Genomic DNA, 106476 nt, shown 5'->3' on the forward strand with positions numbered 1-106476 from the left:
CTCTAACCGTTGACCCACATCTCTCCTGAGTACTCCACCCCATCCTGCAGCCCCAACACCCACCATTCTACTCCCAGACTCCAACCTCTGACTTTCTTATGCATTTATTTTTAATTCCCCGCCCTCCTTTACTTCAAAGATGGACAGAGACTGAGACACCTTCCACCTGCTGCTTCGCTCTTTAATGCCAGCAAGTCAGGCCACAGCCAGGAGGCCCGACCTGATGCAGCAGCACTATGGGGTGGCAGGGCCCCAGGACTCGTGCCAACACATGCTTAGGCTCAGGTGTGTTACCTGAGAGACTCGCAGGCTGAGAGAGAGAGGGTCCTCCAAAGCAGGATGGGAAATGAGACGCAGAGCTTGGTTAATTTCAGTGTCCAGAATGTTAGCAATCCATGCCAACCCAGAGTCTTCAGAGAGCTTGTGGAAGAGGTGTTTCAGGAAAAGACTGGCTAATTCCAGGATTGTGGGCAGTGCCAAGTGGCCCAGGGCCAGCCCATCGGCAGGTGCAAAGCAGAGTGTTTGTGGAATGGATGAGAGAGAGAGAACCCTGATACCATGAGACTTGCCACACTGCCAGCACCTGCTCTCAGCCATGCTGACACACACTCGATTCCAGGACACGTTACCCGCACATGAAGGGCACCTGCTCCACCACCTGCTGCCCTCCTGGATGTGCAGGAACCCAGGAGCTGGACCCAGGAGCCGAGCTGGGCCTTGAGCCCAGGCTCTCTAGTCTGGAACGAGGGCGCGTGGGGCATGCCTTACCCAGCCAGCTCACAACCACTGTCACCGCACCTCCCAAGCAGCAGAGCCAGGGCCGCTGGTGCTGTGGGAGGGACCAGTGGCCACTGAGTGGAGGGTGATGCAGGGGTGAGCGCTGTGTCCTCCTGTCCCTTGTCCCCAGGCTACCCCGATGAGCAAGGGCTTGGGGCTGGCACTGAGTGCAGCTAGGCCACCTGCCACCTGTGACACCACATCCCATGTGGAAACGCCCCTGGCAGACCCACCTCCCCCTTCCCCATCCCCATCCCTGCTCATGGCCCTGGGGAGGCAGGGAGCATGGCCTGGGGCACCTGCGGGGAGAGCAGCAGGGACTCCTGGCTCTGGCCCTGCCTGGCCCAGCCCAGGGCTCCTGGCCATGGAGGAGGGAAGCACAGGATACAAGATACAAGCTGGCTCTCCCTCTTGCCTCTCTCTTCCTCTCTCTCTGCCTCTCATTGCTTTCCCTGCCTGAGAAAGCCTTGCCTGGGATGGCAGGGTGGGTCCCCTCTGAGCTCACAGTGTCCAGGAGCCCTGCTGTGCCTGGGCTGCGGCTCAGGGCCATGGGCTGGCTCTCCTGCAGCTGTGCCTCTGGCTGCTGCCTGGCCCTGCACTCCCCTCTGCTGCGGGAGCCTGGATTGTGGTGGCCAGCAGGCAGGAGGAGTAAGTGGGTGACCCTGCTCCCTGCACCCCTGCACAGCTGGCCAGGAGAGGTCTCAACGTGGTGCTCATCAGTCGGAGCCTGAGCAAGTTGGAGCAGGAGGCCAAGGAGATTGGTGAGAGCCAGGGTCTCCCCGGGGCCGGGCAGGGCTGGAGGCCAGTGGGGCCAGTGTGCAGGCTGTGGCCAGCTGAGGGCCTGGCCTGCTCGCTTACCCCTTGCCAGAGCGGCTGCATGGCCGGCAGACTCGAGTCATCCAGGCTGACTTCACCCGGGGCATGGAGATCTATGCGGACATCGAGGCGGGACTGCAGGACCTGGACATAGGAGTGCTGGGTGCGCAGCCAGGCCGGCTCGCCCTCCCCTGCCTGCTCCCCTGTCTGCGGCCACCAGCGCTGTCCGCTGACCCCTCTGTCCTCTCCCCGCCTAGTGAACAACGTGGGCATGGCTTATGCGGGCAGAAAGCTGAAGAGGGTTCTGGAGTGGGAGGACCCTGGACAAGTAAGTGAAGCCTTGCTGGGAGGCCTGCACTGCTCGCCAACTCTGTGCTGCCCTCTGTCGGAACGCAGGCACCTCGCGGCTGCTGGCAGGTGCCTGCTGTCCTGCTGCCCACTGCCCATGGCGCCCTTCACCACCTTCCCTGCCCTGTGGTGCCGGCTTTACAGAATGACCCCGGGGGGGGGGGCGGGGGTCTACGGGCCTGGCGCTTCAGACACCCACGTGCCCTCCCCACGATGGGAGAGCGTGGGTTCTGGCCCAGCTCTGCCTGCTGACCCCCACTTCCCGCTAATGGCAGCCTCAGGGGCAGCAGTATGGCTCAAGGGGTCCTGCCACCTGCGTGGGATTCCTGCACTCAGCGCCCCATCCTGACCACTGCTGGGACTGCAGGCACACAGCAGTCATAGCATCTCTCTCTTTCTCTCTCCCTTTCTCTCTCTAGCTCATCTCTATTTTTCTCGATTGCTTTTCTGCCTTTTACATGATTACTTTTTAAACCAATTCTGCCCTGGGAAATCCCTCCTTCCATCTAGAGCATGTGGCTGTTCCGCGCTCTTTGGGCTGTGCTTGGTCAGGGCTCACCTGCCGGGCTCTCTGTGTGGACACTCGGTAATCGGCCCGCACTGTCTTTTCGCGGCTCCTGTGCCAAAAGAATTCACTCGTGCATAGGAGAGTCAGTGCTGGACCTTGAGCTAATGCCTGTGCTCCTCTCTTTGTAAGAAGAAGTCTTTCATTGGGAAGGCAGAGTGACAGAGAAGGAGGCACAGTGGGACAGAGGAGTCTGAGTGCCAGGCTCTGCCCACATGGCGGCTGGCCACACCACGGCCAAGCTAGGCTGCAGTCCTGAGCCAGGAGCACCCTCAGGTCCCTACACTGCAGCATGGCCTCAAGCACCTGAGCTGGCATTTGCCACTTCCCAGGGTGTTCCCAGGCAGCTGCATGGGAGTGCATTTTCTGTGTTAACACTGCAAACGGTTGTAGTGCATTGCTGTGCAGCGGGGACCCCAGAGTCCTGCAAGTGTCCAGTGGGACCCCAGAGTCCTGCCAGCATTGATCCCAACAGCTGGTTGCACCTCACGGATGGCTGCCCAGGAGGACGGCCCTCCCGGAGCTCCTGCCCAACACCTTGGCTCGTAAAGATTGAGTTATTGACGTTTAAAAGGCAGGTTCCAGGAAAGGAGAGACACGGAAGGCGCTGCTAGAGAATCTGGTGCTTGTAAAGGGGAGGATTTGCCATGTGGCCGCTGTGCCTGGCACAAGTAAGTTTTTGTTGAAGCATGTTTGAGTAGCCAGGCCAGCAGCCTAGTGGTTCAATCCTTGCCTGGCATCAGCCGGGCTTCCACAGGGGCACCAGTTTGTGTCCCAGCAGCTCCACTTGGCATCCAGCTCCTTGCTTGTGGCCTGGGCAACAGGGAAGGATGGCCCAAAGCCTTGGGACCCTGCACCAGCGTGGGAGACCCAGAAAAGCTCTGGCTGAGCAATGTACTAATCCTCCGCTTGCCTTCACGGCTTCCCATTAGGGCACCTGCTTGCTTCCTGGCTGTTGCACTTCCATTCTGTTGTGGCCATTTGTGGAAGTGAGCCAGTGGATGCAGGGTCTCTTTTGCTGTTGCTCCTTCCATCTGTAGCTATTCCGTACAGGGAGAAAGAAACACACAACATAAAATTGAAAGTGCACGAGCAAGGTGCCTTATGGGGAAATTGTGCATGCATTTTCACAATTATGTTACCCGAGGAAGCTCCTCTTTTAGTTCCATTGTTCCCTGAGTGTTTGTGAGGCTAGCTCATGGGCAAGGAGCCAGGAAGGGGAAGGTTCCAGAAGCAGAGCTGAGGGTGAGCAGGCGCCTGCGCCTTCTGTCCCAGTGGGTGCTCTTTTACGGGACATGGGTGCTGGCTGTTGCAGTAGCTGCTTGAGGCCAGACTGAGCACAGGTGGGAGCCCAGGGGCCTGCGCAGGGAGGGGTGAACTGCTCTCCTCTCCTCTCTTCTGCTTCAGAGCATGACGGACCTGGTGAACTGCAACATTATGTCAGTGATCCAGGTAAGGGGGCCGGGCCCGGGCACCACGAGGGGCAGAGGGCTGGGGAGGAGGGTTTGGTAGGAGGGCTGGGGAGGAGAGTTGGGGAGGAGGGTTGGGGAGGAGGGCTGGGGAGGAGGGTTGGGGAGGAGGGCTGGGGAGGAGGGTTGGGGAGGAGGGCTGGGGAGGAGGGCTGGGGAGGAGGGCTGGGGAGGAGGGCTGGGACAAGCCTCTGCCGCCCTTGTCCACAGATGACCCGCATCGTCCTGCCCCGCATGGTCACCAGGTAGGAATGAGGACCTTTCCCGGGCTACGTCCCTGCCCCCACGCACAGGTCCCACCTGTGTTTTTGCAGAGTTGGGGTGCCCTCCCCTCTCCCCACTGGCTGCTGCTCCCCACGCAGGCGCAGAGGTGTCATCATCAACCTCTCCTCGGTGACCAGCTTGCGTAGCATCCCACTTTGTAACATGTATGCTGCATCCAAGGTGTGCATGTGTGCCCAGCCTGGGTTTCTTATTGTTATGAGAGAGAAGAGGTGACTGGAGTGCTGGGAAGACATGGATGGGAGCGGGTCCTGCTGGGGGCTGAGAGCAGGTGCACGGAGGAGTGGAGGTGTGGGACACAGGGGCCTCAGGCAGGCAGGGGAGGTGCTGGCCTCGGTAGTCACACAGTGTCCTAGGAGCAGGCAGGGCTAGGGCCAGGGTGGGCTGGCAGGCCATCCCTGCCCCTGCCCTGGGGGAGGCTCTGGCTCCTGGCACCGTCTCTGTCCTCCTGCTCAGGCCTTCGTGCGAAGCTTCTCCAACGCCTTGGCCACAGAGTACCGCCCCTATGGCATCACCGTGCAGGTGCGGACTTGGAGGGGTGAGGGGGCTCTCAAAGAAAGGGGTGCGAGGGGGTGAATGAGAAAGGGGTTCCCAGGGGATTCCCACAGGCTCTGTGTCCTGAGGGAAGCAGGGTGTTGGGAAGGGTCTTGCACTGGAGTGTCTCTGGTGTCTGGGCAGGAAGGTGTATGGCAACGGGAATGAACACAGCCCCTGGCTTCCCCTCTTCCATTCCCATAGACCGTGAGTCCTGCTCTTGTTGCCACAAATTTGACCACTGGCTTCAAACCCGGACTCCTGGTCATGCGGTCTGAAGACTTTGCCCGGGAGGCGCTGGACACTGTGGGCCTGTCGTCTGACGTCTCTGGCTGCCTGAGCCATGCCCTGCAGGTGCCGCAGTGTGGCGGGTGGCAGGTGGTGGGTGGTGATGTTTTTTGGCCAGGTGGAAGGGGAGTGGTCCAGAGGAGGGGAGAGGCCGAGGAGGCGCAGCACAAAGAGCTGACCCGGCTCCTGTCCTCTCCAGATTAGCCTGATGACTTTCCTCGTGCCCCAGTGGCTTCTACACACTCAGTGGGGAAGCCAGCTTTTCTTTCGGAATGTAGACAGATTAAAGGAAGACAACATGTGAGCAAGTGTCATGAGACTTCGCTGCTCTGGAAAGCTGGGCTGGTGTGGGTTGTGCTCCCCGAGGCCTCTCCCACCTGGGCACAGACAAGGCAGCCCACGCCACTCAGTCCTCTAGCACCAAGTTGTGTGCTCACCCCAGGGAGCCAGCAGGGGAACTCAGTAAATACATGTACCTCACCGGACACGCCTACTTCCTTTGTGTTGCCTACTGTCAATTATGAATTTTCTGCTCTGTGAGTTACATCACAATCTCTATGTTTTAAGAGTAGGAACCACTCCATCCCTCCAAAGTGCACAAGGCATTCAAAGAGCTTGAGCTCAGGGCTGGCATTGGGGCACAGCTGGCTATGCCGTCCTGGACTGCAGTACCAGTGTGAACACCACCCGCTGTGCTCTGGTCCAGCTCCCTACCTGTGCCCCTGGGATGGCCACCGAGGATGGCTCAAGTACCTGGGTCCCCTGTCCCTCACGGGGCAAGCCAGATGGAGGTCCTGCCCGTGCCTGGGCCTGTGGCTGCCATCAGGGAGTGAGCCAGCACCTGGAACATCTTTCTCTGTTTTCCCCACCTTCTATCCCTCTGCCTTACAAATGAATTAATCATTTTGAAGCTCCTGGGGAATTGGGATGAGGAGGTGTTTATTTGGCGCCCAGACCTGTGGGATCCTTGCACAGGCTTTCATAGGACGTGTTTTCCATGAAGTGTTGGAAGAGCCTGGTGTGGAGACTGCATCCACTCCTCACAGCAGCAGCAGGATCAGCCCAGAATGAACCACACATCCTCATGTCAGAACCTGAAGCAACCTCAGAGTCTGAATGGGTGTAGGACAGGCTGGGCCAGGTGGCGTCCTCCAGTGGTCACATGAGAGCTGGGTCTGGGTGTTTTTCCAGGTGGGACTGCGCTGTAGCACCCAGAGGTGAGAGCCAGCATTGTTGTGGGCAAGTTGGGCTAGGTCACAGTACCATGCAGTGAGTGCCAGGACTGGGGCGCTAGCCTGAGAGTTGGTAGCAGCACCTGCTGGCACATGTGAGATGCAATGGTGGGAGCAGGGCTGGTAAGGCAACTGGGAATCTCTTGTGCTGGGCAGCTGTTTCCACTGGTGATAAATGGCTGGACTCTGGCAGGATGGTCTGTCAGCAGCCTTGCCTAGGCTAGGAATTTGGAGTTGCTTGCAGAGGCTTAATGTGTTATTCCACCACCTGTCATCTTGTAAGGACGACCGTGTTGGTGCACTCTTCTTGTAGTTCTTCACACAGGTGTCCAACGGAAGGTTGTTGATGCTGAGAAGGTTTTAAATTCTAATATATAACTTTTTTCAGAACATAGGGCCGTCGTTTGGGTAGCAACCATTGGACCCATATGTGTGATGCCATTCCGATAAGAACTCCTTCTAGCCACAACTCGAGAAGTAGATCGGGGGTCAGGGGCAGGAAACGGATTTCCAAGCCACTGGATCAAGTTTGGCCATGGCCGTCTCCGAAGTGGGATACCCGATGCGATTGGGCTGGTGTGCCCAGGCCAGGCTGCACTAGGAGGGGCCATGGATACACCAACTGCAAGCCAAGGGCGTGTCCCTCACACACTTTAACGGGTGTCCTTCAACTTGAGGTGCCATGAGAGCGGAACACCAAATCCAGGATTCACTCCTTATGCTCATTCTTGGCATAGGAATTCCTGGAATTCCTGGAACGTCGGTTAGGACACATGAACATCAGCCACTGGAGGAACCCGCAGTGTGAGCAGCACAGCCTGGCCACACTACATTGTTCCAACAGGCTCAGGGTCCGGGCCAGTGGGGCTGCTGCACTCTGCCCTCTCTGCAACACCCACAGAGAGACTACCCAGAGCGTGTGTCCCAACCTGCAGGATTGACACTCAAACCCTGAGCGTGGACTGGGAATGCTAGGCTGCTAGGCCCCCGGGCTGCTGGCCCAAGAAACACACGGACACGTACTTGGTGAAAGAGTGCCCATGCCCTTTATTTCACTCCTCACATATATACCTTCTTCTCTAGAGGAGGAGAAGCGGAGGGTTTTCCTGGAACTAATCATCTTCATTGAAACAGGGGAGGACCTAGTCATCTGAACAGGAACAAGGTGGAGGTTCTGTTCCGCTTGCTTTGCACAGGATGGACTGGCCGCATGTCCTGCTTGCTGTGGCCCTGCTTGCACAAAGTAGGTTTTGTAATGCAGCAGGTTGTCAGGTATGCCATGTCTGAGGTCCGTAAGTCTGTGGCTCCTCTCAAGGGGGCAGGCCGGCCTGGCACCAAGACCACTCCAGCCTCACACTGTTACACCTCACAAGCCTGTGTGGGGGTTGAGGGGTTCCGTGGTCTCTTGTCAGCATCCCATATTGGAACACCACCTCAGTCCTGGCTTCTCTGCCCGGGTCCAGCTTGCTCTAGGGGGCCTGGCAGCGCCCAGGAGGACAGCCCGGACGTGGTCCTGCCACCCACATGGGAGGCCCTGATGGAGCTGCCGACTCCTGGCTCAGGTCTAGCCCAGCCCTGGCTGCTGTGAGCATCTGGGGAGAGAACTGGCCAACAGAGGATCTCTCTCTCTCTCTGCCTTTTCAATAAAGTATTTGGGAAATAAATGAGGCCTGATGTAGACTGGGACCATTTATTTAAGGATTTGTTTATTCTTGTTGAAAGTCAGGATAACAGAGAATGAGATCTTGCAGTGGCTGAGGCACTCTGCACATGGCCACTACTGTCAGAGTTGCTTTGTTCTGAAGGCAGGAGTTCCTTCCGGGCAGGGCAAGGCAGGAGCCCAGCGCTTCAGGAGGGAGTGGGTCATAGTCCACAGGGCTCCGGGTTTGGGGCCAGCCACAGGGTGAGATAAATGCTGCAGTTCTCCTTCTGTGTGTGGAGGGGTGTTGGGTGGCCCCCACTCCTGCTCTGTCTGTGTCAGCTCACGCGGGTGTCGCCTTAGAGACCTCAGCAGGGGAAGCGTGACTTGAGGGCTTACTAGGAAGGGGTCGGCTTCCTTGCCCCTCAGGTTAGAGATTCTCTCTGTGGCCCAGGGGCCCCCACTCCAGGACCCCCACTCGGGCAGCAGCATGTCCGCACAGCAAAGGTGTGGCTGTAACCTGGCCCGAGCGCCATCCCTCCTCCTCTCCTCTCCGGAGGGGTGCTCCAGGGCTGTGTGGGCTCAGGGCAGCGGCTTCCTGGGCCTCTGGGCCTGTGCTGTGTGGCTTGGGCGGCAGCAGCCCAGGAGGCCTAGGCCTGCACAGGACTCCAGGGCAGACCGCATGCAGCCAGCACCTTCAGGGCCGTGTGGGGGAGCAGCGGCGTGCTGTGTCCTGCAGCTCAGGACGCAAACCCTGCCCACCGCGGCAGAGGAGGCCTCTTCCTGTCTCGTCTGATGGCGTTTCTGACCCTGCCAGTGGCTGCATCACCTGGGTGGTCATCTTTCCCTGAGGAGCTGAACTCTCAACCTGACTAGTGGATGAATCATTGGAGCAAAACGGGAAGGGGAATTGCAAAGTGGAATGCTCTTAAAAACATAAAGAAGAGAGAGTGAGGGCCTACCGCGGGTCCAGTCCCACCGTCACAGCAGTGACAGGAGGGGTGCTCGGTCCAGGAATCCCGCTCAGTCTCAGGATCCCTTGAGCTACCAGCACGCCTCCAGGAGGAAGCTCAGCTCAGGAGCCAGAGCTGGGCCGGAACCCACACACTCCCGTGGGGCAGGGCACATGGGCGTTGGAAGCGCCAGGCCCGTCGCCCTGCCCCGGGGGTCATTCTGAGAGAGGAGTTAGAGCAGTTAGGGTATTCCGGGTCCCCAAGTCATCATTTTTTCCCAAACATAAAGGGGGTATTTTCATGACCATGTCTTGGATTCACCAGAGCACGTCTCTCCCGAGACAAGTGCGTATTTTAACATATCAGGAACACGCTTCCCCAAGAGACAAGGACAACATGAATTCCCCACCTGAAGTCTCAGCCCGATTCTGTCTCAGGGCATTGCCATGGCGGGGGGAGGGGGACCTCAGACTAGTCTTTTAGCTCCTGAGGCAGCAGCCATTTGGGAGTGAACCAGCAGGTGGAATGATTTTTCTCTCTGTCTTGACTTTCCTCTGTAAATCTAATTCTGAAACAAACAAAATTTTTAAAGTTCTTCAAAACCAAACAAAAAGGCAGGCCTGTATGATAACATAGTGGCTAAAGTCCTTGCCTTGCAAATGCCAGGTTCCTATAGAATCACTGGTAATAGTTGTGGTGACCCTGCTCCCACCCAGCTCCCTACCTGTGACCAGGGAAAGCAGTCGAGGACCTTCCAAAGCCTTGGGACCCTGCAACTGCAGGAGGGAGACCCAGAAGAAGCTCCAGGCTCCTGCCTTCAGATTGCCAGAGCACCAGCCATTGCAGCTGCTTGGACAAAAAATAAACAAATGCAAGATCTTCCTCTCTGTCTCTCCTCTTTATCTATGACAATGTCCAATAAAATAAATCAATACTTTTTTAAAAAATGAAAAAATGCAACAGTTTCAATGCCTTGTGAATTTTGCACAGAAGGTATGGTTCCTATATTTAATACATAGAGATTGAGATTGTGATGTAACTCACAGAGCAGAAAATTCATACTTCACAGAAGGCAACACAAAGGAACTAGGTCCGGTCTGGTTAGCTACATTTATTTACTGATTTTGCCTGAGAAGCGTAGCAGAAGTGAGCACACACCTTGCTGCTAGAGGGCTGTGTGCCGTGGGCTGCCTCGTCTGTGCCCATGTGGGAGAGGCCTCTGGGAGCACGGCCCACACCAGCCCAGCTTTCCAGAGCGGCGAAGTCTCATGGCACCTGCTCACATGTTTTCTTCATTCAACTTGTTAAAGCTTTGCATGAGAAGCTGGCTTCCCCACTGAGTGTGCAGAAGCCACTGGGGCATGAGGAAAGGCATCGTGCACACCTGGAGAGGACAGGAGCCGGGTCAGCTCTTTGTGCTGCGCCTCCTCGGCCTCTCCCCTCCTCTGGACCACTCCCCTTCCACCTGGCCAGAACACCCTGCCACCCGCCACACTGCGGCACCTGCAGGGCATGGCTCAGGCAGCCAGAGACGTCAGACGACAGGCCCACGGTGTCCAGCGCGTCCCGGGCAAAGTCTTCAGACCGCATGACCAGGGGCCCGGGTGGGAGGTTATTGGCCATGTTTGTGGAGACAAAAGCAGGACTCACGTTCTGTGAGAATGGAAGAGGGGAAGCCAGGGCCCGTTTTCATTCCCCGTGCTGTACACCTTCCTGCCCAGACACCAGAGACACTCCAGTGCAAGACCCTTCCCAACACCCTGCTTCCCTCAGGACACAGAGCCTGTGGGAATCCCCTGGGAACCCCTTTCTCATTCACCCCCTCGCACCCCTTCCTTTGAGAGCCCCCTCACCCCTCCAAGTCCGCACCTGCACGGTGATGCCATAGGGCCGGTACTCTGTGGCCAAGGCGTTGGAGAAGCTTCGCACGAAGGCCTGGGGAGGAGGACAGAGACGGTGCCAGGAGCCAGAGCCTCCCCCAGGGCAGGGGCAGGGGCAGGGATGGCCTGCCAGCCCACCCTGGCCCTAGCCCTGCCTGCTCCTAGGACACTGTGTGACTACCGAGGCCAGCACCTCCCCTGCCTGCCTGAGGCCCCTGTGTCCCACACCTCCACTCCTCCGTGCACCTGCTCTCAGCCCCCAGCAGGACCCGCTCCCATCCATGTCTTCCCAGCACTCCAGTCACCTCTTCTCTCTCATAAAAATAAGAAACCCAGGCTGGGGCACACATGCACACCTTGGACGCAGCATACATGTTAAGGAATGGGATGCTCCGCAAGCTGGCCACCGAGGAGAGGTTGATGATGACGCCTCTGCGCCTGCGTGGGGAGCAGCAGCCAGTGGGGAGAGGGGAGGGCACCCCAACTCTGCAAAAACACAGGTGGGACCTGTGCGTGGGGGCAGGGACGTAGCCCGGGAAAGGTCCTCATTCCTACCTGGTGACCATGCGGGGCAGGATGATGCGGGTCATCTGTGGACAAGGGCGGCAGAGGCTTGTCCCAGCCCTCCTCCCCAGCCCTCCTCCCAACCCTCCTCCCCAGTCCTCCTCCCCAACCCTCCTCCCCAGCCCTCCTCCCCAGCCCTCCTCCCCAGCCCTGCTCCCCAACCCTCCTCCCCAGCCCTCCTCCCCAGCCCTCCTCCCCAACCCTCCTCCCCAGCCCTCCTCCCCAACCCTCCTCCCCAGCCCTCCTCCCCAGCCCTCCTCCCCAACCCTCCTCCCCAACCCTCCTCCCCAACCCTCCTCCCCAGCCCTCCTCCCAAACCCTCCTCCCCAGCCCTCCTCCCCAGCCCTCCTCCCCAGGCCTCCTCCCCAACCCTCCTCCCCAGCCCTCCTCCCAGCCCCCCTCCCCAGCCCTCCCCCCAACCCTCCACCCCAACCCTCCTCCCCAGCCCTCCTCCCCAGCCCTCCTCCCCAACCCTCCTCCCCAGCCCTCCTCCCAGCCCCCGCAGCCCTCCGCCCCAACCCTCCACCAAAACCCTCCTCCCCAACCCTCCTCCCCAGCCCTCCTCCCAGCCCTCCTCCCCAGCCCTCCTCCCCAGCCCTCCGCCCCAACCCTCCTCCCCAGCACTCCTCCCCAGCCCCCGCTGCCCCTCCTGCTGCCCGGGCCCGGCCCCCTTACCTGGAGCACTGACATGATGTTGCAGTTCACCAGGTCCGTCATGCTCTGAAGCAGAAGAGAGGAGAGGAGAGCAGCTCACCCCTCCCTGCGCAGGCCCCCGGGCTCCCACCTGTGCTCAGTCTGGCCTCAAGCAGCTACTGCAACAGCCAGCACCCATGTCCCGTAAAAGAGCACCCACTGGGACAGAAGGCGCAGGCGCCTGCTCACCCTCAGCTCTGCTTCTGGAACCTTCCCCTTCCTGGCTCCTTGCCCATGAGCTAGCCTCACAAGCACTCAGGGAACAATGGAACTAAAAGAGGAGCTTCCTCGGGTAACATAATTGTGAAAATGCATGCACAATTTCCCCATAAGGCACCTTTCTCGTGCACTTTCATTTTTATGTTGTGTGTTTCTTTCTCCCTGTATGGCATAGCTACAGATGGAAGGAGCAACAGCGAAAGAGACCCTGCATCCACTGGCTCACTTCCACAAACAGCCACAACAGAATGGAAGTGCAACAGCCGGGATGCAAGCAGGTGCCCTAATGGGAAGCCGTGAAGGCAAGCGGAGGATTAGTACATTGCTCAGCCAGAGCTTTTCTGGGTCTCCCACGCAGGTGCAGGGTCCCAAGGCTTTGGGCCATCCTTCCCTGTTGCCCAGGCCACAAGCAAGGAGCTGGATGCCAAGTGGAGCTGCTGGGACACAAACCGGTGCCCCTGTGGAAGCCCGGCTGATGCCAGGCAAGGATTGAACCACTAGGCTGGTGGCCTGGCTACTCAAACATGTTTCAACAAGAACTTACTTGTGCCAGGCTCAGTGGCCACATGGCAAATCCTCCCCTTTACAAGCACCAGATTCTCTAGCAGCGCCTTCCGTGTCTCTCCTTTTCTGGAACCTGCCTTTCAAACGTCAATAACTCAATCTTTACGAGCCAAGGTGTTTCTCGCAGTGCTGGGCAGGAGTTCCGGGAGGGCCGTCCTCCTGGGCAGCCATCCGTGAGGTGCAACCAGCTGTTGGGATCAATGCTGGCAGGACCCTGAGGTCCCACTGGACACTTGCAGGACTCGGGGCTCCCCGCTGCACAGCAATGCACTACAATCGTTTGCAGTGTTAACACAGGAAATGCACCCCCATGCAGCTGCCTGGGAACACCCTGGGAAGTGGCAAATGCCAGCTCAGGTGCTTCAGGCCGTGCTGCCATGTGGGGGAACTGAGGGTGCTCCTGGCTCAAGACTGCAGCCTAGCTTGGCCGTGGTGTGGCCAGCCGCCATGTGGGCAGAGCCTGGCACCTCAGACTCCTCTGTCCCACTGTGCCTCCTTCTCTGTCACTCTGCCTTCCCAATGAAAGACTTCTTCTTACAAAGAGAGGAGCACAGGCATTAGCCCAGAAGCTCCAGCACTGACTCTCCTGTGCACAAGTGAATTCTTTTGGCACAGGAGCCACGAAAAGACAGTGCGGGGCCGATTACTGAGTGTCCACACAGAGAGGCCGGCAGGTGAGCCCTGACCAAGCACAGCCCAAAGAGCACGGAACAGCCACATGCTCTAGATGGAAGGAGGGATTTCCCAGGGCAGAATTGGTTTAAAAAGTAATCATGTAAAAGGCAGAAAAGCAATCGAGAGAAATAGAGATGAGCTAGAGAGAGAAAGAGAGAGAGAAAGAGAGAGATGCTATGACTGCTGCGTGCCTGCAGTCCCAGCAGTGGTCAGGATGGGGCGCTGAGTGCAGGAATCCCACGCAGGTGGCAGGACCCCTTGAGCCATACTGCTGCCCCTGAGGCTGCCATTAGCGGGAAAGGGGGTCAGCAGCCAGAGCTGGGCTAGAACCCACGCTCTCCCATCGTGGGGAAGGCACGTGGGTGTCTGAAGCGCCAGGCCCATGGACCTCCCCCCCCGGGGACATTCTGTAAAGCCGGCACCACAGGGCAGGGAAGGTGGTGAAGGGCTGCCATGGGCAGTGGGCAGCAGCACAGCAGGCACCTGCCAGCAGCCGCGAGGCGCGCGCGTTCCGACAGAGGGCAGCACAGAGTCGGCGAGCAGTGCAGGCCTCCCAGCAAGGCTTCACTTACTTGTCCAGGGTCCTTGCACTCCAGAAGCCTCTTCAGCTTTCTGCCCGCATAAACCATGCCCACGTTGTTCACTAGGCGGGGAGAGGACAGAGGGGTCAGCGGACAGCGCCGGTGGCCGCCGGCAGGGGAGCAGGCAGGGGAGGGCGAGCCGGCCTGGCTGCGCACCCAGCACTCCTATGTCCAGGTCCTGCAGTCCTGCCTCGATGTCCGCATAGATCTCCATGCCCCGGGTGAAGTCAGCCTGGATGACTCGAGTCTGCCGGCCATGCAGCCGCTCTGGCAAGGGGTAAGCGAGCAGGCCAGGCCCTCAGCTGGCCACAGCCTGCACACTGGCCCCGCTGGCCTCCAGCCCTGCCCGGCCCCGGGAGACCCTGGCTCTCACCAATCTCCTTGGCCTCCTGCTCCAACTTGCTCAGGCTCCGACTGATGAGCACCACGTTGAGACCTCTCCTGGCCAGCTGTGCAGGGGTGCAGGGGTGCAGGGGTGCAGGGTCACCCACTTACTCCTCCTGCCTGCTGCTGGCCACCACAATCCAGGCTCCCGCAGCAGAGGGGAGTGCAGGGCCAGGCAGCAGCCAGAGGCACAGCTGCAGGAGAGCCAGCCCATGGCCCTGAGCCGCAGCCCAGGGACAGCAGGGCTCCTGGACACTGTGAGCTCAGAGGGGACCCATCCTGCCATCCCAGGCAAGGCTTTCTCAGGCAGGGAAAGCAATGAGAGGCAGAGAGAGAGGAAGAGAGAGGCAAGAGGGAGAGCCAGCTTGTATCTTGTGCTTCCCTCCTCCATGGCCAGGAGCCCTGGGCTGGGCCAGGCAGGGCCAGAGCCAAGAGTCCCTGCTGCTCTCCCTGCAGGTGCCCCAGACCATGCTCCCTGCCTCCCCAGGGCCATTAGCAGGGATGGGGATGGGGAAGGGGGAGGTGGGTCTGCCAGGGGCGTTTCCACATGGGATGTGGTGTCACAGGTGGCAGGTGGCCTAGCTGCACTCAGTGCCAGCCCCAAGTCCCTGCTCATCGGGGTAGCCTGGGGACGAGGGACGGGGGGACACCCTGCTCACCCGTGCATCACCCTCCACTCAGTGGCCACTGGTCCCTCCCACAGCACCAGCGGCCCTGGCTCTGCTGCTTGGGAGGTGCGGTGACAGCGGTTGTGAGCTGGCTGGGTAAGGCATGCCCCACGCGCCCTCGTTCCAGACTAGAGAGCCTGGGCTCAAGGCCCAGCTCGGCTCCTGGGTCCAGCTCCTGGGTTCCTGCACATCCAGGAGGGCAGCAGGTGGTGGAGCAGGTGCCCTTCATGTGAGGGTGACGTGTCCTGGAATCGAGTGTGTGTCAGCATGGCTGAGAGCAGGTGCTGGCAGCGTGGCAAGTCATGGTATCAGGGTTCTCTCTCTCATCCATTCCACAAACACTCTGCTTGGCACTTGCCGATGGGCTGGCCCTGGGCCACTTGGCACTGCCCACGATCCTGGAATTAGCCAGTCTTTTCCTGAAACACCTCTTCCACAAGCTCTCTGAAGACTCTGGGTTGGCATGGATTGCTAACATTCTGGACACTGAAATTAACCAAGCTTTGCATCTCATTTCCCATCCTGCTTTGGAGGACCCTCTCTCTCTCAGCCTGCGAGTCTCTCAGGTAACACACCTGAGCCTAAGCACATGGTGGCACGAGTCCTGGGGCCCTGCCACCCCATAGTGCTGCTGCATCAGGTCGGGCCTCCTGGCTGTGGCCTGACTTGCTGGCATTAAAGAGCGAAGCAGCAGGTGGAAGGTGTCTCAGTCTCTGTCCATCTTTGAAGTAAAGGAGGGCGGGGAATTAAAAATAAATGCATAATAAAGTCAGAGGTTGGAGTCTGGGAGTAGAATGGTGGGTGTTGGGGCTGCAGGATGGGGTGGAGTACTCAGGAGAGATGTGGGTCAACGGTTAGAGAGTTGGGGGACAATCAACTCAAGCGCTCTGTTGTATGTACCACATGCTGACTGCAGCTGGTCGCAGTACTCCAGAATGGTTACTTGGAGCTTGTTGTGCAGGGCACCTTCAGCTGCCACCTGTCATGCTGGTGTCCCTGGGGGCGCTGGTTCGATTCCCAGCTGCTCCACATCTGACCCAGCTCCTGCCTGTTGTCCCTGGAAAGCAGCGGAAGATGGCCCAAGTGCTGGGGCCTCTGCTCCCCTTGTGGGAGCCTGAGATGAAGCTCCTGGCTCCTGGCTTTGTCCTGGCTCAGCCTCAGCTACTTAGGCATTGTGGAAAGATGAGTTAAGAGGCAGATACTTGGCCTGTGCACTCCCACTTGGGTCATGGGCACCTCACCTGGCATGTCAGCTGCCCGGGCAGACAGTGGGCACAGCATAGGTGAGAGGGAATAGTGGGAGACCAGGGGAGCACCTGGGAAGACAGCAGAGGCCTGGCCCTTCTGAAGAGCAGATCAAGCCAGGCTCGCATCCAGCGGGGCAACCTCGGACACAGCCTGCAGGAGCCTGCCATGCCACACACACCGAGGACACCCGGCTGGCTCACCTCGTGGGCATAAGCCTTGCCAATGCCTCCGGTGGCTCCAGTCACCACTAGAGGGGAGAGAAGATAAGCAGGTGGGCAAAGTCCAGCACTCCTCCCACCCCAAGCCTGGCCTTTAAACCCTCCTTACTCTGCACCCTCCCTCCTACCCTTTCACCCTCCCTCCTGCCCCCCACCCTCCCTCCTGCCCTCCACCCTCCCTCCTGCCCCTCCACCCTCCCTCCTGCCCCTCCACCCTCCCTCCTGCCCCTCCAGCTTTCCTGACACCCTCCTTCCCTCTTCCTGCCCTCAGCAGCCTCCATCTGACTGCTCCCTCACCCCTGCTCCCTCTCCTGCACAGGGGCCATCTCCCAGCCTTCACCTCTTCTTCCAGGAGTCTCCCCGTCCATGCCCCATTCAGGGTCCCTCACCTGCCTCCCGTCCTCACTCCTGTGTCCTCACACCCCCGGGCTTGGGGCAGTGCCCTCACTCTCACCTGCCCAGGCTCCCTGTGCGCGAAGCCACGGGGCACCACGGCGAACCTGGGGCAGCAGGTAGACGTACACTCCACGGGCCACCGCCCACACGGCCTGCAGCAGCAGCCACACGCAGGTGACGGCCCCCAGCGCGCTCAGCACATCCCACCTGGACTCCATGGCGGCCAGCACCAGACCTGCAACTGGAGCAGGGGCCACCACAGGAAGCAGGGTTTTATCTCGAACTGGTCTTGCCTGCAGCTTCCAGCCCAACCCTGGGCTCTGTTGGCACCAGCTGACCACACCCACCTGCCCAGCTACACCCCCTACAGTAATGCAAATTATGTGTTCAAGTGCAACAGAGTTTGTTTTTTATTGGGTTTAGGGATGACCTTTGTATCAAATCATTGCCATATCAAATCATGCCATCCACCTACATTTGTGCAGGTCGCCCTTATGCAACCATTCTCACTGTCCGTCCCCAAAATCCTCTCGTCACCCATCACGTGCTTTTTGCTAAACACTGAACCTTCCCATCCTGTCGCAGGCACGACCCGGGCTGTGTGAGAAGTGGGCTAGGCCGTAGCTCTCGCTGGTGAGCATGTGATGCAGGCTTGGGTGTTGGGCAGGCTAGGTGTGGCAGCTGCACCAGCTAGCTGGTGTGTGGCTTGTTTCTGGAGAGGGGCAGACAGGGCAGGGCCAGGCCAACTTGAGCTCCCTGGCAAGTACAGGAGCCAGGCTGGAGTGCGGGTCATGCCGGGCAAGGTTATCACATGTCTTAGTTGGTAAGAGTTGGAGGAGGAAGCAGACTATACTGAGTGAGGCCGCAGCACCTGCCAGCCAGAGTGGGGACTGGGGCAGGCATGGCCAGGTCAGGTTTCAGCACCAGATGGCAAGAGGTTAGACCGGGGAAGGGCTATGCCGAGCCAGGTCAGGGCAATCACTGTTATGCACAGGATGTGTGGTTGGGAACAGGCCTGGTTGGGGAGCTAAGGGGACACCCAGGCTGGGTTGTGGTTCCCATTGGTGAGCACAAGGGCGGGAATGGGCACGGTGATGTGGGCTGGTCATGGCTGCAGTCTCTCTGCATCGGTGTGCACTGGGTCTGCAGTGAGCCAGACTGGACTTGATTCTGGCCTCCACTGGTGCTGGTGAGAGCCAGCGTGGCTGTAGAGCAGCCTGGGCTAGGTCTCGGCTCCTGCTGAAGCATGCCAGGGATGTGCCAGTGATGTGCCAGGGCTTGGATCAGCTCTGGTTGGGCTGTAACACTGCACAGTTGTTTCAGGATTCAAACCACATCATGCCAGACAAGACTAGCGTTTATTAAGGTGGCTTTATTAACCAGGTTTGGTGATACCAGGGCCCACTAGAAATAGCAGTTCACAAGTCCATACGGCAATCCAGTGTGAATCAAAACCCCTGGAAGAAAAAGTGGTCTACCCCCTGAGGCCGATCCGTTCAGCTGAGGATCTGTGTCCCAGCCTCCCCAGCCTTAGAAGTGACCTAAGTGACACACAGTGAAGAACTGGCCACACGTACAAACCTGCAGACATCCACCTTTCCCTGGCTTCTCTGCCACATGCCATTACTGCTCAGCCTCAGCTCTCCTGGAACGTGGGCATGTTCTCAAATGAGAAATTCAAAGCCTCTTAGCATTGCTATCTTTTATTTCTCTTTTTACTGGAAAGTCAGATATACAGAGAAGAGGAGAGACAGGAAGGTATTTTCTCAGTTGATTCACTCCCCAGGTAGCTGCTATGGCCAGAGCTGAGCCTTCCATACCCAGAGCCAGGAGCCTCTTCCGGGTCTCCCATACAGGTGCCGGGCCCCAAGGTTTGGGGCCGTCCTTGACTGCTTTCCTATGCCTGAAAACTGGATGGGAAGTGGAGCTGCTGGGATTAGAAATGGCACCCATATGCGATCCAGGATCATTCAAGATGAGGGCTTTAGCCGCTAGGCTACTGTACCTGGCCCTAGCATTGCTACCTTCACTGTCCCGTCAAGCAGTGAACAGAGAGGGTAAGGAATACAGACACACAGGGTCCATGCTCAGGGGATACCTGTCCTCAGAGTCTGTCCGTGAGAAGCCAGAGAGCAAGCAGGTATTGCAGGGCAAGAGTCGGAGTGCCAGAGCGATGAGAGCACATGGCCAGTGGACAGTGAGCCCCTTCCTATCACGGCCTGTATGGAGCGGTGAGGGCAGTGTACACAGCAGTACAATACCGACCCCCCAGGTTCCAGGTGACGATAGGTGAGCATGACAGGTGGGCAGGAGGGAACACCTAGGTGTTGGGCAGGTGGCTTCCAGGCTCGTGACCCTGAGCTAGCTACCACACAGTAAGAACCAGAAGGGGTGTGGGCCGGTTGTGTAAGGCCACTGTCTAGCCAGGACAGGGGTGGACTAAGTCAGCCTGCGTCAAAGACACACCGGCACTGGGAGGAGGCCTGAGAGAGGAGCTTGCAGAACTCCTATGCCAGCGTGCAGTCCCTGCAGGGGAGCTCAAGAAGCAAGACAAGGAGCAGCCCAGACCAGGACAGGTTACAACACCTGCCAACACACGTGTGGGTCAGGTCTGGGGCAGGCCAGGCTGGGCCCGTTTACCACACTCACTGGCAGATCTGAGAAGCAGGACAGGGTGCGGAATGGACCAGGTCGGGCTTCAGCACCTGCCAGTTCACGTTAGGGCCAGGACTGGGGGCTGGCTGGGCTGGGTTAATGAGTAGCACAGCCCAGCATGAGCTGGAACTGGGGAAAACCAGGCTAGGTCAGGCTACACCACACAACAGCATATGCGGAGGTGAAACAGGACATGATAGACTGGGCCACAGCACCCACCAGCACACGTGTGACCCGATTGGGGTGTGTCTGAGCCTGGTAGGGCAGATGTGGGGACTCCCCTGCTGGGCCACTGCTCCTGCTGGTGAGTGTGAGAGCTGGGACTGGGGGCAGACCAGGTTGGGCAGGGCTACAACACCTGTTGGCCTGCATGTGAGCTGGGTTAGGGGAGAGCCAGGCTGGGCTGACTGACTGTATCCACTGGTGTAGGCATGAGCCAGAGTAGGGGCAGACTAGTTAGGTTTTGGGGCAACATCAGCTGGCAAGTGCCTGGACTGGGGGCAGATCCTCTGGAGCTAGACTGCAGAACCACCTGGAGAGTGCTAGACCCAGGGTAGGGAATTGTCTCATATAGAAAGAGGGCACTTCTTTGACGGGCTGTAGCTCCCAATGGTGAAACATGCGAACCAGGACTGGGGGCGGCTCTGGCTAGACAGGCAGTGGCACGTGCTGGCGTGAGTGGTGACTGGAGGGTGGAGTTGGTTGGGTTGAGTTAGGCTTCAATGCCCAATGATGTGTATGAGAGCTGAATGGGATGTGGGACCAACAGGACCAGTTCACTGCACATGCTGGTAGGCATAGGAACCAGGGCTGGGCTCCGACCAGGTGGGGGTTATTGAGGGCTGCTCTGACTGGGCCACAGCTTCCCTTGGAGTATGTGAAGACTGAGTGTGTGGTGGGCTGTGTTCGGTGGGGCTGCACGACAGGGCTGGAGCTAGATTTGACCAGCAATTGCAACTATCAGTGTGGGCATATGCTGATGTGGGTGACAGACAGAGCCAGACCCCACACAGACACGCGAACATGGGAGTAAGTTCAGGGATCACTTCAGATGAGATTTCTTTGAAAACCCACTCGATTCAACTGCTGCATTCAGAACTCCAACCATGGACAGAGCGGCAGGACCTGTGCCCACACAGTGGAGAGCCTGTGTGTGAACGGGGCCCCCTCAGTTACTGAAGATGCTGCAGAGCAGAGCATGCCCAGATGCCCGTGGAGGATGAGGCAGTCGCTCGGAGCCTGCGGAGGACATCTGGTACCAGAGCAGAGGAAGAAGGGCAGAATCAACTGGTCAGCTTCCACAGAGAAGCCTGAGAGCAATTTTCTGGGCGAACGGAGACTCGGGGTGGGCTGCGTCAGCCCATGGACCTTGGGGGGATTTCCTCATCCTTGGGTCTGAGAAGTCGACAGCATGTCAGAACATGCTCCACGTGGGGACCCTGGGGCGAGACTGAGTGGTCTCTCCCCACCCCACAGCTCCTGATGCAATTGGCTCTTTCCTTCTTCCTTCTCATCCCAGGAAGATAAAAGGCAAATTGGAAACGGTTGTCTCATCCATGTTCCCCTATTCCTCAACCCTCCCCACCCTAATTCATGGTCCACATGTGCACCCAGCCTTATCTATGCGAACATTGTCAATAACACCATTAACTCACTATTAAGAACCAGTTGGCATAACAGCACAGTATGTTTCCCAGGGGCAGGCTGTGCCACCCCAGGGAGGGATCCCCCAAAGCTGCAATAGAAGCTCCCAATGTCTGGGACGCCACAAGACCTTAGAGATGTGTATCTCAGGGCTGGGCTTTGCTGCTCATTTGCTTCTTTTGTTGCTTTGCACTGGTTTCCTGGGAGTCACTAGGACTGCAGCGACGGAAGGGCCTCCTGAGGACACTGCCCTGAACACAGAGGGATAAGCTCCCTGAGAATGAGCTGGTGCAAGAACCAACAAGATTCACTTAGATTTCAGCTGGCTGCTTTGATCACCCAGAGTCCATGTGCTGGCCTGAGGTGTGGCCTCCTGGATGTCTATGCAGTCAAGACAGCAGCAGCCAGTGAGTTTATGTACAGCAAAGTGGAGAAGTCCCAATCATGCTTGCATGTGCCTCCACAGTGAACTGACACTTTTGTGATGGCAGTGAGCACCATGGAGGCCAGCTAGCCCAGGCAGGATGCATTCATGGCATATAAAAGGGACCTGGAGAGTAACTAACCAGCAAGAGAAGCTCTCCACATTGTTGAAAACAGGGAGACCTCGGTGGCAGCACCTGGCAGTTCATGTGAGAGCCAGGGCTGAAGGCAGGACTGACTAGGAAGCTGCACCCACTGGTATCTGTTGCCTGCCTGGGGTGGGGTGTGGGAGTGCAGACTGAACCCAGCATTTCAGCAGCTGGCACACACAAGCACAAGGTCTGAGGACCTGCTAGTTGAGGTTTCTCAGGTGGCTCCCCAACTAGACCACTGCACTTGACCCCTGCCTAACATCAGAGAAAATGACGTGGACATGTGGTCCAGTCCTGGAGTTGCTGACCCTGTGTGAGAAGGGAGAGAATACCCAGATGAACAGGAAAGAGGAAGAACATGAACAGCCAGCTCCTCCATGCCAACAGAAGACTCGGAGTGCCCCTTCCAAGGAGGGAAGGCAGGACAGGCACAGCAACAAGAACCAGGCCTGGGGCACAAGCAAGTAAACAGGACAGGCAACAGGCCTGAGAAAGAATGTCTCACCCTTTGTTAATGAAAGCCATAACACAGCAGGAAAGCCAAGGCCACTCGGGAAAGACCCAAGGGACTTTCTTTCCCACACTGGGGTCTCCAAGGCAACATCAAATGACCACTTCCATTTCCGGGGATGATGCAATCTGACAGCAAGTACTGCCTATCCCCTCACAGACACAGGTGGGAAAAACGGAAACATTCATCTCACTCCCATTCCTCCCAACCCAGGCAGGCTGCACTCAAGCCAGAGCCCCACATGGGTCTGCAAACAACTCACCTGTAAAATCAATATCCAAACACATTTTTTAAAAGACAATAGAATAAAAAGACATGCGCTGTGGCTAACAGGACGGCATCTGACACAACCTCAGGCCCTGAAGTTAGAATCTTCTGAGATAACACCCAAGTCCCAGCCCTTCACTCTCCAGTGGAAACAGCAGCAGCCCAGCAAGGGAGTCCCCAAAGTTCCCCTGCCACGCATGCTCCTTTGCCCCAATTGTGCACATATGACAACGGGTGCTACAGCCCAGTCCTATCTTGCCTGCTGACAGCCCTGGCGTTCATGTTCACCAGCAGGAGCTGTGGCCTAGCAGGGGAGTTCCCAGTTGTCTTACCAGCCCTGCTCCCACCATTGCATCTCACATGTGCCAGCAGGTGCTGCTACCAACTCTCAGGCACCTAGCGCCCCAGTCCTGGCACTCACTGCATGGTACTGTGACCTAGCCCAACTTGCCCACAACAATGCTGGCTCTCACCTCTGGGTGCTACAGCGCAGTCCTGCCAGAAAAAACACCCAGACCCAGCTCTCATGTGACCACTGGAGGACGCCACCTGGCCCAGCCTGTCCTACACCCATTCAGGTTCTGACATGAGGATGTGTGGTTCATTCTGGGCTGATCCTGCTGCTGCTGTGAGGAGTGGATGCAGTCTCCACACCAGGCTCTTCCAACACTTCATGGAAAACACGTCCTATGAAAGCCTGTGCAAGGATCCCACAGGTCTGGGCGCCAAATAAACACCTCCTCATCCCAATTCCCCAGGAGCTTCACAATGATTAATTCATTTGTAAGGCAGAGGGATAGAAGGTGGGGAAAACAGAGAGAAAGATGTTCCAGGTGCTGGCTCACTCCCTGATGGCAGCCACAGGCCCAGGCACGGGCAGGGCCTCCATCTGGCTTGCCCCCTGGAGGGACAGGGGACCCAGGTACTTGAGCCATCCTCGGTGGCCATCCCAGGGGCACAGGTAGGGAGCTGGACCAGAGCACAGCAGGCGGTGCTCACACTGGTACTGCAGTCCAGGATGGCAGAGCCAGCCGTGCCCCAATGCCAGCCCTGAGCTCAAGCTCTCTGAATGCCTTGTGCACTTTGGAGGGGATGGAGTGGTTCCTATTTTTAATAAATATAGATTGTGATATATTAGGTGCATGCATTCACTGGCTTTTCCCGAGTGGCTGTCCAGTGGTCAGAGCGCAGCTTGGGATGGAGGGCTGAGTGCCCTGCGGTTCACTGTCTCTGCCCGCATGGGAGAGTCCTCTGGGAAGCAGCCAGCACCAGCCCAGCTTCTGCAGCAGGGACGTGCTTCATGGCACCTGCTCCCTTGGTTCCTTCAACAAGCCAGTTGAAGCTGTGCTTTAGAAGCTGGCTTCCCCACTGAGTGTGTAGAAGCCACTGGGGCATGAGGAAAGGCATCAGGCTAACCTGGGGAGGACAGGAGCCGGGTCAGCTCTTTGTGCTGCGCCTCCCCGGCCTCTCCCCTCCTCTGGACCACTCCCCTTCCACCTGGCTAGAAAACATCACCACCTGCCACCCGCCACCCGCCACACTGCGGCACCTGCAGGGCATGGCTCAGGCAGCCAGAGACGTCAGACGACAGGCCCACGGTGTCCAGCGCCTCCCGGGCAAAGTCTTCAGACCGCATGACCAGGGGCCCGGGTGGGAGGTTATTGGCCATGTTTGTGGAGACGTAGCAGGGACTCCCGGTCTGTGAGAATGGAAGAGGGGAAGCCAGGGACACCCACATTGCTGCCTCCTGCCATATACCTTCCCCTAGTCCGGGCCCTGAGACACTCCCCTGAAAGAACCTTCCCGACACCCTGCTTCCCTCAGGACACAGAGCCCGTGGGAATCCCCTGGGAGCCCCTTTCTCAATCTCCCCCTCGCACCCCTTCCTTTGAGAGCCCCCTCACCCCTCCAAGTCCGCACCTGCACGGTGATGCCATAGGGCCGGTACTCTGTGGCCAAGGCGTTGGAGAAGCTTCGCACGAAGGCCTGAGCAGGAGGACAGAGACGGTGCCAGGAGCCAGAGCCTCCCCCAGGGCAGGGGCAGGGATGGCCTGCCAGCCCACCCTGGCCCTAGCCCTGCCTGCTCCTAGGACACTGTGTGACTACCGAGGCCAGCACCTCCCCTGCCTGCCTGAGGCCCCTGTGTCCCACACCTCCACTCCTCCGTGCACCTGCTCTCAGCCCCCAGCAGGACCCGCTCCCACCCATGTCTTCCCAGCACTCCAGTCACCTCCTCTCTCTCATAAAAATAAGAAACCCAGGCTGGGCCACACCATCACCTTGGACGCAGCATACATGTTACAAAGTGGGATGCTCCGCAAGCTGGTCACCGAGGAGAGGTTGATGATGACGCCTCTGCGCCTGTGTGGGGAGCAGCAGCCAGTGGGGAGAGGGGAGGGCACCCCAACTCTGCAAAAACACAGGTAATTGGCCTGGCTCGGTGGCGCAAGTGGTTAAGGTCCTCGCCTTGTACGCTCGGGATCCCATATGGGCGCCGGGCGACCCCTCTTCCCATCCAGCTCCCTGCTTGTGGCCCGGGAAAGCAGTCGAGGACAGGCCAAAGCTTTGGGACCCTGCACCCACGCGGGAGACTTGGAAAAGGCTCCTGGCTTCAGATCGGCATAGCATCGGCCGTTGCGCTCACTTGGGGAGTGAATCATTGGACGGAAGATCTTCCTCTCTGTCTCTCCTCTCTGTATATCCGCCTTTCCAATAAAAATAAAATAAAATAAACTATGCTGCTTAGCAGTGTTGTCTGAGCTGCACTCCGTGAGGAGGCTTGGGTTGGATGCAGCAAGGCGTGGAGTCGCGCCTGTCCAGCACGCTGTTGCTTTAACACGTCTGGCTGCTTGAAATTGTCATAACAAAAACTGGGAGCTGTGAAAGAGGAAAAAAGAAAACGGCAGCCCAGCGGGGACTGAGCCCCGGGCTGATGCCCACACAGCCCGGCAGGGACTGAGCCCGGGGCTGATGCCCACACAGCCCAGCAGAGCGTTTGATTCGCTCCCCAGCCTCGGCTCCTTGCTCTAGCTCCCTGCCCACACAGACCTCAGAAGGCAGCGTTGGCAGCCCAGGTAACCCGATGAGCGACCTGGGTTCAGTGCTCGGCGCCTGGCTTTGACCTTGGCCAGCACTGCCTGTTGCAAGCCTACAGGCAGTGAATCAGCAGATGGGAGCACTCTGTCTCTGTGGCTTTGCCTCTTAAATTAGTAACTTAAAAAAACATAGACAGGGCCCAGCATGGTACCTAGTGGCTAAAGTCCTCACCTTGCATACACCAGGAATCCATATGAGTACTGATTCTAATCCCAGCTGCTCCACTTCCCATCCAGCTCCCTGCCTGTGGCCTGGGAAAGCAGTTGAGGACGGCCCAAAGCCTTGGAACCCTGCACCCACACGAGAGACCTGGAAGAGGCTCCTGGCTCCTGGTTTTGGATTGGCTCAGCTCCAGCTGTTGCAACTACTTGGGGAGTGAATCATCGGATGGAAGGTCTTCCTCTCTGTATATCTGACTTTCCAGTTAAAAAATAATCTTAAAAAAAAAAAAAAGTACACAGGTTTAGAGGTTGCTTCAGCACGATGATGCCAGAAAATACAAGTGAGGCCAAACACAAGATGTGTCCAAGAAAAACCACCAAAACCAAACCCAAGGTGCAAAAGACCTGGGCAGACCACAGAGAGAAGGAGAGTTAGGAAGCAAGCCAGCAGAAGCCACCATCACCTGTGGATCGGGAGGCACGGTCACCTGGAGCACTGACCCCGGGGTGCGGCTGTGGGCCCAGAGACGGCCCCACGCAGGGCAATGCAAGAGGCCGTTGTGGTCACTTGGGGAGTGAGCAACAGATGGAAGATCTTAGTCTCTCCTCTCTGTAAATCTGGCTTTCCACGAAAAGTAAATCAATCTTTTGGGGGGGGGGCGGGAAAGAAGAACAAAAACCAAGGCAAGGCTATTCACAATATGTATTTATTTTTATTGGAAAGGTAGCCGTTACTGGAGAGGTCATTCTGGCCACAACTGCCAGAACTGAGCCAAGCTGAAGCCAGGAGCCAGTAGCTTCTTCCAGGTCTCCCACGCGGGTGCAGGGTCCCAAGGCTTTGAGCTGTCCTTCACTGCTTTCCCAGACCACAAGCAGGGAGCTGGATGGGAAGTGGGGTGGTTAGGACACAAACCGGTGCCCGTATGGGCACTACAGGCTGAGGGTTAGCGTGCTGCGCTCCCCTTCCTTGGGGATAATTTGCTTTTCACTGATTGCTGCCCTCTGGTGGTGGCAGTGGTGATGACAGATGGGACTGTCAGCATGAGCCACGTCTCGACCCTTCAAGCTCACATGGGCCAGCAGGTGCTTGGAGACCAGACATCTCCCTCGGGTTACTGAGCTCGGACGTGTACACCGTGCGTGATCCACAGCGCACATCTCCGTTACGCAGTCACGGGGCAGCCGCTGCATGGCGGACGGTGCTGTTGGCTGCTTCTGATTCACAGCCAGCAGCGAGCGCTCTGTGCACAGAGTGGGAAGGATGGGGGCAGCACGGGGGCGCCGGGTTGACTGGCATGCCGCATCCCCCGGTGGCAGATGGGACTCCCCTGGGAAACTGGCTGGCCATGTGTGTTCTTCAAGGAAAGCTGGACGGGAAGCAGAGCACACGGGTGCAGGGTCCCACGGCTTTGGGTCGTCCTTGACTGCTTTCCCAGGCCACAAGCAGCCAGGGTGTGAAGCAGCGCCCATATGGGATGTCTGCGCTGTAGGCAGTTTAAGTCACTATGCCACGGGTGTTGGCCCCTTCTTGTGGACTTGCGAAGGCCCTTTCCACCTCAAATGCCCTCCCTTCCTGGCTCCGTGTTTTGGTGGCCACACAAGGCCCTTTACACGTGCTGTAAACTCAGACGGCACAGAAATGTTTTTTGCTTGGCTCTCAGTTGTCCCTGAAGCAGAGTTCAAGCAGCAGTGAGGCCACCGCAGGCTTCCCGGCAGCTGCGAGGCTGCCCTTGGCTCTGGACTGCAGACCCAGCTGTCCATCTGGCGTCTCGGTCCTCTGGCCCTGGGCCCTGTCTGACCATCCTTGCGGTGCAGATCTGCTGGCGCCAAATTCCTTAAGCTTTGCTGTGTCTGCAAATTTTAGTTTTGCTTCCAGCTTACCCTTTAAAAACGGTGGTACAATGAATCCAACATAAAAGTTGTTACCGTAACCATTTAAAAATCGTACTTGGCCAAGGGCGAGAGTGCAAATCTACTGTTTGAGTCCCTAAACGTTTGCGCAGTATGGCTTAGGTTGGGGACCAGGAACTCAACACTGGTTTCTCTTCTTGCACTCCCACATGGGTGCAAGCAGCCCAAAGACTCGGGCCGTCACCGCTGCCCCTGAGTCCACATCAGCAGCAAGCTGCAGTCAAGGCCTCCATGCAGCCACCTGCTGCGGGATCCAGGTGTTGTAACCATAGCATCAGGGGTACATCTTTACCATGTTTCTGAAATATTTATTTATGCGCAAAGCCAGAGTAACAGAGAGAAAAAGGTCCTCGTCCAATGTTTCACGTCAGAAACGGTTACAATGGCCAGGACTGAGGCCAAAGCCAGGAACCTACAACTCCAGGCAGGAACAGGGACCCACATCCGTGAATCATCCTCTCCGGCTTCCCAGACGCGTTAGCAGGAAGCTGGATCAGAAGTGGAGCAGCCAGGACTTGAACCAGCGCTCCGGACAGATGTAAGTGTCCCAAGCAGGGGCTCAACCTGATGTGTCACAACACACCAAATAATATAATAAAAAATTAAAATAAAGATGTTAGCACCGGGAGAAAGGGTGAGGAGGGTACACAGGATTTCTGCTTACTATAACTTTCTGTGGATCTGCAACTGTCTGCAAATAAAAAGTTCTTTTAAAGCTGTATCTAAGAAGACCCTCCACCAGCTGTTTTTGGTGGGGGTGGAGCAGACTAGCCTAACTGCTTAAAAGCAGCCAGTGCCATCTTGGCTTGGGCAGTTAGTGTGCCGATAGCACTGGGCTTCACCTGCTGGCCAGTCAGCAATGAGTACTGAGGACTTGGGAGAGTGGAATTACTGCCTAGGGACATCCATGGATAAGGTCACCATACATGTAGGTGAGGAATGAATCCCGAGCGACTCCAGCAACGGGACCACTGTCCTTGCAGGTCAGCAACAGAACTTGAGACCTGGTGGTTTGGAGGGGAGAGACTGGAAGATCTATATGGGTCAGACCAATGCACCAGCCCACATGGGAGACCTGAGCTGGGCTTGTTAGCATGGAGCATTGCTGACCACCACACACCAGCTAGGGTTGAGGTCCTGACTGGCAGAGCTTGATCCCAATATCTGACTGAATGTAGGAACAAGGAACAGGTCACATTAAGCAAGGCCATGACACTAATCAGCTCATGAGAGAACCAGGTCCGGGGGTAGGTTCTGTGGGGGATATATGGTCCAAATCCTGTGGAAATACAAGTCCCGTTGGTTAGCTTAAGAGTTGGAGTAGTGATGGGCTGAGCTAGGTGTGACCATGGAACCTGCCAACACTCACAGGTACTGGAGGAGAGAATAGGGGGCAGGTCCAGGCTGCAGCACCCAAATGTGCATCCTGAAACAGGGTGTGGAGTGGCCTGCAACACTCACCAACTCATACGAAGGTCAAAATGGAGGGGCAGACTTTTCTGGGCAAGGGCCTAGCACCCGCTGGCATATGTGGGACCTAGCACCCACTGGCATATGTGTGACCTAGCACCCGCTGGCATACGTGAGACCCAGAGTGGGCTAAGTGGGGGAACTTGGGAAACCCCCTAGTGGGTCATAACTCCCACTGGTGAGCATGTGGTCCAGGCCTGGAGGTCAGGCAGGCTGGGCAAGGTAACTCCAACTATTGGCAAGTGTGTGAGCTGGTTTTGGAAGGGGCGGACTGGGCAGGGATAAACAAACCTTAGCTAACTGACAAGTGCAGAAACGAGGCTGCAGGCTGGCTAGGTTATCACACCTACTGGTTTGCATGAACCAGGGATGGAAGCACACTGAGCAGAGCCAAGTTCCAGCACCCACCAGTGAGAGCCAGGACTGGGGACATATTGAGTCAAACCAGGCTACAGCACCCAAAGGCAAAGGCCAAAATTTGTGAGAGAATATGCCAAGCTGGGTCAGAACAACCACTGGCATGCACAAGATCTGTGGCTGGAAACAAGCCTGGTTGGGGAGCAAAGGGGATGTCTTAGCTGGGTTGTGGTTCCCACTGGAGAGTGCAAGGGCTCGAGTGGGGACTGCTGTCTGGTCCAGACATGGCTGCAGTGTCCCTCGGGTCTGGGGTGAGCCAGACTGGGCTAGACTCCAACACATGTGGAGCCGTGCATGACTGGGCTGCATTACCCAACCAGCACATGTGGGACCTATGGGGGAAGGGGTTGGATCCAGTAGAGACGCTACGTGGGGCTCCCCTGCTGGACCACCACTCTCATTGGTGAGCTTGTCGAGAGCTGGGATGGGGGCAGAGCAGGCCAGGCATCTGTTGGCCTCATGTGAGCTGGATCGGGGAAAGCCAGGCTGGGTTGACTATTCCTACTGGTACATGCATTAATCAGAGTGCGTGTGGGTTTGCTGGGTTTTGCTGCAGCATCAGCTGGCAGAGGCTGGCAGAGGCTGACATGGTTAAACTGCAGAACCACCTGGAGAGTGCAAGATCTGGGAGTGGGAGTGGGCCCAGTAGGGAAATAATGGGCACCTCCCTCTTGGGTTGCCACTCTGACTGGTGAGCATGAGAACCAGGACTGGGGCAGGCATGGCTAGACAGAAAGTGGCACCCACTGGCATGTGTGTGGGCTGGATAGTGGGGCTGGTTGGGCTGAACTAAGCTTCAATGCCCATTGATATATATGAGAGCTGCAGCAGGGGCAGAAGAAAGAGACCAAGGTTCAACAGCACCGGGTTCTTATACGTTTCCGGCCAATTCCATACAATTATACAGTCATGATTGGTCAGTTTAACTGTTAACTTTTAAAAAGAGCAAGTTGGCAGGCTTCTATTGGTGGGTTTGAAGCAAGCAACTTTCAAAAAGTACAAACTGATGGGCTATAGGGCAGTGGGTCTTATCTAACACCAGGGGCCTCCTTCCTGAGGAGTGGTCTGCCTACGTGACCTGTCGGGTGTCCTGTCGGGTGTCACGTAGCCTGTCAGGCCTGGAGTTCACACAGCCCCCAGCCAAGCAAGTAAGGCAGAAATCACAAAAGCAGAAACCACTGAGGTTGTCCGTGTGCCTACGCTGACTGGGGCTGTGCCAGACCCTGTACTGGCATGCACGCACAAGAGTCAGGTCTGGGATCACCTCACATGAAGTTTCTTTGGGAATCCCCCTAACTGAACCGCTGGACTCAGAACCCCAACATGGAGAGAATTATGGGATCCTTGGTCTGACCAGGCGCACATGGAGGACAGGACAGTGCATCGGAGCATGCACAGAACACCTGGTACCACAACAGAAGACGGAGGATAAAACAAACGGATCAACTACCCCAGCCACGTGTTGGCAGTGGAATTCTGGGCAAACAGACTCTAAGGTGGGCTATGTCAGCCAGTGGACTCTGGAGAGATTTCATGATGTTTGAGGTGGCAAGACTGAAAGTAATTCAGAATCGTTGAACTATCAAAACCTCTTCAGCGGGACCCTTGGAGCATGCCCCACATCGGGGACCCCGGGGTGTGTCAGGTAGCTGTCCTCCATCCCGGGGTCCGGAGGCGGTGGGGAGGCTGGGTGTGGCTTCTCCCCTTGTCTCCCCCTTTCTTCCAGATACAGGAAGGAAAAAAAGAGAATGTGGAATAATGGTCTCACCCACCTTCCTGTAGCCCTTGACCCTTTGCACCTTAACCAACTATGTAAAAATCATCAAAATAAAAATAATAAAAAAGTATTAAATTGCCCTAAAAGAAGACAAGAAAAAAAAAAAGGAGAGACAAACAAAAAATAAAATCCAGTTATTTCCTCCATTACAGATAAAGGTAAGTGAATTAATTCAAGATGAAGAGGCAGGAATTGGCTGGCTGAGGACGGGCAGGAGCTCGCTGGAAGCTGTTTACAAGACTAAAATATTACAAAATAGTTCAGGGACCTTAACGGAAATCAATACTATGAGGCTATTTCGAAACTGCCCACAAGTATTTGCAAAGTAAATAACCGAGAGAGAGAGAGGTCAGAGTAGAAACCAAGAACAGACGGACGAGGGCTGGAAGAGGGCAGTGCCATGCTCAGCGTGGTCAGCGTGGTCGGATCACAGCCCGTGCCGTGAAGGCACTGCTGGGCCGGGCACCTCCGGACGGCTGAGTGGACGTTCCGGAAGGCAGTGGGGACCAGGACAAGCCCCGAGGCACTGCCGGCAGCGAGGGGAGCACAGCCGCGGGGGACACCACCCTTAGCTGACTGTCAGAGGACCAGCTCACTTTCTATATTTCTCTCTTTTTTGTTTGCTCTCACATATACAGGTAAATAACTTTTTGAAAGATGTATTTGGCACCCGGGCACAGTGGCCTAGTGACTATGGCTTTGCACATATCAAAATCCCATACAGATGCCCGTTTGTATCCCAGCTGCCCCACTTCCCGTCCAGCTCCCTGCCTGTGGCCTGGGAAAGCAGTCGAGGACGGCCCAAAGCCTTGGGACCCTGCACCCGCGTGGGAGACCCAGAGAAGGTTCCTGGCTTTGGCTTGGCCCAAGCTGGAATGAACCAGCAGATAAAATATTTTTTTTTTGTTTCCTTCTTTCTATAAACCTGCTCTTCCAATAAAAATAATTGTTTTAAATCTGCCTTTATTAGAAGAGCAGATTTATAGAGACCGAGACAGAAAGACCTTCTATCTGCTGGTTCACTCCCCAAGAGGCCACAATGACCAGAGCCGAGCCGAAGCCAGGAGCCTGGAGCCTCTTCCGGGTCTCCCACGTGGGTTCAGGGTCCCAAGGCTTTGGGCTGTCCTCGACTGTTTTCCCAGGCCACAGGCAGGGAGCTGGATGGGAAGCGGGGCAGCCAAGATTAGAACTGGTGTCCTTAGGGGATCCTGTCGTGTTCAAGGTGAGAACTTGAACCACTAGGCCATCGCACCAGGTCCAAATAATTTTTTAAAAGGCTGAAACTACACCTTCTGCAAAGGACAGGTCCTTTAAACTTTGTAAGTGATAGAACCACACAGTGGAATATTACTTAGCTGGGAAACATTCATCTCCACTGTAGGCTTGTCAAAATCTCTCCCCTGTTTATGCTGAATAATGCCCCGTGTGATGGTACAACTCGCTCTGTGACAGGCAAGGCCTTGCTCTGGCTAGGAACAGGCGTATACAGGCTATGGATCTATGCTTAACTTCTTTTCCTTTAAAAACAAAATTGTAAGGCAGACCAAGAGCTCCAACACCAGCCACAGCCCAACCCGGGCCAGGCTGAAGCCAGAAGCCAGGAATTGCATCCGGGTCTCCCATGAGGGTGTTGGGGACCCAGGTCTTTGAGGCAGCACTTGCTATACTGGCAGGCAGCTGGTTCAGGAAGCCAGGCGCTGTGATGACTCACGGTGTGCCCGGGGACTCTGCTTAGCGCCCCGATAGCCATGGCCGCGTCCTCCCCCCATCGGTGCTGCCAGCGGCTGGTTGTGTGGCTCAGTGGCTCGCTCTGTGGGACCCCCAGGGGCAGCAGGCCCGCGCCGTTACAATGACTTGGTGTTGCACGTCCTTGTCCACACTTGCTATTGTCAGTCCTTCTGTTCTTGGCAAGCTGATGGGTTTCATGCTTGTTTCCGTTCTAATTTCCCTAATGCTTACAAGCACCCAGCATTTTCTCGAGCTTATCAGCCGTTCACATACGCTGTTTTGTAACGTGTCCAAAGCTCTTGCCTACTTCTGAGCTGCTTTTTCTTTTTCATATTAATTATTTACTTCTCTAGATATTCCAGAGACAGGTCTCTTTTTTTCTTCAGTGTTTTTGACCTGATTTGTAATTTTTCTAGTGGTGCCTTTTTGGAAAAGCTGTTCCTACTTACTTGAAAGGTAAAGTTATAGAAACAAACAAGAGATAATCAGAGCTTCCATTCACTGATTCGCTCCCAAATGACTGTGTCGGGGCCCGGTGCAATGGTGTAGTGGCCAAAGCCCTCACCTTGCACACACCAGGATGCCATACAGGCGCCAGGTCTAATCCCGGCAGCTCCACTTCCCGTCCAGCTCCCTGTTTGTGGCCTGGGAGAGCAGTGGAAGCCGACCCAAAGCCTCGGGACCCTGCACCCATGTGGGAGGCCTGGAAGAGACTCCTGGTTCCTGGCTTTGGATCAGCTCAGCTGTGACTGTTTTAGCCACTTGGGGAGTGAATCAGCGGACAGGCAATCTTCCTCTCTGTCTCTCCTCCTCTCTGTATATCCAACTCTCCAATAAAAATAAATAAATCTGTAAAAAAACAAATGGCTGCCTGGCTGGAGCTGGGCCGTGTCAAGGCAGGAGCCAGCGGCCTCACCTGGAGGCAGGAACCTAAGGAACCTTCTGCCGCACTCCCAGGGACTTTGCAAGGGGCCTGGAGCACAAGTGGAGCAGCCAGGACCATCAGCCTCTGGGCAGCAGGGCCGGTCCCCAGACGAGAGCCTCTTACACCCCAAGAAGCTGTAGCCTCTTCAAAGGATGCAGAGTTTTCTCCAGCATTTTCTTCCAGATGTTGCAGGGCTTTTGCTTTTACATTCAGATCGTAATCCACTTTGAGCTGATTTTTGTGTTGTGTAAGGTGGAGATTCAACTTACTTTTTTTGGGGATATGTTTTATTATTTGAAAAACAGATTTACACAGAGAGAGACAGAGGCGTTGTCCATTCACTGGTTTGCTCCTTACATGGCCACAGTGGCCAGAGCTGGAGCTTCTTCTGGGTGTCTGTCATGGGTGCAGGGAGCTGGAAGGGAAGTGAAGCAGCCGGGACTCAAACTGGCTTCCCACAAGATGACCGCTCAGCAGAGGGTAGCTTTGCCCACTATTCCGCAGGGTGAGTCCCTCAAATTAAATTTTTTAAAAATATTTATTTTACTTTTATTGAAAAGTCAGATAGAGAGAGAGGAAGAGACAGAAAGGAAAATCTTCGGTCCGATGATTCACTCCCTAAGTGGCCACAACAGCTGGAGCTGAGCCGATCTGAAGCCAGGAGCCCAGAGCCTCTTCCGGGTCTCCCACACGGGTGCAGGGTCCCAAGGTTTGGGCCGTCCTTGACTACTTTCCCAGGTCACAAGCAGGGAGCTGGATGGAAAGCGGGACCATCAGGATACAAATCAGCAGCCGTATGGGAGTCTGGCACGTGCAAGGCAAGAACTTTGACCACCAGGCTACTCTGCTGGGCCACCTCAAATTAACTTTTAACTATGGCACACCAGGTTAAGCTGCCCTCTGTAGTGCCAGCATCCCATGTGGGCAACAGTTCAAATCCCAGCTGCTCTAATTCTGATCCAACTCCTTGCTAAACTCTGACTTTAGCCTGGCCTAGCGATCGCAGCCATCTGTGGAGTGAACCAATGGTCATAAGAATCTCTCTCTCCCTCTTCCTCTCTCTCTCTCTGTGTATCTTCCCCATGACTCTGCCTTTCAAATGAAACAAAATTAATCTTAATAAACAAATATTTAAGCATTTATTTGAGAGGTAGACAGAGAGCTCCCATCCACTGGTTCACTGTGGACGCAGCCATCTTCTGGAACAGGGGAGCTGGAAAAGCTGGCAAAGAATCGAATCAGACCCGCCACAAACCTCACAGCAGCTCCAGAAACTGCCTCACTTGCATGTGCGGGTTAGAACTACAGAACCCGGAAGAAGAAAGCAGGTAAAACCTGTACGGCCTTGGATTTGCAGTGTGTTTTTTTTTTTTTTTGAGCACAAGACCAAGAACAGCAACTACAAACCAAAAAAGAAAAAGGCAAGGCATTGTCCCAGGAAGGGAGGTGGCAACCGGGGCGTGGGGGAGGCCCTGGCCCCACAGGGTAGCCCGCCCCGCAGGCAGTACAAACCCTACAGCTCTCCCCAAACCCCAGCAATGGGCACAAAGGCTTAGACAGGGCTGCTCAGGAACTTCCCTGTGAGGCCACCCCAGCTTTGGGACCCCATGCCACCTGAGCCCACCCCCATGCCCAGGGGTTACAGCCTGCCTGACGCCCCTGCCTCCACCCAAACCACCCCTGGTTCCTCTCTTTTTCTATATTTTCTGCTAAAAATGATCTTTTTGATCATGACTCAATCTTCACTTTTTAAATGTAATATGTATTTATTTAGAAAGAGAGAGAGAGAGAGATGGAAAGACATAAAAGAGATCTTCCATCTGTTGGCTGACTCCCCAAATGGACACAACGGCCAGAACTGAGCCAGGTGGAAGCCAGGAGCTTCATCTGGGTCTCCCACATGGATGCTGGGTCCCAAAGCTTTGAGCCGTCCTCTGCCGCTCTCCCAAGCCACGAGCAGGAAGCTGCATGGGAAGTGGAGCAGCCGGGACTTGAACCAGCATCCTTAGGCGGCGTCCATGTTGCTGGGCAGCAGTTTATCTATTAGGCCACTCACCCTCACTTTGAACAAAGCCTGGTTATCCCGGGCCCCGGCCACAGGGGATCCAGAGGGCCCACCCCTCGGCTCCCTCCCGCCTTCTCCTCTCACCCTGGCTCATGGCCAGCCCACCAGCACCCCCGATCCTGCCTCTTATCCTGCTGTATCCAAGTGTGCTCGTGCTGAGGTCTGGGTGACACTTAGCAGGTAAAATGTGTCCCACAGTACCAGGACTATGACCTGGCCCAGATGGGAAGTGAGGCGCTGGGGCCCAAGCTTCAGCAGGATGCACGGTGTCCCTGGGGTCTGCAGCAGACAGCCCCATGGGCACAACACACGGGTGGGTGGGTGGGTCAGTGGGTGCCAGGGCCCAGGAGTGAGCATGACTCTGAAGTGAGGACATTTTGTGAAGGATGCTCTTGGAGACAGAGCCGCCTGCTCCACCAACTGTCCCCAGGGCGGGTCCCAGGGTCACACAGCTCCAGGAAGAGCCCTGAGTTGAGCTGTACGTGAGGGCTCAACCCCAGCCCCACCTGACCCCTGGCTGCCTCGTCCTTTCTGATTTCTCAGGAAAAAAAAAAAAATAACAACAACAACAACAGCAACACATCTATATACCACCGCCACCACCCCGCAGCCAGGAAGCATCGATCATGCGCTGTCCAGGGCCAGCCGGAGGGGCAGGGGTCAGCAGGGCGGCGACCTCCAGGCCTCCGTGCCGAGCAGGATCCGGCAGGGCTGGGGGTGACAGGCTGGACATTTTCCCACCCTGAGATTTTCCTGCGTCAACCCAGGAGGGCGCCCTGGACGCCGCCCTACCCCCAACCTCCTTCCTCTCTAGCCAGCCGCTTCCCAGCCCTCAGGATGCCTGCCCAGGGTCCGAGGCGGGAGCCACAGGGCCAGCCTGGGCAGCGGTGTGGGCGGGACAGGGCCGGCTGGAGCCTGCCCGCAGCCACTACCCGGGCCCCGGGCAGCGGTGTCCTCCCTCCCGGACACTTGGACCCCAGCCCACCCTGCAAGGAGCCCTTGGCCCTGGGCCCTGCCCCAGGCCCTTCCTCCCCGCAACACTCAGGACTCAGCCCTTCCTTGTGTTAAATAGAAACCTCTTTATTCTAAGTATCGAACATTCCTTAATACACTGGATGGGGGCCAGACCTTGAGGTGAGGGGAAAGGGGGGAGGGTGGGCTGGGATATTTCTGTAGAAGCTTCCAGAAGGCCACCCCCCCACACACACTCTGCCTCCACCTCCTCCCACACAGGGCTGTGGCGGGAGGAGGTGCTGGGAAGGCGGCCTTGGGCAGCAGGGCTGTGTCCCTGCTTGAGGGCACAGCAGGGACGCCTCAGTGCTGGGCCCGGGGCCGCCGCGGCAGGCAGGCCAAGCTGGGCCGCGACAGCCGAGTGAGGGGCAGGCGGCCCAGAAGGAAGGGGAGACCAAGGCAGAAGGACGGACGGGGCACTGGGATGTCGGCAAAGAAGGCACGGTCCCGCGGCGGGGCCAGGGCAGCCCCTTCGGAGAGCTCCAGGTCCCGGGCCACGGCCAGGATCTCCTGGCGGGCGGCAGTGCTGCGCAGGCCGCGGATGTCCAGCAGGGCTGCCACATGCTTTCGCCTGCAGAAGAAGGCGGCTCAGGCCCCGGAACACTCAGCCCTCCCTGCCCACCCCAGCTGCCCTTTGCAGAATTTCATCGCCAACCACCTATAGGCCCCTTCGCTTCCAACCCCACAGCCAAGGTCCCAAATCATCCCCAGATTTGACTTCACTCCAACCCATCCCCAGAATTCTATGGGAGACCCTCTCTCCCACAACAATCAGGCTCCACCACAGCTAGGGGCTGCAGCCTGGACCCCAGCTCACCCATCCTGGACCCTACCCTACCCCCTATAGCTCCAGGCGCCCCGGCACCCACCCTAACTGCACCTCAGCTCAAGAATTCTCCATGCAGACACAGCTCTGGAACCTTCTCCCCACCTTAGCTCACCTCAGCTGTGTCCAGTAGGTAATCCCCACTGCCCCCTCCAAACCCTTGTCCACCAACACCTGCCAGAGGACCCAGCCCCAAATTTCTGCTGCCCCAATCTTGGCTCCATTTCAAGATCTGATCGCAAGGGGTCCCCCGCCTGGCCGATGCCAGTCCAAGCAGGCTCCCTTGAGTTGGCAACCTCAATCAGCTGAAGCCTGGCACCCACCTCTTTGCATGCCCCCCCCCCCCCGGCCCAGTGGCTCCATCTGCCATGCGGTGCCTGGTTCCCTGGCAGCAGCCCGGGCTCAGCTCTGCCACCTGCTGGCTGTGGCACTTGGGACCAGCTCCTGCCAGCCTCCCTCGAGCTCTTCCACCTTCCTAACCTCAGATAGCATCAGCTTCAATGCCTAACATCCCCGGGGAGGGGAGGGGGACGGATGAGGAAACTGAGAGTCCGGCCATGCCAGCGTGCCCATGCATGTCCCTGGGTCCCCACGGCTCCCTGCCGGGCCGGCCCTTCCTGCCGCCGGCCAGCCCAGCGTCCCCCCTGCCCCAGGCTTCCTGTGACAGCCTGTTTGTTTGCGAGCCCTGGTGGCAGTGGCGGCGGCGACCGCGGCGGTAGAAGGAGGGAAATCGTATTAATAATGCCTGGTTCCCGCAGGAAACGGCCGTCAGACACGCTCGCCGCCGCCCGCCCTGGCCCGCAGAGCAGGAAACGCGGGCTGGCCGCCAGCGCCCACAGCCCGAGCCAGGCGAGCCAGGCGGCAGGCGGGCAGGGCCTCACCTGATGTCGGGGTAGTCGCGCACCAGCACCCCCACCTCCACCTGGATGCTGGGTGTATCTTCCAGCTGCAGGACCTCGGCCAAGTGGGGCACCACGGCATCCAGCCACAAGGCTTGGGACTCCTGCGGGGAGAACCCAGTTTCACACCCTCGCCCCCAGGGTGTCCCCGCATCCTAGCCTTGGCCTACTCTCGTTGCTCCTGACCTCAACTTTTCCATCTGTAAAAGGGGCCAGAGTGCAAACTAACCCGAGGCGGGAATCTGAAGGAAGGGTCGGAGGGGGTCCCTGGACCTCATTTCCCAGGGGAGGAAGCGCCCAATGAACCACGTGTGGCCCTGCAGGGGTCCTTATGCCAACCGACTGCCCACCCCCCGGGGGGTCAGCACTGACCAGGCGCCGGAACAGCCTCTGCAGCTGCGCCGCGTCCTCCCGGAGCCTCCCGGCCACACGGCTGCGGGTCCGCGCCGAGTGGCAGCGCAGGCGGCCACGGAGCAGGGGCCGCACGTACTCGACCAGCGCGCGCCGGTGCAGCTCGGCCACCAGGGCCTGGGGGCCGCAGAGAAGGGGTGAGGTTAGAGCCTGCCCGACGTGGGTTGCCAGGACCCCCACCTCCCGCGCGGTCCCCGTACCCCGCCGCGCGCACCTGGTAGGGCTCGTCTTGCATGCGGCGCAGCGCCAAGGCTTGCGCGCCCAGCGTGCTCACCACGCCGTCCAGGGCTTCAGAGCTGCTCAGCCACTTCCTGCGCATGAGCTTGCTGAAGTGCGGCTGTGGGGGACGAGGAAGAAGGGGGCGTCAGGGCTCTGCTTCCCCCACACCCTGTTCCCTTCTGACTCACTGGTGCGGGAGACCACTGGGTTGGGGGTCAGCCACTGCCTGCCCTCGCGGGCCTCTCAGTCCAGAGCCAGCGACAGAGTGGTCCCTGCACAGTGCCCACCCAGGGCTGGCCTGCCGGAACAGGCAGTGAGGAAGCAGTGAGGCTCGCTGGGGAGCCGTGACGGGCTCTAAGCAGGGCAAGGCCGAAAGGAGGGACTTGAGGGGAGGGGGAGGGGGATGCAGCTGAATGCACAGGTGCGGTGGGCGACCGCCTGGGGGAGGAGAGGGAAGGCCAGGGAGCCTGTCCCAGAGATGGCCAGGAGCCGGGAGTGGACACAGGCAGGATGAACCCAGGTGTCTGAGCAGCGCCCCCTCTATTCCTGACAGCATCCCAGCTGCCCAAAATGCCACCATGTCCCAGGATGCCAGCCCCACACCTGATACTGTCGCGTGCACATACACACGCAAGCACACCTACGGCCTTCTCGCACCCTTGCAGTAACACGGTTTCTCGAGGGCGGGGAGAAACAGAACCTCGGATGACTGGGGCTGTGGTGGAGGGCAGTGGGGTGGGCGGAGGAGGACCGGGGACACAAGTGATGTGGCAGTTCATCAGCTTAAAAGGATGCTTCCCCGTGCCCGGTACAACAGCCTAGTGGCTATAGGTGCCAGTTCGTATCCCAGCTGTTCTGCTTCCCATCCAGCTCTCTGCTTGTGGCCTGGAAAAGCAGTTGAGAACAGCCCAAAGCCTTGGACCCTGCACCCACATGGGAGACCCAGAAGAAGCTCCTGGTTTCTGGCTTTGGATTGGCTCAGCTCCGGCCATTGCGGCCACTTGGGGAGTGAACGGGCAGATAGAATATCTCTCTCTTCATTCTGTAAATCTGACTTTCCAATAAAAATAAATAAACCTTTTAAAGTTTAAAAACAAAAAAAAAGGTTGATGTTGGGGGAGGGGGGAATCTTGGGAAGATGCCTTGGGGAGCTTAGCTCGACATTGGGCCTAGGGTTGAGTCCCAGCCCTGACCGCTCACTGGAGCTCCCAGCTGACACCCCCGCTGGGCGGCTGCAGCAGTGGCTCCAAGGACAGACAGTCCACCCTGCCCCAGCCCAGCCTTGGCGGCTGTGGGCATTTGGGGAGTGAACTAGAGGACGGCAAATCTCCCTCTGTTTCTCTGCCTCTCCAACAAACAAAAACAAATTTTTAAAAATGGATTTTGTTTAAATAAAAGAATTCCACAGCAGGGGAGGGGAGGAGCTGGAGCACAATTGACCAGAACTGACACTTGCCAGCTCGGCGATGCGTCCGCAGGGGTCATCGCGTGTCACTCTGCCCGCTCAGGGGACCAGGCATTTGAAATTTTCCACGCTAAAAAGTTATTTCTGGAACATTCCAACACTCTTTCCCCCCCCCCCACCCCAACACCGGGCTCTGAGGGGATGACATTCCAGAGTCAGGAAGCAGATTTTTTAAAAAAAGAAGAAGAAAAAAGCAAAGGCCACAGCAGGACAGGTGACCCAGGAATTTGACCCTCACATGCGGCCATCCGGGAAGGGGCACTTGGGTCAAGACTTGCCAGAGGTGAGAGAGGGGCCGCACGTTCAAAGGGCCTGAGGCAGGAATATGCTGTGTTAAAGCAAGGGGCTGGTGGGGGGAATGGGAGGGAAGAGCATGGCAGAGGCGAAGCTGGAGAGAGGGGACAACGGGCAGTGGGGGGACTGCTATGCCAACAAGGACGGCCACACACACTGCCACCTCCTCCCCCCAGGACGGCACTCGCCTCCATCTTTGAGCCTGGCTCCCAAGGTGGGGGAGGGGAGCTCCAGCAGCCTGGGCAGAGATCCGGGGGTACCCTCGGTGATGGGAAGCAGCTCTTCCCAAACCCGGCTGGCTGGCCATATCCTCCCATCTCTTCCTTCCTCCACATTCCCCACCCCCTCCCCCGCCTGTCACCCCCACTACCGCCTGCTTCCCGAACACTGACTCATGGGCTGAGGGGAACTGTGGGATGGGGGTGCCATCTCAGGGGACCCCATCTCCCTCACCTGCAGCTCCTGGAACAGCAGGTCAGCCAGGACCCGGTGGCACAGCCGGGTCACGCGGTCCAAGGCACTGACCGAGGCTTCCCGGGCTGGCTCACTCTCAGGGGGGCCCACCCTGGCCAGGCGCTCCGCCAGAGCCCTGGAGGAGGACAGCATAGCCGAAGGTCAGGGGAACCCAGATTCTCCACACAGGGTTGGACTGACAACCTTTAAGGGACCCTTATTGTGGGGGTGCAGGGGTGGCAGGTCAGATGGGGAGTTGCTGGGAGGTTGGGGTGTCAGAGATCAAGAGGAAGTGGACACATCTGGGGGAGTCCAAGATCTCTGAGGGTGAGTAAGGAGGACCCTGTGCCCCAAGGTTGATTTCCAAAAGGGACAGGTGGGACATCCTCCCTTCTCACGCTGGTCCCCCCTACCCCGCCCTTCCCTCCCGCTCCAGGGATTCCTGGCCAAGTCCTGACAGCTGCCCTTGCAGAGGCCCCTCACTGGAAGAAGGCACCATGCAGGGCTGTGCCCTGCCACAGCCAGCCCTGCACCCTGAGGACCTGGGTACCTCAGGGCAGCTGTCCCCCAACTCCCACCCCACCCCCATACCTTAGAGGCGGCCCACAGTTGACAAGCGCAATGGTCCTGCTGATGTAGGTGTCGGCCGGCAGCTCCCGCACTCCGGGGTTCTCGTGGAATCGCTCTACCCTTTGCTGGAAGCTGGAGCCGAGGGGGGGGGGGCAGTTGGCCGCAGTGGGCGTCAGGGACAGGGTCAGGCCACCGGCTGGGCACCTGGCCTGCCAGGGTCTTCCCTCTCCACCGCCTGCCTCTCCTCCCCGCCCCAGCGAGGGCCCACTATCCCACCCCTACTTACCTCTGCAGGAACTCAGCCAACCCCCCCAAGCAGCAGTGGGCCATCCGCTCTCCAAACTCCTGGCTGATGCGGGGTGCCCGCTCCGTGTGCTCCTCCAGCAGCTGTGTGGAGCAGGGGATGGGGGCAGGGATGAGAGGAGGCAGGCAGGGGGTCCCTCTCCAGCCCCCACAGAGGCACGCATCGGCCAGCCTGCAGCGTCCAGGCCCCAACCTCCTGCCTACCTCGCACACGTCCTGGGCCAGGCTGCAGGGTGGGTCCTCCGGGCTGGCCCAGTGCTCCTCATCTTCCTGAAGCGCCCGAAGGAGGGCACCCCGCGTCTGCGCCTGCAGGGAGACAGGCGGTGGTGGGCGGCTGCCCGAGGAGGACTGTTCCTGTACTCATTCCTTCCAGCCCCCAACACACCCTGGTGCCCTCAGAGTTCTGTTTGACTCCCAAGAGTTCGGAACTCCTGGTCTTGGGGTGATGGTAAGTGACTGGGGGGAGAGGCCGCCTAGGACAGCTGCTCCAGCCCCTCCTGCTGCTGTGTGGGAGTGCAGAGCATGCCCTATGGCTCTGAGCTGCCTCCAGCACCCAGGTGCCTGCAGGCTGTGTGTGTTCTATGGGTCATGGTCGTGAGAAGTCTGGATGCCAGGGCTTGTGCCCCCCGCCCGCCAGCGGCAGGCGCCTGCGCAGTGCTTGTTTTTAGCCATGCCTGTTCCTCTGGGGCCTTGGAGCCCACTCAGGCTGAGGCCTTGCCTGTCTGTCTTGTGAAAGTCAGTGGAGGATGTGAGGCACTGAGGATTGGGGTGCGGTGCTGACCCCACACAAGATCAGAGCGGGCTTCTGGTCAAAACACAGCCATTCCCAAAGGGAAAAGCAGATGGACAGGGAGGAGGGGCGCCCCTCTACAAAACCTCCCACCCGCAGATCAGCAGCACCCCAGGGTCCGGTACCTTCACGTCTGTGACACATTCATCCTCCAAGGTCCTCAGGGTGCTGGCAGACAGAAGGGGTCCCAGTTCCCCGTTCTCCAAGGCGACCATGTCCACCAGCCCCAACACCTCCCTGGGGACAGAGTGAGAGGCAGAGTTGCAACCCACGCCCCCAGCCCCACTGTGTCTCAGCCCCGGGCCACTCCCTTCCTCTCCTGCATCCCTCCGAGGAAGTCTCTGGAACCTGGAGTGGCTCCCCTGGCTCCAGCTCTGAGTCAGCTCCCTGATGGATGGTTCCGGGCAAGACTCATAGGAGTCAACTGCAAGGCCTTGCCTGCGATTACCCTCACCGGCGGGGAGCTCGCCAGCACCCGGGCCTCCATGGCCTTCCCGCTGCTCCCTCCTCCATCCCCTGCTGTAGGCGCTGGCCTGTCAAGGCCGCCAGCCCTCTCCATCCACCTGCACTCAGACCTGGCCTTCCCAGCATCAACAGCTCCGTGACAAACATCACCTCCCTGTAAATAAGGCCTTATCCAGATCCCTGGCCCTGGCGGACAGCGCCTGAGTGGGCAGCTCGGGGGATGACCATGGTCACACTGCTGCCAGCCCACCTCCCCGGGGCCAGCATCCCACTTCACCCCTCCAGCTGTGGTTTGCCTGCAAGTCCCTTCCTTTGCTGAGCACAGCCAACCCGCCACCACCATCCCCCACCCTTAAAAGAGGTGTCTTTTAAGACTCAGGGCTACGTTGTTAGGGACTACAAAATTGCAGGGCAGATGGTGCTGAAACTGTGGATGCTATAGCGATGGAATTCAAGGGCTCAGGGGCTGAGGCTGTGACATGGTGGGAGGAACCACAACTTGCAATGCTGACATCCCATGGGGCGCCAGTTTAAGTCCGGGCTGCCCCACTTCCCATCCAGCTCCCTGATTGATGCCTGGGAAAGCAGTCAAGGACGGCCCAAAGCCTTAGGACCCTGCACCCACATGGGAGACCCAGAAGAATCTCCTGGCTCTTGGTTTCAAATCTGCTCAGCTCCAGCCATTGCAGCCACTTGGAGAGTGAGCCAGTGGATGGAAAATCTTTCTGTCTCTCCTTCTCTCTGTGGGTCTGGCTTCGCAATAAAAATTTTAAAAAGAAAAAAAAGAAGCCCCCCCCCCAGTCCTGCTTGGGAGGACTGTACATGTAACACCCAAGGATCCAGAGAGGGGATGGCTCACATTCCAGCTGGGCAGCTGGTGGCAGGAGGCCTGGACAAAGCTCTGGGCTGACAGGCCAGAACTGGGCAGCTGGAAATCCTAGGTCTGCTGAGACCTTGGGTGGGGCTGAGACCCCCAGCCCTCAGCCCCCACGCTTGTACTTGGCCGCAGCTTGGGCCTCTGGCTCCCACCTGCAGCTACCTGCCTAAGCAGACCCTGAGGCCACGAGTTGAGTGTGTGCCAGCCGGCTCTTTTCTTATTGTGACTCTCAAATACATCAATAAATAGGTTGGGGCGGGGAGAGGGGTGGAGTCAGCGCTGAGATTTTGGGAGCATGGCGCTACAAGGGTCAAAGATGTGGAAATTTTAGAAAGATGCTAAGATTTTTAAAAGCAGAAATGCGAGGCTGCGTTCCGGCCGTGAGTGCTGACCTGCCAGGGCTGCCCGCCTGGGGTCGCGGGGAAGCCCAGGTGACAAGCGACAGCTCTGACAGGCTAGGGTTGCGGGGAGTTCTGGGATCCAAGGGTTTTACCGGGTCCCAGGTCCCCGGCGCTATCAGGTAGCCAGGGCTGGGAGGTGTGGGAGGGAGGCTGGGGTCCCGCTCACCTGGGGTACACCTGGTTGTGCCAGTGCAGCAGCGCATAGCGGTCCGCCAGTGGCAGTCGCCGGCGGGCGGACGCTCCCAACCACTCGGCGAGCGCGCCGTGGTAGCCGCGCAGGTAGACGCCGAAGGCGCCCAGGCCAGCGGGGTAGGCGGGCGCCAGACGACCCCGCACCACGGCCATATCTTCCAGCAGCCGTGCCCGCAGAGCCTCCAGCTGAGCGGCCAGACCCCCGGGAGCCCCGGGCGCTGCCGCCTCCAGGCGCTCCCGCGCCGCGCGCGCCACGGCCTCGGCCCAACGGGCACGCAGCTTGCGGGCAGCCCCGGGTCCCCGGCGTCCGTCGGCCGCCTCCTCCTGCACCAACACTTGACCCAGCTGTGCCACGATGCCCGCCCCGGCGCCCGCGCCGGGCCCGGGGCCAGCCAGGGTCTCGCGCACTAGCGCCCACAGCTCGCGCTGCAGGGCCTCATAGAGCAGCGCCACGTCCCGCGCGCGGCGCCCTCCTCCTGCGCCCTGGGCATTCGGTGGCCCCGGGGCGCCGCCCCCGGACGACGCCAGTTCCTCGGCCTCTAGCTCCAAGATGTGCTCGTCCGCGCGAGCCAGCTCGCGCTGCTGGATCAGGCTCAGGATCTCCAGCACTGTGGGGGCGAGGTGGGAGGTCAGCGGGGGGCCCAGCCCGGGAAGAAGGAAGCAGCCGGGCAGGTGCGGGCAGGCGGGGCGAGAGGGGGAAGCTGAGGCCGAGAGGGGTAGGGGTGGGGGCCGGCAAGGAAGACGGGGTCGCTGGCGAAATGGGGAGGGGTGTGTGAGGGAGCTGTGGAGGTGGGTGTAGGACCCAGCCCTGGCGAGGGGGTTGAGGGTCCGCGAAGGATGGGGACAGTCAAGGTCAGGAAGTTGGGGAAGGGGGGGGGAACTGAGGGGCTGGAGCAGGAGCAAGAGAGGGGGTTAGAAAGGAATGGGGCTCGGATACCCAGGGGCAAGGTGGGGACTTGGCCGTGGGAGGGAGCGGGCAGCTGTGGGGTGCTGGGCTGCCCCGTGGGGTCAAGGCTACCCCAGGAATGGGGAGACACGAGTGAAGCAGGGCCCAGAGGGAGGGGGTGTCGGGTGGCCCAGGGTTACCCTCACACCTCCACCCCCCCTCCACTTCCTCCCTGGCAGAGAAACTGTTTCCTGGCCGGCGCTATTTCTGCCCATCCGTTTCCAGAAGGCGGGGCTCCAGTCACCCCCTGCTCTCCAACCCCCACCCCTCGCGGTGCCTCCCAGTCCCCAGGGAGCTGGGGCTGAAATAGCCTCTGGCCAGGATGTGGAGGGCATTGGAGGATGGGCGGGGGTGGGGGGCGCTGACGGAGTCCCCCGTGTTAGGGGTGCTGGATGGTGGGAGGCACACAGGGGACCTGGAGCTGAGTTCAGGTGATAACTGTTCTGGCACCGGGTGAGGAAGGAGGCCCTGGGACTGAGCAGACACAGCCAAGATGCCCGCGTGAGAGTCTGGGGTTCGGATAAAGTTGGGGTGGGGTGTGCAGAGGAGGCAGAGATGGAATTAAGCACAACTGGAGGTGTGGAGAGGAGGCCGCTGGGGACAGAGCTGAGAATGGACATTGTAGATGAGCGTTCGGACAGGGACCTGGGATGGCGGTGGTGGCGGTGGAGTTAAGGATACAGAGGAGGTGGGGCTTGGGGTTGGAGGTGGCAGTGGGGATTGGAGAGGGTGAGTCTGCCTGGGCCTGTGGTGGGTGCTGAGGTGGGGTCCCAGAGAGGAAGGGGAGGGGGGCAGAGTGTGGCAGATGGTGCTGGAGGGAAGGAGAGAGGGCGAAGCTGTGTGTGGACCCCGAGGGTACAAGGAAATGTGGGGATATGGGTGTGGAAGTGGGATGCTCTTAGGGGGCCGCGGGAAGCCCTCAGCCCCTGAGACTCAAGCCGGCACCATGATGGAGGCCATCAGTGGGGTCAGAGGGCAGGCCCAGGGCCTTCCATATCCTTCCCAAAATGGACAGTTGTATCCTCATGCCGAAAGAAAGTTGTAGAGACAGATGCCTCTTGGTGTGAAGGGGAATCGTGGAAGCCCAAGACTCCTGCAGCTGGCACAAGTGTGGGAGAGGAAATGGGGGTCCCCAGCAGGTTTTAGGGGGCCATGGGCATGAGTCCGTGCTTCAGAGCTGGGAGACTATCTGGGAATAGCAACTCAGGCAAGACTCACACATACGATGATAGATTTGGGGGTGACGGCGGTGAAGGATGGGCACAGGAGAGTTCAAAGGTCAAGTCTGGTAGGGTTGGAGACTGGGAAGGGATTTGGGAAGAGACAGGACCAAAGCTAGGGCCCACTAGGGAAGGGTGAAGATTGGCAGGTGGAACGGAGGGGGGCTGGGGCGGAGTGAGTGGGAGGAGCTGCAGGTGCAGGTGGGTGTGGCCAGGTGCGGGAGGAAAGATGCAAGCAGACGGGCAGGAGTGAGGCACCACTCACCTGACAGCGGCTCCTTCATCTTGGGGGGCTCGGGGACCTTGGGCGGGGGCTCCGGAGCCGCCTCGCCCGCAGGCACCACCCTCTCGGCCAAGGACGCGCGCCGGGGCTTGGGTCCCCGGCCCAAGCGCAGAAAGGCCAGCCTGCGGGCCGCCTCCTCCTCACCGGCCTGACCGCGGCTGCCCTGAAGCCGCGCCAGGAGCCCAAAGTCGGCAGAGCTCCTGCGCAGCCCCGGTGCCAGCACCCGGCCCAGAAAGGAGCGGGGTTGCCCATCCCCGGGGCTGCCCACCCGGCGGCCCGGGGTCCAGCCCAGCCGGAAGGGGGCCAGGCCTGCCAGCTTCTCCAGGGTGGCACGGCGGCGACAGGACGTCCCATTAGGCAGGCTCCCTGGCTCCCCTGCGGCGTCTTCCAGCCCCGGCTCATCGAAGGGGTTCCGAGAAGAGCGGAGGGGCAGCGTCCCTGCCCGGGACGCCTTGGGGTCTGGCACCCCTGGGCTCTTCAGGATGGGCATCTCGGCAGCAACAGTGGGCACCTGGGGGAAGCAGTGACCATGGGCACTGAGCACCCTAGGCTGGACTCTCATTTCCTGCTGTGCCCACGCAGTCCCACCAGGGAAGTCCACTTTTGGCCAATGAGGTGATTTGGGGTCAGAAGGGGGAGGCACCTGCAGCAGGGACCCTGGAATAGAGCCTGGATAAGCACCCACGCCTGACTGATGATGGCAGTGCCCAGAAGCTTCCAGAAGCTTCCACGCTCAGCCTCCTCCCTGGCCCCCCGCTGCCTGACAGCCAGGAGCAACATGCACCTGTGGCATGGGTGGTCTTGGTACCCTCCTGCCCCACAGCGGCAGGGGCAAGGGAGTCAGTCCGGAGGGGTCAAGCCTAATTCCCTAGGTGGCGCAACCCCTACCACCTCCCTGTCCAGCTCTGTCTTGTCCGTCATTAAGTCAGCTGATTCGCCAGGAGTGACTGCCCAGGGTAGGGGGGCGGACTCCCGGGGAGGGGCAGCAGCCTGGTGCATGTGTTAAATGCCACAAGAATTCAGGCTGTAGGGAGGCTTGTAGGTATAGACTGGACATTGGTGACAGTGAAGCATCCCACCAGGGGCCCCACCCTGTACAGGCACAGGGGACACTGTGGTGGCCATGGCCAGAGCCTGTGCCCTCCCAGGGCTCCTGGACTCCCTAATGAGCCTTCCTCTAAGCCCCCCTCTCTTCCCATGGCCCAGCGCCCTCCCTGGTCTCCAGCCTCCCGTCCTGTCACCTCTGTCCACCTCTGGGGACACAGACAGCACAGGCCTGCCGCTGCCCATCTGCCAAGTCTTCTGTGGCTCCGCCAAGGCCCTGGCCCCTCACAACTCCCACCCCACATCCTCCTCTTCCTCCTTCCTCTGAGCCTGAGCATCGGCTGGCCTTCCAACACAAGACTGTCTTGCCACCTCCTCCAGGATGCCCTCCCCCAGGACTCCCAGACCAAGTGCAGTGTCCTCTCCATGTGCACATCCCTGTGCAACCTGGAAGGATCAAGAGACAGGTCTGCATGCCTCCACGGAGTCAAGGGCCCCCCTCGATCAGCACTGTGTCCACGGCTCCCCAACCAGGGGCAGGCACTCAGGGCATGGGTGCTAAACAGGAAACGCAGGAAGGAAGGAGGCACGACATGCATCCCGGGGTGGCGGGGGGGCTCAACTGCCCAAGGCAGAGGGAGCAGGCCACACGGGGGGCCTGGCCCCCCACCCAGGGTGGGGGGTTGCTCCGAAAAGAACAGCTAGGGCACCAAGCAGAGTGTAGCAATCAGACGGCAGCAGTCGCGGCCCCACCACAGGCCGGTTAGACATTGCCTCAAGGAGCCCAGCCGGCCAGTGCCCTGTGACCCCATCCCCTTCTTTCAAGAAGCCCCTCTCCCCCATCACCACCGGCATCCACACAGGGGCCCAGACGGGCCTGTCTGTCATCTCTGTCTCAGGTGGGGGGAGTGGGATCCCATACCTGCTCCCTCAACAGACGCCCCCTCACCAGACGGCCCTTGGCCGCGGACAGTAAGCACCGCATGCTACTCCACCCCGTGACTTGTGACCAGGCAGCATCCTCTCACCTGCCTCAGGTCAGGGTCAAGGGTCAGGGGTGTGCAAGGGTGAGGGGTGAGGAGGTGGGAGGAGGCGGGGGCCCTGAGCTGGCTGGCGGGCATCACAACGCCCTGCAGTTGCTTCCCAGCCCCCTTGCTCCTGCCAGCTGCAGCCCGCTGACCTCTGATATCCCAGAGTGGTAACATCAAGGCAGCCTCTGGCCTGGAGCCCCCTGGCCGGGAGCCCCCTGGCTGGTCACACCCTCTGAATCCACAGAAGGTACCCAGGAACTTCTGTCTTTACCCCCAAAAGCTGCAACCCTGCCCCCACCCAAGTGGCTTCTAGTTGCCCTCACTCCCATCGGGTTTGCCATCCCCACCCCCCACTGGCGCCAGCATCTTGCCCAAACCGGATCCAGTACCCACACCCCCAAACCTCCACCACCTCCACATGGGTCCCAACGCCTTTCCCCTTCCTGGCCCCTATACCCCTCTGCAGACAGGGCCCCCACATCCTGCCCCCTGGCCTGCCTGCCCGTGCCCAGCCCCTGACTCACTTCCGAGGCATCCCTGGAGCCCCCCGCCCGCCTCCGGCTCCCACAGGATGTCTTTCTTCGCCACCAGGGTTTTCCTCCCCAGCCCCTCCCCCTCTCTGCACAGTCGGCCCCTTGCCCCTTCACTCCCTCTCCCCAAGCCCAGGCCATGCAGCCCCCAACCTGGTCTCCCCACCTTGCTGGAATCGGCCCAACCTAAGCCAGCGTGACCCATGTCCCCAGTCCCGACCCTGTCCCCGGGTCCTGCTCCTGCCCGCTCGCCTCCTGAGGCCTCAGTCTTGCCCTGTGGCCTCCGGGGGTAGCAGCCCCACGTTCCTGTCCCTGGGGTACCTCCCTATCCCCCCCTGCATCTTTGCTCTCGCTCCTGTGCACCCTCCACTCTGCCCGCTGGCTGGCACCTTCCGGGGTCACCTTCTTTCTGGCTCCCGGCCACCCCAGGCTGGGGCAGCCTGCCTACCCCCAGGCAGGGGCTCTGGGAGACGTGGGTCCTCACCTCCCCTAGGCACACTCACCCCGATCCTCCGTGCCCCGTGTCTGTGTCCTTGCTGCTCTCGTGTGCCCTGGCCACCGTGGCCAGCACTGCCGAGAGCTTGGATTTGGGGGGTGTTGCTTGGAGGAGGACAATTTCCTGTCAGGAAACCCCTCCCTCCGTGGGCCAGGGGCGGGAAGGGCGCATTATCTGTCTGCCCTTGCAGCGGGGCTGGGACGGACCTGGGCCTGCAGCCCAGCCCCGCCCACTCTTCACGCCTGTTGAGGTGCCAACACCATCCTGGGCACCCTGGGGAGATTCCCCGGCCCCTGCCCGTGCTGCACTCCAGCCCCCAGCGGCCAGCAGCCTTGGGGCTGGATCTGGTGTGTGGTCCTGGGAAGTCATCCCGCCGCCAGGGCTCTGTGCAAGTTGAAGGGGAAGGAGGGGTGGGATTGGACAAGAGAGTTCTCCAGCTTCAGAAGCTGGGACTGGGGGCCGCTAGGTGTGGCTCTGGGGCTGGAGCCCCCTTAAGCTCCTTCGACCTTTGCTCTCAGGCCCCTCTCTGTTCTCCCGAGAGGAACAGGTGCCTCTGCTCTTGTGCCCCAGTGTCGGTTCACCAAGCCGACCTTAAAAAAACAATGATATATTTGAAAAGCAGAGTGATGCGAGACTGACATCCTTTGCAGCAGCCTGGCCAAAGCCTGTAGCCCCACATGGGCATCCTTGCTGCCAGTGTGTCAGCAGGAAAGCGGCTGGTGAAATGAAGCGGCTCGGAAGGGGGGCAGCCAGGACCCTAACGGGCCCTCTGACACGGGTGGGGGTGGGGCACAGTGACTTAGCTCACAGCACCACTGCGCCCCTGGTGAATGGGGGGGTAGTGGGAGCAGGGTTCCCATCCTGCTTGGAGGGGCTGTCACCTACTGGCTTGGGCATAGCTAGGGTCAAGGGTCACACCTCCTCTCCCACCCCAGAGGCTGTAGGGGAAGTGGGTCAGGGGTTAAGATGCCAAGGACTGGGCCCGGCGTGGTGGCGCAGTGGTTAAGGTCCTCGCCTTGCACACCCGGGATTCCATATGGGCGCCAGTTCTAATCCCCGCAGCCCCGCTTCCCATCCAGCTCCCTGCCTGTGGCCTGGGAAAACAGTCGAGGACGGCCCAAAGCTTTGGGACCCTGCACCCGCGTGGGAGACCCGGAAGAGGCTCCTGGCTTCGGATTGGCATAGTATCGGCCGTTGCGCTCACTTGGGGAGTGAATCATCGGACGGAAGATCTTCCTCTCTGTCTCTCCTCCTCTCTGTATATCCGCCTTTCCAATAAAAATAAATAAATCTTTAAAAAAAAAAAAAAAGATGCCAAGGACTGCGGGTCTGAAGTTCCTGGACAATGGGCTGTGGAGGAGGGGCTGGGGACCACCAGGGATCTACCATGCCGCCTTCCCCAGTTTCTAACATGCTAAATGGTGCCCTCCAAACACCCTAAAATGGTAAGGGTTTGGGGGGAGCTCAGCATGGGGACCAGGTGGGGACCACCAGTACCACTAAGTCCAGGAGGGGGTTATCAGCCCTGGAGGAAATCCTTGAGCCATGGCAGGCTGGCCCCACACACCCTAGGCCCTGCAGCCACCTCGGCTGCCGGATTACATCCATGGACTTGTATAGTTAATGGTTGTTAGTAAATAAAACATACTTTCTACAAACAGAATTTTTTTTTTTAAGTTTTCAATTTATTTCAAAGGCACACAGGAATCTCTGATTCCGATATTTACTTCCCAGATATCTGTGCCAGCTGAACCCCAGGTCCCCAGGTGAGTGGCAGTGACGCAGCCATTCAAGCCATCACCTGCTGACACTCCAGGGCGCAGGGCCCCTTACCCAGGCTGGTGGATGAAGAACCAAGTGTCACAAGAGGGGCGTTCTTACCAGCTGCACCCCTTGCCCTCCCCCCCAAAAGTGTTTTTAAGACTCATCTACTTTGTGGTCTTCCCCTCTGTAAGCCTCAGTCCAGCGCCCCCACAGAAGATGGGACATAATGGGGTGGTTGGGGTGGGAACAGGGTCCCCAGGATGGGTGATGGTGGCAGTGCAGGGAACGGATCTGCTGCCCTCGTGTGGTGTGTGTGACTCCTGCGGCTCTGAGAACTCGGTCCCCTGTGTCCCTCCCCACCACCGGCTGCCTGTCATGTAGTCTGTCACCCAGAGGAGACCCTGAAGTTTCTGAAACTCCATCTTAAACTCACCTCTGCCCTCCAGGCCTGAGACTCCTCACGCTGGAGAATACAAAGATGGGGCAAGTTCCCACTTGACCCCTGGGACACACCGGGTTGCTCTCAAGGACCCGAGGGGACATTAGGGACACGTGGACAACGCCAACCCTGCCAGGCATGGCCAGGCAACCCAAGGAGGCCCCCACACGGGTCCATCAGCCATGGGCTGGCAGGCCAAACTTGCTCAGCAGGTGTCTAGGGCGGGCCGGGCAGACGTGGGAGGTTTCACCATTGCATCTGCCAGTTCCCACAGTATAAACTTCCGCCGGGCAATTGGCTTCAATTTCCCGAAGGGAGGTCACTGAGGGTTTGGGGGAAGCCATACATGGAAGCCCAGCATGGCAGAGCCCCTTGGCTGTGTGGAGAGTGGGCACCTCAGGCAGAGGCAGGCACACCTGCAGCACCAGCGTCCCATATGGGTGCTGGTTCAAGTCCCAGCTGCTCCACTTCCCATCCAGTTCCCTGCTTGAGGCTTGGGAAAGCAGTAGAGGACAGTCCAGTCTTGGGACCCTGGAATCATGTGGGAGACCTGGGAAAAGCTCCTGGCTTCTCACCAGCCCAGTTCTGGCTATTGTGGTCACTTTGGGAGTGAACTAGTGGAGGAAAGATCTTTGTGTCTCCCCTTCTCTTTGTAACTCTGCCTTTCCAATAAAAAGAAAAAGTCTTTAATCAGTAGTAGAAGAGTAACGTAGTTAAGACGGATGTAGCATTCGTGTTTTCCATATAATTTGCTCACACAGCTTAATTTTCTTCAAGAATGAAAGTGTTGAACAACCAACTCCAACATTCCTGCCACCGCTGGCACCTGCTCTCGCATTGCCCGCCCTGGGGGTCACACAGGCGGACAGAGCTGGGGGACAGCGGAGGAGACTCCGCCCGTGGTGCCCACCACTGGGGTGTGGCATCTTCCGGAGGGGGCGGGGAGAGGTGAGCCAGCCCCCCCCCAGCCCAGGCCCAAGCCCCCCACCACGCCCTTGGGCCCTTGTTCCTCTGTTGGGACAGCTTCCTGGGTGCTCTCCTCGGCCTGCTGCTGTGCGGCTTCCCTTGCGCCCCGCGCGCCCGGGTGCCGGTCGGCCTGGGTGTGCAGGCGGGTCTCGTCCTCCTCCTCCTCCTCCTCCTCCTTCTGGGGTGGGGTGGTCTCCCTCTTTGTGTCCTTGTCTTTGTGTCTCCCCGTCTCTGTCCGCCCCTCGGGGCTCCCCATCTCCACGAGCCCCTCTGCGTCGGGACCTCACCGGCGCGCCCGGACCTGCCTCCGCCCCCGGAGTCCCCGGGCCGGTCCGGGCCTGCGCCTTTAAGGGCCGGTGGCGGCGGCGGCGGCGGCGGGGGAGGGGTCCCGGGGCCCCGCCTTGCCGCCCCTCCCCCTGACGTCCCTTCCTCCCGGCCCCGCCGCCGCCCCGGCCGGCTCCGCGCCCCCTCCCCGCCCGCCGCCGCCGCCGCCGCCGCCGGCGCCCCCCATGGCGCCCCGGGCCCCCCAGGCGCCGGGCCACTAAGGATCCTCGGCAGCCGCCGCCGCGCCCTGGCCCCGTCGCGCGCGCGGCGCGCGGACCCCGGCGTCCACGGCGTCCGGCTTTTGAGCTCGCGTCCCCCCCTTTCCTAAGGCCGGCGTGGGGGGGGAGGGGGAGCCAGGGGACCCCGGGATCCCCGCCCCCCCCACCCGGCCGCCCCTGCCTGCCTCTCCCTCCCCCACCCGGGACCCGGAGGAGAAGATGTCTTCGCGGACGGCGCTGGCCCCGGGCAACGATCGGAACTCGGACACGGTGAGTGGGGAGGGTCCGGCCCCTTGGGGGGGACCCTGACTGCGCGAACCCCGACCCCCGTGACTGCCCCGGTCTCCTCCTCCGGGACCTCCAGGCCCAGGGGAGCCCGGCCTGACCTGCCCAGCGTGTTGGGGCGCCCCTCTCCAGGGACCCCCCTCTCTGGCCCCTCTGCTGACCGTTTCCGCTCGGGGTGCTACCCCGCAGGAAGCCCCCTCCCCCGGCCGGCCCGGAACCCCTCCCTCCTTCAGCAGCGTGCTCCCCACCGGCAAGCAGCTGGCCCCTTCTCCCCAGGCCCCTGACCCCCGGTGGCGCGGCCTGGCCCTGGGCTGCAGCCTTGGGCGCTGGCCTGCCCTGCTCTCGGTGCCCCCTATGCTGCGACCGCTGGACAGGCAGGCTGGAGAAGTGGTCTCCACCTTTCCGGGGCCCAGGGCCCTGGCTGGCTCCTTCAAGGTCTTCCTGCTGGCTCACAGGCCTGTGTCTGGGTTCCCAGCACCCCCCAGCACTGGGAGGGGGACCTCATAGATGTGTCAGGAGGACCCTCCCTCACTGGTCTCCTCCCTTCCAGCGCTTAAGACATTCTAGCTCTGGCGTCTAGGCCCTGGCCCAGCCTGACTGCCCGCCTCCTGGGCCAGGTCAGCTCCTGGTGAGAAGCCTGTCGCCAAGCCCCAGCCTCTTGTCGCCCTTTGGGCCTGGCCCCTGTCTTGGAGGCGCCCAACCCCCCTTCATGGCCCAGGGCCTATCCTGTCCTGCAGGGCATCCATGTACCCCAGGAAGCCCCCACCCCAGCTGCTCTACCAACCCCAGCTCTGAGGCCTGACTCCAGGCCCTGCTTCCAGAAAGCTCCTGGCCTTGAGCCCTCCAGTCCCCCCCTAGCCTTGGGGTCCCTCTGTCTGGAGCCTCCTCCACACTTGGGTGGCCTGGTGGGGGTGGCCCCAGGCCTGCTCCAGGGTAACTTGCTCCCCCAAGCTTCCCATGCCCCTCCCCAGTTTCTGGCTTCCTGACCCCCTTAGGGGCCTGGCCGGCCAGTCCTCCCCCACCAGGGTTTCTGCACCCCAGCTTCCCTCAGGAGTGCCTGCCTCTGCCTCTTAGGCTGCCCAGATTTACGCCTTGGGGGCATTGGAAGCCCTGGCTCCCTGCGTCCTGTGCTGGCTGTGCCCCCTGATGGGCACAGGGCCCTGACTGGCAGGGGGTAGGGGAACCCGCCTGAGGGCCTGGTGTGGGTGCAGCCTGGCCCCAGGGTGATCACACACGGTGAGTTGGGCTGACTGCTGTCTGCCCCTCTGCACGCGGGCTCAGCCTTGGCACCCTCCCCCCATGTTGGGTTTTGGGGAGCCAGAGCACACAGTTACGCAGGGCCAAGCCTCTAGGGTTCCACTGTTCTCCCCTTGATGATCTGGTGGACACAGGTTCGTGCTGAGCTCATGGCCCTCCTTGCCCCCACTCAGCCTCAGTTTTCCTCCCTGTAAAATGGGCCTCATCCCCAGACTCCCCCCTCCCATGGCTGCTGAGTCTCAGGCCAGGTCACTGAGGTTCACCTGCTGGGCAGACTGGCTCCCTCTGTCTCCCTGTAAGATCTGAGGTTGCATCCCGCTTCCCTGCTACCTGGTTACCATGGCAACAGCCGTGCTGGGGTCCTGCTCCCTACCTCAAGTCTCAGGTCCCCCACTAGGGGGCCACCCTCCCCAGGTTCCCTAGCAACTGGCTGCTGTGTCGGGGTGCCAGCCAGGCTGATGGCGGGGGACACGAGCTGGGCCAGCTGGCGATGCCTGTCAGTTTTTAGCTCCCACCCCCAGCCCCTGGGGGCTTTTTCACCCAGTATCCCAGATGCCCTGTGCAGGGTCCCCCCACCTGGCCTGCTGCCTTCAGAGGGGCCACCCTACACCTGTCAGCTCTTCTGATACCACGAGCCTTCTTCGTGCTTACGAATCAGGGGATTGAAGACCCCAGTCTCCACCCTTCCATCTCTCTCAGGAGGGGCCGGGGCTGAGGACAGCGCTGTGGCCATGGCCAGCAGACCTGGGGTTGACTCTCACATACCCTGCTCCAGCTGTACCCTGCCCCACCAGGGCCCGGGGTCCTGCCTGGAGAAAATGGGCCAGGGCAAGGGGTGGATGGCTGTGGCCGCCTGGCCCAGGAAAGGAGGTTGGCCTCCTCCACGCTTGGGTGTGACACGTGACCTTGAAAAGCTCTTTAGGGAGAAGCTTGTCTCCCGAGAACCTGGCCCCCCTAGTCTGTGAAATAGGGGTGACCAACGCACTCAGGTGCTGGTGGTTGAAGTGCTGTTCAGTGGCCGCTGGCCACCTGCTTTCTGTAGCTGCCTTTGTTTTCTGGCTCCTTACCTGGGCCCCGCCAAGGCCACCGGGTCTGAGGGAGCGCCACCCTGGCTGGGGCCTCTGGCCCCAAGTGGGAGGCCTGCTCCCTGGGGCCCACAGTGGGGACTGGACAGCGTGGAGCAGGCAGGTGACCAGTGGGGCGGAGGAGGCCGCAGCTGGAGGGATACAGCGCCAGGGACAGCCAGGCGCAGTGGCGTGGGCGGCAGCAGCAGCAGGTCAGGGCCCCAAGGGGAGGCCGCAGCGTCTCCTGTGGGAGGGAGGAGGCAGGGACTGGACCAGGGCTTGGGGCAGGATCGTGCAGGCAGCTTACTTACCAAAAACCCTGGGCAGCTCAGGGGGCGGGGAGGGGTGCTCTTGATCTGCCCCTTCCAGACCTGAAGTAACCAAGGCTGCCAGGCTGCTGGCAGGTGTCGGGGCAGTAAGGAGTAGAAGGTTTTGATTTTTACAAGATTCATTTGGTTGAAAAGCAGAGTTATAGAAAGAAGGGGCCAAGAGAGAGAGACACACACACAAGGAGATCTTCCATCTGCTGGTTCACTTCCCAAATAACTACAATAGCCAGAGCTGAGCCAATCCAGAGCCAGGAGCCAGGAGCTTCTTTAGGGTCTCCCACACAGGTGCAGGGTCCCAAGGCTTTGGGCCGTCCTCGACTGCTTTCCCAGGCCACAGGCAGGGAGCTGGATGGGAAATGGAACAGCTGGGACTCAAACTGGTACCCATTAGATGCCAGTGCTGCAAGCTGCGCCAAAGCAGCCAGCCCCGAGGAAAAAGCCTGTTGGCATTGGACTTGGAATGTGTTTTGGGGGCTGCAGTGGGGACCGCAGGGGGCTGCGGGAGGTTGCAGCTGCTGATGGTTGGGACAGGACATTGAGTGGGGACAGAGCCCTCATGGGTAAGCTTGAGGCTGCAGCTTCTAGAGCTGCCAGGAATACGAGGGGGCTGCCCTGGGGCTTCTGTCTGCAGAGAGAGATGCAGTGGCTGCAAGGGAGGCCCAGGTCGGGGGGTATCGGGCAGCACCAGGCTGGAGGACTCACTCTGTGTCTCCTCTGCCCAGCATGGCACGTTGGGCAGCGGCCGCTCCTCAGACAAAGGGCCATCGTGGTCCAGCCGCTCTCTGGGCGCCCGCTGCCGGAACTCCATCGCCTCCTGCCCTGAGGAACAGCCGCACGTGGGCAACTACCGGCTGCTCAGGACCATCGGCAAGGGCAACTTCGCCAAGGTCAAGCTGGCCCGGCATATCCTCACGGGCCGCGAGGTGAGCGTGGAGTCCCAGGGCAGGCCTGCCAGTACCACTCCCATCCCCACTCCAGGCCGGGGCGGCTGGCACAGATGTGTGTGGCATTTCTCAGGTGGCATGGGTAGACCTGGCCACCCCATGTGTGAATGGTGGGCTCTGGCACCTCGGAGCCTTTTAGAGACCTCAAGGATAGGACAGCCTCTCAGCTGGACGCTGACTGTGGCAGCATTAGTGCAAAAGGCGCGTTCACGCAGACCGCAATCCCCGAAGGCGGCAGGTGCCCTTGCCCCTCCCCCACCTCACCACCAGCTCTGGAGAAACTGCCGAGGGTCGGCTCTCTAGCCTTGGCTGGCCTCTCCGGGTGCCCTCGCACCATGCCCATCATACCCACCAAAGACCCCAGGCCCTGGCAGGTGCACAGGCAGATTCTGAGAAAGCACCTGATTGCATGGCAGTGCCCCACCCTGCCCCCCGACTCAGGATCGGGTTCGGGGACACCCTGGTCTGGCCTCGAGGGCAGCACCAGACAAAAAGCTGAAGCATCCGCTCGTCCACTGGGGACCCCAGCGTGTGGGACTACACTTCCGTGGTGGGTCCTAGCACGTGAGCACGGAGAGAGCTGGGGGCGCAGGAATAGCGAGTTCCCATCCCGCTGACAATGTATGCACGCGGCACGCCTCACACATCCCCAGAGAGGAACCGTATGATCGTCTCCACGCTGGCATGCCAAGTGTTTGGCACAAGTTTTTAAAGCACACATCCACAGGAATGCAGGCAGGGGGAGGGGAGCTCCCCCACAGGGAACGCATCGCCCTCTGCTGTAAGAGTGGCCCTACTGGGGGCGCAGAGAGCGCCAGGCTGGGCTCCCCACGCCTGCAGGGTTTCTCTGAAAGGTAGAGTTAGAAGAGACACACAGATCTTGCGTGTCCCTGTTCACTCCCCATGCGGCCGCAATGGCTGGAGCTGAGCTGATCCGAAGCCAGGAGCTTCCTCCGGGTCTCCCATGTGGGTGCTTGGGCCGTCCTCCATTACTTTCCACGGTACATTAAGAGAGCTGGATGGGAAGTGGAGCAGCCAGGACTCAAACCGACACTCATAAGGGATACCAGTGTCGCAAGCTGAGGCTTAACCAGCTATGCCACAGCACCGGTCCCATACTTTTCAACCCCCTGACTCCTGGAAAGCACCCGGCTCTCTGACCCGATGTCTAATTCTAAACAAGAACAAACATTCTGATTTCCTCTCGAACTGGCTGGCTCAAGGCCTGTTTCTCTCTTTGTAAAAATTACTTCTTTATTTTTATTGAAAGAGTGGCAGTGACAGAGGTCTTATAGCCAGTCCGTCACTCCCCGGAAGCCCACCGCAGCCCGGGCTGGGAGAGGGCAACGCAGCGGCTCCGAGCTGCATCCAGTCTCCCTCTGTGGAAGCAGGCACTTGGACCACCACTGTCTGCTGCCCCCAGGGTGCACATCAGCAGGGAGCTGGATCAGACACAGAGCAGCCAGGATTCGATCTGGCCACTCTGCTGTGGGACCCAGGCACCTCACGTGGTGACTTGGTTATTATAGCCCTTGCTCTTTGGGGGGAAAAAAAAAACCCACGTTAAATCCCTGTGCACAAAACTGCTTAGTGTTGGCCAAGTGACCGTGGAACTGCTCGCTCCTCAGCGTCCCCGCCTGCTGGGGTCATTGTGCGTGGGAAGTCCGTGGCCAGGGCCAGTCCCAGAGGTGGCTGCACCAGGGCAAGCCAGGAGCTCCGAGCTCCATCCTCGGCTCCCACAGGCTCTTTAGAGCGGAACAGAACCATGCCCAGGTGTTGATTCTCAAGGTCTTGGTCACCCTCACACACCCCATGCCCCCAACTCCTGGCCAGGGCCTCATACTGGGGAAGAGGGCACTCCCAGGGGCTCCCCTGAGAGGGGGGATGGAGAAAGGCCCCCACGTCATGAGCCCGCCTCACAGCCACGGGCCTGCGGGGCCTCAGCCTTACACCCCTCCACTCCACTCCTAGGTCGCCATCAAGATCATCGACAAAACCCAGCTGAACCCCAGCAGCCTTCAGAAGGTGAGGCAGGGAGAGGGGCCCAGGGTGGCCAGGCAGTGTCAGGGAGTGGGAGGTGGGTCTGGGATGGCCGTGGCAGCCGGCCCCGGCCTCACTCTCTCTGCCTTTCCTGCCACACCCAGCTGTTCCGTGAAGTCCGTATCATGAAGGGCCTGAACCACCCCAACATCGGTGAGGAGCGACGTGACAGCTGGGGGCTGGGCACTGCCTTCCAGGTCCCTGTGAGGCCTGGGTGAGGACGCACAGGTCTTGAGGGCTCGGTGCCTAGCTGAGCCGTCGGTGGCTTTACTGTCATTGTCACCAGGCAGGGGCTTTGGGGCTTAGGGGCTTTGTGGGGGAAGTGGGGTTTGGGATGGCGCACTCTTAGTCTTGCCAGTTGGGGCTGCACGGTGCTGCCTGGCACTGCGCCCCTGACCCTGTGGGCAGCTAAGCCGGGCCCAGCAGTTTGGGCAGTGACACAATCAGTAGGGAACCGTGGAGTATTCTTGAGCTGGGGTCCCCCCTCATCCGCGCCTGCCCCCCACCCTTGCAGTGAAGCTCTTCGAGGTGATCGAGACGGAGAAGACACTGTATTTGGTGATGGAATACGCAAGCGCAGGTGAGGCCCCGCCCCACCTGGGCCCCGCCCCACCTGGGCCCCGCCCCCACCGCCACCTGCCCTGCTCGCCCGGCCCCGCCCCCACATGCTTTGACCACCCAGCTCCATCCCACAGGAGAAGTGTTCGACTACCTCGTGTCCCACGGTCGCATGAAAGAGAAGGAGGCCCGAGCCAAGTTCAGACAGGTGTGGCACGGGGCTAAGGGTGGGGCTGGGGCCCTGGCTGTGGGAGAAAGTGTGGAGGCGGTGGGCCGGGCCCAGGTGTGTGTGCAGGCTGGTGGCGTGGGCAGCAGGCTGTGCCCAGTTACACAGGTGCAAGGCTGCCAGGCGTGCGTGACTGGCCGGCTGCCCTGGGTGGGAGGTGCTGCATGTCTGCAGGTGAGCCATGAACTCATGGGCACACCCAGGTGTGAGGGTGGGTGGGGACGGGGCCTGACGTCCAGGTTTCTCTGGCCCTGGTGCGGTTTCCAGGTGTCCCGGGGCACGTGTGTGTGTGTGTGGAGCGGGGGGTGTCCTACGGGCCTCTGGCTGTGGCTGAGCCAGGGTCCCCAGGGACTTGTTGGGGGTGCAGACTGTGAGGTGATCGACCCCCACCTTCCCCCCCAGATTGTCTCAGCTGTGCACTACTGTCACCAGAAAAACATCGTACACAGGGACCTGAAGGTAAGCCCTGCCAGCCCTTGGCCTGGCTGTCCCTCCCCAACCCTGAGCAGCCAACTTTCCCAGGCTACAGAACACAAGGGAAAGAAACAAAGTATCGTGGGCCAGCTGTGGGACAAGGACACAGGAGAGGATGGAGCTCTCAGACTCCAGAATGTTCTAGAATCCTTGTCGATGAGGGTTTTCCGGCCCGGCAGTCACATGGCCTGACGGACCTTAGAGCTGGAGGACGGCATGGAGGGGTGGGCAGCCGTGAAGGGGGCTTGGGCTGGGCAGCCTCCTTTGGGGCCCTGTGTTCCTGGGAGTCCCAGCTGCACATGGGCTGCTCCGAAGCACGTACCAGGCAGCCATTCATCAGGTCAGGCGCAGGAGCCTTGGGCTCCCATCAACCAGTCAGCCACCAGCTTGAGAGTACCTGCTCGGGGCTGGGCCTCACGCTGCAGGCTCTCATGGACTACTTAAAATGTAGGACCAGATTGGCTTATTGTATTTTTTTAAAGATTTATTCATTTTTGGGCCCGGCAGTGTGGCCTCATGGCTAAAGTCCTCACCTTGAACACAGGATCCCATGTGGGTGCCAGTTCTGGTCCCGGTGGCTCCACTTCCCATCCAGCTCCCTGCTTGTGGCCTGGGAAAGCAGTTGAGGATGGCCCAAGTGCTTGGGACCCTGCACCCATGTGGGAGACCTGGAAGAAGTTCCTGGCTCCTGGCTCCGGATCAGCGCAGCACCGGCCATTGCAGTCACTTGGGGAGTGAATCATCGGACAGAAGATCTTCCTCTCTGTCTCTCCTCCTCTCTGTATATCTGACTTTGCAATAAAAATGGATAAATCTTTAAAGAAAAAAAGATTTATTCATTTTTATCTGAGAGGCAGATTTACAAAGAGAAAGATTTTCCACTGGCTGGTTTATTCCCCAAGTAGGTGCGATAGTTGGAGCTGAGCCAATTTGAAGCCGCAAGCCTCTTCCGGGTCTCCCGAGCAGGTGCAGGGTCCCAAGGCTTTGGACCATCCCCCATTGCTTTCCCAGGCCACAAGCAGGGAGCTGGATGGGAAGTAGAGTGGCCAAGATACAAACCGGCGTCCTATGCAATGCTGGGCTTACATGTGGAGGATTAGTCTGTTGAGCTACCATGCCAGCCTGGCATTATTGTTTAAAATATAAAAACTTTGCACACCAGCGTTTGGCCTGGGGATTAAGGTGCAGCTCAAGGCATTGTGTACTCTGTCTACAGAGCCTGTGCTTCCCCCCCCGCCCGAGTCCTGCTGCCAGCCGGTACGCATGCTGGGAAGCAGCAGGGTGACCCTGGCGTGTGGGCTGCTGATGCCCACATAGGACACCCACGCGAGTACCTGGCTCCCAGCTGAAGTCTGGCTGAGGCCCCTCTGGTGTGGGCATTTGGGGAGCAAACCTTCCCCCCCACCCCCCCCGCTGGTCTTGCCTTCCAAATAGGTGGAAAAAACACCATTTTTTTAAACATTGAAACACTAATCCATTGTAGGCAGGCTGTTTTGCAAAAATCCCCTATTAAAATAAATTACAGGGAAAATGAAAGAAAATGTACAAAATGCAAGCCGCATTGTTTAAAATTATATCTTAAACCCCACTGTGCCCAGTTCCTGTAGCATTTCCCGGCCCTGCCGGGCTTTCCCCTGGGCAGGTGGGGGTGAGCCTGGAGAGTGGGCGCCCCCTGCTGGAGGGTCCTGGCTGTGGCTAAAGCGGCAGCAGGGCGGCGTCATTTCCCCCCTTGTGGGAGCGGCTTTAGGCTCAGGGTAGGGGCCTGGGCCAGGGCTGCTTTGTGGCTCTTTCACTCTTCGGGGGCAGAAGCAGGGCAGGCTGGACAGAAACGAGCCTGCTGGGGTGGCAAGGCTGTTCGGTCATGGCGTGGGGGAAAGGCGTGACGCAGTGACCTTCCAGAGGGCAGACTTAGCTTGTAGTTACAAATGGGCAGAGGTGGGCACTCCTGCCGCAGGGCTGGACACCTGCTCTGCTGCTTTCTTGCTGTGCACAGGAGGTGGCCTCTCCGTGCCTTGGTCTCCTTGCCTGGGCAGTGGCCCCACACCACGTGCTGGAGAAGGCCCAACACTCCATGCAGCGTTTGTTGGGAACTCTGTGTGCTGCATGGGGCCTTGCCGGCACGTGCAGGGAAACTGAAGCCCGCAGCTATGTGGCGGCTCACACAGGGCACATGCATTGAGTGGGTGCTTGGTGGTGGAATACACAAGGTGAGACCCCGGCCCACCAAGTGAAGCCAAGATGTTTCTAGATGTGTCCAAGTGACCGCATGACGTATATACATGTGACCCCATAGATGTGTGCCTCGACCCCATGGCGTGTGTACACATGACCCCACGTTAAGCTGCCACCCACACACAACAGACCACAGGCCCGGGTACTTGGGGCTGCAGGTGGGTGTGTTGCAGTCATTCTTTGCATTCCCAGGGGACCTGAGTGATCCTTCCTCTCCATTGATTACACTGAGGCGGCTCGGGGACAGGAGTGTGTCAAAGAGCGTGATCTTGGAACAGAAGCTCCCTGTAGGAACAGGGGTAGAACTGTCCCCACTCTATGGAGGAAGAGGAGGCTGGGGCCCAGAAACACGAGGTTGCTGCCCAAGATGCAGGGACGGAGCCCCGAGCCCCGGCAAGCTGCCCACCTGCCACTCTGACACAAGGACAGGACCCCGGAGTCCAGGCTGCCGCCCCACCAGACCCCCTCACCTGCCTTCCCTGCCTTTCCTGCCAGGCCGAGAACCTGCTGCTGGACGCCGAAGCCAACATCAAGATCGCAGACTTCGGCTTTAGCAATGAGTTCACGCTGGGCTCGAAGCTGGACACGTTCTGCGGGAGCCCTCCGTACGCTGCCCCGGAGCTGTTCCAGGGCAAGAAGTACGACGGGCCCGAGGTGGACATCTGGAGTCTGGGCGTCATCCTGTACACCCTCGTCAGCGGCTCCCTGCCCTTTGACGGGCACAACCTCAAGGTGCCAGGGGCGGGGCGGGGCGGGGGCATGGGCAGGCTGGTAGGCCTTTCCTGCTGAGGTTTAAGTCCAGGGAAAAGACCAGGAAGGGGCTGCACTTGCTGGCCGGGTCTGTGTCCCCCCACGGTGCGTGCTGTTGTCATGGTTGCAAGTGGACCGTGGAGGGTCAGGCACCGTGTGGTCCCCCCGATGTCCTCATGTGAGCTTGGCAGCTGTTTTTTGCTTCTAGTCAAGGGTCCCCTCAGGGTCCCAGCTGCCTCCTATGACAGGTACTTCACAGGCACCCCAGTCCCCAAGCCTTTGTGATGTTGGAGAAGGACCAGTGGGCCAGTGAGCACCATGTTGGCGGCCGCAGGAGGCACATAGCCAGGGGCTGGCTCCGCACTGGCCTGAGATGGAGTGACGTAGGAGTTGTCTTCTGATTCTGTTTCTCCCCCATGAGGTGGAGAGCTGCACAGCCGCCCCGAGCGAGCGGTGAGCTTTTCCGGCAGGGTGTGGTACCAGCCACCCAGAGGGGCGTGGTATAACACCCACATCCCACATGAGCGCTGGTTCAAGTCCCCGCTGCTTCACTTCCCATCCAGCTCCATGATAAAGCGCCTGGGAAAGCAGTGAAGGACGGCCCAAGGGCTTCGGCCTCTGCCACCCAGGAGGGAGACCCGGCTGGAGTTGTGGCCCCTGGCTTCAGCCTGGCCAGCCCAAGCCACCCCAGCGCTCTGTGCAGTTACTTGGCCAGTCAAAGATCAGTTTGTGCCCCTCTCTCTGTAACTCTGCCTTTCAAATACATTAATCTCTTTTTTAAAAAATATATTGGCTTGTGGCTCAAGGCCAGGGCCTCTGTGCCCTTGCCACAGCTTGGCGGGGCCACCGCAGGCTGTGGAGACGGCAGGGAGCCAGGGCAGGGCTCCAGGCCTGGGCCCCTCAGGAAGCTGGGAGCCCTGCCCTGCACTGGCCTTGAGACCCCAGATGCCACTGAGGGCCTCCCAGAGGCCCCGCCCACACACACCTGGGAAGCCTGCTGGGGCGGGGCCATGGCTCAGGCCCCGCCTCCAGCCACACAGCCCCCTGGCCGGGACCTCGCTTGTTGGGGGGGAGCGGGGACTTTGGTTTCCTCTCTGGAAAGCTTGCATCTGCACCCATGGCATGGCGCTGTGACAGTGGCTGTCTGTGTGAGACACGTGGGGGACTCTGCTTAGTCCAGGGAGGGTCAGCGCTCTTCCTGGAACCCCAAGATCCAGCCTCACCCCCCAGGAACTAGACGTCACTCACCCCTGGCACCTGATTTCCATCTCCCTTGGTTCTTTTTAATTTGGAAAAAATCTGCTGACTTCAGGGCAGATAGACGGACAAAGCGTCCATCCACCGTTTGCCCAGACACACACCACGGCCGGAGCTGGTCCTAGCACCAAGGCCAGGAGTTGGGGGCCAGGAGCTCAAGCCAGCCTCCAGGCCTCGGCTCTCAGAGCCTCGGAGCCACTGGCTTCCCAGCGCGGGCATCAGCTGGAGTCAGGAGCCGAGACCTCAGCCCAGGCCCTGGCAGACGGGGCCCAAGCCCCACCCCCCCCCAAGGCCACGGAGCAGGCCCTGGAGTGTTGTAGTTCACCTGGGGCAGCAGAGGTGCACCCCACCCAGAGCAGGTACCATACATCTTACAGATGCGCCCTCTGGGGGCACAGGTGCAGGCCTGCACAGAGGGACGTTCCAGTAGCCCCAGCTGACCCAGCACCCCCTTCGCCAGGCTCCTAGAATTTTATTTGTAAGATTCCCTGTGAGGGAAGAGTTAGCACAGCTTAAGAATAGCTTCTCTGGGGAAATCACCGTGGCTACATGATGCCCCGGGGGACCTCAGTTTAGACCCCGGACTTAGCACTTCTGCCCTTGGACGGACCAGGAGGAGTGAATGAGTGCAGAGGTGGGGGACGGGGTATCCAGCCCCACAGTGTGGGGAGTCGGGTAAGCTGGTCTCCACATGAGGAGTTGGTGGGGCGTCCCCCTCCCCCTCGGTGCAGCCTGCCAAGTGACTGGTCCCCGCAGGAGCTGCGGGAGCGCGTCCTGCGCGGGAAGTACCGCGTCCCATTCTACATGTCCACAGACTGTGAGAGCATCCTGCGCAGATTCCTGGTGCTGAACCCCGCCAAGCGCTGTACTCTCGAGGTGAGCCGCCCCCGGGCCCCCACACCAGTCATTAGCTAATGAGCCTGATTACAAGGTGCAGGCCCCAGATGGGGTGGGGGCGGAGGGCAGCAGCAGGAGATGGCAACTTCAGAGAGAGAGGGCCTCCTCGTCGGGGTGCCAGGCACCTGCTGGGGCGGTGGGGGGGGTGCATCTGAGGGCTCCCCGTTCCTCCTCTGACACTCACCTCCCCCCCCCCCCCCCGCAGCAAATCATGAAAGACAAATGGATCAACATCGGCTACGAGGGCGAAGAGCTGAAGCCGTACACGGAGCCCGAGGAGGACTTTACCGACACCAAGCGGATCGGTGAGGGTCCCGCACTCCCAGCCCACCTGTTCCCGGGGGCGGGGCGGTGCAGGGCGGTGAGCATGCTTCCTCTAGCGTCTGCCAGGCTGGCCCGGGGCTTCTTCCGGCTTCCTCTCCTGTAATATGTTCCTATAACAGGGACACCTGCTGGCGTGCCCCAGCCATTGGCATCTCCTTCCTCACCTCCCCAAAGGCCCCCTCCTCCCCACTTCTGTCCTCATGTCCCCAGCTGGGCACTCCAGGACACCTGCATTCTCCCCTTGTACATGGAGGCCGCCTGCCAGCACCAGTCAGCGCTGGGTCAGGAAGCCGAGGGTCCTCAGCAGGGTCAGGCTGAACCGGTATAGGAGGCACCTTGCAGATTGCAGATCAGCACAGAGCCGGCAGGTTCATCTGGCCTGACCTGCTGCTAACCATGTACTCATTCATATCAGTAGAAAAATCTCCAGGCACAACCGGATCCAGGTGCTCAGTAGTGGAGAATCTAGATTCTTCCCCCCAGGGCCCTCCTCACTAGGGGCAAAGCTGACCCGGACAGCCGGGCTCCCTGACAAGAAGGGGAGGGGCTTCCCTTGTAGAAGCCCTAGGCTGGCTGGTGGTCCCTGAATCTGTGCATTCTCATTGGCCATTGTTACGTCTTGTACCTGCTCTGAACCAATCAGAGTGACTCAGGGTGGGGGAGAGAACAGGTGCTGGCTGGTGCCTCCCACACTGGGGTGCACAGCTGGTGAAGGTGTGTGTGTGTGGGTGGGTGGAATATTCTAGGAGGGAAAGGTCATGGGTGCTGACTGGAGGGAGCAGGCAACACCCGGGGAGGCTGACCCTTGTCTCCGCCCCTCTGCCAGAGGTGATGGTGGGCATGGGTTACACCCGTGAGGAGATCCGAGAGGCCTTGACCAGCCAGAAGTACAACGAAGTGACGGCCACGTACCTCCTGCTGGGCAGGAAGACAGAGGTCAGAGGGGAGCGCCCCGCCAGCACGGGGGCCCTCAGGAGGCGGAGGGGACAGTAGCCTGATTTCTGCCCACCCCCATCTCCCTGCTGCAGGAGGGTGGGGACCGGGGCGCCCCAGGGCTGGCCCTGGCACGGGTGCGGGCGCCCAGCGACACCACCAACGGCTCAAGCTCCGCTAAGGGTGCCAGCCACAGCAAGGCCCAACGCAGCGCCTCGTCCACCTACCACCGCCAGCGCCGGCACAGCGACTTCTGTGAGTGGCTGCGGGAGGGACCCCCGGGGCCCAGGGTCAGCATCTGTACCCCCTCGGTACCAACCCTGCCAGGCAGCAGGTCATGCGCCAGGACTTAGGCTGCTGCCATCCATGTGGGAGACTCAGACAGAGCTCCTGGCTCCTGCCTGCAGTCTGGCCTGGACCTAGCTGCGGGTGGCATTTAGAGCATGACTGAGGGACTGGTTACTTGGCCGCCTGTCTGTTTTTCCCTTTCTATTCCTCCCCTCCTCTCTGCCTGTCAAGTAGATACATTTTTGCAAAATAGCCAAGAGAAAGACAGGGAGTGTGACATCCCCCAGTCCTGCTTCCTCTTGGCTCCTCTGGCTGTTCCTTGGCCCGTGACTTATCTCATGTTTTCTCGGAGCTCACCACTCCCAGGCGTCGGACAATGGCTTCAGAGAGCAGCACGGCAGATAGCCCGCCTCCTCGCCGCCTCTGTTGAGGCCTGCTGCACTGTTATCACAGTCTGGCTGGGATTAATCTGCCAGATCCGGGGCACAGGACACGTTGTACAAAGCGGCTGCTGAGAGCCTGCCCTCTGGCCCCTCCTCCACTCTACAGGGAGAGGAGGTGCTTCGTAAGGAAAGGAGGGAGGGCTCTCTGCACTCCGCATTCTGCAGCTGATAGCTGATCACTGCAGAGGGCGGACAGCCCCCCACTGCCACGAGAGCAGGCCTGAGGGGTCGCCCACCCACACCCTCCGCCAGTGTTAACACTACCCTCTAGCTTCATAAAATTTACACACCATACAACTTACCTGTTAAAAGTAAGCAACTCAAAATAAATAAAAATGTTTTGAAATTTTAAAAAGTAGGCAGATCAGAACCTTCCCATCTGCTGGTTCGCTCTCTGCGTGACCACAGTAGACAAGGGTGAGTCCAGCTGAGGCCAGGAGCCCAGAACTCAGTCCCACGTGGGTGGCAAAGACCCAAGCCATTGAGCTGTCACCTGCTCCCTTCCCGGAGCGTTAGCAGGAGCTGGACTCAGAAGTGGAGCTGAGGGAGCCGTGCCATGCAGAGTGGTTTACTCCTCTGCTTGCAGCGCCAGCATCCCACATGGGCGCTGGTTCCTGTCCCGGCTGCTCCACTTCGCATCCAACTCCCTGCTTACGGCCTGAGGATGCAGCAAAGAATAGCCCAAGTCTTTGGGACCCTGCACCCACATGAGAGACCCAGACCGGCTCCTGGCTTCATGCCGGCCCCACTCTGGCCTTTGTGGCCATTTGGGGAGTGAACTAGGGGATGGAAGGTCTCTTTCTCTGTTTTTTTTTTTTTTTCTCTCTCTCTTTGTAACTCTGACTTCCAAGTGAAATAAACAAAATCTTTAAAAAAAGAGAGAGCTGAGCCTTGAACCCAGGCCCGCCATGCCAAGCAGCACCTTAACCACTGCACCCACTCACACTCCCCCCGCGCTTTGCAAGCCAGACCTCGTGACATCCCCGTAATTTCTGGGGCACAGGATTAACCCCAGGGTGGGAGGGAGTGTCTGTCTCAACCTCAGTGATTCTAGAACTTGTTTTTCACTTCTAGAAATAGAGAGGGGGAGAGAGAAAGAGGGAGTTAAGAGAGGCCTCCTTGCAAATGCCCCTAGCTAGAGCAGAAGCAAAGAGCTGCAATGTTACAGGAGGGCCCACGTGACTCGGGTCGTCTGCTGCCTCCCCAGGCATGTTAGCAGGGGCTGGATCGGAAGCAAACCAGCAGGGGCTAGAACAGATACTCCTGTGGAATGCCCACATCACAGACAGGGGCTTAGGCGCTGTACCACGGTGGCAGCCCAGCCGTTCCCCTATTCAGGTGTTGAAGCAGACCCAGGAGATGCCATGTGTGCTGGGGGACAGGCCTGGGAGGTTCCCCGGGGATGGTTCTGGTTCCCAGTGCTGCCTGCTCTGATGGCTGCCTCCCTCCCTCCACAGGTGGCCCTTCCCCCGCCCCCCTGCACCCCAAACGCAGCCCCACCAGTACCGGGGAGACGGAGCTGAAAGAGGAACGGCTGCCAGGCCGCAAGGCGAGCTGCAGTGCCACAGGGAGTGGCAGTCGGGGGCTGCCGCCCTCCAGCCCCATGGTCAGCAGCGCCCACAACCCCAACAAGGCTGAGATCCCCGAGCGGCGGAAGGACAGCACGAGTGCCCCTGTGAGTGGGGGGCCGTGGGGGCCGGGGTGGGTCAGGGTAGGCTGGGGCGGGCCAGGGCTGTGTGACGTGGCTATCCGCCCTCGCGTGCAGCAAGCCCCGGCGAGCAGCCCCTCCCTGTGGTTGGTGTCAGGCAGGTGTAGAGCTGAGTACTGGGGCAGAGGGGGCTTCCTGCAGGACTCAGAGTTAGCCTGGGTTCAGCACCCAGAGTCTGCTGATGCCCTGGGGCATGACCTTGACGGTGCTGCAAACTCAGTAAGAAGGCGGGGAGCAGCTGTCATCCGTCTCCTCCCAAGGCCTCCTGGGTGCAAAGAGGAGCCACTTCTTACCCAGGACCCAGAGCTGCATAACATCCTGGGACAGGTGGCCTGGGCTCTCCAGGCCTTGACAGATGCAGGCTGGGCACACGGACCCACGCCAGGCTAGAGTGGCGCCCGGGATGCCAGAACTACACAGGCCAAGAAGCAGAGGGTGAGGACAGATAGGCCCTGGGCCTCAGCTCTGCGAGCAGCATCTGTGAAACGGCCTCATTCAAGAATCTCATGAGGGGGTCTGTTTATGAAAGATTCATTTATTGGAAAGAGCAACGGGAGAGGTTTTTTCTGCTGGTTCTCTCCCGACGTGGCCACAGAAGGGTTGGGCCAGGCCGAAGCCAGGAGCCAAGAACTCTGTCCGGGCGTCTCACCTGGGCCGTCTTCTGCTTCCCCGGGACATTAGCGGGAACTGGATTGAAGCGAAGCAGCCTGGACTCAAAGCGGCTGTCCGCTATGGGGTGCTGGCATCCCAGGGCCCTGTGTGCAGCCTTCCACCACTGGCACCTGGTGAGGCTGGGAAACTCAACCCAGACCAGGAAGGAAACAGCAAATTAGCCACCGAGTCAAAAGGAGGAAATAGTAGAGGAAAAAAAATAGCACCGTGGAAGAAAGCAGAGGAAAACTGGAGAACATGGGCGAAGCCGGAACTGGGTCCTTTGATAAGTTCTCGAAGGCCATGGCCCCTGAAAGACTGGCAGCGCATTGAAGCCAACGCCGAGGCACGCAGGCTCCAAAACCAGCAGGACAAGATGCCGATGAAAAAGACGCCAGGATAGTGTTTGGAGTGACTGTCCAGCAGCAAGCGTGGTGGCCCTGACAGATGCAGGCTGGGTGCACGGTGCCATGCCAGGCTAGGGCGGCGCCCGGGATGCCAGAACTACACAAGTCAAGAAGCAGAGGGTAAGGATGGACCCTGGACCTCAGCTCTCCAAGCAGCCAGATTGCCTGCAACGTGCGACCAGGCAGGCCTGACGCTGCAGGAAACAGGAAGCCCCACCTCACCCAGCACCACAGCCGTCATCCTTGGGGGTCCCAGGCCCACCATGTGCTCCTGGCAGCGTTGCTCCGAGCGTGTCAGCAGGGACCAGTTCCTGAAACAGACTCAGCAGGAGGCCACAGGAAGCTCATGCCTCAGCCCGGGCCAGGGTCGGGGTGCAGCAGGGAGAGTAGGTGGCTCAAGGCTGGAAGGGAAGTGTCAGGGCACCCACCGGGAGGTGCACATGGCACTCGCTGGGGGCTGGTGTGTACCTGAGCGCAGGCCCAAGGCCAGGGGCAGCCTTGGGTGACCCCCTACCCCCGTCGGAGTTCACCTGGTGCCTCTGCCCAGCCCCTGCTCCCTCCTGGCCCTGTGCGGTTCACTTACCCGGCAGGAGGAAGGGGAGCAGGGAGCTGCGGGTCCCGTGACCTCCTGCTCCCCCCATGGCCGTGTCTTCCACAGAACAACCTGCCTCCTAGCATCATGACCCGCAGGAACACCTACGTGTGCACCGAGCGTCCGGGGGCCGAGCGCCCGTCCCTGTCGGCAAACGGCAAAGAGAACAGGTCTGGCAGGACTGGGTGACGGGGCGGGCAGGGCAGGTGAGCGGGACACCCTCTCAGCAACATGTGCCCCCTGTGCCCAGACCCCAACCCGCCCCACGTGGTGGATGAATCGCTGTGCTCCCCCACCCCACCACAGGCTGGGACAGCCCCAGCGGGTTGATTGATTGATGCATTTTTTAAAAGCAGAGCGAAGCCCTGGAGGGCGGCAGGCAGCTCGGTGCCTATTGGGCTGCCTCCCCTGCCTGCCTGCGATGGTGCAGGCCCTGGAGCCAGCAGCCAGGGACACCGATTCCAACCCGGCTACAGTCCCGGGGTGGGCTTGGCATCGGGACAGTGGCCTGGACATGGGGGTATGCGCTGGCTTGCACCTGCTGAACACACAGGCAGGGGCCGTGAGCACAGCAGGGCAGAGCAGGCGTGACACAGGGACCTGTCACTTCTGTGTTCAGATCCTGGCCCCACGCCACGCTGGCCGGGTGATGGGCACCCCTGTGGGCCTCCATGTCCCGTCTGTAATGTGGAGCTGACGTCCCTGCCTCCAGGCAGGCGGGGCTGCTGCCCTAACCAGGTCAGCCCCAGCACAGGATCTGCCTCTCCACCAGAGGGGAGTTTGTTTCCTATTGGGTCCTAGAGCCCCGCGCAGTTACAGTTGAGAAAATGAGGCTCAGGGCAAGTAATGCCCAGGATCACAGAGCTGAGAAGGGTCCAGGGCGGAGGAACCAGAAGCTGTCTGTAGCCACTGTGGCCGGGGCCTTCCAGTTCTGGTCAGTGAGTCCTTCCAATTCTAAGGTAGCGGTTTAGTCCTCTTGGACAGAGCTGTCTGACCACAGGGTCCCCCAAGGGCTTGTCCATAGGGGGTCCCCAGGCCTCCCTGCTCCAGCAGTTGCAACCATTTTCCAACCAGCAAGAAGTGGACAAAGACCTGGAAGGCAAGCTGCCAGCCTTTTAAAGGCTTGACCCAGAAATGTACCCAGCACCTCTGCTCACGTCCCATTGGCTGGGGCAGTCATGTGACCACATCCAGTTGCAAGGAAGACTAGGAAATGTAGTCTCCAGCTGAGTTTTGCATTCCCAGGGGAGGGACTCAAGCAAGGGAGGCAGCGGCCATCTGCCACTGTCAGGGCTTGCTGGCTGAGACCCACGCTGGCCTGGGCACATAGAAAGTGGAAATCTGGTCCCTGCTCTCCACAGAGATCTCACTGCCCTTGCCGCATCTAAAGAAAATGAGAGGGAAGTTCCCTCACTCTTGACTTGCCCCTGCCAGGAAATGGTCCTGAATCCAAGTGCCCTTGACCTTGGCCTCTCTCCCTTGCGTGGACCCAGAAGAGCATTCAGATAACCCACCCGGGTCACATTGTTTGGTTCCTGAGGTACGAATGGCAGGTGACAAGCGAGTTGCCCCAACCGCCTGTGCAGAGGCGAGCTGGGAGAAACGACACCAGGCTTGTGCGGGGCACAGCCAGGCCGCCCCGGATGGCTGGAGGGTCTGGTCTCCACCAGGCCAGCACAGAGAAGGATCAAAGGGGTGAGGGGCCCAGGCTGACATGATGTGCCCCTCTTCCTGCAGCTCGGGCACCGCGCGGGCGCCACCTGCCTCCCCCTCCAGCCATAGCCTGGCACCCCCTGCCGGTGAGCGGAGCCGCCTAGCCCGTGGCTCCACCATCCGCAGTACCTTCCACGGTGGCCAGGTCCGGGACAGGCGTACGGGGAGCAGCAGTGGTGGAGGCATACAGAATGGACCCCCTGCCTCTCCCACGCTGGCCCACGAGGCTGCGCCCCTACCCGCCGGGCGGACCCGCCCAACCACCAACCTCTTCACCAAGCTGACCTCCAAACTGACCCGAAGGTGAGTCCCCAGGGACAGCTGGGGGGGGGGGCCGCAGGCTTAATCTGTCCTGTCTACTCTGCCTCCTATCCTCTGATGCGTCCCTCTCTTCCTCCTCCTGTCCTGTCACCCTGCGCCTGCCCCTTGCACTGCAGGGTAACCCTCGATCCCTCTAAACGGCAGAACTCTAACCGCTGCGTCTCGGGCGCCTCTCTGCCCCAGGGATCCAAGATCCGTAAGTGCCCTGGGCCCCTGCTGGTCTCCCAGCTGTGCCTGTGGGGAGGGGTGGCGTGGTTGGCACCAGGTAGCTGGCGTCCTCAGGTAGTGAACAGAAGCTGCCCAGGCGCCTTAGGCGGTCACTCGGTGACATGGGTGACATGGGGCTGGGCGACTGAGGTCCCAAGGGCTGGGCCCAGTGTGTCACTTTGGAAGGCACTTTCTAGCATGGGAAGGAACCTGTGTGTGGCTGTGACCCGAGAGGACCCACCGCCAGTGGGACCTTCAGACGGTCAGACAGGCACACGGGATGAGATGAGCAGCTCAGGGGAGGGGACAGCTTTGATGGGGCCAGCCTCAGCCAGGAGGTGTCTGAGTGTGAATCAGCCTGTGCATCTGTGTGTGTGTGTGTGTGTGTGTGTGTGTGTGTGTGTGTCCCACGACCTTTTCATCTTCCAGATTCTTCCTGTCCTCCACCCTGCACTAACCATTCCAGGGCCTGTGGGCGTGAGCGGGAGACAGGCTGGGGCGGTGGGGAGGGTCCCACCTCTGGTTAGACATGCTGCCCCCTTCGCTTCCCCAGGGTCACAGACGAACCTGAGAGAATCGGGGGACCTGAGGTCGCAAGGTGAGTGCGAGTCCGGCCCCACGGGCCTCCATGCCACCCCCCACCAGCAGCCGGGGCTCCTGCTCCTCAGAGTCCCCCAGAGCCCCCGCAGCCCCTCTAGTTGGCACTGGGTCCACAAGCCTCTTCCATGGCAGCCTTGGCCCAGGTGTGGGTTGTGCCCGTCCCGCCCAGCAGCGGGGAGTGCGGAGGCCAGAGACGCAGCCGACCCCCAGCTCCCCTGCTCAGCTCTGCTCTGTAGCCCAAAAGCCACTCACGGTTTCCAGTGCATAGACTACACGTGTGGCCGTGGTCCACTGTGATGGCCAAGCCCTGCCGGGCCAGAGACCTGAAAGAAACAACTTCCCTGGAATTCCCACAAAGTCCCAAGGCTGATTCATGGCTCGTACTAGGTCATGTGCCTGTCCCCGAGCCAATACCTGGGGCCAGAGAAGTACATGAGTCTTGATTGGCCAGAGTGGTCACATGCTCTTTTGTGGCCCAAGGTCATGGGCATGCACCCCGCTTCTGCTCAGGCCCAAGCTGGGGGAGAACATACCTGCCCCAGTTCCCTCCTGGGTCCCAATGCTCCCGTCTCTCACCTCCTCGTCTCCCCCTTCCCGCCGGCAGTCGCCATCTACCTTGGGATCAAGCGGAAACCGCCCCCCGGCTGCTCCGACTCCCCTGGAGTGTGAAGCTGACCAGCTCACGGCCGCCCGAGGCCTTGATGGCAGCGCTGCGCCAGGCCACGGCGGCCGCTCGCTGCCGCTGTCGCCAGCCCCAGCCCTTCCTGCTGGCCTGCCTGCACGGGGGTGCTGGCGGGCCCGAGCCCCTGTCCCACTTCGAAGTAGAGGTGTGCCAGCTGCCCCGGCCAGGCCTGCGGGGAGTGCTGTTCCGCCGCGTGGCGGGCACCGCCCTGGCCTTTCGCACGCTCGTCACCCGTATCTCCAACGACCTGGAGCTCTGAGCCGCCTCAGCCTGGGGTCCCCATCTTCCTGTGGTGCCCCCTTATCATCACCTCAGCTTTCCTGGGACAGATCTGGGGGCCAGGGTGGGGCCCCTCTGCTGTGAGGGACAAGGACCAGGGGTGCCAAGCAGAGCGGGCTGGTACCTCCCAGGCGTCTCCAGCTGGACCTGGACCCCCTGACTTTGGGGAAGACTTGGGGGGCAGGAAGGGAAACTGAGACACTTCCCTCCCAGCAGCTGGGGAGCAAGGCCTGGGGCCGGGGGCAGGACAAGCTGCTAAGACTAAAAACTGGAAGCCTCGGGTGGGGGAGAATCTGGGAGTGCGGTCAGGCAGCTCCTCCCCTCCCGCTCGGGCCCCCTCCTGCCCCAGGCTGGCGCGGGGCACTTTGTAGAAACCCTTGTAAATACCCCCGGTCCCTCCACAGACCACAGACGTCCTGAGGGGCCGTCGCTGTCGCCCCCCGCCCCGCCCCAGTTTTTAAGTTATTATCCCACCCTCTGTCAGCCTCTCACCTGCAGCCTGTCACCCAATAAACGTAGGCCAGTTCCCCGCCCCGTGCCACCCCTGGGGTCTTCCTTCCCCGCCTGCACCTGCCTCAGTTGTCCCATCTGCAGAGTGGAGGTGAGGGCGCGGGAAGGGAGCAGGTGACAGAGGAGAGGGCAGGACGGAACGCTGGCGCATCCGCCACTTACACACTGGACTCAGCCACTTCTGCCCCAGTAGCGCATTTACTCAATAAACACTCAATGACCAGTGCCGCCTCTGTGCCAGGCCCGGCGCCCAACACGGAGACTTGAGGCGTCCTTGGAGGCCCCCAGTGTGAGGACCTGGGTCTGACTGGGATGCTGGGGCAGGGAGAAAAGGCAGGGCTGGAGAAGGACCCAGTGCTAGGGCGGGCGTGGAAGGACATGTTGGGGTGGACTGGGCCCGGGAGCAGGAGTTTGTACAACAGCCTCAGAGCATCATGGGTGATACGGTGGGCATGGGAATTAATGGAGAAACGCATTCTAAAGACCCACCATCTGTGGGTGCTGCACCAGGAGTGTTGGTTTCAGGAGCTCCCGACACCTCCATCTGCCCAGCGTCTAACGGGCTGTTTCTAATGCAGGCAGGGCTGGGTGTGTCGCATGGTCGTCCTTGGCCCAATGCAGGGCTGGCGAGTGGCCGGGCTGCAACAGGAGCTGGACTTAGGTCCCCGGAGCAGAAAGAACTGGGAGCTGAGCGAGCAGGCAGTGGAGGTGTTGCTGTGGGGTGTCCAGGGCCAGCTTCTGAGGAGCCCTGGGGGCTCTGTGCCATGGGAGGGAGGGGTTACAGGGGTGGCCGTAACACCCCTGTCCTCCTGAGGGTCACGGTGAAGTGGGGGGTCGGCTCAGAGTGGACAGTGCCGGTATGCGGCGGGCTGGGTGGACATCCAGGACACGGAGCACGGAGGCCGTGCAGCGTGCGATGCCGGCAGGGTGGGGAGGGCCAGGAGGGGCCCTGTGCGGAGGACGGCAGGCACGGTGAGCTGAGCTGAGGGCGAGCTCCTCAGGCGGGCCTGGGGCTGTGGCCACTCCCGGGGCCTCGGGGTCTCCGCCATGGGAGCCATCTCCCTGAAACCCCTGTGTCCCGGGGCTTCCACTGTGTCCCATGTACTCTCGCCTCACTTTTCCTTCGACACCTTGGCCGCCCCCCTCCCTCGGTGCCGGGCGACCCTGACCCCCCCGGGGCCCCAGGGAGCTTCACTAAACTGCCCCCAGCGTGGCTTCGTGTCACACAAGGACAGCACGAGTCTGCGGAACGCAGACACTGGCCGCGACTTCCGCCACCCAGTCAGACCACACACTGGGCAGGGACCGCCGTCGCCACCGCTTTTATTCGCTGCCGCGCGTGTCGCTCGAGACACGTCAGCACACGCTGCGCGGGGGGGGGGGGAGAATGAGTGGGGCAGGAGGTGTGAAGAAGCTTTCTCATTGGCCAGGACTCAGGCAACGGAGCCCATTGGTTGGAACACAGAAGTGGGCGGGTCCGGGGTGTGGCTCCACCGAGAGGGGGCGGGGTTCGGGCGTGGCTCCGTCGAGAGGGGCGGGGCAGACAGCGTCGTGGGCGGGGCTCAGTTGAGAGAGGTGGGGTCTATGGACGGGGTCCGGGGCGGGGCGGACAGCGCTGCGGGCGTGGCTCCGGGTGGGCGTGGCTCCGGGCGCAGCTCCTACTTCTGCGCGGGGATCATGTCGTCGATGGACTGGCCCTTCTCCAGCTTCTTCTCCATCTCCACCATGAGCTTCACGCCGTCCACCACCAGCTGCACCTGCTCCACCTCGGACGAGCCCAGCCGGTCGGCGTTGGAAATGTCGAACACGGAGCCCACGGCGGCCGTGTCCACGCCCCCTGCGGGAGCAGGAGAGGGGACGGCGGGGTGAGGCGGCGGGGCCCCGGAGAGCGACCCTACAACCGGAGACCCCCTAGGGCGACCCCACAGCCGGGAGCTGACCGCCCCCACCCCATTTCCACATGGGGCGCCCGTGACCCCAAACCCCGCACCTGTGCCTCGCTTCTGCAGGCGCAGGCGCGTGAGGATCTCCTCGAACTTGGGGTGCTTGCTGAGATGCGCCAGCTTGACGTGCACGCCCCCGCGCAGCCCGGTGCCCAGGTTGGACGGACAGGTGAGCACGTAGCCCAGGTGCTCGTTCCACATGAAGGGGTGGCCGGCCTTCTTGAAGATCTCCTCAATCTGGGGTGGGGGCGAAGACCGAGGTCAGCGCCGGCGGACACCCCAGGAGCGGGCAGCACCCACGGGGCGGGGCGGGGCTGGAGTGGGCGGGGCCTTGTGGGTGGGGCTAGGGTGAGCAGGACACTGGAACCATGAGTGGGCGGGACCGGTGTGGGTGGAGCCAGGGCAGGCGGGGCTGGTGTGGGTGGAGCCGGGGTAGGCTGTGGGTGGAGCCAGAGCGGTGAGCAGGACATAGGGTGGAACCATAAGTGGGCGGGGTTTGTGTGGGTGGTGTCCGGGTGGGCGTGCGCATAGGGTGGAGCCAGCAAGGAAGTGGGTGGAGCTGGGATGGGCGGTGGGCGTAGCCATGGAAGGGGTGGGTAGAGCTGGGGGAAGTGGGCGGAGCTGGGGCGTGGAATGGTGCCAGGTGGGCGTGGCTGGAGCAGGAGGTAGGGTGGGCTTTGGGACGTGAGCGGGGCGATGTCTGGGCGGGGATTTCGGGGTGATGGGCGTGGCGTTTGGGGGCGGAGCCAGCCGTCAGCAGCCAAGGACTCAGTCCTACCTTCTGCAGCCCCACGCAGAAGCGGCGGAAAACCTCCTTCATGTTGCCCCCTTTCTCCATGGAGATGACCCGCAGGTGGTCCTCCTCGTTCACCCATACCAGGAAGCTCTTGTTGTCGTTGTGCCTAGGGTGGGGTGCAGCGAGAGGCCGAGGGGTGAACCTGGCATCCAGCCTGCATCCTGTGGTCTCCCCAAACCCCGCGGGTCCCCGCTAGGTGAGCGGTGCCCCCTCCTCAAAATGCAGAAACTGAAGCCCCGGGCCAGTGAAGCCTGGGCTCTGGGACTGTAATGTTCTGGATCTCACACCAGATGCATCGGGCGCGTCTGAGGGGCTCCCAGTGGGTGCATCTTGGCAGTGTCCCTTGCGTGATCCCTTAACATGCACCTGCGCGTCCCAGAACCGTAAACTTTCCGGCTGTTTTGAATTGTGGACTCACAAAAACCTAAGAATATTTAAATAGCGATATTTTAAATATTTAACATCTCCAAATCCCCCAGTCTGCACATCTCTGAACCCTAGGCTGTCTAAACCTTTTAAAACCCTTAATGATCTACAGCTTAGTGAGGTTGGATGAGGTAGAGAAAAATTAAATGGTTCACCCAGCTGGTACACAGTTGGCTGGTAAAGGACAGCGCTGGGATTTGAACCTGGGGAGTGAGGTTAAGTCTGAGTTCTCAACTCCATTGCTGCAGATCAACACTCCCCATGTATAGCACGCAGGTCACAGCCAGGCAAGGATGGAGTAGGGGGTGGGATCGATGTGTCAGATAGAGGCAGGGGGGCCTCACCAGATGCCACGGGCGTCGGGCCAGTCACGGGCCATGCCAGAGGCCAGCAGCAGTGGGGACACAGGTTTGTCAAACAGGAAGTGGTCGTCGATAAGCTGCTGCTGCTCCTGCTCCGTCATGCTCTTCAGGGGGTAGTACTTCCCCTTGAACTCGCCCGTCAGGCTGTTGAGGGCTAAGGGTGGGTGCCACACCCCAGGAGAGTGGTCAGCAGCCTGCCCCAGGCAGCTGTGAAGCCCATGCCGGTGCTCCCCACACCTACCCCAGGCATCTGCATCCTCCCCACATCCAAAGTCTGTCCATTGCCCTGGATGGGAACCCGCTGCCGCCTCTCCCACGGCTGCTAGGCTGCAGGTCGAGGTCTCGGGGACTGGGGAGCCATCACCAAGAATTATTCCGCAAGAGCCCAGATATTGCTTATGTATGTTCAAGTGTGTGAAACTGGAGGTCAGGTGTGTGAGGAATGCATGCATACACACAGAGACGATTCATCTACATTGAAATACTATGTACCCTGTGGTATACACTGCAGTATGACTTCATCTACCTTACTCAGCCTGGGAATCCCAGCCACCACCCCCTCAGGCCAGAACAACTAGTAATGTTAGGGGAATGGATGGATGGATAGGTGGGTGGATGGGTGGATGGGTGGATGGGTGGGTGGGTGGATGGGTGGATGGATGGATGGATGGATAGATGGGTGGGTGGGTGGATGGGTGGGTGGATGGATGGGTGGGTGGGTGGATGGATGGATGGGTGGGTGGATGGATGGATGGGTGGATGGGTGGATGAATAGGGTGTGTGGTCTGTATCAGCTCCTCAGACTTCAAACAAATGACACAGCTGTCACTCTTCTAATGCCCACAGGGTACAAGGTCTCAAGTGTTTGGGAAGAGGGTGGCCAGGAGGGCTGGGGTGTGCCCTGGAGTGCTGGGCTGTACTCTGGAACACTGGGATCGTGCCAGGGAGGCCTGGGACCATGCCCTGAAGGACTGGGTCGTGCCTTGGAGGACAGGGGCCACGTCCTGGAGGACTGGGACCATGCCCTGGAGGGCTGGGCCGTGCTCTGGAGCACTGGGACCATGCCAGGGAGGACTGGGGCCGTGCCTGGGCAGGGTTCGGGGGGAATTCTGGGACCGTGCCTTGGAGGACTAGGGACGTGCCCTGGAAGATTGCCATGCCCGAAGGGCTCTCACCTTCCACAGACAGCTTCTCCACTGCCCGGCGCTCACCGCGGGAGCAGTGTGGGGGCAGCGTGTAGCCCTTGATGCTGCGGCCGGTGCGCACACGGCTGCTGAGCACGTAGTTGGGGTCCAGGTCGTCCCCACCCTGCATGGCGAGCAGAGAGGGGCCATCAAGCTGGGTGGACCCTCCTGGGGCACCGTCCCAGCAAGTTCAGTAGCCCCCAGGACCCTTCCAGGCTCCTGGCCCCACTTCCTCTCTGTGGCTATCCCCATCTCCCCATCACTTTCACCCCATCTCTGTCTCCCCATGTCTTTCCACCTCTCTCTTCTCTCTCTCTCTCTCCTATTGAATCCTTCCTTTTCCTTTTTAGCTGTTTATTTTCATCTTCTTGAAAGAGCAGCAGAGAGAGATCTTCCTTCGCTGCTTTACTCCCCATTTACCTGCCAACAGCCAGGGCTGGGCCAGCCTGCAGCTGCAAGCCTGGCACTCCAGCTGGGTCTCCCTCATGGGTGGCACGGGGGGGCCAGAACTTGGGCCATCCTCTGCTGCCCTTCCAGATACATTAGCAGGGTGCTGGATCAGCAGTGGGCACTCGACAGGAGATGTGGGCATGGCAGGCATCTGGCGACCCCCCTCCACACCTGTTCTGCACCTCCCTCCCACCCCCTCCACCCACACACCCTTGCACCTGTCTTACCTGTCCCCGTGCTCCCCCCATTGTGTCCTCCTCTCTCTCTCCCCCTCCCTGCCCAGGGAGCCCCCAACCTTGAGGTTCTCATGGTTGAGGTCGGTCTTGTGCTTGTCGGTGGGTTTGTAGCCCCCGTGGCGGTCCTGGATGATGGGGTCGAAGAGGTCCTTGAACACGGTGTACGACTCCTCATCCCCAGCCACACAGCCCACGGTCATGATGAAGGGGTGCCCTGGGGGTCGGGAAGGTCAAGAGCGCTGTGCTCAGGGAGGAAGGCCTGGGTGGGGCGTGTGCCTGAATGTGTGTGGGTGTGCCAGTGCCCAAAGCTTCATCCAACAACACGAGGTTGGGTGGGGGGACTTGGGGTTGCAGGCCTGGGAGGGGGGCTGTGTCATGGGCAGCACCTAGCAGCCCCCACGTCAGGGAATCTTAGCTGCAAGGCGTGAGCTTCCGGTGTCCACTGGTTCACTCCTCACAGTGAGCCATACCCCGGGAAAGCCAAGGCCAAGGCCACCGCACACAGGAGGCTCACCTGGGTTGTCCACTCCAGTCTGGATGACGTCATCCAGGGTGAAGCCGGATGGGGTCTCCTTGTCACGCAGCTTCTTGTAGAGGTCAGGGGTCAGGACCTTGGCCATGTGGTTGTTGTGCTTGCTGAGGTCCGGGTATTCCTCCTCAGGCTTGTAGTTGAGCTTGAACTTGTTGTGGGTGTTGCCGAACGGCATGGTGGTGGCTTGGGGTGGGGGCTCTGTGGGGCAGGTGGCAGGAGCTGAGTTCTGAGTCTGAGGAAGCAGCACCCGGCGAGGCTGTGGGCTGCAGGGCTTGGAGCCAGGGAGGGAGGTGAGCCCCACCCTGGGGAGCCCAGCTTGGTTGCCCCCAGCTGGAGAATGGGAGCAGGGACCCCACCCACCCGCACCCCCATTCCCTCTGAGGCTGAAAACACTCCAGGCCTGGAACAAGTGCAGGCTCAGGGCAGCCTGGGGCCTCTCTCAGCCATGGCCTTTGGTAGCGGGTGTGGACAAGTTGGTGAGGCCCTCAGCACGCCTCCAACTGTAGTGGTGGCTTGGAATGAAGCTGGCTTTACAGGAACATTCTTTCCAGCATCCCCAGTGGGAGTGCTGGGGTGCTGTCCGCTGTGTTTGCCAGCTGGGTGACCCCAGGCCTCCCTGTACAGCCCTCCCCACTCTCCTGGGGCTTGCAATCCTGGTGGCTACAGCAGGCATGACCCAGGGAGGTAAAGATGAGATTGGAACAGCAGTGAGCTTAGGCGAGGAGGCATGGGGACCAACAGAGCCCTTGGAGGGCGCCAGGCCAGGGTGCTTATTTTTAGAACCTGGCTGACTGCCCCTCAACCCCAGCTGCTGCCCCGCCCCCCACTCCTGGGCTCAGCTTGCGCCAAGTCAGCAGGCCCCGGGGACAGGTGGGTCTCCCCAGGGGACTGGGAGGACACACAGACGACCTGGGGCTCAAGGACAGCCCTTCCAAGGCCCCAGGAGTCACCAAGGCCCCGACCAGCCCAGAACACAGCCCTGAGAGCCAACCCCTCACCGGAGAGCCATGCCCGCACCTGACCATGAACTCAGCAGCACCCGAGAGTTCAGGGACACCCACAGAGCAGGAACACACATGCAGGAGATTGGGTGCAAGGTCACAGGGACACAGAGGAACCCACAGGAAGCACCCGGGCCACCTGCTGTAGCTGACCCTGGCACTGCCGCCTGCAGGGCCTATGGCACCATCTCCACGACAAACCCACACACACAGCTCCTGCACCGCTGGTAGCCAGCAGTAATCCCCTGCACCTCTGGGTCACTCGCTGGCTCCCCAGAAGTCATGGGTCCCACAGGAAGTCAGGCAGGCTCCCGTGGCAGGGAGAGGTCCCCAGCCAGCCAGCAGCTCCCGAGGCCCCTTCCTCTGGCTCCCATGGCACCCCCTTAGCCCGCACCCGTGAACTCTGGACTCCCACCCCGGGTAGTACCTGGCCACGCTGCACTGAGGGGCTACTGGTGTCCTGGAAGCGACACTGGGACGAAGGAAGGGCTCACTGCCCCAACTTTATGTAGGGGGCCCTGGGCCGTGTCATTGGCTGCGAGGGGCTGGCCCAGGGAGGGGTCCTGGAGGCCAGCCCAGCCTCTCACCTCGCCGTCTGGGCATGGTGCCTGTCAGGACCCAGGCATGCCATGCACCCAACCCCATGGCCTTGTATGGGTGCCCCAGGGGCTGGGCCCGGCCCTCCTACCCACCCCACTACCCCCACCCCAGGACTGATTTGCTGAGTGGAGCTGGCAGGAACAGCTGGCCCCCCACCAGGAGCACGGGACAGCGGCTGGGGATGTCCCTACACCAAGTGCCTCTCCCCCGCCCCCGGCCCCTGAGCGTGCTGCTTACAGCAAACCCCACCCTCCCCACAGTGAACAGCACCTGCTGGGTCCCCACCCTTTGATGGGTGCCAGTGCTTGGGACACACAACATTTAGGCAAGGAGGAAGCCAAGGATGTGGGACCCTCCTGCAGCACCCAGCTATGACCACACATGGACCCAGGCCAAAGCTGGAGTCACCCCAGAGCAGGGAGCGTGCCCACCCTTCTGCTGGGTTGCCTAGCAGTGGGAAGTCAGAGCTCGGGCTGGGGCTGGGGCTGGGGTGGTGGTCGCCTTCCCCCTCCCATTCTCAGGGTGCAGCTGGGAGGGCCCATCTGGGAAGGGAGTTATTTTTAGGGCACACAGCAATCCTGTTCCTGCGACTGCAAGGGCCAAGCCCTTAGGCTGCAAATAGGGGGGTGCCAGGCAGGTGTTGGGGGGGGCTCGCCACGTGTCCAGGCTAATTATAGCTGCACGGCTCGGGTATCCCTGGGGCCTTGCCTCCTTACAAGGGCACTGGCAAGCTGCAGGTGGCACACCCACTCACCCCCACCCTACCCCGCGGAGAGGGGAAGGGGGCTGGGCAGTGTCCATGGCCCAGAGCAGGGGGGTGCCAGATCTGAACTATATGGCATGTGTACACTGCAGTGGCCCCTGGATGCCACCAGGCCTGAACGCTAGTAGGGGAAGGGAAGATGGTGTGGGGAAACCGCCTCCTCCTCTTAGTGGACACCAGGATTGCAGGCTGGGTAGAGCGTCTCCTTCAGGGAACTCCCAGGATTGTGGGGTAACGCTCTCTGTGTCCACAGTCCCACATCTAGGAGTGTGTCCCTTCTCCGGGGTTCTCCGCCTCCCAGGTCTCCCCGTTTTTCTGCGGTCAACTGAGGGTAAAGCTGGGACAAGGTCCCAATCGGCTCTGACTCCTGAGGAGGGGTACCATGCCGTCCCCCACCCCTCCCTGCCAACTGGAGCCTGGAGCATTCTGGAAACAGTCATAGCACAGGCGAGCAGGTGGGGGACATCCAAGGGAGACCTAGGGGAAGGGTAGGAGTCACCGGGGTGGGGGAGCCTGCGGGAGGAGGGGAGGCAAGGCGGAGATCAGGGGTACAGTGGGAGCCAGCAGCAAGGCCCCTGCTAGCCGCTGGGGGCTCCAGCCACGTCCCCAGGGTGGGCAGGGCAGCCAAGCCCTTGGGCCCCTGATGTACCCTGGCGGGCTCTTAGCACTTTTCAGCCACAAGGTGGCAGAAGCACATCCCAGGTCCGGGATTGCCGCACCCTGGAGCCAGAGTCGAGGATTCCCAGGGTCCCTTGCATCAGCGGTCACTGTGTGTGTCATGGGGACAACGCCTGGCTGGCCCTCGCCCCTCTCACTCTGTAGCAGTCTGATTACCGGTCACTTGCAAGTATTTTCCGACTACTGTTAGGATTTCTATGTCATTAAGGTCGTTTCTCAAATATTGTTTTATTATTGAATACAAGATGAGCTAAGGTCATCTGCAACTATTAAAAGGAAACTAATGAGCCAGGCAGCGTGGCCTAGCGGCTAAAGTCCTTGCCTCAATGTGCCAGGATCCCATATTGGCGCCAGTTCTCATCCCAGCAGCTCCGCTTCCCATCCAGCTCCCTGCTTGTGGCCTGGGAAAGCAGTCAAGGACGGCCCAAAGCCTTGGGACCCTGCACCCGTGTGGGAGACCTGGAGAAAGTTCCTGGCTCCTGGCTTCGGATCGGCGCAGCACTGGCCGTTGCACTCACTTGGGGAGTGAATCATCGGATAGAAGATCTTCCTCTCTGTCTCTCCTCCTCTCTGTATATGTGATTTTGTAATAAAAACAAATAAATATTTAATAAATAAGTAAAACTAATATGGGTCTTGTGTAGCAGGCTAATCCTTTACCTGTGGCGCTGGCACCCATGTGGGTGCTGGTTCAAGGCCCGGCTACTCGACTTCCCATCCAGTTCCTTCCCTGTAATGCTCTGTAAAGCAGGGAAGGATGGCCCAGGTGTTGGTTCCTGCACCTACAGGGAGATAGGAAGTTCTGGCTCAATGTTTCTCAATAAAAAATCAGACTTATTTATTTTTATCTGAGAGGTAGAATTAGAGAGGGAAGGACAGGCAAAAAGATTTTTAAAATAAACTTTTCTTTTTTAAAAGTGTTTTTTTAAAGATGTATTTATTTTTATTGCAAAGTCATATACAGAGAGGAGGAAAGACATAGAGGAAGATCTTCTGTCCGATGATTCACTCCCCACACAGCTGCAATGGCTGGAGCTGAGCCAATTTGAAGGTAGGAACCAGGAACTTCCGCGTCTCCCACGTGGGTGCAGGGTCCCAAGGCTTTGGGCCATCCTCTGCTGCTTTCCCAGGCCACAGGCAGGGAGCTGGATGGGAAGTGGAGCAGCTGGAACACGAATCTCTGCCCATATGGAATCCCAATGCCTGCAAGGCGAGGAACCTAGCTACTAGGCTACCGCAGTGTGTCCAAATGAATAAATCTTAAAGAATAAATCTATTCTCTCTGGAGTACCTTGGGAAATGCTGAGAGACACTGGTTTAATTTTGTTTGGCTCTGTTGGGTTTTTATATAACAGAAGAGGAAGAGGAGCCGAATGTGCCGAGCGGGCTTGCGGGGGCGGGGCTTAAGCACCTTGGAGAGGTTGTCCCGGCACAGGCAGCCAGGGCTCAACATCGAATAACCACCCTGAGGCTCTGGGCAGGAAACACAGGTCCACCACGTACGCGTGCACAAGGCCTTGACCTGCACGGGGCAGGGACCATCACAAAATCAAAAGCACCAACAGACTTCAGAGTGGATGGCAGGCATCAGGCGGCGTTCAGACACAGCGGGGCTGGATTCGCCAGGAGCAAAAGGAGGCTCTGTGCCCAGGGCTCGGCTCCTTGCCTGCCTGCCAACCGCCACCCCCAGCTTCCTCTGGCTGGCAGCGGCCTGTGCCCAGTCTCCCACCCAGGGCTGCACCTGGAACCCGAGACAGCCGCCAGAACTTGACCCTGTCCCTAGAAGCGCACAAGAGCTCCTGCCACATCCAGTGCTTGCAGGTGGCCAGGTGGCCCTCGTATTCCTGTGTTCTCCAGCAGCATACAGGGATTCTGAGCCATCTTCAGCAGCAGAGGACACCATCTCTGGTGTGGGGGACCTGACAACTCCAAGAAACTGCAGATGGGAATAAAGAGCAGGCCAGGGACCTGTGCTGGGAGGCGGTAGGCTGAGCTTCCAGCTGTGGCACCAGGATTCTGTATGGGCTCCAGTTCATGTCCCGACTGCTCCACTTCCCATCCAACTCCCTGCTTGTGGCCTGGAAAAGCAGTTGAGGACGGCCCAAAGCCTTGGGATTCTGCACCTGCGTGGGAGACCCAGACGAGGCTCCTGGCTCCTGGCTTTGCGCTGGCCCAGCTGTGTTCATTGTAACTATTTGAGGAGAGAACCAGCGAATGGAAGATAGACCCCTCCTCTCCTCTCTCTCTTCTTCTCTTTGTAACTCTGCATTTCTAATAAAAGTAAAATTAAATCTTAAAAGAAGGCTTATGAGCCAGGTTGGGCCAATATTTTCTTTGAGACGCGTGTCTTTTACTTAAAAAAACATTTTAAGCACAGGCTGGGTAAACGGAGAAGTGGCTTCACAGACACCCTTGGGCCTTATTCTAGGGGAGACAGACACCCCTAAATTCCTCTGGGTCCACAGAAGACAGTGAGAGATGGGTCCCTCCTCCACGTGGGCTTTCAGTGGCTTGAAAGGGGCGTGGTTACACGGCTCCGTCCCAGAACTCACATGGGGGCAAGTTCTCCCTGAGGGGTGGGGGGCGTTGTTTGACAGGTAGGCATATGGGGGTCCATGGCTGGGGAGGGGCTGCGGCTCCTAGTGGTTGACCCAGTTAACTACTGGGCCGGATCTGCTCGTGCCCTACAGGAGGCTGGAAGCACACTGCCCGAGAATGCAATAGGTTTAATTCAGAAGCCCGGGTTACAGAGTTTTCCCCTGTGCTGCTTCTTCAATTCCCCAAATGACTACAACTGCCAGGGGCCTGGCTGGGCCTGGCTGAAACCAGGAGCCTGGGACTCCATCTGGGTCTCCCACGCAGGTGCAGGGTGGTCCGTCTTCCACTGCTTTCCCAGGCCACAAGCAGGGAGCCGGGTGGGAAGCGGAGCCGCCAGGACACGAGCAGGATTCACGTGGATGGCAGTGTCAGCAGTAGCAGCTCTTGCTGTCCAAGAAGAAGCAGCATGATGTATTGTGCTGCGTTAAGTCGCCATCCGTGGTGCCTGCAGCGTGTACAGGCACTGGTTCCCATCCCGGCTGCTGCACTTTTGATGCAGCCCTCTGCTTGTGGCCTGAGAAAGCAGCAGAAAACATTTGGGTCCGCACACCCATAGGATGACCCGGAAGAGGCTTCTGGCTCCTAGCTTTCAGGCTGGCTCAGCTCTGGCTGCTGCAGCCACCCAGAGGGTGAAGCAGCAGCAGGCTGAAGCACCCTCTCTAGCAATACTTTTCAAATAAGTAGATAAAATTGTGGCTGACAGGGGGCACTTCGCCTAGTCATGGGGACACCTGCACCCCTCCTTGGAGTACTCCCGCCCAAGCCTTGTGCTGGATCCGTCTTGACTCCAGCGCCCGAGTCTGGCCAGCGCTGTGCAGAAGACCTTGGCCCAGGGCCAGCCCGGTGAACACTTTCTCTGCCTTATCTCCATTAATCCTGGGGCTGCATGTCTTGCAGATAAGGGAAGAGGCTCAGGGCGGTGGACGGTGGACAGGAAGTGCCAAGTTCTAGATTTGACCTCACATTTGCCCACCACTCCCCTCCCGTCCCCAAGGGATGTTGCCCTCTGTTGGTTGGTCCTCAGTCATTTTGGGGGTGTCGGAGTTTTCTCCTAGAGCCGCCCTAAGGCCCCCAAGAACTCCAGGTTCAGATTGGAGGGTCCCACAGCCTGGGGCTGGCACCTGCACTGCCCACTGAGGGAGGGACTAATCAAGGCAGGCCAGAGGTAGGAGGGAGGGACTCAGCTGCTGCCCTGTCCCCCTCCCCAATTCTGTGCCTAGAAACGGCAGAAGTGCTGGGGGCGGAGTGGGAGGGCTTGCAGCCTCGGTTTTCTCATTTGTGATTCCCCCAAGGCCCGATCTCTCAGGTTGGCCTCCTGCCTGTCCAACTTTGTGTCCACTGACTGTGCAGTAACCACCCAGAGCTGGGATGTTAGGAAGCCACGACGCTGCGTGTCTGGGGGAGCAGTCAGAGACGGCTTCCTGAAGGAGGAGGCCCCTGCAGTGGGGCTCAGAGGAGGGGGTCAGGGTGGGGTGGGGCCTCAGTGCCCCCCCGTTGCAGACATTGCCGGGTGCAGCTCCCCCAGACCTGCAGGGAGTAGACCACCCATGTGGAGTCCCTAGCCGCCCTTGCCCTCTCCGACCTGACATTGTCACCCACGACAGAGTGCCTGGTTTGCATCGGGCACTGGCTTGGTGCTGCCAGCGACACAGCCCCCTGCCCTAGGCAGCCAGCAGTTTGTGAAAGCTGTACAAGAAGCTAGCGCTTTAACAAGGAAGAGAGAGATCTTCCACCGCACTGGTTCCCTCCCCGTATGGCTGCGACAGCCAGGACTGGGCGACCTGTGCTACTGACACACAACAAAATAAAACGATAGGCCTACATACAGTAATTTTTGGCTCTGGAAATTTTTTTTTAAGAGGTATTTTTTTTTTATTAGAAAGTCAGGTTTTCAGAGAGAAGGAGAGACAGAGAAAGATATTCCATCGCTGCTTCGCTCCGCAAGTGGCCGCAACAGCCAGAGCTGAGCTGATCAGAAGCCAGGAGCCAGGAGCTTCCTCCAGCCTCTCTCACCCACGGGTGCAGGGTCCTGAGGCTTTGGGCCATGTTCGACCGCTTTTCCAGACCACAAGCAGGGAGCTGGATGGGAAGTGGAGCAGCCAGGACAGGAACCGTCCACCGTATGGGATCCTGGCGCATACCAGTAGAGGATTTTAGCCACTAGGCTACCACGCCGGACCCACGGCTCTGAAAATTTGGGCACAACTCGGGAGTGAGGGTGTTCAGTGCCACAGAGTAGGGCATGGCAGGAAGGTTCCTTGGAGGAGGTGACCTTGGCGAAACAACTGGACGAAGGACAAGCTCCACGCCAAAAGGCTGAGAAGCAATTGAAGCCCGCCTTGTGGGACCCAAAGTTTGTAAAAATAAATAAATAAATAGAGAGTTGAAGGCTCCCAGCTGGAGCAGCGGCGGGTCCACCTCCGGCTCGGCGCGTCCCGCGGGGCCCGGACGTGGGCGTGGCCGCCGCACCTGCGGGGCGAGGGCGGGGTTCCCGGCCGGCCCGGCCCCCAGGAGCCGCGGGTCGCCGCCGGGAGCGCGGGGCGTGCCGGGTGTGCGGGGACGCCGAGAAACGCATCGCCGCCGCGCCGGGGCCCGGAGCCGTGCGCAGCCAGGTGGGCGCGGGAGCCGGCCGCGGGGGTCCCGGGGAGCCGTGCTGATGGGGCGCACGGAGGAGGGGCTGGGCTGGGCGCACCCCTGGGCCCGCGCGCCTGGCAACTTGGGGGCTCCCCGGGGGTGTGCAGGCCCGGCTGGGAGCGCGCCTCGGCCCCCGGTGCGCAGGTAAACAGGAGCGGGAGGCCTCGGGGCGCTTGGAGGCCGCGCGTGGGTACGCAGGCGACCCCGGCCTGCTCCCCTCGAGTGGCGGCAGTGCGGAGCGTGTGTGTGTGCGTGTGCGCGCGCGTGGAGGTCTCCAGAAAGTTCTGGCAGCCTGTTTTCTCCACCGACCTTCTCGAACTTTCCTTGCTTGCATAGCGAAGATTTTGGTCCTCAGCTTGGGTGTGACCTGGTGTGACGGGCGTGTGTGTGTGTGTGCGCGCGCGCAGGACAGCGGGTGAGAACCTGGCGATGCGTGATGGCTCGGCTGCCACCAACTGGTAGTTGGTTCCTGGGTTGTGGGGACGTCCTGGAGCCACGGGGCAGTGTGCAGAGACAGGACCTGAGTGAGCTGTGGTTGTGGTTCTGACCGTGGGGCCTTAGGCAGGGCACCCGGCTGCTGTGTGCAGGGATGCCGGCGTCCACGCCACGGGCACCCACAACTGGCAGTCTCAGTTCAGACACTGTTGGGGGGGGGGTGTGTCCGTCCCCCCAAGGCCAGGCCAGGAGGTAGAGGAGGGGCTGGGAGAGCCCATGGCTGGTGTGAGCGCCTTGGCAGGGCAGGCCTGAGAGGCCGCAGAGGAGAGAGAGCAGCTGGCAGAGATGCTGCTGATGAGGGGGGAGGAGGCGGCGTGGTGCTCTGTCGTGGCTTGTTTCCGAGTGGACACACCTGGGAGTGGGGTGGGCAGTGCACTTCTTTTTAAAGATTTATTTATTTTTTTATTGGAAAGTCAGATTTACAGAGACAGAGAGAAATATCTTATGTTTTTCCCCAAGTGGCCACAACAGTCAGTGTTGAGCCCATCCGAAGCCAGGAGCCAGGAGCCTCCTCTAGGTCTCCCACATGAGGGTAGGATCCCAAGGCTTTGGGCCGTCTTCCACTGCTCTCCCAGGCCACAGGCAGGGAGCTAGATGGGAAGTGGAGTAGCTGAGACACGAACCGGCACCCATTTGGGATCCCAGTGTGTGAAAGGCGAGGACTTCAGCCACTAGGCTACAGCATTTGGCCCTGTGTTTTTAATTTTTATGGGGAGTTCTCCCATCCTGTGGCCCATGTCCCTGATGGCCACAGCAAACCGCCCCCCCATCCTGTGTGTGTGTGTGTGCGCGCACACACACACACACACAGTTTTCCCATGCCTTCCCGGGTGCGTCAGCAAGGAGCTGACTAAGCCTGTTGGGACACACGTGTGGCAGGTGTGGCCCATGGGTGCCTCTGGGAGTGGCCTGCTCTGGGTAGGGGCAGAGGGTCCTGGAGCCCCATGGGGCTGTGATGTGGATGACAGAGCCACACAGACATTGCCGGCATTTCCGCTGGGGTCTTCAGGGATTCGAACTGGCGCCCACGTGGGATGGCAGTGTGATAGGTAGTGGCGGGGACCAGCCCTGTCTCGGTTTCCTGAGGGCAGGTCACATCTTGCTATTTCTGTCAGTGGGGCAGGGTGGGGTTGGGGTCACCTTTTGTGGGCGATGGGGGCTGAGCTCTGTTGAGAGCGCCAAGTGAACTCGGTGCCTGTGTCTTTAAGAAGCAGGTGTGCATAAAGTTAGGATGACCCCAGCCTCATCCAGTGGCCTTGTCACATGGAACTCCCCCCCAACTCCTTACCCACAGCTGCCAATGCCCAGCAACTCCCGTGGCCACGCCTGCCACACGTGTGTCCCAACAGGCCCTGGCTGGGCCTGTCTGGGGCGGAGGGCGGAGGCCAGAGCCCCCTCCACCCTGGGCCCGCAGGGTCTGTAGAGGCCGGTCCCTTCCACCCAGGAGGCCGCCTCTGCTTCCGGCGCCCAGCCCCGGGCCCTCTGCTGCCGCCCAGCCCCGCCCAGCCCCAGCGGTCCGACTGGTTCCCAACAAAAACACCTTCAGAATGAGCTCACGGTCCGGCCGCCGCCTCCACACACCCTGCCCCCCTCACCCTGCAACTGGTGGGGAGACAAGGGCTTCCGGTGCCAGGGCAGCTGGGGGTGCGGGTGGCGCTACCAGGCAGGCAAAGGGCAGCAGGATTGGGGGAGAGACTCCAGCTGTTGCCCTGCCTTGGTCAATCAGTCGCCAGTCCTGGGATGTCAGAGCTGGCCCTGGAGCCTACCTGACTGGGCTACCTCATAGATCTGCGGGAGCGTGGTAGGCGGGGCACGCTGGGTGCCAGCTGGGGCAGGGCTTGATGGTGGGGCTCCTGCTGTGCGGGGAGGGGGGCGACCGGAATAAGGGCCTGCATGGTGACTGCTTGCACCCACCCCAGCAGGAGCGGCATGTCGGTGCAGGTGGCAGCCCCCGGAAGCGCGGGGTTGAGCCCAGAAGAGCTCATCAGGCAGACGCGGCAGGTGGTGCAGGGGCTGGAGGCCCTGCGGGCCGAGCACTGTGGCCTGGCCGGGCACCTGGCCGAGGCCCTGGCAGGCCCGGGCCCCGTGGCTGGTGCGGAGCTGCTGGAAGAGAAACAGCAGGTGGTGAGACACTCGCTGGAAGCCCTGGAGCTGGGGCTGGGAGAGGCCCAGGTATGAGGGGGCAGGAGGAGCTGGACCCCTCCCCTACCAGACCCCCCAGAGCAGCAAGACCCCTGGGAGCCTTTGTGTGGGGGGACACGGGGTGACCCCAGGAACCTCAGCACCCCTGACTGGCATGCCTCTGCAGCGTATGGGGGGCCCTGGATAGAATGAGGGTGTCCGGCCCACTGGCCACCAGGGCTGGGCAGGAGGCTGAGCCATAGGTTGGGCCCTGGAACCCAGTCCCAGCCGCCGCGCCCAGGCCTCCCACCCCTCGCAGGTGCTGCTGGCTCTGTCGGCGCACGTGGGCGCACTCGAGGCCGAGAAGCAACGGTTACGGGCACAGGCCCGGCGCCTGGCCCAGGAGAATGTGTGGCTGCGGGAGGAGCTGGAGGAGACGCAGCGGCGGCTGCGGGCCAGCGAGGAGGCCGTGGCCCAGTTGGAAGAAGAGAAGAGCCACCTCGAGTTCTTGGGGCAACTACGGCAGTACGACGAGCCCACCACCAGCCCGGTGCGCTGCCTGGGGCCCCAGAGTCTCCCCCTCCAGCCACTCCTCACCTCCCCCATCTCCAGGAGCCCCCCAAGTCCCGGGATTCAAGCCCCAAGCCTCCTGACACTCCACTTTCCTGTCCTGCGCACAGCGGCCCGAGTCCCCCCCTCGCCGAGACAGCCTGACCGCCCTGATCCCCAGTGAGGAGGAAGAGAGGAGAGGTGGGTGTGGGGCCCTGGACACGGGCAGCCGGGATCTGAGGTGGGCAGGACGCGACAGGTGTTAGCGGGGTGAGGAGCCGCAGGTGACGCTGCTTGCTGTGAACCCAGAACTGCCACCTGTGAGCCAAGCCGGCTCTGCACCCTCAGCCTCCCTGGACCAGTTAGAGTCGGCACTGGCAGGGCATGGGGGTCCCCTGGCGGGAGGCGTGCAGTGACTGGGTGCCTGCCTCCTCCAGGCTCTGAGACAGCTGGTGCGGCAGCGGCCCAGCAGGGCGGCTATGAGATCCCTGCCCGGCTGCGGACGCTGCACAACCTTGTGATCCAGTACGCGGGGCAGGGCCGGTATGAGGTGGCTGTGCCCCTGTGCCGCCAGGCACTCGAGGACCTGGAGCGCAGTTCAGGCCACTGCCACCCTGACGTGGCCACCATGCTCAACATCCTGGCACTGGTATACCGGTGAGGGCAGGGACAGGATGGTGGAGGACAAGTGGGGCGGTGACCATACTAGGGGTGCCCGAGATGGGAGATGTGAGGAGACCCACCTATGCATACTTAGCTTGCTCTCTGGGCCTGGCAGGGCCAGCCCAGTGCCAGCTGCTGCACCTTGGCCAACCCCCTACAAACTGCCCTTTAGGGACCAGAACAAGTACAAGGAGGCCACGGACCTCCTCCATGATGCCCTGCAGATCCGGGAGCAGACGCTGGGCCCTGAGCACCCCGCAGTGAGTGGCCTCTGGGGAAAGGGAGCGTGCCTGCCCATCTGATTTACTTCAGGGTTAATAGGGTTAATGGGCTGGCAGTGTGGTATAGCCAGTTAAGCCTCTGCAGTACCAGTATCGCATATGGGCACCAGTTTGAGTCCTGGCTCCACCTGCCTTCCAACTTCTTCCTAAGGGCCTAGAAAAGCAGCAAAGTAGATGGCTCAAGTCCTTGGGCCCCTGCACCCACGTAGGGAGACCCAGAAGCCCCTGGCTTTGCACTGGCCTGGCTATGACCATCATTGCTATTTGGGGAATAAACAAGCAGATGAAAGATCTTTCTCAACCTTTAAAAAAGAATAAAATTGGGAAAGTGATGATGGAAAGAGAAAACTCTTCCTTCCAGTGGTTTCCTTCCCAAATGGACACAACCCACATGTGCAGCCGGGAGAGCAGTGTGTGGAATGTGCCCATGGGATGTGCTTGCACTGCACCCACTGTGTCTCCACCCTAGCCCGATGCCCACCTACCCCTGAGCTATGCCCCTCCCACAGGTGGCTGCCACTCTCAACAACTTGGCTGTCCTATATGGGAAGCGGGGACGCTACCGGGAGGCGGAACCACTGTGCCAGCGCGCCCTGGAGATCCGCGAGAAGGTCAGTGGCTCATGTCCTCCAGCGCCCAGGTCCCACCTCTCCTGGGGTCCTCTCGGTCCCTCACTGTGGTGTCCTTTGCTGCTGGGGCCTCTGGCCTTCAGTCCCCTTGAGAACACCCCATCCCACGACCTGACTTCTCTACACGTTTGCCCAGCCTGGTCCAACCCTGTGTGGCCCCCAGTTCAATGCCATCCCCCCATCTCCCCGAGGCAACCCTGTACCACTGTGACCTCTGACCCCATGAGTCCCCCTTGACCCTGTAACCCTGACTGCAACCCAATTGCATACATCCCTGATGATTTGTGACCCCTGACCCCACAGGTGCTGGGCGCCGACCACCCGGATGTGGCCAAGCAGCTCAACAACCTGGCCTTGCTCTGCCAGAACCAGGGCAAGTTCGAGGACGTGGAGCGCCACTACACCCGTGCCCTCAGCATCTATGAGGCCCTGGGCGGCCCCCAGGACCCCAATGTGGCCAAGACCAAGAGCAACCTGGTGAGGGGGCGCCCCAGGGGCGAGGGAAGAGGAAGCAGTGCCGACCACGAGAGCACGGTCTTGAGGTTTATTGTGCTGGGGAAGGGGAGCCAGGAGGCGGGGCCACGGGAGGGTCTCCCCACAGTCACCCGCGCTGGGCCCCCTGGCAGCAAGGGGGGCTGAGGGGATGGGGTCCCGAGCAGCTGTCCCCGCGCAGGCCTCGGCCTACCTGAAGCAGAACAAGTACGAGCAAGCGGAGGAGCTCTACAAGGAAATCCTGAACCGCGAGCAGCTGCCCGCCCCGCTCGGTGAGCCCCGCCCGCCGGGTGCACCCCACCCTGTCAGCCCCGGCCCCCTGTCCCTCCCCGCTCACTGCCCCCATTTGTCCCTCAGGAGTCCCCAACACAGGCACGACTGGTGATGCAGAGCAGCAGGTAAGGGGGAAGCTCGGTCTGGATCCCGGGCCGGGGGGAGCGGGGGCGGCCGTCCAAGGGGCTGACCCACGGCCCCGGCCTCCCCCGTAGGCCCTGCGCCGCAGCAGCTCCTTCTCCAAGCTCCGGGAGTCCATCCGGCGGGGCAGTGAGAAGCTGGTGTCCCGGCTCCGCGGTGAGGGCCCTGCCGCTGGGATGGCCGGGTGAGTGGGGGCTCCGGCAGACCCCGCACCCCTGCACCCCACAAATCCTTCCCTGCTCGTCACTGCGTCCTCTGGCTCCCCCTGCAGGATGAAGAGGGCAGTGTCGCTCAGCACGCTGAACGCAGACCGGGCCCGGGGTGCCGCCGCCCAGCAGGAGGTGAGGGGCCCAGACAGGGTGGGGTGGAGGGTGCCTGCCTCTGGTCCCCCTCCAACCGGCCCATCCTGTCCCCAGCTCCCAGGCCGGCGCCTGAGTGAGGCCCTGCGAACCCTCAGTACCAGCACTCAGGAGCTGAGCCCCCGCTGAGACTGCCGGGCCTCGTGGGCCCCAGCTACTGAAGAACACTGGCTGGGGGAGGGGGACAGTAGCAGAGGGACCCCCTTCCCTACCCTAGTTACCCTTAACGATTAAAGGTTCTGGATTTGGCCTGAGGCCGCCTCCCTGGCCTTCCTTGAGGGTGGAGGCTCCCTCCCCAGGGCCGGCAGCTTGGCGTTACCTGCTGGGTGCTGGCTGGCCCGGGCTCACAGCTGCTGGGCAATCTGCTCAATCCGCCGCAGCGTCTCCTCCGACTGCAGCTGCTCCAGGCTGAGCAGGGACAGTCCCAGCTGATCCTCCTGCAGGAGTGAAGGCAGGGACAGGACATGAGGCCGAGGGAGGGTAGGTACCCCCCAGGTACCTAGAGCTGCCACAGGGACACACCCGGGCAGCGGGGCACCAAGGAGGAACCCCAGGGCCTACCCGGTGGAAGGGCTGCGCCATCTGCCGCAGGAAGTACTTGGCCACCTGGACGCCCTCGTCCACCGTCAGGTTGAGGTTGGCGTCCGTCAGGTGCTCCTGGATCCAGCGGGGCAGCTTTCCCCGTTTGTCGGCACGTGCAAACCGCTGAAGGAGGACCGGCAGGGCATCAGCACAGGGGGACTGGGACCCCACGACCCCCGCATGGGGAATCAGGAGGTGGGGAGGGTCAGGGAGGGCTCGCACCTTGTCGGCAAAGACCATGAGGCCGTAGTCGGTCTTGCCCCTGATGGCGCGACCCACGCACTGGGCGGCGTGGCGCATGGCGTCAAAGGTGAGGAAGTCATTCTCCCGGATCTGGAACTGGTCCCGCAGGTACTCGAGCCGCGCCTGGGGATGAAGGGGCCGGCGGTGGGCCTAGCCGCCTGGCCCTGCCCCTCCTTGGACCTGGCCAGCCCCTTAGGCTCACCTTAAGTATGCGGCTCTGCGTGTAGACGTAGGGGACGCCGAACATGATGACGGCCCGGCCGAAGTGGTGCACTGGGGGCAGGGCAGGGCGGTTAGCGGGCAGCGGTGGCAAGGCGGGCAGGGTGGGGGCGCGGGCTGGCACACTCACCGAAGTCGATTCCCTCAGACACCTTGCCCCGGGCCACGGACAGCAGGATGGCACCACGGCCGTTCTCACAGGCCTGGGGCAGGGAAGGCCCAGGTGTGACCACACAGCCCTCCACACCGTCACTGCCCAGCCCGCTCGGCTGCCGCTCACCTCCTGGTACTTTTCCAGGGCCACGCTGGTCTCGGCGCTGTCCTGCGTCTCGATGAAGAGCAGCTTGTTCCGCTGAATGTTTTCCAGGATTCCCTGGGGTGGGGGTCCACAGTGTCAGTGCCGGGGTCACCCAGCCCTGCTGGGGCTTAGGCAGCAGTGCACACGGCGCCCCTGACTCTGCCCGCCCCCAGCTCCAACTGGAGCCTTGGGAAGCAGTGGGGACTGCTGGGAGGGTCTGCAAACCCCTTCCCCACAGGGTAGCAGGGACAGCTCAGCACATCCTCAGGTCCTACTGGCTTCCACAGGACCATGGCCAGGCTCTGGAGGGTGAAGAGTCTACCCTTCCACCAGCCAGTCATGACCCCAGAACCTTCTGGGCCATCCCTGCCCTGAGTCCTAGGCCTCGCTGTCCACAGCCCACTAACCATGACATCCCATAGCCTCGCCCACACTGCCCAGGATGGCTCCTGTGGGCTTTGGCTAAGGCGTGCCTCCATGCGCACGGCGCCCAGCTGGGGCCATGGCTGCCGCCGTCTCCCTCCTCCCTTGACCCGAGGCCATGTGGGTTGGAGGTGGGTCAGGAGGGGAACCCTGGCGAGCAACAGGGGTGTGGCGCAGGGGCCGGGCATACCTGCTCGTACCAGGAGGCCACGGTGCTCTCCATGTACTGGTAGCTGGTGAAGAAGGCCACGATGCCGTCGGGCACCACGGCCGACATCTCCAGCAGCAGGTTCCCGTAGTTCCGGATCACGGCTGCGTGTGCACAGGCCGGTCAGCTCCTCCGGCCTACCCCTTGAACTTGGACGCCCAGAAATCCCACCAGGGCCATGTGGCTCCGGGCTGTTACCTCCTCTTCCTCTTCCTTCCTGTCCCGGGGAGCCCGCCCCTCCCCCCTCCTCCTGCAGTGTGGCGAGGTGGCATCCGTCAAGCCCAGCAGACTCGCAGGGGGGCAGGAAGTGATCCCTCAGTGTCACTTCACCTCAGGCTGGGGATGCTTGACCTGACCCACCCGACCCGACCAGTGCACCTGCCCCGAGATCCCCCAGCAGCCACTGTGGGGGTGGGTAGCCTACCGATGTCTTCCCGGGTCTCGAACTTGGAGCTGATAGCCACCTGGTCATTGCCACGGCCGATGATCTGGGGCGAGCAAGAGGCGGGAGGTGAAGCAGCCGTGGGGGTTCGGGTAGGCATGGCCACAGGCTGCAGGCGATCTCCACCTGCTCCGGCCACAGCAGGCCCTCTGCTAGGCCACCACCTGTACCATGGGACAGGTGCCCTGGGCTCCAGCCATGTCACCACCTGAGGCTGTAAGGGCACAGCAGAGCACCTCTGCACCTGCTTTGCCCTTGCCCCCAGCATGCGGGGCACAGGGTGGGGTGGTCGTGCCCATCGCCTATCACAGCCTCTGTAGGGCAGCCCCAAATGCGGCACAGACTCCATGAACAGAGCCAGCCCCAGGTCACCTCAGAGTAGGCAGCTTTCCAAGGACTCTGCAGCTGCCACCTGGGGGGCTGACCACACCCCACTAGCTCAGACCTCCTTCCCACACCCACAGGCCTCACCTGGGGCACCAGCTGAAGAATCTGGAACCAGAGGATCCCGGATCCCACCAAGCTTTACTGTTCTCTCAGGACCCTCTCTGAGCCCCAGGGGATGCACCCCATTTCACAGCTGGGACAGCAAAACCCAGGGCTGCACTTCCTCTGCCCCTCCCGCATCCTACCCACTCACCATGGGGCACAGGCAGACCCGGGCCAGTGTCATGGTGAAGGTTGCCATGGTGACGGGGTGGAAGTCCAGGATCTTGGGGTAGATGTCTAACGGGGACAGGGTCTGTAGTGGGTCCAGGAATGCGGGGGCTCAGCAGGGTCAGGCAGGCACCCCCGACCCCCCTGCTGGGACTGGGAAGGGCTCCTCACCCCAGAGGTGATGATAACCGACTGGAAGCGCTCAAACACGGGCTTGATGGCCAGTGAGGCGTCCATGCAGCTGCAGGGGCACAGGGTGGTGAGCACCATGCTGGGGAGGAGCTGGGGCCCCACCCAGGCTGGCGCTCACCTGAAGTGCAGGACGGGGTTGGCGATGGTCGGGGTCCTGTCGTCAAAGGGCTCGATGATGATGGTGAAGCCTGGTGACCGGGCAGGGGTGGTCACGCCCATGGCCACACCTGGCACGCCCTTCCCCAGCCCCCACACTGTCAGGATCCCAAGAGAGACAAGAGGCAATGGCCAAGCTCCGTCCCTGCTCTCCCAGTGCCCAGGGCCAGCCTCGTACCCAAGCCTGCTGCCTACTGCCTTCTCCCCAACCACCACCCCGTCCCTCTTAGCTACTAGAGAACTGCATGTGGGGCTGGGTATTTCTATGATGCTTAAGATTCGACTCAGACACCCACAGTTCTATCGAGGTGCCTGCTAATGTGTACCCCGGAGGCAGCAGGGGGTGCCACTATGGGCGCACCAGGCTGGGGTTCCAGGATCTGGTTTCACCCTAGCCCAGGCACACCTGCTGTAGGCCTTGGGGAGTGAAGCAGCAGGCAGAAGATACCCCCACCACCCAACCACCACCACCTCTCTCTGCCCCTCCCTCTCCTGCTGTAACCATCATCAGTGCCTTTCAAATGAGCCCAGCCCCCGAGGCCAGAGTGGCCGAATGTCCGTGGCCTCCAGACTGGGCAGGAGCGAGCCCAGGTGCCCGCCTGGCAGGGGGAGCTCACCCTTGGCGTAGGTGCTGACAAGGGTGGCGAAGTTGGCGAGGAGGGTGAGGGGGGAGAAGTCTGCCAGGTCGGCGATCTCCAGGGTATGCAGCAGGGAACGCAGGCGCTCGGCGCAAAACCTGGAGGGAGGCAGAAGGGCAGTGAGCAGGGCTCAGCAGGGCACAGGGCACCCCACCTCTGTGGGCCAACGTCATGCAGCTGCGCACGCGTGCACACACGTCCACTGAACACGAAGGCATGCGGGGCAAGTCGTCCCAGGCCCACCTGTCACAAGCCTCACCTGACTCCCTACGTGGGTCTCCACAAAACAGGGACAGGTACCCAGCATCTCGTGGTGGTCACACTAATCCTGCGTGGCCATGCAGTCACCCAGACCCACAGCCCCCCAGGCAGAGCGTAAGCTGACCCTGGGGAGGCATGGCTATGCCTCCTCCCTGTCCCCTGCCAGTGCAGGGAGCCTGTGGGCATTGGGAACACCTTGCCCTCTTGTGGAGGGCGCCACCCCTCTTGTCTTTGGGGTCTGACTTCACCCCCTATTAGCAGTTCCCCTGCAGGGTCCCTGTCCCTGCGCCCAGGGGAGAAAACCTCCAAACTGGGGAGACCCCAGAATCCTCCCGTGCCAGCTGGGTGCTCTGCTCTGCCCTGCCCCAGCCTTGCCCGATGGTGGCCAGGGCCCAGAGGGCTCATACCTGAGCGGCTTGCGCTGGATGCACACGCGCTGTGCCAGGCTGCTCAGGAAGGCGGGCGGGCTCTCCTGCACCACGTGCTGCACGCGCAGGCGCCACTTGACGAACTCTAGCAGCCTCCTCAGGAAGCCCAGGAAGTGCTCGGCTGTGCGGATGGAGCCGGGCACCGCCTCTGCAAGGACACAGGGCTTGGTCAGAGGGGCGCACATCGGCCGCAGTTGGGGCAGGGCGCGCAGTGGGGCAGGGCGCGCAGTGGAGCAGGGCGCACAGTGGAGCAGGGCGCGCAGTGGGGCAGGGCGCGCAGTGGGGCAGGGCGCGCAGTGGGGCAGGGCGCGCAGTGGGGCAGGGTGCGCAGCGGCTCACCCTGTAGCACCTCGTCAGGCAACACGGGGTTGGCCAGGTGGGCGTCCGTCTCGCGGGCTATGCTGGCCTCCCGCAGCCCCTCCACTAGGCGCCGGTACTCGTCCCGCAGGCGCTGCTCATCCGTCTGCTTGATCCTGCGGGGAGGGCGCAGAGAGGGCATGGTGATGCGTGGCCGGCTGGGCCCCGGGGGGAAGGGCGGGCCGCATGGATGCCCACCTGAGCACAGTCTTCTGCAGGGTCTCCAGGTTGGCTTGGCAGCGGTCCAGGGTACGGCGTGTGAGGTTGACACTCATGGAGTCGATACAGACATTGTCTGTTGGGAGCAAGCAGACGATGCGGGTCTCGGGGTGAGCGGGCTTGGGGAGAGCTCAGCCAAGGGCGTGGCCCGGCCCCCTCCTCACCGATGTTGTGAGCCTCATCAAAGACCACCACGGCTTTGCGGGCCAGCTCCTTGGAGACTAGGTCGGCGATCTTGGGGTCCAGGAGATAGTGGTAGCTGTAGACCACCACATTGGCGTGCAGGATCTGGGGGTGGGTGGGAGATGGGAGCAGACCGGGTCAGCCTGAGCCGGCCGCCCCCACACCTGACTCCCTCCAACACAGGTCCACGGAGCGAGGCACAGATGAAGGGACAAAGCCAAGGCAGACAAAGGCACCGACTCACGGGGGCCACAGCACACAGAGACAGGCCCATGCTGGCCACCCTCAGCGATTCCCCTCTGCCCGCCGCTCCGGGTCTCCTCACCGAGTACCGAGCGAGGAAGTACGGGCACCAGCCTTGGCGCTGGCCCAGGGCCTTCAGGTCGTCTAGGTTATAGATGCCAGCAGGGAGGGGCACCTGGCGCCCATGGGTATCAAATTCCTGGGTTGGGGAGAGAAAGGTCGGTAAGGGAGGTGTGAGCTCACGCACCCCCCCTCCCCACTGCCCAGCCCTGGGCCCCGGGCACGTTCTCGCACCTCATAGAAGCGGCAGTGGGGCAGGCTGGTGTCCTGCTGGTACTGTGCCCGCACGTAGGAGGCCGTAAGACTGTGGCACTTCCCATCCACGTCCTTCCCGAAGCGCAGGGGTGTCACCTGGGGGTTGGGGGGCAGCAGTGAGGCAGGGTGGGTAAGGGACACAGCCATTCCTCCACCCCCGGCCTCCAAGCCTCGCGGTGTGGGAGGGAGCAGGCTGGACAACGCGAACCTGTCTGTCACCACTAGGTGGGACAGCTGGGGTCCTGGTTGAGGTCACAAGCTGCAGGACTGTCACAGGTGGACGGCCCCGACCTGGCGACCCAGAGTGTGCTGGAATCCAGATTGTAATGAGCTATGGGGTGGGGGGTGGGGTGATGCCTCAGGGTCAGCATGTATGTGTGGCCAAAGCGCTGCCACGAGAAGGTGTTGGTGTGTGTGCGAGGGACACGCCGCATGCAGGAGGGACACGCCGCGTGCGGGAGGGACACGCCGCGTGCAGGAGGGACACACCACGTGCGGCCGCAGCAGGGGCTTTCCCGGGTGGCATGCCGCTGCTGGCACTTGGCATTTCAGCGCTGAAGCGTTGGAACTTGGGAATTGCAGACAATCCAACTTTTATTTTCATTTATTTACTGAAAAAATCTTTGATTTAGTTATGTGAAAGGCAGTTATATGGGTGGAAACAGAGAGACTGCCGTTTACTCCCCACATGGCTGCAATGGCCAGAGCCAGACCAGGCTGGGAGCCAGGGCCTTTACCCGGTCTCCCCCTTGGGCACAGGGCCCAGAGGTGCGTTAGCAGGGAGCTGGAACAGAAGCAGAGAAGCCAGGACTCTCAATTCCCACCCCAACGCGAGATGCAGGCATCACAAATGGTGGTTTGAGGGCCTGGTGCGATGGCTCAGTGGCCAAGTCCTCGCCTTGCATGTGCGGGGACCCCATATGGGTGCTGGTTTGTGTCCCGGCAGTTCCAGTTCCCATCCACCTCCCGGCTGTGGCCTGGGAAAGCAGTCGAGGACCGTCCAAAGCCTTGGCTCCTGGCTCTTAGCTGTTGTGGCCACTTGGAGAGTGAACCGGTCAGATGGAAGATTTTTTTTTATCTCTCCTCCTCTCTATAAATTTGCCTTTCTAATAAAAAAAAAAAAAACAAAAAAACTCTCTAAAACAAAGAGAGAGAAATGTGGATTATTTGGCCCCTGACTTCCATCTCGCCCAGCTGTGGCAGGTATTTAAAAAAATTTAAAAACTGGCTATAACACGTGCAAGAGGCAAAAATCCAGTGTGACTTTCCACAATTTTTTTTAAACAACATGAACTTATCTTTGAGTTCACTTTCTCCCGGGGCCCCCTCAAATGGGACTCCACAAGAGGCAAGGGGGTGTGGCACAGGTCCCAGGGTAGCCAGCCCCGGTCTCTCCGTCCGTCCACAGTGATGACTCACTTCCCTCTCCCCTCCTCAGAGCCCTGGGCCAATGCAGCCACCCAGGGCCTGGGAGTGGGACAGGTCCAGGCAGGTGGCTGCACTGCTGGGGTGATCACACCCCGTTACCCCTCCACGTCATCAAGGCCCCTGTTGATCAAGCAGTTACGCCGACCTGCACTGCACAGAAAAGGCTGGGGCTGACGCTGTGGCACAGCCATTTAAGCTACCATCTGCAGTGCCCACATCCCATGTGGGCGCTGGTTCCAGCCCCGGCCACTCCACTTCCAATCCAGCTCCCTGCTAATGCACCTGGGAAAGCAGCAGATGGCCCAAATGCCACCCACATGTTACCACATGCCACCCAGTGCTCCTGGCTTCCATCTGGCCCACCAATGCACATTACAGCCATAAGAAACGTGAACCGGTAGATGGAAGACCTGTCTTTCGTCTTTCTATAAGCCTGCCTTTCAAAAAAAAAAAAAAAGTCTATGAATAAAGAAAGATGAAAGCTTCCTATTTTAAAAGCACAGCTGGGGCAGGTGGTCAGATGTCCCCTGGGGTGCCTGTGTCCCGGTCAACTCTGCTCCCAAGCCCTGCTCCTGCTGACCTGCACACACACAGGGGAGACCCTGGCAGCATTCCTGGCTCCTAGCCTCAGCCTGGCCCAGCTGCAGTTTGTGCAGGTGTCTGGGGATTGCGCCATGGATCTCGGCAGGAGCCGAGTGGGTGGGCTCCCCAGGAGTGGGTGGGCTCCCCAGGTGTGCTCGCTGAAACACGAGCAGTTGGACACAGCCCCCTGGACGCCTCAGCAGGAAGGCTGGGTCGGGGCGGGGGCTCCAGGACCCGTGACCGGAGGGGACTCCGTGGCTTGGGGGGCACGGGGTGGGGGCGCACGCACCTCGGGATGGATGCACAGGTTCTTGCGGGAGCTCAGGGCCAGGCCCAGGAACGGCAGCTTCTCGCCCTCCTGCTTCTCGTAGAAGGTGAGCAGCTTGCGCAGTTCCTCGATCACCTGCTCCAGACGGCAGTGGGTAGCGGGACGCCCCCTCGCTGGAAACCCAGGCCCTACCCCACCACGGGGCTGCCATTAGGAATCCCCAGGGCTGGCACGAGCCCAGCTCACCTTTTCAATCTCAGGCACCGTCCGGGAGCAGTAGATGAGCTTGGTCACCTCCAGCGGATACGCCTGCCGACCGACCGGAAGTGGCCTCAGCCCCTGGCCAGGCCCTGCCCTCACCCCCTCCACAGGCTGCGGGTGGGGTGGGGTGGGCAATGGGGGCTCTCACTTACCCGCTGGTATGCCATGATCAAGGCCAGTAGTGACACAGTCTTCCCAGTGCCTGAGGGCATCTCCAGGACCCCATGACCCTGTGTGTTGGTGGGGGAATGACAAAACTTTCAGAACCTCGAGGAAGAGTGAGGGTTGTGACACAGTGGGCTCAGCAGCTGCTTGCAACGCTCACATCCCCCATCAGAGCACAGGTTCAAGTCCCAGCTGCTCCACTTCAGATCCAGCTCCCTGCTCACCCGCCTGGCGAGGCAGTTTGTGGGTACAGGTCATTGCACCACTGCCACCCACCCGCGTGGGAGACTCGGCTCTCCGTGTCAGCCTGGCTATTGCGGGCTTGGAGTGGGGTGGGCAGTGGCTGGAAACCCTGTCCTCTCCCAAATGACCCTAAGGCAGGAGTTTGGCACAATAGTTCCATGCCATCCAGGACACCCATGTCCCATGCCCAAGTGCCCCGGCTACAATCCCGTTCCTGTGTTCGGACCCGGCTTCGTGCTAAGGCCCATCCTGCGGGCAGCAGACGATGGCTCAAGCCCCTGGTCACTGTCTCACCCCTCCTGGCCTCCACCATGGCCCTAACAACCAAACGCACTGTGTCCGTACCTTTCAGATAAACAAAACAAAAAAAGAAGCTTTTGCTGATGCCCACGAGAACGCATGGGTTAAACATTTAGCATAGGATGGAACACACAGGCAACTCTTTCTTAACTGAAATCTGGACCCAGAAAAAGGTTTGGTTGCGTGGGGTTGGCCTGTGAGCTGCAGGATTTGGGCAGCACTGCGGCCTCCGGTGTCTGCCCCCTGCACACTGCCGTGCCCACCACGGGACCTGAAGGCACCAAGTGGTCTGCTCCCTGCTGTGTTGCGGGACCCCCAGACAACCCAGTATCCCGCGTGTGTGTGTGTGTGTGTGG

General features: G+C 60.3%; 7 protein-coding genes across 9 annotated transcripts in view; 3 read left to right on the forward strand and 4 right to left on the reverse strand.

Annotated features, from left to right (window-relative positions):
* Positions 1 to 1430: 1430 nt before the first annotated feature.
* Positions 1431 to 5283, forward strand: LOC121166899 (very-long-chain 3-oxoacyl-CoA reductase-B-like; the record flags this gene model as incomplete). Its single annotated transcript, XM_040996229.1, has 8 exons — positions 1431 to 1538; positions 1646 to 1756; positions 1851 to 1921; positions 3914 to 3958; positions 4186 to 4220; positions 4338 to 4419; positions 4714 to 4779; positions 4996 to 5283. Coding segments are annotated over 8 exons (806 nt in total), but the record flags the coding sequence as incomplete, so codon positions are not given.
* A 4612-nt stretch (positions 5284 to 9895) lies between these two features.
* Positions 9896 to 17215, reverse strand: LOC121166908 (very-long-chain 3-oxoacyl-CoA reductase-B-like). Its single transcript, XM_040996244.1, has 11 exons — positions 17052 to 17215; positions 16580 to 16626; positions 14453 to 14528; positions 14236 to 14346; positions 14071 to 14141; positions 12023 to 12067; positions 11339 to 11373; positions 11140 to 11221; positions 10773 to 10838; positions 10407 to 10556; positions 9896 to 10287 (listed from the first exon to the last, which is right to left on the reverse strand). The coding sequence occupies exons 1-11, from the start codon at positions 17209 to 17211 to the stop codon at positions 10183 to 10185; spliced, it is 948 nt and encodes a 315-aa protein (XP_040852178.1). The 5' UTR covers positions 17212 to 17215; the 3' UTR covers positions 9896 to 10182.
* A 20232-nt stretch (positions 17216 to 37447) lies between these two features.
* LOC121166925 (exocyst complex component 3-like protein 2) lies at positions 37448 to 48310 on the reverse strand. Its single transcript, XM_040996270.1, has 11 exons — positions 47803 to 48310; positions 45346 to 45979; positions 43562 to 43673; positions 42851 to 42952; positions 42630 to 42730; positions 42365 to 42475; positions 41774 to 41909; positions 39557 to 39679; positions 39304 to 39459; positions 38914 to 39035; positions 37448 to 37777 (listed from the first exon to the last, which is right to left on the reverse strand). Exons 1-11 carry the CDS (start codon positions 48308 to 48310, stop codon positions 37510 to 37512), a joined length of 2373 nt encoding a protein of 790 aa, XP_040852204.1. The 3' UTR covers positions 37448 to 37509.
* Positions 48311 to 54730: 6420 nt separating this feature from the next.
* On the forward strand, positions 54731 to 76826 carry LOC121166910 (MAP/microtubule affinity-regulating kinase 4). Of its 2 annotated transcripts, XM_040996245.1 has the most exons (18): positions 54802 to 54902; positions 58290 to 58490; positions 60483 to 60536; positions 60656 to 60704; positions 61066 to 61131; positions 61247 to 61317; positions 61738 to 61794; positions 64537 to 64773; positions 66805 to 66924; positions 67151 to 67250; positions 68096 to 68205; positions 68298 to 68457; positions 70391 to 70608; positions 72358 to 72461; positions 74029 to 74307; positions 74442 to 74521; positions 75086 to 75130; positions 75737 to 75883. In XM_040996245.1, exons 1-18 carry the CDS (start codon positions 54852 to 54854, stop codon positions 75799 to 75801), a joined length of 2067 nt encoding a protein of 688 aa, XP_040852179.1. In that variant the 5' UTR covers positions 54802 to 54851; the 3' UTR covers positions 75802 to 75883. The 2 variants fall into 2 exon arrangements, with proteins under 2 accessions (XP_040852180.1, XP_040852179.1); XM_040996246.1 differs by lacking the exon at positions 74442 to 74521 and having other exon boundaries at positions 54731 to 54902; positions 75737 to 76826.
* A 1424-nt stretch (positions 76827 to 78250) lies between these two features.
* Positions 78251 to 84012, reverse strand: LOC121166904 (creatine kinase M-type). Its single transcript, XM_040996237.1, has 8 exons — positions 83961 to 84012; positions 82515 to 82730; positions 82060 to 82214; positions 81306 to 81438; positions 80113 to 80284; positions 79325 to 79448; positions 78594 to 78783; positions 78251 to 78440 (listed from the first exon to the last, which is right to left on the reverse strand). The coding sequence occupies exons 2-8, from the start codon at positions 82705 to 82707 to the stop codon at positions 78262 to 78264; spliced, it is 1146 nt and encodes a 381-aa protein (XP_040852171.1). The 5' UTR covers positions 82708 to 82730; positions 83961 to 84012; the 3' UTR covers positions 78251 to 78261.
* Positions 84013 to 93230: 9218 nt separating this feature from the next.
* Positions 93231 to 96938, forward strand: LOC121166912 (kinesin light chain 3). The gene is made up of 12 exons (XM_040996249.1): positions 93231 to 93473; positions 93742 to 93972; positions 94103 to 94172; positions 94409 to 94628; positions 94807 to 94894; positions 95425 to 95526; positions 95848 to 96021; positions 96218 to 96308; positions 96394 to 96434; positions 96525 to 96634; positions 96722 to 96791; positions 96867 to 96938. The coding sequence occupies exons 1-12, from the start codon at positions 93231 to 93233 to the stop codon at positions 96936 to 96938; spliced, it is 1512 nt and encodes a 503-aa protein (XP_040852183.1).
* Positions 96080 to 106476, reverse strand: part of LOC121166911 (general transcription and DNA repair factor IIH helicase subunit XPD) — a 10854-nt gene continuing 457 nt past the window's right edge. Inside the window, exons 3-24 of one of the 2 annotated variants that reach the window (XM_040996247.1) lie at positions 105565 to 105642; positions 105398 to 105460; positions 105173 to 105286; positions 102853 to 102969; positions 102641 to 102757; positions 102297 to 102420; positions 102112 to 102208; positions 101896 to 102029; positions 101536 to 101704; positions 100847 to 100965; positions 100192 to 100261; positions 100053 to 100122; positions 99865 to 99966; positions 99207 to 99270; positions 98765 to 98886; positions 98134 to 98226; positions 97984 to 98056; positions 97837 to 97907; positions 97614 to 97757; positions 97371 to 97514; positions 97129 to 97246; positions 96080 to 96715 (exon numbers count right to left, since the gene is read on the reverse strand). In XM_040996247.1, coding sequence (XP_040852181.1) covers positions 97154 to 97246; positions 97371 to 97514; positions 97614 to 97757; positions 97837 to 97907; positions 97984 to 98056; positions 98134 to 98226; positions 98765 to 98886; positions 99207 to 99270; positions 99865 to 99966; positions 100053 to 100122; positions 100192 to 100261; positions 100847 to 100965; positions 101536 to 101704; positions 101896 to 102029; positions 102112 to 102208; positions 102297 to 102420; positions 102641 to 102757; positions 102853 to 102969; positions 105173 to 105286; positions 105398 to 105460; positions 105565 to 105642 — 2178 coding nt within the window. In that variant the 3' untranslated portion in view covers positions 96080 to 96715; positions 97129 to 97153. Of the gene's footprint in view, positions 96716 to 97128; positions 97247 to 97370; positions 97515 to 97613; positions 97758 to 97836; positions 97908 to 97983; positions 98057 to 98133; positions 98227 to 98764; positions 98887 to 99160; positions 99271 to 99864; positions 99967 to 100052; positions 100123 to 100191; positions 100262 to 100846; positions 100966 to 101535; positions 101705 to 101895; positions 102030 to 102111; positions 102209 to 102296; positions 102421 to 102640; positions 102758 to 102852; positions 102970 to 105172; positions 105287 to 105397; positions 105461 to 105564; positions 105643 to 106476 lie in introns of those variants that run through there. The other variant, XR_005885508.1, reaches the window with a different exon arrangement.

Source organism: Ochotona curzoniae, unplaced genomic scaffold (assembly GCF_017591425.1).
Source record: "Ochotona curzoniae isolate NIBS_2020 unplaced genomic scaffold, NIBS_Ocur_1.0 patch260, whole genome shotgun sequence".
In the NCBI taxonomy this organism is placed as follows: Eukaryota; Metazoa; Chordata; class Mammalia; order Lagomorpha; family Ochotonidae; genus Ochotona; species Ochotona curzoniae.

What these genes read in the sequence shown, in the direction of transcription:
- LOC121166912 (XM_040996249.1), top strand. Translation starts at nt 93,231, where the DNA reads ATGTCGGTGCAGGTGGCAGCCCCCGGAAGCGCGGGGTTGAGCCCAGAA. An exon ending in GCAGCTGCCCGCCCCGCTCG is followed by an intron (nt 96,309 to 96,393) that starts GTGAGCCCCGCC and finishes TTTGTCCCTCAG; the next exon opens with GAGTCCCCAACACAGGCACG. An exon ending in CTGGTGATGCAGAGCAGCAG is followed by an intron (nt 96,435 to 96,524) that starts GTAAGGGGGAAG and finishes CCTCCCCCGTAG; the next exon opens with GCCCTGCGCCGCAGCAGCTC.
- LOC121166908 (XM_040996244.1), bottom strand. Translation starts at nt 17,211, where the DNA reads ATGGAGTCCAGGTGGGATGTGCTGAGCGCGCTGGGGGCCGTCACCTGC. An exon ending in GCAGGAGGCCAAGGAGATTG is followed by an intron (nt 14,347 to 14,452) that starts GTGAGAGCCAGG and finishes ACCCCTTGCCAG; the next exon opens with AGCGGCTGCATGGCCGGCAG. An exon ending in ACATCATGTCAGTGCTCCAG is followed by an intron (nt 11,374 to 12,022) that starts GTAAGGGGGCCG and finishes CCTTGTCCACAG; the next exon opens with ATGACCCGCATCATCCTGCC.
- LOC121166904 (XM_040996237.1), bottom strand. Translation starts at nt 82,707, where the DNA reads ATGCCGTTCGGCAACACCCACAACAAGTTCAAGCTCAACTACAAGCCT. An exon ending in TCAACCATGAGAACCTCAAG is followed by an intron (nt 81,439 to 82,059) that starts GTTGGGGGCTCC and finishes CTCGCCATGCAG; the next exon opens with GGTGGGGACGACCTGGACCC. An exon ending in CCCGACGCCCGTGGCATCTG is followed by an intron (nt 79,449 to 80,112) that starts GTGAGGCCCCCC and finishes ACCCCACCCTAG; the next exon opens with GCACAACGACAACAAGAGCT.
- LOC121166925 (XM_040996270.1), bottom strand. Translation starts at nt 48,310, where the DNA reads ATGCCCATCCTGAAGAGCCCAGGGGTGCCAGACCCCAAGGCGTCCCGG. An exon ending in TTGGCTGAGTTCCTGCAGAG is followed by an intron (nt 42,476 to 42,629) that starts GTAAGTAGGGGT and finishes CCTCGGCTCCAG; the next exon opens with CTTCCAGCAAAGGGTAGAGC. An exon ending in AACTGTGGGCCGCCTCTAAG is followed by an intron (nt 41,910 to 42,364) that starts GTATGGGGGTGG and finishes GTCCTCCTCCAG; the next exon opens with GGCTCTGGCGGAGCGCCTGG.
- LOC121166910 (XM_040996246.1), top strand. Translation starts at nt 54,852, where the DNA reads ATGTCTTCGCGGACGGCGCTGGCCCCGGGCAACGATCGGAACTCGGAC. An exon ending in CCTGAACCACCCCAACATCG is followed by an intron (nt 60,705 to 61,065) that starts GTGAGGAGCGAC and finishes CCACCCTTGCAG; the next exon opens with TGAAGCTCTTCGAGGTGATC. An exon ending in TCGTACACAGGGACCTGAAG is followed by an intron (nt 61,795 to 64,536) that starts GTAAGCCCTGCC and finishes CTTTCCTGCCAG; the next exon opens with GCCGAGAACCTGCTGCTGGA.